The sequence below is a fragment of the Papio anubis genome, chromosome 20 (genome assembly GCF_008728515.1).
Source record: "Papio anubis isolate 15944 chromosome 20, Panubis1.0, whole genome shotgun sequence".
NCBI classification, from domain to species: Eukaryota; Metazoa; Chordata; class Mammalia; order Primates; family Cercopithecidae; genus Papio; species Papio anubis.
The window spans coordinates 7,157,482-7,279,377 of record NC_044995.1 but is presented as its reverse complement, the minus strand read 5'-3'; the positions used below and the strand labels follow the sequence as shown (position 1 = coordinate 7,279,377).

Sequence of the window (121,896 nt, the reverse complement as noted above, 5' to 3'; positions counted from 1 at the left end):
TTCTCCTGCCTCAGTCTTCGGAGTAGCTGGCATTACAAGCGCGCCACCATGTCCAACTAATTTTTGTATATTTGGTAGAGACGGGGTTTCACCATGTTGGCCAGGCCGGTCTCAAACTCCTCACTTGAAGTGATTCACCTGCCTTGGCCTCCCAGAGTGTTGTGATTACAATCGTGAGCCACCAAGCCTGGCCCAAGAAATACTCTTTACTTCACCATTTAAATGTTGAGACAATATAATTGAAAACAAAATGATCTTCCCCCGAATGAGAAATCATCTACACGACGATAACAGAATAAGAAATAAAAATGATTTCATTAATAAATAAGCCTTAGACCAGAATGTGATGGCAAATAGAGGAAAAGAGCTAAGAGGTTGAAAACAGAGAAAGACACTTCACTGTTCTATACAACCCATTAAGTACATGTTTTCAAGATAAACACTAATTAGTCCTCAGGGACTGATTAAGTACATGTTTTCAAGATAAACACTAATTAGTCCTCAGGGAAGAGGACTTGACAACACCCTTGATCGCACATGGCTCTACTCTTGGTAATGGAGGTGACCATCTGTGTCAGCTAACTAGCGTCATCCTGAGGGAGGGGGAGAAACCCTAACCCATAACTTTTGGCAAGTGTGAGTTTTACAACAGGGCAGCAGGTGCCCTCTCTGGTGAGGCTCCTACAATCCGACAGAAACTGATGTCAGCAGTAAATAAAATTTAGAGTATATGATTAAGTACAGAATTTACTTGAAGGCAAAGCTTGGAAATAGCCACCTGGAAACATCAACTCTAAATGAATTGGATCAGCATCCCAAAGTAGAGATATTAAGGTTTCACACACATAGGGAAAGACAAAGAATCTTTAGCAGAATCACCACATTTTTTTATTCAAGACCAGTGCATAGGGTGCAGCCACTTGCTTGGTTGTGGATTGATACACTTTAAGGAAGGTCAAAGTGTACCTTATCATTACAAAAGAAGGGACAATGATCCGAGGAGGTCTTAGCTCTGTGGCTGCTTAGTCTTCCTAATTACTTACAGGAAAAGTCTTAGAAATTGCCCCTGCATAACACTGGACTCAGGTTGCATGACCACATTCCTCTCAAGGCTCAGAATTACCTCAAGGTCCATAGCCTTAAATTGAAGTCATTTGATGTTTGAATTATTTAATTTCCTACTGAGATAAAGGTACTGTCTCCCTTGTTGTTTGCCTTTCAAAAAGAACTCCCAAGTCCTGCAGAAATACATCCCTGGGTCATTAAACTGAAAAAAGGTTTAGTTTCTAAAAGAAAAAAAGAAAAGTTAGGCCGGGCGCGGTGGCTCAAGCCTGTAATCCCAGCACTTTGGGAGGCCGAGACGGGCGGATCACAAGGTCAGGAGATCGAGACCATCCTGGCTAACCCGGTGAAACCCCGTCTCTACTAAAAAATACAAAAAACTAGCCGGGCGAGGTGGTGGGCGCCTGTAATCCCAGCTACTTGGGAGGCTGAGGCAGGAGAATGGCGTAAACCCGGGAGGCGGAGCTTGCAGTGAGCTGAGATCCGGCCACTGCACTCTAGCCTGGGCGAAAGTGCAAAACTCTGTATTTTCTAAAAAAAAAAAAGAAAAGTTAGCCGGGCATGGTGGCTCATGCCTGTAATCCCAGCTACTCGGGAAGCTAAGGCAGGAGAATCGCTTGAACCCAGGAGATGGAGGTTGTGGATGAGGCGAGATTGCGCCTTGCACTGCAGCCTGGGTAACAGAAAAAAACTGTCTAAAAAAAAAAAATAACACCTCAGAAGACAGAGAAAATGAATTTACAAATTTTCTAACTGAATATTCTAAGAGATAAAAGGAAATAAAATCTCTTCCCTTACTTTTAAAGGAGGAATTACACTTCTCATTTATTTGCTTGTTTGTTTGAGACAGGGTCTAGCTTTGTCACCTAGGCTGGAGTGTGGTGGCGAGTTCAGAGCTCACTGCAGTCTCCAACTTTCTGGCTCAAGTGATCCTCCCACCTCAGCGTCCCAAGCAGCTGGGACCACGGGCGTGGACCACCACACCTGGCAGATTTTTTTGATTTTAAGTAGGGACGAGGTCTCACTATGTTGCCCAGGCTGATTTCGAACACCTGGGCTCAAGCGATCCTCCTGCCTTGGCTCTTGAACCTGCTGGGATTACAGGTGTGAGACACCACTCCAGGCCGTGACTTTATTTCCATGAAATATGAAATTATCCTCCACTCCTGTGTGTAATAGGCAGTTTTGCATGTCACCTTTCAGTTTCCATTATCCACTCAAACAACCCAGGATCTTGCTTAGTTTAATAAGCCATTCTAATTACCAGTCCCCGCTGCAAGCAGCGCCCCACTCCACCCCTTTACCAAGATTCCTGCCCCTCTCCCCTACCCTGCCCCAGACAGAGGGGAGCTTGCACCGCCAGCAGGATGCGTGACTCTACCTGCTCAAAAAAGGTGCTTTGTATTAAAACCATTTTCAACTTAAGAGGAAAAACGATTCAGCGATCAGTACAGGTGGCCTACTACAGTAAGTTGTTTTACCTTCGATTGTTTGAAATATTAACTCAAAACGGACAGGAAGCATCCCTGTGATATTAGGGGTAATATCACAGCATATCAGAAACAATCCACCAATCAGTAACCCGGGAATCCAGTCCTGCAGGATGGAGGATGGAGAGGATGACAGCAGGAGACATCTGGGGCCCAGCTGGGGAGAAAGACAGCACCCGGCCCCTCCAGACCCTGCACTTCAAAACATCCCTTCCAGACCTCGCCCTCAAGATGATGATCTCTCTCTGGCCGGGGCGTTCCCACTTTCCAGCCCGGCTCCCAGGCAGCCTCCTCATTCTTGCCCCGTCCAGATCCTGTTCAAGGCCCCGCCCCTTCTAACCAGGCGCCACCCCTACAGCCGCCTCCACACTCTCATAGCCAGGAGTGGCTGTGATCTATCAGCCTTGGCCTCCCAAAGCGTTGGGATTACAGGCGTCACCCACCCCACATAGCCCAATCTTCTTAACATAAACACTTTAATGTCAATTAATGCTTAAACTCAATGTTAAGTCAACTCAGTCTCAAGTCAATGCCTAATTGGCTCTAATGTCAATTAAAGCTTTATGATTTTCTATAGTCACTGTATTTGGAACAATTATCTGAAAAATGAATTTTCTGATGTTCTGCAAGGATTGACCTCAGACTGAAGACCTTGCCACCCTTATGACTCCAACTCAAACAATTTTGGAAACTCACTGAGTTAAGAGACAGCTTCAAGAAATCAAAAAACCAATGCATGAAGAAAATGAGAAGGTCAACCAACATACAGAAATTATGAAGAACTACACAGAAGCTCTCGGGCTAAAAATACAGTAACTAAATGGAAAAATTCAATACATGGGTTCAAAATCAGAATTCATAATGTAAATTAAAAATTAGACTGGGGGACTGGCAAGGTGGCTCACACTAGGACTTGGGGAGGCCGAGGTGGGTGGATCACCTGAGGTCAGGAGTTTGGAGAACAACCTGGTTATTATGGCAAAACCCTGTCTCTACTAAAAATACAAAGATTAGCTGGGTGTGGAGGTGGGTTCCTGTAGTTCCAGTTACTCTAGAGGCTGAGGCAGGAGAAGCACTTGAACATGGGAGGCAGAGGTTGCAATGGGCCGAGATCGCTCCACTGTACTCCAGCCTGGGTGACAAAGCAAGACTGTCTCAAAAAAATAAAACAATTTAAAAAATAGGCCAGGCACGATGGCTCACGCCTGAAATCTCTTCACTTTGGGAGGCCAAGGTGGGCAGATCACCTGAGATTAGGAGTTTGAGACCAGCCTGACCAACATAGAGAAACCCCAGCTGTATGAAAAATGTAGCAATTAGCCAGGTGTGCTGGTGCACACATGTAGTCTCAGCTACTTGGGAGGCTGAGATAAGAGAATCACTTAAACCCAGGTGACAGAGGCTGGAGGTGAGCCGAGTTTGCACCACTGCACTCCAGCTTGGCAACAGAGCAAAACTTCATCTCAAAAAAATTTTTTTTCAAGTACCAGAAGTCCCAGAAGACAGTGAGAGGAAGAAAGGTATAGAAAAGCCTGTTGGAAGACATTAATGACCAAAAATTTCTAATTTCAGAAGGCAAGAGAAATTATGGCCATCATGGTGAAACACCATCTCTACTAAAAAGTACAAAACTTAGCTGGGAGTGGTGGCGCCTGCCTGTAATCGCAGCTACTCGGGAGGCTGAGGCAGAAAAACTGCTTGAACCCGGGAGGCGGAGGCTGCAGTCAGTCAAGATCATGCCATTGCACTCCAGCCTGGGTGACAAGAGCAAAACTCAGTCTTAAAAAAAAAAAAGCGGGCATGTGAAAGAACATTTCTGTTTTATCCTAAAAAAATGCATAATATGAACAAATCACCAGGACAGAAATAAAGAACAAAAGAATACAAAATAGCTCTCAAAATACATGAAAAGAATGCTTTCAGCAAAGTATTAAAATCTATTTTAAATATACATGTCCACGATTAATGACATCTACTCAGACTCTCAAGGAATAGAAAATATAAATAAAAAGGGCTTTCATTTTCACCGAATACAAAAAAGGACATGGTGGTAAGACCACAGTAGTAAGCCTTGCTTGAAAGAGTGAGAAATTTCTCATGTTCTCAGTCAGAGAGGGCACCTTTGCAGCTGGGGGGGTCCGGATGGAATCTTCCCATATCTAAAAGAGGAAATGGCAAGTCCAAAAAGAAGTAATCGGTTTTGCAGGAATTCTCCAGATATCTGCAGTGAAGTCACCACACTCACAGGCATCCAGTATGTTATTCTTAGTAACAGTGAAAAACTGTCAAGGAGATTATGTGAAGTCAGGGGCTTGAGACCAGCCTGGCTAACATGGTGAAACCCTATCTCTACGAAAAATACAAAATTAGCCAAGCCTGGTGGTGGACGCCTGTAATCCCAGCTACTTGAGAGGTTGAGGCATGAGAAATCACTTGATCCTGGGAGGTGGAGGTTATAGTGAGCCCAGATTGCTCCAGTGAACTCCAGCCTGGGCAACAGAGGCAGATGGAATTTAAGATGAGAGAGACTGAGAAAAGGCATGGGTGAGTTGTGAGCAAACTTGTGAGGTAGGACGCTTCAGAATCACAGAAGACTGGCTACTACAATACCTGCTATTTTATTTTTTTATTTTTTTTTATTTTTTTTTTTTGAGACGGAGTCTCACTGTGTCGCCCAGGGTGGAGTGCAGTGGCCGGATCTCAGCTCACTGCAAGCTCCACCTCCCGGGTTTTTACACCATTCTCCTGCCTCAGCCTCCCGAGTAGCCGGGACTACAGGCGCCCGCCACCTCGTCCGGCTAGTTTTTTGTATTTTTTAGTAGAGACGGGGTTTCACCGTGTTAGCCAGGATGGTCTCGATCTCCTGACCTCGTGATCCGCCCGTCTCGGCCTCCCGAAGTGCTGGGATTACAGGCTTGAGCCACCGCGCCCGGCAATACCTGCTATTTTAGAAAAGAAGGAGACAGAAGAATCCAATGAGGAATGTCACTTTACCTGAGGAACAGCCATCCCTGGCTCCTTTTCTTTGCCCTTTGTGGTGGCTTCATTACATAGCAAGAGTCTTTGGAAATCAATCCTGTGTGTAAAAAAATATGAGATTTAATTTTTCCTTTTTTTTCTTTTTTTTTTGAGATGGAGTCTAGCTCTGTCACCAGGATGTGGTTCGGTGGCATGATCTCAGATCACTGTAACCTCTGCCTCCCTGGTTCTAGCGATTCTCCTGCCTCAGCCTCTTAAGTAGCTGGGACTACAGGCATGAGCTGCCAGGCCCAGCTAATTTTTCTATTTTTACTAGAGACGGGGTTTTACCACGTTGACCAGGATGGTCTTGATCTCCTGACCTCATGATCTGCCCACCCAGGCCTCCTAAAGACTCGGGATTGATGTGAGCCACCTCACCCAGCCGAGATTTAGTGTTTAGAAATCACTCATTCCTTTCCTGTGACAAAACACGCACACACAGGGGACACCCCACCCGGGAGAAGTCCTCTGCTGCCCACTGCACCAGAGATTACGCAGAGATAACAATGTCCCACAGGAAGATCTACAAGGGTAATTTTGACTTGTTTTTAGATTCCACTCCCCCCTCCCTGGAAAAGTCCAAACACACACTGCAGCAGGGCACAGATCTGGCACTAACCAAACCCCACACAGAGCACAGCCCCCTCACCTCCCTGTGGATCACAGGCTGATCTCAGCTCTCAACATGGAGGAAACTGCCTTGACGTTCAATGCTGGACACAGATGAGAATCACCAGCGCCATTATAAGTATTATTGAGGGTGGGTCCCATCCTATGATAATAGCAATCTCTGATAAAACAGCATAAAACATGTATTTGCAAAATGTCTGAGAACCCTCATGTAAAGTCAGGGTTGAGCTCCACTCAGAGGGCGCCAGCCCAGCACAGCCCCACCTTCTGGCTCTGCTCTCTGCTTGGTGATTTGTTCTCACCAGAATCCAGTGAACAGTAAAGGAGCAAAAAGAATCACACAGAATAGGCAATATGGACCAGAGGTGGGGGTGAAGGTGGGGTTGCCATGTCAAATGGGGGGCTGTGGGAGATCACAAAGGTTTCCATAGAGAAAGTGATGTCAGAACCAAGACTTAGGGAAGAAAGGTTGCTTGTCACTTGCAGCTGCAGGGCCAGAGTACTAGGCAGAGGGACAGCCCAGAAGGCCCTGAGACAGGAGCAACCTCAGTCCCAGAAAAAAGAAAGAGGCCTGTATGGCTTGAGCCATATGGCTGGAGGCCTGTATGGCTGGAGCAGATGAAGTGAGGAGGACCCAGGCAGGAGATGAGGTCAGAGGGGTCCTGGGAGCACAGATCCATAGGGATGAGGTCTTGAAACATTTTTCCCCCACACCTCAAAAGAATTTTGGAAATGATGTATTTTCTCACTCCTTTCACGTATACATGTAATTTTCTCTTTACCTTATAAATTACAACACTTACAAATAATGTATTTCCCATATTTAAAATACATGGTGTCGACCTCAGCTAAGCCCCTAGAAGTACATTGTCGCCCTCATCTGAGACGTGTAGGACTGCAAGGGAATGTTTGGGGGTTTAGGAAGTCACTTATGGACATGTGAAGGTGGAGACGCCTGTTTGATGTCCCAGGAGAGAGAGGAGAGAACTGGGCACAGGACTGTAGAGCTCAGGGGAGAGGACTGCAAGGGACATGGAGCCATGTAGGTGGGTTAAAGCCATGAGATGAAAAGGTTCAAGGTGATTTGAGTCTAATCACCTGTTTTTCGGAGGACTGGAATCCATTTAAAATTCAAATTACAACTAAGCATCACCCTCTCCTACAGGAAAAGCCACACTCTCCATTTTGCCCATCATTTCAGGGTCAGTGTCACTCTGACTGAGTTTTTCTGGTCTTCTCCTTCACCTGTATGTTACAGGCGGGCTCACCGAGGTTCACAGCGGGGGACGTTTCCCCAAGTCATCCTGAGAAGCTCTGAGTTTTGGAAGGAGGAGTCGCTGGTTTTCATGTGATGGCCAGGAAGGGTCCATAGGCTGCATTGGTCATCCTCCTCTAGAAAATTCCAGGACTGGCCACGTGTGGTGGCTCACTCCTGTAATCCTAGCACTTTGGAAAGCCGAAGCAAGCAGATCAGTTAAGCCGGATCAGTTAAGCTGAGGAGTTTGAGACTAACCTGGGCAACATGGTGAAACCTGTCTCCTGGATAGATGAGAATCGGCCTCCCACAGTGCTGGGATGACAGGCATGAGCCATTGCGCACGGCCTATATGTATATTTTTTAAAAACCAAGAAATAAGGCGGGCATGGTGGCTCAAGCCTGTCATTCCAGCACTGAAGGAGGCCGATGCTCCAGGATCACTTTAGCCCTGCAGTTGGAGCCCGACGTGGACAACAAGGCAAAAGCCTGTCTCTACCAAGAACACAAAAATTATCACGGTGTGGTGGCGCGTGGCTACTCTAGAGGTTGAGGTGGGAGGATCCCTTGAGCCCAGGAGGTTGACGCTGCAGCGAGCTGTGATGCTATCACCGCTCTCCCACCTGTGTAACAGAGTGAGACCCCGATACCCCCAAAAAATAAATAAATAAATAAAAAAGGAATCTAAAACCAATTAACGTGAACTTTCCAAAACTAGACTAAAAGGAAAAACCCCATCTTCCCACCCGAAGTAACAAAGGATCAAAGGCTGCTCTCCCTAGCGCCCTCCCCCTTCCACCAGGTATCAGATGGAAAGAGCAAGAGCCCAGGAGTGGCCACAGCCAAGCACTGGCCACCACTTACTCTGCGTAGGGCACCCATCTGCTCTGGTCTCAGGCGAATTCACCTCAGTATTTCGTTGGCCAAGGGCCAAATCCTTCATCCAGATATGGGGTAGCCCATAGGGACCTTAAAAACAACAACAAAAAACTTTAACCTCTAAAAACTTTGTAAACGGGGCCCTGGAGACGCTTACTCGGGCCCACTCCCACCCTGTGGAGTGCTTTCTTGATTAAATTTCTGCTTTCGCTGCTTCATTCTTTTGTTACTTTGTGTTTTTGTTTGTTTGTTTTTCAATTATGTTTAATATCTAAGAACCTGGAAACTTCACACTCCAGGCCTGCCTTCCGGGAACAACAGGGAGAGGGTGGAAAAACAGGGTTGCCTCCAGCAGGAGCACGTTTTCCAGGAGTTGGAACTGGGGAGAAGCAGGGCTGGGTACGAGGAGGGAGGTGGGGGGCGATGGCGCCTTCGGACAGGGGTGGGGTCTGCAGGATCTCAGGACCACATAGAGAACGTGGTCTCCCCGGGACTGGGGCTGCAGCGCTGCGCTCCAGGAGCCGATGAGAGCAAGGCTGGAAGGCGCCCAGGGTGAGAGTCCAGCTCGAGGGTGATGGTGAGGACTTGAAACAGCACGAGGCGGGAGGATGGGTCGGAAGGGTTTTGAGAAGGAAAGTTTCGCGACAGGAGGTGTCTGCACGGCCCCACAGAAAGACAGGGACGGGACCAGCCTCAGGGAGACTTTAAAATCAAAAGGAAGCGACTCATGGACTCTCACCCGGACTTCTCAATTTTCTCTGAGTTGAGAAAGAGGGGGCAGAATTTCCAGGTCTGTGGGGACCCCACGTCCCCGGTATAGCAGCACCAGAGAACTGGGAAGCTCAAACTCCACGGTACAACCCTCAGTCCATGCCATCAGCTTCCGGGTCTGTGCCAATCAGCCCAGGGCAGAAGCCAGACCAGGGGTAGAGGTGGGCGGGGCCTGGATCAGGCCAGAACGTGAGGGGAAGAGGTGGGGGGGGCCCTGAGTCAACCAAAATACTAATGGATTCGGTGGATTTGCACAGTACAGTATCAGCACCAAAAATTAGTTGAATTTCCATACATTAACAATAAACACTTTTAAACGAAAATTTAAAAACACTTCCATTTGCTGGGGATCTTAAAAAACACTTCCATTTGCTAGAGATCTTAAAGTGAGAAATACTTAGGAATAAACGTTAAAAACTGAGAATTTTGTACCTTGAAATCTACAAACATTGACCCAAATGATTAAAAACATATATAGAGATACAACTCATATTGATGGTTTGGAAAAATTAATATTGCTAAATTATTACGTAACCCAGTGTGATCCAGATTCAACAGAATACTCATAAAAATCCCTATCGGTTTTTGTTAAAGAAACAAAAAGCAGGCTGGGAAAAGTGACTCACGTCTGTTGGCTAGGCTGGTCTCAAACTCATGATCTCAAGTGATCTACCCACCTCGGGCTCCTAAAGTGCTGGGATTACAGGCGTGAGCCATCGCACCTGGCCCAATCCTCTTAATATAAACACTTTAATGTCAATTAATGCTTGAACTCAATGTTTTAAGTCAACTCAAACTCAAGTCAATGCTGAATTGACTCTACTGTCAATTAATCCTTGATGGTTTGCTATGCTCATTGCATTTGTAACTATTACCTCAAAAATGAACGTTCTGATACTCTGCAAGGAGTAACCTCAGACTGAAGACCTTGTCACACATATGACATTTGTAAACTTTCTGTCCAGTATGGACCCTCTGATATCTAATGTGGTGTGAACGTGAAGTAAAGACTATGCCACAATCCTCATATTTGTGAGGTTTCTCTCCTGTATGAATTCTCCTATGTTTTGCAAAAGATAAAGCTCGACTGAAGACCTTGCCATAATCATCACATTTGTAAGGTTTCTCTCCTGTACAGGATCGCCCATGAACTGCAAGGTGTGAATGATGTCTGAAAACCTTGCCACATTTATTATGCTTGTAAGACCTCTCTTTATTATGGATGCTCCAATGTTTTGCAATGGTTGTAGTGTTACTGAAGACTTTGTGACAATCATTACATTTGTAACTGACCACTAAAGGCTTTGCCACACTCATTACACTTGTACAGTTCCTTTCCAGTGTGAATTCCAGTATGTTGTGCCAGGTGTGACTCACACCTGAAAACCTTGTCACAAACCTTACACTTCTATTATTTCTCTTCAGTATGAACTCTCCTATGTATTTCAAGGAGTGATTTGAAATTGAAAACTTTGTCACATTCTTCACATTTGTAAAGTTTCTCTCCAGTATAAAGTCTGTGATGACAGGCAAGGTTTGATTGTTGCCTAAAAACCTTGCAAATTAATTACGTTTATAAGATTTCTTTTCAGTATGAAGTCTATGATGACATTCAAGGTTTGATTTTCGATTAAAAACCTTGCCACATTCATTACACTTGTAAGGTTTCTCTCCAGTATGAATGACTTTATGCATTACAAGAGATGAATTTTGAACGAAGGTCTTGCCACACTCATTACACTTGTAAGGTTTCTTTCCAGTGTGAATTACAGTATGTTGTGCCAGGTGTGAATCACGTCTGAAAGCCTTGTCACAAATCTTACATTTGTATGGTTTCTCTCCAGTATGAATTCTCCTATGTCTTTCAAGATGTGATTTGCGACTGAAAACTTTGTCACATTCTTCACATTTGTAAGGTTTCTCTCCAGTATGAAGTCTATGATGACGTGTAAGGTTTGATTGTTGATTAAAAACCTTGCCACATTCATTACACTTGTAAGGTTTCTCTCCAGTATGAATTGCCTTGTGAATTAAGAGGCCTGAATTCTGCCTGAAGGTCTTGCCACACTCATTACACTTGTAAGGTTTCTCACCAGTGTGACATCTATGATGGCATGCAAGGTATCGCTTCTGATGAAAGACCTTGCCACATACATCACACTTATATTGTTTGTCTCCTAAATGGATTATCTGGTGTTTTTTAAAGAGTGAGCTATGATTAAAGGCTTTGCCACTCTCATTACATTGGAAAGATTTTTCTCTCATGTGTATTTCCTGTTTTTCTATGAGTAATGAAGAATGAAGGAAATCCTTCCCATACTTATTAGAAATATGGGTTTTGGGCCTACAGGAAATTCTTTGGGATGCTGAAACTGAGAAAGCATTATTGATAGGCTTCTCAACTTGATTGCCAATTTTCCCTTCAGGCTGAAATATGTGCAGTTCAGGCAGATGAGAATGAAAGCTTGATCTAAGCTGATCTTTAATAGGCTTATTTCCAGCAAGCCTTTGATCATATCGGTCTGTACTACTCATCAACATTTTTATTTTTGGCATTGGTGCTTCATGGCCATTTGTTTCATTTTCTTGCCACTGAAACACAAAGTCATGAATATCTTTCCCAATTTCCTGGAAGCAAATATCTCCAATGTGATGACTTGCTTGTCTTTGCAGTGTCCCTGTGTGGATCACTTCTGTATTGCCTTGCCCTGTTGATGAGAACATCTTCATCCTGCATTTGGAAGAGATAGCTACAAAATATAAACACCAATAGGTTTCCAATTAAGTACAGAAGTTACACAATACTGAAATGTGTAAATATGACACCAAAAACAATACTTATTTTAAACTTCCCAAACATGATCTTCAAAGTTTAGGAACACAAAAGGGGTAAGATTTTTTAATAAATAATGGGCAATTACATATTCTTCAAATCATTTTTACTGAAGCCTCTTTCCAATATCATGACAAAACACTGACAGGGCACAAACATGTGTAAGCCTAAAGTAAGGAGTATTTTTCCACTGTGACCCTAAAGTGTGTCATAATTTGCAAAAAACATATCACTGTCACATCAAAGAGGAGAAAAATATATATTCTCCATATTTATAGGGTATTTACTGTATACAAATAAATGCTAAAAAAACCAGACAAGGTATTATATTTTTTAATAATCCACAATAATCTCTTGTAAGGATAATCAAAATCAATGGAATTTCTATATTGTCAAACAATCATAGCACTGAGAAGAAAATATTACAAAAATTAGGCAGGTGCGGTGGCCCACGCCTGTAGTCCCAGCTACTCAAGTGGCTAATGCACAAGAATTGCTTTAAGCCAAGAGGCAAAGGTTGCAGTGTACCAACATCGCACCACTGCACTCCAGCCTGGGCGAAAAGTGAGACTCCACCTCAAAAGAAACAAGGCAGGGCATGATGGCTCACACCTGTAATCCCAGTACTTTAGGAGACTGAGTCAGGCAAATTACCCGAGGTCAGGAGTTCAAGACCAGCCTCGCCAACATGGTAAAACCCCTTCTCTACTAAAAATACAAAAAGTAGGTGGGCGTGATGGCAGGCACCTGTAATCCAAGCTACTTGGGAGGCTGAGACAGGAGATTTGCTTGAACCCGGGAGGCCAAGATTGTGGTGAGCTGAGATCGTGCCACTGCACTCCACCCTGGGTGACAGAGTGAGACCACATCTCAAAAAAGAAAAATGTTAATACCACATTTTTCTAAATAACTGTTACAAAATTACCTATATTCATGTGCAACAGGCACTTTGTGACTTTTTAAAAATTTTTTTGAATTTTTATTTTTTTGAGATGGAGTCTCACTCTGTCATCCAGGCCAGAGTGCAATGGCATGAGCTTGGTTCACTGCAGCCTCTGCCTCCTGGGTTCAAGCAAGTCTCTTTTCTAAGCCTGCTGGGTACCTGGGATTACAGATACGCACCACCATGCCTGGCGTCCTGGAATTACAGGCAGGAGCCACTGCGCCTGGCAGCACTTTGTGACATTAACAAGTGGAGTGTGTCAGTTACATTGCATATCACATACCGAAAACTCACAGGTAAAGTCATGAAAATCAGTTAATGAAATATTGTAACCCTTGATAAAAGAAGTCAGAAAATAATAAGTACATGTATACAGCCTGCAGAATTGTAAACAATTCCCCATTAAGAAAAAAGCCATAACTTGTACTTACCACCAGTACACAACATAAGAGCTGAAATACATGTTAATAGCACTACTTTCTGATTTATTAGGTCAAAAATATACACAGCACTATAAGGAATAAGAATTAACTAATGTCCAGGCACAGTGGCACATGCCTGTAATCCCAGCACTTTGGAGGTCCGAGGTGGGTGAATCACGAAGTCAGAAGTTCGAGACCAGCCTGGCCAACATGGTGCAACCCATATCTACTAAAAATACAAAAACATTAGCTGGGCATGGTGGATGGTGCCTGTAATCCCAGCTACTTGGGAGGCTGAGGCAGGAATCGTTTGAACCTGGAAGGCAGAGGCTGCAGTGAGCCAAGATCGTGGCAGAGCACTCCAGACAGGGAGACAGGATGAGACTCCATCTCAAAAAATAAGATAAATAACTACTTTTCAAATAAGCTTTGGTATATTTGGTATTCTTTAATAGGATGTTCCTGCAGATGCAGACTTTGAAAGAATTTAGTCATGAGTGTTTACAACTCGTTAATAGAACTAGTACCTTTATGAAGAGACATTAAAGAGCTCTTTCTACCATGGTTCCTCTTTCCACCATGTCAGGACATGGCAGGAAGATGGCTGGGCTAAACCATGACAAAGGCTCTCACCAGGAACCAATTTGGCTGGCACCTTGCTCTTGGATTTCTCACTTTCCAAATTCATGAGAAATAAGTTTCTGTGTCTGAAGCCTCTCAGTTTAAGCTATTTCCTTTTTTGTTTATTTTTGAGATGGAGTCACGCTCTATCACCCAGGCTGGAGTGTACTGGCAGGATTCTCCTACCTCAAGTGATTCTCCCTCCTCAGCCCAGAGTCTCACTCTGTTGCATGGGCTGGAGTGCAGTGGAGTGATCTTGGCTCACAGCAACCTCCACCTGCTGTGCAGATCAAGTGATTCTCCTGCCTCAGCCTCCCAAGTAGCTGGGATTACAGGCATCTGCCACCATGCACAGCTAATTTTTGTATTTTTAGTAGAGAGAGTTTCACCATATTGGCCAGGTTTGTCTCAAACTCCTGACCTCAAGTAATTGGTCCATCTCAGCCCCCCAAACTGCTGGGATTACTGGGAGCCACTGTGCCTGGCCCATTTTTGGCATTTAGTACATTCGATGCTTCACCACACTGGCCAGACTGGTCTCAAACTCCTGACCTCAAGTGATCTACCCACCTTGGCCTCCCAAAGGGCTGGGGTTAGAGGTGTGAGCCACGGCAGCCGGCCAGTCTAAATTATTTCTGACAGGACAGTGAAATGACTGAGACAGGAACAGGAGCATCTCATCATCAACATCACCAAAAGCTGACAAATCTTATTAAACAAAGGAAGTTAAGAGTCTGTACTGTAAAACTTGCAATCCTTGAAGCCATCTAATAGCACTAATGTGTTTAAAAAAAAAAACCTTCAGATGAGCCGGGCACAGTGGCTTACACCAGTAATCCCAGCATTTTGAGAGGCTGAGGCAGAAGGATCACGAGGTCAGCAGATCTAGACTATCCTGGCTAACAAGATGAAACGCCGTCTCTACTAAAAAATACAAAAAATTATCCCAGCATGTTGGCACTCACCTGTAGTTCCAGCTAATTTGTGGGCTGAGACTAGAGAATTGCTAGAACCTGGGAGGTGGAGGTTGCAGTGAGCCAAGAGCCAAGATCACACCACTACACTTTAGACTGGGTGACAGACTGAGATTTTGTCTCAAAAAAAAAAAAAGAAATGAAAGAAGTCTAAAGAGTAACTCCAACCCACAAACATATATGAAGTTCTCCAGTAAAGATAAATTAAAAAAAAACAAAACAGGCCAGGCATGGTGGTTCACACCTGTAATCCCAGCACTTTGGGAGGACGAGCCAGGTGGATAACCTGAGGTCAGGTGTTCGAGACCAGCGTGACCAACAAGGAGAAACCCTTCCTCTACTAAAAATACAAAATTAGCTGGGTGTAGTGGCGCATGTTTGCAATCCCAGCTACTCAGGAGGCTGAGGCAGGAGAATTGGTTGGAGGTGGAGGTTGTGGTGGTGAGCTGAGATTGCAGCATTGCACTTCAGCATGGGCAACAAGAGCAAAACTCTGTCTCATAAATACATAAATTAATTAATAAGAGGACAGATACAGAAACTGACATATGTGTACCTTTTGTTCAGAACTTTTATAATATTATTTAAAATAAAAAGGCATGAAAAAACACTACATATATGTTACCAGAAATGCAACATACACAGAAATAATTCTGACAAAAATTTAAAAAGTTCTAGAGAAGTAGTTTTTGCAGGTTATGAAACTTTTTTTTTGAGATAGGGTCTTACTCTGTCTCCCATGTTGGAGTGCAAAGATGCAATCTCAGCTCACTGCAACCTCCACCTCCCGGGTTCAAAGAACTCTCATGCCTCAGTCACCTAAGTAGCTGGGATTACTGCCACCCACCACTGTGCCTGGATAATTTTTGTAATTTTAGTACAGATGAAGTTTCGCTATGTTAGCCAGGCTGGATTTGAACACCACCTCGGCCTCCCAAAGTGCTGGAATTATAGGCATGAGCCACTACACCTGGCCAGGTTATGAAAAGTTTAAGTTTCATTATTATGCTATAACTTTAAGATCTTTAACATACCTGCAACAATAACCACTTCCCAAAACTACTACTCCTCTATAACTATTTTTATTTTTGTCAGAATTATTTCTGTGTATGTTGCATTTCTGGTAATATATAAGTACAGTGTTTTTCATGCCTTTTTATTTTATTTATACAACACACTTAACTTCTGTTTACTGAAAGAAATGGGCACAAACGGGCACGGTGGCTCACACCTGTAATCCCAGCACTTTGGGAGGCCAAGGTGGGTATATCACGAGGTCAGGAGATCGAGACCACAGTGAAACCCCGTCTCTACCAAAAATACAAAAAAAAAAAAAAAAAAAGCTTGGCGTGGTGGTGGGCGCCTGTAATCCCAGCTACTCAGGAGGCTGAGGCAGGAGAATGGAGTGAACCCTGGAGGTGGACCTTGCAGTGAGCCAAGATCGCGCCACTGCACTCCAGCCTGGGCGACAGAGCAAGACTCCGACTAAAAAAACAAAAAGAAAAAAATGGACACTAACGTGGTTGCTATATTCACACTGGAATCATGCTTAAACCACTTACATGTTTACAGAGAACTAAAAGACAAAACTATTTAAAATAATAACAATAGTTGTGCATGGCGGCTCACGCCTGTAATCCCAGCGCTTTGGTGTAGGGTCCAGCCCTACGGAGCTTATCGGGTGTTCTCCCCGTGTGTGGAGATGAGAGGCTGTAATAAATAAAGACACAAGACAAAGAGATAAAGAGAAAACATCTGGGCCGGGGGACCACTACCATCAAGACGCCGAGACCCGTAGCAGCCGAAATGGCTGGGCACTCTAATGTTTATTGCATACAAGACAAGGGGCAGGGTAAGGAGGGTGAATCTTCTAGATGATTGACAAGGTGAAGCAAGTCACATGATCAGAGGACAGTGGGCCCTTGCCTCTTATGTAGCCGAAGTAGAGAGAGAGAAGCCAGCATACATCGGCGTTTTCTTCTATGCACTTATAAGAAAGATCAAAGACTTTAAGACTTTCACTGCTTATTCTACCACTATCTACTATGAACTTCAAAGAGGAACCAGGAGTACGGGAGGAACATGAAAGTGGACAAGGAGCGTGACCATTGAAGCACCACAGGGAGGGGTTTAGGCCTCCGGACGACTGCGGGCAGGCCTGGATCATATCCAGCCTTCCACAAGAAGCTGGTGGAGCAGAGCATTCCCTGATTCCTCCAAGGAAAGGAGACTCCCTTTCATAGTCTGCTGAGTAACGGGGGCCTTCCCAGAACCCTCAAGCGGCCCTTATGTGGGTGTGACAGAAGGCTCACCTCTTCCCTTCTAGGTCACTTCTCACAATGTCCCTTCAGCACCTGACCCTATACCTGCCGGCTATTCCTAGGTTATATTAGTAATGCAACAAATAGTAATATTAAAAGCTAATGATTAATAATGTTTATAATAATGATTGACAATTGCCATGATCATCTCTATATCTAATTTGTTATGACTGTTCTTATTTTAACTATTTTCTTTGTTATACTGAAATAGTTTGTGCCTTTAGTCTCTTGCCTCAGCAACTAGATAATCTTAGGCCCACACTTTGGGAAGCCAAAGCAGGTGGATCACTTGAGACCAGCCTGGCCAACATGATGAAACCCTGTCTCTACTGAAAACACAAAAATCAGCTGGGCATGGTGGTGAGTGCCTGCAGTCCCAGCTACTCAGGAAGCTGGGACACAAAAATCCTTTGAGCCTGGGAGGCAGAGGCTGCTGTTAGCCAAGATCATACCACTGCACTGTAGCCGGGGCAACAGAGTGAGACTCTTTCATAAAATAAGAAAAAGAAAGGAAGAGCAGAGGGATAAGAGGGGGCAAAGAAAGATGTTATTTCAGAGATCTCAGGATAGAAACTTTTCTTTTCCCACAGAATTCTCCCACTTGCAGAGTTTCCCCACATACTAGTGGAAGGTGGAGCTTCCACTCTGCCCATCTGAGCTCTTACCTGCCTTTACACCTGTAATACATTCCCACCCAGCTGGATTTTGTTGCTATTTTCACTTCACTCTCCATGGCCCAGGGCTCTTTCTCTTGCTCCAACATGGAGACAGCAGGTCAGAAAGAGACTCCTGCTTATAAAAAGAAAGGACCATGACGTGCTGGAGCTTTTCTAGAGTCCCAGCCCTATGTTTCAGTAGGAAAGAAGACACTGCAGATGATCTAGGAAAATATTTCACTGACTGCTCCACTGACTGCCTCCTTCTGAATGCTTGGGGAGCGTTGTAGTATGTAATATGTGGACATCGAGTTCCCTTCCAAGAACTACTGAATTGAAAGCACAGGAGAAGAAAACAGGGAACTGGATATCTTTAAAGTATGCCAGAAGGTTTTGTTTTTGTTTTTGTTTTTGTTTTTTGAGACACAGTCTTGCTCTGTCACTCAGGCTGGAGTGCAGTGGTGTGTTCTCAGCTCACTGGAACCTTGGCCTTCCGGGATCAAGCGATTCTCTTTTGTCAGCCTTTCTAGGAGCTGGGATTACAGGCATGCACTACCACGCCTGGCTAATTTTTGTGTTTTTAGTAGAGATGGGATTTCTCCATGTTGGCCAGGCTGATCTTGAACTCCTGACCTGAAGTGATCCACACGCCTCAGACTCCCAAGGTCCTGAGATGACAGGCGTGAGCCACCATGCCTGGTCTGCCATAAGGTTTTATGCTTACTTTACTCTGGAACCCCCCCTGAGCTATCATGAAGAATGCAAAACATCTAAACAAAGGGGACAGTGAAAGTCCAGAAGCTACATCATGAAGCTTTTCATTTCAAAATCAACATGACTTCCACATTAGTCAAGCAAGGATGCAGCTCCCAGGAGGCAACAAGAGAAAATACAAAGATACAAAAGGGCACATCCCCTCTTCTGGAGGGGAAGTTATCCTCACCCAGGGAGACCAGGTTCCTATAATTCTCCAACATCACGTCTCTGTATAGAGTCCTCTGAGCAGGGTTCAGGCATTTCCACTCCTCCTGAGAGAATTCTATGGCCACATCCCTGAATGTCAGTAGACCCTGAAATGAAAACACATTTTAACAAAATGGCAGGCCGGGCGCGGTGGCTCAAGCCTGTAATCCCAGCACTTTGGGAGGCCGAGACGGGTGGATCACGAGGTCAGGAGATCGAGACCATCCTGGCTAACACGGTGAAACCCCGTCTCTACTAAAAAATACAAAAAACTAGCCAGGTGAGGTGGCGGGCGCCTGTAGTCCCAGCTACTCGGGAGGCTGAGGCAGGAGAATGGCGTAAACCCGGGAGGCGGAGCTTGCAGTGAGCTGAGATCCGGCCACAGCACTCCAGCCTGGGTGACAGAGCGAGACTCTGTCTCAAAAAAAAAAAAAAAATGGCTATGGGAGAAGTTCTTATCTCTACAGAAAATGAGAAGAGGAGAGAGGGGAAAGCATGGATTCAATTGTAGGAATGTTCTGACGAATCCAAGTGAGAGATTTCCCACCACATAATGTCTTCCCAGTGGTGTTTGATTACACTTTTTGAAGAGGTCAGGATACCCTCTCAGTATGAATTTCTTATGTTAGAAGTAAATAATTAGCTGGGCATGATGGCAGGCACCTGTTGTCCCAACTACTTGGAAGGCTGAGGTGGGAGGATGGCTTGACTCTGAAGGTGGAGGTTTCAGTGAGCTACGATTGCGCCAAGGCGTTCCAGCCTGGGCAACAAAGGAAGACTCCATCTCAAAATAAAATAAAATACATGAAAATAAGATTAATTAAAGTACAAAACTCTATTTTGTATATGTTCAAAAAATAATAAAACCTACACACACTCACAAAAAACTACATGTTAATACAAAGTGTTGTCATTTGTCCCAGATTTTCAAAGTATGCAATATTTTCAAAATACATACATATGTGTATATATATAAAGGTTTTAAAATAAAAAGTAGCAAGTTTTGTTTAACTGAAGAGGAACCTCATTTTGGTGGAAAAGGATACTTTGGCAGCTAGAAGTACTGCTCCTATACTTCAGAAAAATTGTAACCAGTTTTACAAAAAACACCTGTTTCACAAGACTCTCCACAGTAACACCACTGTCTCCATCAGGTTAATTTGTTAAGAATGGTTTAATAAATCTCCTGCTGTTATTTAGGTTGACTTCATATTCTTAAAATAATGATGGAATAAAACCCCTGTATCATTCATGTCTGTGTATGAATTTCCCATTCTAAGTACTAAGATTTTTTGAGTCAGAAACACAGCAACTCACTCAATTACTGAAAAATTTAGTATAAAATCAGGGAGAAAAGATTTTCCCTTATTGGTCTCCTTTTCTAGAATTTACCACGTACTTTGTGCATATGAATATGTGACTTCCATTGGCAGCTGCTCTAATCCTGATCTACAGAGAACTGACAGAGCATCCAGATGTGGCCCCTGAACAATCCCCACTGCCAAACAGCACTGACACCATGGGACCCTCACCCTGTGAGCAAGATGAGAGGGACTGAGGGAAGGCATGGGTGAGTGTGAGCAAACCTGTCAGGGAGAACACTTGAGACTCAGAGAAGATTCACAACACCAAGGCCCAGGGTTTCTGAAAGGAAAGAGACAGAACAATCCACCAAGAATATCATCTCACCTGAGGAATAGCCATCCCTGACCCTTTGCTTTCCTCTTCCGTGTTTTTTCCTCACGTACCAAGAGTCTTTAGAAGTCAATCCTGAATGTTAGAAATATGTTGTTTATTGCTCAGAATCAACACACTTCCTCCCTGTAACATAATGACACATACAAAGGTGCCCTCACCCTGAAAAAATACAGTCACCTCTGCCGCCCACTGCACCAGGGATGATACATTTCTACAAGACTCTCACTTCCCTCCTGGAGAAGCCCACACACACACTGCAGGATTGAGGAGCGGGGCTGGAATGAGATCCCCTTCAGGGCACAGACCCAGCCCTGACCAAACCCCGTGCAGAGGCTGGGTGTGGTAGCTCATGCCTGTCATCCCAGCACTCTGGGAAGCCAAGGTGGGTACATTGCTTGAGCTCAGGAGTTTGAGACCAGCCTGGGCAACATGGGAAACCCCATCTCTACCAAAAATACAAAAATTTGGCCACGTATGGTTGGTGCATGTCTGTGTGTCTCTGGTCCCAGCTACTTAGGAAGCTGAAGTGGGACGATCACTAGAACTCAGGAGTTTGAGACCAGCCTGGCCAACATGGTGAAACCCTGTCTGTACTAAAAACACAAAAATTGGGCTGGGCGTGATGGTTCATGCCTGAAATACTAGCACTCTGGAAGGCTGAGGTGGGAGGATTATTTGAGGTCAGGAGTTCGAGAGCAGCCTGGCCAACATGGTGAAACCCTGTATCTACCAAAAATACAAAAAGTAGCCAGGCTTGGTGGGGTGTCAGTAATCCCAGCTACTCCGGAGGCTGAGGTTGCAGGATCACTTGAACCTGGGAGGTGGAGGTCGCAGTGAGCCGAGATGGCACCACTGGACTCCAGCCAGGGCAACAGAGTGAGACTCAAAAATAAAATAAAATACAAATACAAAAATTAGCCAGGTATGGTGGCACATACCTGTAATCTCAGCTACCTGGGAGGCTGAGGCACAAGAATTGCTTGAATTCAGGAGACAGAGGTTACAGTGAGCCAAGATCACAAGACTGCATTCACATCCTGGAGGACAGAGTGAGACTCTCTGGGAAAAGAAAAAAAAGCATGTTTCTGATGTGATTGATGCAGAGATAATAAAACCTGAGTAATGTGATAGAGCCTGACAGGCAGAGGGAACTTCAGATGGGGGTGGGAGAGCATGGGAGACATTTCTGAGCCAAGACCTGAAGGAGGAGAAGGGGACAGTGCCGTGAGCATTTAGGGACATAGGGTAAGAGCAGTGAAAACAACCTGAGACAGGAAGGGTTTTGAGGTTTGGGAAAAGAGAAAAAGCAAATGCGACTGGGGCAGAGGGAGACATGAGATGAGGGTAAGCTCCCAGGAGGAGGCTGGACACTGGCAGGGGCCCTGGACACAGGGCTGTGGAGCCACAGTGAGGAGCTGGACTTTTGTCCTGGGGAACACGGGAAGCCGGTGGAGGGTTCCCTGCCAGGGACTGACAAGACCTGCTTTAGATTTCGCTGTGATATCCTCAGAACAGGGACATTTTCAATGAGTTACGCTGAGAAGGTCTGAGATGAGTGAGAAGATGTACCTGAATTCTGACATGGTGGCCTGGAAGCGCTAATGGAAAGAGCTGGCCTTATCAAAATTATCCTTGAAACTTAGACAAGCATCTTTCACATACCTGGGATAAAGAAACTTCTTTTGTCAGGTTCTGATGCCACTGATTCCCAACATTTAATTCTTCCTCACAAGAAAATTACAGTAACATTTATAAAATGCAGAAGTATAAAGACACAGCTAGTGACCTTGAAAACAGAGAGGCCAAGTGCAGTGGCTCACACCCATAATCCCAGCACTTTGGGAGGCCGAGGCGGGCGCATCACCTGAGGTTGGGAGTTCTAGACCAGCCTGACCAACGTGGAGAAATCCCACCTCTACTAAAACTACAAAAATTATCTACAAGTGGTGACGCATGCCTGTAATTCCAGCTACTCAGGAAGGTCAAGGCAGGACAATCACTTGAAACTGGGAGGTAAAGGTTGCAGTGAGTAGGCCAGGCTTGGTGGCTCATGCCTGTAATCCCAGCACTTTGGGAGGCTGATGCCGGCGGATCACCTAAGGTCGGGAGTTCAAAACCAGCCTGACCAATATGGAGAAACCCCATCTGTACTAAAAATACAAAATTAGCCTGGCGTGGTGGTACATACCTGTAATCCCAGCCACTAGGGAGGCTGAGGCAGGAGAATTTCTTGAACGAGAAAGTCAGAGGTTGCAGTGAGCCGAGATCGCATCATTGCACTCCAGCCTGGGCAACAAGAGGGGACCTCCCATCTCAAAAAAAAAAAAAAAAAAAAGGCTTGCGGTGACGTGAGATCGCTCCATTGCACTCCAGCCTGGGCAACAAGAGTGAAAGTGCGTCTCAAAACAAACAAACAAAAAACAGGGAAAGAGGGTCAGCTGTAGAACTAAGACATAAGCAAATTTTTCAATCAAGAATGCATGGGTGGCCAGGTGCGGTGGCTCACGCCTGTAATCCCAGCAATTTGGGAGGTCGAGGCGGGTGGATCACCTGAGGTCAGAAGTTCAAGACCAGCTTGGCCAACATGGTGAAACCCTGTCTCTACTAAAAATACAAAAATTATCTGGGTTCCATCCTCACATCTTGTTTAACCTCTTGTTGCTCCTTCTCCCCAATCTTTAGATAGTCCTCAATCTCCATGTATTTCTGCCTCTTCTCCCATCTCTGCTCCTCCTCTGCTTTCCCTGTTATACCCCCTGTCCCCGCTCTCTGGCACCCCAGATCCCCAGGTGTCCTCCCTGCTGTGATTCTCCCTCTGTTCTCCTTGCCACCAGCACCACTGTGCTCTGTCTGCCCTGGCTCCAAATCCCTCCTCCTCTCCCTTACTCTGATGAGCCTCCCTCTTTGCTGCCCCTCTGTACCTTGCTGTCGTCCATCATCTCTCTGTACATCTAGATTTTCTCTACATTTCTCCGGTTGCTTTTCTCCTCCGCTTTCTTTTCTTTTTTTCTTTTTTCCCCCCACTTTTGCTGTCTCTTGTAGCTTTTCTCTACATTTCTCCTCCTGCTTTCTTATCTTTTTTATTTTCACTTTTGCTGTCTCTTCACAAATCCCTCACCATCCTCTACTTTGCCATCTGTTATGGGTCTTTCTGCATTTCTCTGTCTCAGGTTTTCTACTGCTCTCTCAGTCCCTCTCTCTGTCTCCTGATCCTTTTGGCCCACACAATCACAGGAGGGTTTGGAGGAAGACGCCTGCATCCCGGAGAAGCTCATTTTTCAGCGGCTGGAGCTGGGTAGGCAAGAACACCGGGTGTCACAGGACAGGCTCCGGGCTCCTCCCCAACGCGGGCTCAGGAGAAGCGGTGACTGCTAAGGGGAGACTTGGGGTGCAGCAGGGCCCAGCATGAGGCGGGAGGTGGGGTGTGAGGACGCCTTCGTACAAGGGTGGGGTCCACAATATCCCAGCACCAGGCAGAGAACGTGGCCTCCCCGAGACTGGGGTCGAGGCGTTTGCGCTTCAGGGGCCTTCAAGGGTGAGGCTGGGAGGCGCCCAGGTCGGAAATACACATGTCGGGTGAGGACTTTGAAAAGCGCGGGGAGGGAAGAGTTAAAAAACGGTTTTGAGCACAAAAACTACGCGATAGGAAGTGTATACATCGCCCTGCAGCAGAAGACCAGAGACGGGAACAGCCTCAGGTCGACTTTAAGCACAAAAGGAAGCGACTTCCGAATTCCCAGAGGAATGTCCGCATTTTCTCCGGTTGAAGGAAGATGGGCGAGAATTTACAGGTCTGCGGGGACCCCATGTCCCAGGTGCGGAAGTGCTGGGGACCTGCAGAGTGCACACTTAATACAACACAGAGCAAAACTCACCGCCGCAGCGCGATTTTCACTCTAGGGGATCTGCTTCCGGGTCGGCGCGCATCTGTGCGCACAGGACTAAAGCCAGGCCTGGGTGGAGCCAACGAGAAAGTGGGCTGGGCCTGAGCAAGGTACAGGTGGAGCCCCAGGCGGAGAGACCTCGCCCTTTAGAACCAGCAGAGGGCGGGGCCGGGGCGGGACAGGTCCCTCAGCCTCGCTCCCAGCGACTCTATTTTTGGGACTTTGGATGCCAGAGAGGTCAGGAAGGCTGAAGCAAGATTCAAAAGCCCTGGAATTGTCTGGAACGGGGTTGCAAACTAGAATGTGAAATGCAAAACCCTGCCTGGACAGAACGTACAATTTCATGCTGAAGGCCCAGAGAACAGAATAGAAATCCTCCCCTTTCTACTCTCCATTCACTCAGAAGGGAGAGTTCACCCTGTGCTCAGCTTCAGAGACTTCCCGAGGACCCCTGCATGGGATGCGCGATGGAGGGCTCAGGCCACGGAGGAGTGAGGTCACCACCTGCTGCTTAAACACAGCAGCGATGCGGCCGGGTGGGCAGGAGCCTAAGGACCCAGGGGCGGGAGGATCGCTGAGCCTGGGGGTCCAGGCCAGCCTGGGCGACAAAGTCACACCTCCCGCAGGGCTCCCTTCCTTGTCTCTTTTAATTTTTAAAATAAAATTTTGATTGTGAGACAGAGTCTCGCTTAGTCGCCCAGGCTGGAGTGCAGTGGCGCGATCTCGGCTCACTGCAAGCTCCGCCTCCCGGGTTCATGCCATTCTCCTGCCTCAGCCTCCCGAGTAGCTGGGACTACAGGCGCCCGCCGCCTCGCCCGGCTAATTTTTTGCATTTTTAGTAGAGACGGGGTTTCACCGTGTTAGCCAGGATGGTCTCGATCTCCTGACCTCGTGATCCGCCCGCCTCGGCCTCCCAAAGTGCTGGGATTACAGGCGTGAGCCACCGCGCCCGGCCGTCTCTTTTAATTTTTAAAATAAAATTTTGATTGTGTGAGATAGGGATCCAACATTATTCTTTTCCATGTGGTTATTCAGTTAATTGTCCTAGCACATTTGTGGAAGAGATCTATTACTTTCTTTTTTAATTTCTTTTCTTTTCCTTTTTTTTTTTTTTTTTGAGACAGAGTATTTCTCTGTCGTCCAGGTTGGAGTGTAGTGGCTAGATCTCGGCTCAGTGCAGCCTCTGCCTCCTGGGTTCAAGCGATTCTCCTGCCTCGGCCTCTGGAATAGCTGGCATTATAGGCGCGCGCCACCACACCCGGCTAATTTTTGTATTTTTTGTAAAGACGGGTTTTCACCATGTTGGTCAGGCTGGTCTCAAACTCCTGACTTGAAGTGATCCGCCTGCCTCGGCCTCCTGAAATGCTGGTATTACAGGAGTGAGCCACTGTGCCTGGCCCAAGAAATACTCTTCACTTCGCTTTTAAATGTTGAGAAAATATAATTGAAAACTAAAAAATCTTCCCTTAAATGAGATATCATCTTCACGACGATAACAGCGAAAGAAATAAAAACTGTTTTATTAATAAATAAGCCTTATACCAGAATGTGATGGGAAATAGAGAACAGTTGAGAGGTTGAAAAGAGAGAAAGAAACTTAACTGTTCTGTACAACCCAAGTTCATGTTTTCAAGATAAACACCAATCAGTCCTCAGGGAAGAGGACTTGACAACACCCTTGATCACACATAGTTCATCCTGGCTCTACTTGGTAATGGAGGTGACTATCTGTGTCAGCTAATTAGCTTCATCCAGAGGGAGGGGGAGAAACCCTAACCCATGTCTTTTTGACAAATGTGAGTTTTACAACATGGCGACAGGTGCCCTCTCTGGTGAGGCTCCTACAATCCGACAGAAACTGATGTCAGCAGGAAATAATAAAATTTAGAATACATTATTGTCATGCGCGTCCATTTGAAGAGACCACCAAACAGGCTTTGTGTGAGCAATAAAGCTTTTTTAATCACCTGGGTGCAGGCGGGCTGAGTCCGAAAAGAGAGTCAGCGAAGGGAGATAAGGGTGGGACCATTTTATAGGATTTGGGTAGCTAAAGGAAAATTACAGTCAAAGGAGGTAGTTCTCTGGCGGGCAGGAGTGGTGGGGGTCACAAGGTGCTCCGTGGGGGAGCTTTTGAGCCAGGATGAGCCAGGAAAAGGAATTTCAGAAGGTAATGTCATCACTTAAGGAAAAGACTGGCCATTTTCACTTTTTTTGTGGTGGAATGTCATCAGCTAAGGCAGGGACAGGGCATTTTCACTTCTTTTGTGATTCTTCAGTTACTTCAGGCCATCTGGGCGTATACATGCAAGTCACAGGGGATGCGATGGTTTGGCTTGGGCTCAGAGGCCTGACAATTATTAATTATAGAGTTTATTTGAACACAAAGCATGAGAATAACCACCTGGAAACCTCAACTCCAAATGAATGGGGTCAGTGTTCCGAAGGAGAGACATTAATGTTTCACACAGATAAGGAAAGATGAGAAGCTTTAGCAGAATCACCACTTTTTCCATTCAAGTCCAATGCATAGGTTGCAGTAGCTTGATTGGTGACAGACTGATACACTTCAAGGAAAGTTACGTTATCACTCTGTAAGAAGGGACAATGATGCCAGGAGGTCTTATCTCTGGGACTGCTTAGCTTTCTTATTTACATGAAAAAATTTTTAATTGATATTAGGAAACTCAATTGTATAGCACATTTTGTTTTGTTTTATTTTGGTACGGAGTCCTGCTCTGTTGCCCAGGCTAGAGTACAGTGGCACGATCTCGGCTAACTACAACCTCCACGTCCTGGATTCAAGCAGTTCTCCTGCCTCAGCCTCCCAAGTAGCTGAAAATACAGGCGTGCACCACCATGCCCAGCTAATGGCTTTGTGTTTTCAGTAGAGATGGGGTTTCCCCATGTTGGCCAGGCTGGTTTATAATTCCTGACATCAGGTGATCCGCCCACCTCAGTCTCCCAAAGTGCTGGGATTACAGGTGTGAGCCACCGTGCCTGGTCAGGAAAACATGTAGAAGTTGAGCCTGCATGCCACTGGACTCAGGTTGCATGACCATGTTCCTCTCAAGGCTCAGAATTATTTAAAAATCTGTAGCTTTAAATTTGAAATATTTGATGTTTGAAATATTTAATTTCCTACTGACAGTCCGAGTGACCTCGGACTGAAGCCTTTGCCACACTGATGACATTTGTAAGATTTCTGTACAGTATGGATTCTCTGATGTCTAATGAGTTGTGAACATGAAGTTAACGCTCTGCCACAATCACCACAGTTGTGAGCTTTCTCTTCTGTATGAATTCTCCTGTTTTGCATAGGATGAAGTTTGACTGAAGACCCTGCCACAGTCATGACATTTGTAAGGTTTCTCAGCGGTATGAGTTTGCTGATGAACTGCAATGTATGAACTGTGTCTGAAAAATTTGCCACGTTTATTACACTTGTAAGATCTCTCTTCATTATGGGTTCTCCAATGATTTGCAATGGTTGTAGCATTACTGAAGACTTTGTGACAAACATCATGAGAGGTGACAGTGCACTAGCAGCCCTCACTCTCAGCGCCTCCTCAGCCTATGTCCACTCTGGTAGTACTTGAGGAGTCCTTCAGCCCGCCACTGCACTGTGGGAGCGCCTTCTGGGCTGGCTGAGGCTGGAGCCAGCTCCCTCTGCTTGTGGGGAGGTGTGGAGTGAGAGGCACAGGTGGGAACTGGGGCAGTGCACGGCGCTCACAGAGAGTTCCAGGTGGGCATGGGCTTGGCGGGCCCCACACTTGGAGCGGGCATCTGGCACCGCCAGCCCCGGGCAGTGAGGGACTTAGCACCCGGGCCAGGAGCTGAGGAGGGTGCGCCAGGTCCCCCAGTACTGCCAGCCCAACTACGCCATGCTTGAATTCTCACAGGGCCTCAGTGCTTCCCCACGGGACAGGGCTCAGGATCTACAGCCCACCATGCCTGAGCCCAACCCCGCCCTGTGGGCTCCCGCGTGGACCGAGCCTCCCCGAGAGGCACCGCCCCCTGCTCCATGGCTCCGAGTCCCATCGACCACCCAAGGGCTGAAGAGTGTGGACATGTGGGACTGACGGACAGCTCTGCCTGCGACCCCAGCGCAACATCAACTAGGCAAAGCCCGCTGGGCTCCTGAGTCGGGTGGGGACTTGGAGAACTTTATGTCTAGCTAGAAGATTGTATATGCTCCAATCAGTACTCTGTGTCTAGCTCAGTGTTTGTAGATGCACCAATCAGCACTCTGTATCTAGCTAATCTAGTGGAGACTTGGAGAACTTTTCTGTCTAGTACTCTGTGTCTAGCTAAAGGATTGTAAACGCACCAATCAGCACTCTGTATCTAGCTAAAGGTTTATTAACACACCAATCAGCACCCTGTAAAAATGGATCAATCAGCTCTCTGTAAAGTGGGCCAATAAGCGCTCTGTAAAATGGACCAATCAGTATGATGTGGGAGGGGTCAAATAAGGGAATAATAGCAGGCTGCCTCAGCCAGCAGAAGTATCCTGCTCGGGTCCCCTTCCACACTGTGGAAGCTTTGTTCTTTCACTCTTTACAATAAATCTTGCTGCTGCTCACTCTTTGGGTCCACGCTGCCTTTATGAGCTATAACACTCATTGCAAAGGTCTGAAGCTTCACTCCTGAAGTCAGTGAGACCATGCACCCACCAGAAAGAAACTGTGGACAAATCCGAACATCTGAAAGCACAGACTCCGGATACACCATCTTTAAGTACTGTAACACTCACCGCGAGGATCCGTGGCTTCATTCTTGAACTCAGTGAGACCAAGAACCCACCAATTCCGGACACAATTACATTAGTCAACTTTCCCTAAACCATGAATTGCCTGATGGTGAATAAGCACTGACTGCTCACTAAAGGCTTTGCCACACTTTACTACGCTTAAAAGTTTCTCTTTCTCCGGTGGCAGATTCTACTATGCCTTTTTAAGGTGCGATTTACTGCGACTAGAAACTTTGTCGTACTTCACATTTGTAAGGTTTTTCTCTCCAGTACTGAATTCTATGATGACTTGAAGGTGTGACTGGTCAAAACCTTCCCACATTCAGTACACTTGGCAAAGGTTTCTCTGCCAGTAATGGTGTAGTATGTCTTGCCAGGAGTGAATTCGCACAAAGGCACTTGTCTGGCATGCATTTGTAAGATTTCTCTCCGTTGAAGTCTGATGGCATACAAGGGACCAGTGACGGAAGGTATTTCCACCTCATTACACTTGTAAGGTTTCTCACCACTATGAAGTCTACGATGGCATAGAAGGGATGCCTTCTGGCTGAAGGTCTTGCCACACTCATTACACTTGTAAGGTTTCTCACCACTATGAAGTCTATGATGGCATACAAGGGATGACCTGTGACTGAAGGTCTTGCCGCACTCATTACACTTGTAAGGTTTCTCTCCACTATGAATTCTAGTATGTTTTGTCACGTAGGAACGACACGTGAAAGCCTTGTCACAAACTGTACATTTGTAAGATTTCTCTCCACCATGAAGTCTTCGATGGCATACAAGGGATGACTTGTGACTGAAAGTCTTACCACACTCATTACACTTGTAAGTTTTCTCTCCAGTGTGAATTCTGGTATGTCGTGCCAGCTGTGAATTCCACGTGAAAGCTGTGTCACAAACCTTACATTTGTACGGTTTCTCTCCAGTGTGAATTCTCTTGTGTGTCTCAAGGGTTGATTTGCGACTGAAAACTTTGTCACATGCTTCACATTTGTAAGGTTTCTCTCCAGTATGAATTCTATGATGACTTGAAAGGTGTGACTGTCGATTAAAAACCTTCCCACATTCATTACACTTGTAAGGTTTCTCTGCAGTGTGAATTGTAGTATGTCTTGCCAGGAGTGAATTACGCACAAAAGCCTTGTCACAAACCGTACATTTGTAAGATTTCTCTCCGTTATGAAGTCTACGATGGCATACAAGGGATGACCAGTGACGGAAGGTATTTCCACACTCATTACACTTGTAAGGTTTCTCACCACTATGAAGTCTACGATGGCATACAAGGGATGACCTGTGACTGAAGGTCCTGCCACATTCATTACACTTGTAAGGTTTCTCTCCACTATGAACTCTACGATGGCATACAAGGTATGATCTGTGACTGAAGGTCTTTCCACACTCATTACACTTGTAAGGTTTCTCACCACTATGAACTCTACGATGGCATACGAGGTATGACATGTGAATGAAGGTCTTGCCACACACATTACACTTGTAAGTTTTCTCTCTAGTGTGAATTCTTCTATGTCGTGCCAGCTGTGAATTACACGTGAAAGCTGTGTCACAAACCTTACATTTGTATGGTTTCTCTCCAGTGTGAATTCTCTGATGTATCTCAAGGGTTGATTTCTGACTGAAAACTTTGTCACATTCTTCACATTTGTAAGGTTTCTCTCCAGTATGAAGTCTATGATGACGTGCAAGGTTTGATTGTTGGTTAAAAGCCTTGCCACACTCATTACACTTGTAAGGTTTCTCTCCACTATGAATTCTAGTATGGTTTGCCAGGTAGGAATGACACGTGAAAGCCTTGTCACAAACCTTACATTTGTAAGGCTTCTCTCCAGTATGAAGTCTGTGATGACGTGAAAGGTGTGATTGTTGATTAAAAGTCTTGCCACATTCATTACACTTGTAAGGTTTCTCTCCACTATGAATTGCCTTATGAATTACAAGGGCTGAATTATGACCAAAGATCTTGCCACACTCAATACACTTGTAAGGTTTTACTCCATCACATTTATATTGTTTGTCTCCTAAATGGATTATCTGGTGTTTCCTTAAGACTGAGCTACAATTAAAGGCTTTATCACTCTCATTACATTGGAAACTTGTTTCTCTCATGTGTACTTTCTGTTTTTGTGCGAGTAGTGAAGAATTTGGGGAATTACTCTCATAGTTATTAGAAATATGGATTTGGGGCCTACAAGAAATTCTTTGGAATGTTGAAAGTGAGGGAGTATCATTGGTAGACTTCTCAAGTTGATTAGCAATTATACCTTTGATCTGAAATAAGTGGAGTTGAGGCAGATGCGAATGAAAGCATGATCCAAGCTGATCATTAATAGGCTTGTTTCCAGCTTGCCTTTGATCATATCGGTCTGTACTCCCAGCCAACATTTTAATTTTTGTCATGGGTGCTTCATGACCATTTCTTTCATCTTCTTGACACTGAAAATCAATGTCATGAATTTCTTTCTCAATATCCTGGAAGCAAAAATCTCCAATGTGATGACTTTCATGTCTTTGCAATGTCCCTGTGTGGAACACTTCCGTATTGCCCTGCCCTGTTGACAAGATCTCCTTCATCATGCATTTGGAAGAGATATCTACAAAATATAAACACCAATAGGTTTCTAATTAACTACAGATGGTAAATCATATTGAAGTGTGTAAATGTGACACTTCAGTATGACACTTCATATTTATATGAAGAAGGCTCTCACCAAGAACCAATCTAGCTGACATCTTGCTCTTGGATTTTCCACTTTCCAGATTCATGAGAAATAAATTGCTATGTCTTAAGCTTTCCAGTTTAAGCTATTTCTTTTTTTGTCTGTTTTTGAGATCGAGTAATGCTTCATCACCCAGGCTGGAGTGTAGTGGCACGATTCTCCTCCCTAAAGAGATTCTCGTGCCTCAGCCTCTTGAGTAGCAGGAACTACAGACACATGCACCATGCCTGACTAATTTGTTTTTGTTGTTGTTGTTGTTTTTCTCTTTTTTTGGGAAATGGAATCTAACTCTGTCACCCAGGCTGGAGTGCAGTGGCACGATCATGGTTCACTGCAACATCCACCTCCCAGGTTCAAGTGACTCTTCTGTCTCAGTCTCACAAGAAGCTGGGATTACAGGTGCATACCAACACACCCAGCTAATTTTTGTATTTTTACTACAGACGGGGTTTCACCATGTTGGCCAGGCTGGTCTTGAACTTCTGACCTCAGGTGATCCGCCTGTCTCGGCCTTCCAAAATTTTGGGATTATAGGCATGAACCATCATGCCCGTCCAATTTCTTTTAATTTAGTAGATTCAAGATTTCATTATGTTTGCCTGACTGGTCTCAAACTCCTGACCTCAAGACATCTACCCACCTCAGCCTTTCCAAGTGCTGGAATTAGAGGCGAAAGTCACTGCAGGTGGCCAGTCTAAGCTATTTCTGACAGAACAGTGAGATGAGTGAGACAGGAAAATGGGCATCTCATCATCAACATCACTGAAGGCTGACAAATCTTACTAAACAAAGGAAGTTGAGACTGTAGTATAAAATGTATATGAAGTCATCTAATAGTATTCACTTGTTTTAAAAAGCAGGTGAACGAAATCACCTGAGGTTGGGAGTTCGAGACCAGCCTGACTAATATGGAGAAACCCCCTCTCTCCTAAAAATACAAAAATTAGCCAGGTTTGTGCCAGGCATAATCCCAAATACTTAGGAGCCTGAGGCAGGACAATCACTTGAACCCAGGAAGTGGAGGTTGCGGTGAGCCGAGATTGCACCATTGCACTCCAGCCTGGGCAAGTAAAGGGAAGCTCCATTAAAAGAAAAAAAAAAAAAAAGAAGCCGGGTACAGTGGCTGATGCCGGTAATCTCAGCACTTTGGGAGGCTTAGATAGACAGATCATTGACGTCAGGAATTCGAGACAAGCCTAGCCAACATGGGGAAAATTCATCTGTACTAAAAATACAAAATTAGCCAGTGTGGTAGCACATGCCTGTAATCCCAGCTACTTGGCAGGCTAAGGCAGGAGAATCACTTGAACCCGGGAGGTGGAGGTTGTAATGAACTGAGATTCTGCCATTGAACTTCAGCCTGGGCAGCAGGAGCAAAACTGCATCTCAAAGAAAAAAAAAAAAAAAAAAAAACCCTGGAGGCAAATTAACATAATTTCTCAAATAACGACAGCAGGCCCACAGTATTCATGTACATGATCCCAATTTGCACATACGGTAAGTGAGGGACAAGACTTGATCCTGGACCTGAAGGATCCCATGACATCTACTTAGGCACAATAGTCAGCCCAGGCATTACAGGAAATGACTGCACACAGAAAATACAAGCAGAACAGAAAGAAGTACACCAAGGGGGATACAAGGGCTGAGCTGGGACAAAAGGGCTGAGCTGTGCTGCTTACAGTGGTGCCAAGTCATCCCTCATGGATCATGTGCTGAGTCATCATGCCCTGCACACATTGATTCAGGCAGCCTCCTATAATTTTGTCCAGTAGATGAACAAGGTCTTGACTTACTCAGTGAGAGTAGTGTTGGAGGCGAGGGGTTCACGGGGAAATTGGAGTGTTCAGCATTACAAAATCAATAGACTGGAAAGAAACTGTATTTGCATCCAGATCAATGTATCATGTGAGGCAAGGCCAGGAAAGGAAGGGTAAGTGTGGAAGGCAGGAAGTAATTGGCACGTAGGAGCGAACTTCGTGCGTGCACATCTGTGGGAATAGAATTCCACTAGGATAGACCAAATCTTGAGCTTGGAGGAAAGTGGAACTAATTTAGCAATGGTAAAATATTGACCCAAGGTTAACTATGCAAATTACAATATGGGCAAGGGACAAGAATGAACGAGATCCAAACAAGCAGCAGTATGGTGGCCTGAGGTGAAAGCAGTTTTACATCTCTTAAATTCAATACCTCTGATTCCTAGTTTCAAGCATATACTCAACAATATGCCTTGTGTAGATTCCAGAAATACATACACATACACACACACACACACACACAAAACAAGTAAACTATGAAGAGTACAATAGAGCAATGCAGGAGACCACGGAGGTGAACAAGGATCCTCTGGCTGAGTAGGTAGAGATGTGTTTGTGAAAACAGAGCCAGGCTGAGTGAAGTGGCTCATGTCTGTAATCCCAGCACATTGGGAGGACGAGAGGGTGAATCATGAGGTCAGGAGTTTGAGATCAGCCAGGCCAGCATGGTGAAACACTGTCTCTACTAAAAAAATAGAAAACATTAGCCGGGCATGGTGGTGCACATCTGTAATCCCAGTTACTCAGAAGGCTCAGGTAGGAGATTGCTTGACCTGGGAGGCAGAGGTTGCAGTGAGCTGAGATTGCATCACTGCACTCCAGCCTGGGTGACAGAGCAATACACCATCTTAAAAAAAAAGAAACTATACCTTTAAAAAAATGTGGTTTCACCATGTCGGCCAAGCTGGTCTCAAACTCCTGACCTCAGGTGATTCACCCACCTCAGCCTTCCAATGGGCTGGGATTACAGACATGAGCCAACGCACCCAGCCTGGCAGTATTATTTATAATAGTAAAGAGAAAAAACCAACCCAGATATCCATCAACAGATAAATATATGAGGAAAATGTGGTACACACATAAAATGGAATAGTATTCAGCATTAAAAACAAACTCGGATAGGCAATGGCTCATGCCTGTAATCCCAGCACTTTGGGAATCCAAGGCAACCGAATCACGTCAGACGAGGCTATCAAAACCAGCCTGGCCAACATGGCGAAACCACCATCTGGAATAGAACTACCAAAAATTAGTCGAGTGTGGTGACACATGCCTGTAATCCCAGCCACTCAAGAGGCTGAGGCAGGAGAATCACTTCAACCCAAAAGGTGGAGGTTGCAGTGAGCCAAGATCACACCACGGCACTCAAGAGACTCTGACTCAAAACAAACAAACAAACAAACAAAAAAAACCATAGAAATGAGCAACTTGAAAGCCACTGTGTATCTTAAGGAAATGACAGTAGAATTAAACTATGGAAACCTCATTCAATCTCACAACCTCCCTCAACAACATTGATTAAAACCATATCTGCTACAGGGTTGATCCTACAAAAAACTGAACAGAGGTTTTCTTGTTAAAAATGAACAATGACACATATTGGTATGAAAATGTGAAATGAGCAAGAGTTCAGTGAAGAGCCTCATACATATGAGGCTGTGAGCCCGAATGACGTCCTCGCTGGGAGGAATTTCAACACCACTGACTGCTGCTTAGAGAAGATGATCATTAGTTTACGGGATGAACATTGTCACAGTGCCAGTGAGAGACGCTTCTGTGATGCTCCTCAAAAACCAGAATGAGCTGGGCACGGTGGCTCATGCCTGTAAACCCAGCAGTTTTGGAAGCCAAGGTGGGTGGATCATCTGATGTCAGGAGTTAGATATGAGCCTGACCAACATGGAGAAACCCTGTCTCTACTAAAAATACAAAATTAGCTGGGCATGGTGGCACATGCCTGTAATCCCAGCTATTTGGGAGGCTGAGGCAGAAGAATCGCTTGAACGTGGAAGGCGGAGGTTATGGTGAGCCAAGATCACACCATTGCACTCCAGCTTGGACAACAAGAGTGAAACGCCACCTCAAAAAACAAAAACAAAAACAAAAACAAACATGTATGGGGCAAAATCACAAAAGAGAATACAAAACCAGGAAGAGCCACGATAGACAACAGCAGACTCCTCAGGCCTACAGGGACATTTTCCTCACCCACTGACTCCAGGTTCCTGTAGTTCTCCAACATCACTTCCCTGTATAAAGCCCTCTGCGCAGGGTTCAGGCATTTCCACTCCGCCAGTGAGAATTCTATAGCCACATCCCTGAAAGTCAAGCGTCCCTAAAATGAAACATACATTTCCACAAAACATTATGGAGGAGTTATCACCTTCACAGGAAATGAGAAAAGAGAAAATAAGTATGTATTTGATCAAAGATCATGTTCTGACAAAACCAAGTTAAGGTATTTTTGAATATTTTTTCCCTATAGTTGCATTTTATTATACTTTTCCTTGAAAGATGTTAAGATCCCATCAGTCATTAGGGAAGTCTGGATTTTATGGACAATATAAAAACTATATAAATAAAAAGGAAACACAGGGTCAGGCGTGGTGGTTCATGACTGCAATCCCAACACTTCAGAAGGCCAACACAGACAGATTATTTGAGGTCCAGAGTTCAAGACCAGCATGGCCAACATGGTGAAAACTTGTCTCTACTAAAAATATAAAAATTAGCCGGGCATGGTGGCAGGCACCTGTTATCCCCGCTACATAGGAGGCTGAGGCAGGAGAATCACCTGAACCCAGGAGATGGAGGCTGCAGTGAGCCAATTGTGCACCACTGTACTCCATCCTGGGCAACAGACTGATACTCCATCTAAAAAAAAAAAAAAGCAGTGATGGGCAGTGGCTCTCGCCTGTAATCCCAGCACTTTGGGAGACCAAGGCAGGCAAATAATGTGGTCGAGAGATTGACACCATCATGGCCAACATGACAAAACTACGTCTCTACTAAAAATACAAAAAATTAGCTGGGTGTCATGTTGTGGGTCTGTACTCCCAGCTACTCAAGAGGCTGAGGCAGGAGCATCGCTTGAATCTGGGAGGCAGAGGTTGCAGTGAGTCGAGATCACACCACTGCACTTTAGCCTGACAACAGAGAAAGACTCCATCTCAAAAAAAAAAACAAACAAACACAGAGTTTTCTCTACAGATATGTCAGATATTACGTTCCACATACAGGTGACATTTAGTCTCTAGGTGAGCTAAAATACAAGTGCTGTTTCAGAGAGGACAACGTGCAATGTCTTTGAAAGAAAAGTATGAATCTAAAAACTATCATGATTGGTCAGGCACAGTGGCTCATGCCTGTAATCCCAGCACTTTGCGAGGCTGAGGTAGGTGGATCATGAGGTCAGGAGTTCGAGACCAGTCGGGGAACATGCTGAAAACTCTTCTCTACTAAAAATACAAAAATTAGCTGGGCGTGGTGGTGGGTGTCTGTAATCCCCGACATTCAGGAGGCTGAGGCCAGAGAATTGCTTGAAACCAGGAGGCAGAGGTTGCAGTGAGCCAATATCATGCCACTGCACTTCAGCCTGGGTGACAGAGCAATACTCCATCTCCAAGGAAAAAAAAAAAAAAACTGTCATGATCACAGCAATAGCCATGACTAACATTTTTGAATGCTTCACATGTGCCACACACTGTTCTAAGTGCTTCCCGTGTCTTAGGCCACAAAATAACATACTACCCCATGAAGAAAGATCTGTACTTGCAGACAGCTGCATCACACACACTATAGGAAACTTGCCACAAATCAAACAGCTAAAAATATCAACACGAGCACCCGAATCCAGATGTCTGGGGTTCACATGTGAACATAAACACCTAAGTAACAGACACAGCTTTAAACTAAACTGACACTGACACAAGTCTATCCAGTGGAGAGAATGTGATAAAAGTCCAAGGGTAAGAACATGGAGCATCCTACAAGGTCACTGAATGGACACACACAGGCATGCATATAATCCTTCACGATACTTCTTATTTTATTTTTTTCCCAGACGGAGTCTCACTCTATTGCACAGGCTGGAGTGCAGTGGCACAATGTCTCAGCTCACTGCCACCTGTGCCACCCAGGTTCAAGCCATTCTCTGGCCTCAGACTCCCCAGTAGCTGGGGTGTGAGGTACCTGCCACTATGTCCATCTAATTTTTGTATATTTAGTAGCAACGGGGTTTCACCATCTTAGCCAGGCTGGTCTTGAACTCCTGACATCTTGATCTATCCACCTCAGCCTCCCAAAGTGCTGGGATTAAAGGCGTGAGCCACCAAGCCTGGCCCCTTCTTACTATTAACTCATTATGATGATAGTTGACAACAATGAAAAATACTTAAAATCATTACAATTATTATTTTAAAAAAAACTTATTGCAAATGTGTTTCCTACATAAACCATGGGCTTATCCATCCATGTGTTCATACACACACATCATGCCATTATACCCGTGGTGGTGTGCACTTCTAATCCCAGCTACCCGAGAGGCTGAGGCAAAAGAATCACTGTAATCCGGGAGTCAGAGGCTACAGGGAAACAAAATCACACCACTGCACTCCAGTCTGGGCGAAAGAATGAGAGTCAATTCAAAAAAAATAAAAAATAAAAGAAAATAAAATCAATGATATAATAAAGCATCCTGTACCACTGATGCCTATCTCCACTTCCCATTCCACCATGAGTCATTAAAAGTGCAGAGTTTGGCCAAGCACGGTGGCTCAGGCCTATAATCCCAGCACTTTGGGAGGCCTAGCTGGAAGAATCACAAGATCAGGAGTTCAGCCAGCCTGACCAATATGGTGAAACTCCATCTCTACTAAAAATACAAAAAAAAAAAGACTGGGCGCGGTGGCTCACACCTGTAATCCCAACACTTTAGGAGACCGAGGCAGGCGGATCATGAGGTGAGGAGATCTAGACCATCACGGCTAACACGGTAAAACCCTGTCTCTATTAAAAATTTTTTAAAAATTAGCCGGGAGTGGTGGTGGGCACCTGTAGTCCCAGCTACTCAGGAGGCTGAGGCAGGAGAATGGCATGAACCCGGGAGGCAGAGTTTGCAGTGAGCTGCGATTGCGCTACTGCACTCCAGCCTGGGTGACAGAGTAAGACTCTGTCTCAAAAAAAAAAAAAAAAAAAAATTAGCAAGGCGTGGCAGCAAATGCCTTACTCGGGAGGCTGAGGCAAAAGAATTGCTTGAAGCCAGAAGGCAGAGGTTACAGGGAGCTGAGATCATGCCACTGCAATCCAACCTGGGCAACAGAGCGAGACTCCATCTCAAAAACGTGCAGAGTCAGGCCGGGCTGGCTATCTGCCATCAAGAATGTCAGCAATTTGGGAGGCCAAGACGGGAGGATCACTTGAGGCCAGGATATCAAGGCTATAGTGAGCTATGATTGCACCATGCACTCCAGCCTGGACAACAAAATAAAAATATAATATAAAAAATAAGGCCGGACACAGTAGCCCACATCTTTAATCCCAACACTTAGGGAGTCTGAGACAGGCAGATCATGAGGTCAGGAGTTCCAGACCAGCCTAACGAACATGATGAAACCCCGTCTCAACTAAAAATACAAAAATTAGCTGGGTGTGGTGGTGCGTGCCTGTAGTCCAGGCAACTTGGGAGGCTGAGGTAGAAGAAATGCTTGAAACTGGGAGGGGGAGGTTAAATTGAGCCGAGATGGTACCATTGCACTCCAGCTTTAGTGACTGAGTGAGAGTCCATCTTAAAATAAAGAAATATGTACATACATACATATATACATACGGTGACCCATGTCTATTATTCAGGCTCTTTGGGGGGTTAAATTAGGGATTAGTTGAGCCCAGGAGTTTGAGGCTGCTGTAAACTCTGAATTGTGCCATTGTACTCCAGAACGAAGCCACAGAGTGACACCTTCTCTCTCTCTCTCTTTTTTCTTTTGAGACAGAGTGTCACGCCATTTCCCAGGCTGGAATTCAGTGGCACAATTTCGGTGTACGGTAACCTTCACCTCCCGGATTCAAGTGATTCTCCTGCCTGAGCCTCCTGAGTAGCTGAGATTACAGATATGCACCACCACATGCAGCTAATTTTTGTATTTTTAGTAGAGATGGGGTGTGAGCCCTTCCCACAACCATGCCCAGTAGAGCCTCTTCCCAAGTTCATGTCACTGGGTCACAGGAGACAGAATCTCAGAGCAGGTGACAGGAATTGAGGGCAGGCATGGGTGAGTGTGAGCGAACCTGTTAGGCAAAATGCTTCAGACTCAGAAAAGACTGGCTACTACAATTCCTGGCATTTCAGAAAGGAAAGAGACAGATTAATCCCCAGAGGAACATCACTTCACCTGAGGAAGGGCCATGCCTGCCTCCTTTCCTTTCCTCTTCTCAGCTGCTTGCTCACGTAACATGAGTCTTTAGAAATCAATCCTGTATGTGAAAAAAAAAAGTGAGACTTCATGTTAGAAATGACTCACTCCCTTCCTGTGACAAAAACACATGAACAGGGGAGACCTCACCCTGTACAAAGATGGTCCCCCACTGCCCACTGCACCAGAGACCATGCAGAGATAAGAAAACCCCACAGGAAGACCTATAAGTGTACGTTTGAACCCGGTCTTCAGATCTCACTCCCCTCCTGGAGAAGCCCCCACACACGAGGCAGCAGGGGCAGCTGGGCTGGACTGATCTCCCCTTCAGGGTACAGACTCTTCCCTGACCAAACCCCATCCAGAGAACAGTCCCTCATCTCTCTGTGGATCACAGGCTGAGCTCAGCCCTCAGAAATGGAGGACACAGAGCTTCGATGCTCAATGCTGCACACAGATGACAAGCACCTGGGCCACTGCAGCTATTACTGAGGGTGGACTCCAGCCCTTCAGAATAAAAATCCCTGCTAAAGCAGCACAAAAGCTCTATTTGCAAAATGCTCTGCAGTCTAATGTGAAGCCAGGGTTGAGCTCCACTCAGAGGGGCGAGCCCAGCACAGCCCCACGTTCTGGCTCTGCTCTTCCCTTGGGGCCTTGTTCTCACCAGGATCCAGACAGTGGATGGCAAAGGCACAAAAGTAATCACAGTGAGGCCGGGCACGGTGGCTCACGCCTATAATCCCAGCACTTTGGGAGGCAGAGATGGGTGGATCACGGGGTCAGGAGTTCAAGACCAGACTGGTCAACATGGTGAAACACTGTCTCTACTAAAAATACAAAAATTAGCTGGGCATGGTGGTGGGCACCAGTAATCCTAGCTATTCAGGAGCCTGAGGCAGGAGAATTGCTTGAAGTGGGAGGCGGAGCTTGCAGTGAGCTGAGATCCCACCACTGCACTCCAGCCTGGGTGACAGAACAGTCAATGTGGACCAGAGGTGGGATGAAGGTTGGGCTGTAAGGAAAATAAACCTTGGGGCCCCAAATCACTAAGCAAAAGAGAAACGTCAAGGTGGAAACTGCTTAGGGAACAAGACTCCCCTTCTACTCAAAGTCACCCCTCTGCTCCCTGACATAGATGCATATCTGAGTGCCTCCTTTGGAAAGGCTAATCAGAAACTCAAAAGAAGGACCCAGTACAGTGGCTCAGGACTGTCTGTCATCCCAGCACTATGGGAGGCCTAGGCAGGCAGATCACTTGGGGTCAAGACATGGAGACCAGCCCAGCCAGCATGGTGAAACCCCAACTCTACTAAAAATATAGAAATGATCGGGGCATCTACTTGGGAAGCTGTGGCAGGAGAATCACTTGAACCCAGGAGGCAGAGGTTGCAGGGAGCCGACATCCTGCCACTGCACTCTAGCCTGGGTGACAAAATGAGACTTCATCTCAAAAAAAAAGGAAACTCAGAAGATTGCAACCATTTGTGCCTCAGTTCTCTGTGACCTGGAAGCCCCCACCCTGCTTCAAGTCTTCCTGCCTTTGTTTAAAGTTGGCCACCATGCAGACCAAACCAATGTACTTCTTACATGTACTGACTGATGCCTCATGTCTCCATAATATGTGTAAAATGAAGCTCTGCCCCGACCACCTTGGGCAAAATAAACTTTCTAAATTAACTGAGATCTGTGTAAGATTTTCTGGTTTCACAGCTGCAATGTCAAATGGGGGGCTGTGGGAGATCACAAAGGAAACCCGAGAAGATGATATCAGAACACAGACCTAGCAAAGAAAGGCTGCTTGTCACTTGCAGCTGAGGGGCAGAGAGTCCTAGACAGAGGGACAGCTCAAGCGAAGGCCCTGAGACAGGAGCAACCTCAGCAGCAGGAAAAGGAAAGTGACCCATGTGGCTGGAGCAGTGGAAGAGAGGAGGGCACAGGTAGATGAGGTCAGAGAGGTCCTGGGGGCACAGACACATAGGGATACGGTCTTCAAACATTTTTCTCCCACAACCCAAAAGAATTTTGAAAGTCAACTATGATCCCAGCTACTCGGCAGTCTGAGGCAGGAGAATTCCTTGACCCCAGGAGACAGAGGTTGCAGTGAGCCGAGATCGTGCCATTGCACTCCCCCTGGCCCACAAGAGTGAAAATTTGTCTTACAAAAAAAAAAAAAAATTGGAAGTGATGTATCTTCTCACTCTTTTCACATATACATGTAAGTTTCTCTTTATATTATAAATTACAACACTTACAAATAATGTAATTTATTTCCCATATTTAAAACATATACTGTCAAGTTCGGCTAAGTTTCTGGAAGAACACAGTCACTCTCAACTGAGCTGTGCAGACTGCAAGGGAATGTGTTTGGGGATTTAGGAAGTCACTTATGGACACCTGAAGGTGGGGATGCCTGTTTGATGTCCCAGGAGAGAGCTGAGGAGACAATTGGACACAGGATTGTAAAGCTCAGTGGCGAGGCCTGCAGGGGACATGGAGTCGTGTAGGTGGCTGAAAGCTCTGAGATGATAAGGTTCAAGGTGATTTGAGTCTAATCCCCTGTTTTTGCTCATCCTGGAGAGCTAGAATCCACTTGAAATTTGAGTTTAAAATGAGCAGTAACCTCTCCCAGAAGAAAAGCCACACACTGTATGTTGTCAGTCATTTCAGGGGTCAGTGTCACTCTGACTGAGCTTTCCTGGTCGTATTCCTCACCTCTATGTTACAGGTGGGCTCACCGAGGCTCACGGCGGGAGACATTTCCCCAAGTTATCCTGAGAAGCTCCGAGGTGAGGAGGAAGGAGTTGTGGCTGATTCCCATGTGATGGCCTGGAAGGCCCAATAGGCTGCCTTGGTCTTCCCCTCTAGAAAATTCCAAGACTAGCCAGGAGTGGTGACTCACCCTTGTAATCCCAACACTTTGGGTAGTTGAGGCAGGCAGACCACTTGAGCCTAGAAGTTTGAAACCAACGTGGGCAACATAGTTAACCCCATCTCTACCAAAAATACAAAAAATTAGCCAGAGCTCATGGCATGCATCTGTGGTCCCAGTTACTTGGGAGGATGATGCAAGATCACTTGAGGCTGGGAGGCAGAGGTTGCAGTGATCTAAGATTGTGCCACTGCATTCCAGCCTGGGTGATAGGGTAACACTTGATCTTACAAAAAAAAAAAAAAAAAAAAAAAGCAGCCAGACAAGGTAGCTCATACCTGTAATCCCAACACTTTGGGAGGACAAACTGGGTGAATCACGAGGTCAGGAGTTCGACACTATCCTGGCCAATATGGTGACATCCCATCTCTACTAAAAATACAGAAATTAGCCAGGTTTGGGGGTTCACGCCTACAGTCCCTGCTACTTGACAGGCTGAGGCAAAAGGATTGCTTGAACCTGGTAGGTGGAGGTTGCAGTGAGCTGAGATCATGCCACTGCACTCCAGCCTGGGCGAAAGAGCAAGACTCCATCTCAAAGAAAAACAAACAAACAAACAAAAATTCCAGGACTATTTTTTATATACCTGAGCAAAGCAAACTTCTTTCAAGTTGTAAGGTTCTGATGGCATCAATCCCAAACATATAATTACTCACTCCCAAAAAAATGTTCAAAATATGCACGACTGTGCACACATAGCAATAGGTCTTTGAAACACTAAAAAAGAGGCAGCTGTAGAAATGAGATCTGAGCAAATGCTTTTCTCATGAACATATGGGCTCAGCTAAACCAAGGTTCCAAGTCAATCCAGCCCATCCTTCAACATCTGTAGAGAATATTATAGACCAGAGGAACCTGAGGGAGACACTTACTTAGAAGCTCACAGATCACCATTTTTTCTGATGACAAAAGAAAATGGAATAGGCTACTTCAACTAAATTTTCATGTTAGGGTAAAGAAAAAAGGTCCCTGATATCATTATCAACTACACACTGAAACAACCTAAAATCATATATCACATAGTAGAAAATGTTTTCGATATACGATAAAGACTAGAAAGCACACAGTCCTCAATGTAAACTGAACACAATTTCATAGAGAAACAATTTTAAAATGGTTAAAAAATATAGATCTAATGAAATCTTGGGTAAAAGGAGAAATATCTGAAAACATATCATACTTTGAAAACAATGAGGCCAGGCATGGTGACTCACACCTATTATCCCAGCACTTTGGGAGGCCGGGGCAGGAAGACCACAAGGTAAGGAGTTCGAGACCAGCCTGGCCAACATGGAGAAACCAGGTCTCTACTCAAAATAGAAAAATTAGCAGGGCATAGTTGTGCACACCTATAACCCCAGCTACTCAGGAGGCTGAGGCACAAGAATCTCTTGACTCCAGGAGGCGGAGGTTGCAGTGAGACCACTGCACTCCAGCCTGGGTGACAAAGAGAGTTTCAATAAATAAATAAATAAATATATATATATATAAAAAAACATTAGCCAGGCTACTCCTCCAGTCCCAGCTACTCCAGAGGCTGAGGTGGGAAAATCACTTGAGCCCAGGAGGTTGCCGCTGCACTGAGCTGTGATCCTGCTACTGTACTCCAGCCTGGGAAACAGTAAGAGTGTCTCAAAAAAAAAAAAAAAAAAATTAAAGGCTGGGCATGGCGGCTCATGCCTGTAATCCCAGCACCTTGGGAGGCTGAGGCGGGAGGATCACTGAGGTCAGGAGTTCAAGACTAGCCTGACCAAGATGGAGAAACCCCATCACTACTGAAAATACAAAATTAGCCAGCCATGGTGGTGCTCGCCTGTAATCATAACTACTCAAGAGGCTGAGACAGAAGAATCACTTGAACCCCAGAGGTGAAGGTTGCAGTGAGCCAAGATCACGCTGTTGTACTTTAGCCTGGGCAACAAGAGCAAAACTCCGTCGGTCCTTATTTAACCTCTTGTTGCCCTTCTCCCCAATCTTTTGATCGCCCTCAATCTCTATATATTACCGCCTCTTATCTCTGCGTCTCCTCTGCTCTGTTAAATTCTCTCTTCCCTGTTACATTCCCCTGTCCCCGTTACATTCCCCTGTCCCCACTCTCTAGCACCCCAAAAACCCAAGTGTCCTTCCTTCCGTGGTTCTCCCTGTTCTCCTGGCCACCAGCACCACTCTGGGGGTTTGAAGTAAGAAGCCTGCATCCCGGAGAAGCGCATTTTCCGGGGGGTGGAGCTGGGCAGGCAAGAATACCCGGTGTCATAGGGCAAGCCCCTGGGACCTGCCCAACGCTGATTCAGGGAAAGCGGTGACTGCAGAGGGAAGACTTGGGGAGCAGCAGGGCCCGGCACAAGGAGGGACCTGGGGGGCAACGGCGCCTTAAGACAAGGGTGGCCCCTGCAGGCACCCAGGACCCAGGAAGAAGACGCAGCCTTCCCGGGACTGGGGCCGGGAGCCTGGGAGGCGAGCCTGGAGGCGCTCAGGGCGGGAATCCACCTCGCGGATGAGGACTTTAAAAAGCATGGGGTGGGAGAAGTCAGAACAAGGTTTTGACCAGGAAAACTGCGCTATAGGAAGTGTATACAGTGCCCTATAACAGAAAGACCGGGTAGGGGACCAGCCTCCGGACGACTTCAACCCCAAAAGGAAGCAACTCCTGGACTCTTAAGGGGACGTCTCAGTTTTCTCTGGGTGAAGGAAGACAGGCAAGAATTTCCAGGTCCGTGGGAACTCCACGTCCCAGGGACAGAAGCGCCAGGGACCTGGGAAGGGCATACTTAACACAAGACAGCGAAACTCACGCGCCGCGGTAGGACCTTCACTCCACGGAATCCCCTTCCGGGTTTGCGCGCGCAGGACAGAAGCCAGGCCTGGGCGGGGCCCGCGAGCAGTGTAGCGGGGCCTGGGCGGAGAGACCTTGCCCTTTAGAACCCGCAGACAGCCGGGCCAGGGCGGGAACCGTGCGTCTCTCGGCCTCGCACCCAGCGTCTCTGTTTTCTGGGTTTTTGGAGGTGAGAGCGGCCAGGAAGGCTAAGGCATAATTCAAAAGCCCTGGAATTGTCTGGAACGGGCATGCAAACTAGAATGTGAAATGCAAAGCCCTGCCTGGGCGGGAGGTAGGATTTCATGCTGACAGCCCACAGAACAGAATAGAAATCCTCTCCATTTCTATTCTCCATTCACTCCAGAGGGAGAGTCCACCCTGTGCTCAGCTTCAGAGACTCCCCTAGGGCCTCCCCCTGGGAAGAGGGACGGAGTGTTCAGGCCAGGGAGGAGTGAGGTCACCACTTGCTGCTTAAACAAAACAAGGTTGCAGGCACGGGGCTGAAGCCTGAGGTCCCAGCTACTCAAGAAGCAGCAGCGGGAGAATCGCTGAAATTGGGGGTCCAGGCCAGTCTGGGCGACAAAGTGACACCCCCTCCCGTAGGTCTCCCTTCCTTGTCTCTCTCTGGCTGTGCAGTGGCAAGATTTTGGATCACTGCAAGCACCTCCTCCTGGGTTCACACCATTCTCCCGCCTCAGTCTTTCCAGTAACTTTGACTACAGGTACCCGCCATGATGCCCGTCTGTTTTGCATTTTTTAGTACAGAGGGGGTTTCACCATGTTAGCCAGGATGGTCTGGATCTCCTGACCTCGTGATCCGCCAGCCTCAGCCTCCCAAACTGCTAGGATTACAGATGTAAGCCACTGCGGCTGGCCTTGTGTGTGTTTTTTCTTTTGTTTTTACCGCTTTTAAATAAAATTTTTCATGGTGTGAGATAGGGATCCAGCATTATTCTTTTCCATGTGAATATCCAGTTAGTTGTCCCAGCACATTTGTGAAAGAGATCTATTACTTTCTCTCGTTTTCACTTTTTTCTTTTTTTTTTTTTTTTTGAGACGGAGTCTCCCTCTGTCTCCCAGGCTGGAGTGCAGTGGCCGGATCTCAGCTCACTGCAAGCTCCGCCTTCCGGGTTTACACCATTCTCCAGCCTTCCAAGTAGCTGGGACTACAGGCGCCCACCACCTCCCCCGGCTAGTTTTTTGCATTTTTTAGTAGAGACGGGGTTTCACTGTGTTAGCCAGGATGGTCTCGATCTCCTGACCTCGTGATCTGCCCGTCTCGGCCTCCCAAAGTGCTGGGATTACAGGCTTGAGCCACCGCGCCCGGCCTGTTTTCACTTTTTTCTTTCCTTTTATTTATGAGACAGAGTATTTCTCTGTGGCCCATGCTGGGGTGCAGTTGTGAGATTGTGGCTCACTGCAGCCTTTGCCTCCTGAGTGGAAGCTATTCTGCCTCAGCCTTTGGAGTAGCTGCTATTACAAGCGCACACGACCACGCCCAGCTAATTTTTGTATTTTTGGTAGAGATGGGGTTTCACCATGCTGGCCAGGCTGGTCTGGAACTCCTGACTTCAAGTGATCCACCTGCCTCGGCCTCCCAAAGTGCTAGGATTACACTTGTGAGTCACCGTGCCTGGCCCAGGAAATATTCTTTACTTCACTTTTTAAATGTGAGAAAATATAATTGAAAAACAAAGAGTATTCCGCCAAATGAGAAATCATCTCTACGACGATAATAGAGAAATTAAAACTATTTTATTAATAAATAAGCTTCAGGACAGAATGTGATGGGAAATAGAGGCAAACAGCTAAGAGGTTGAAAAGAGAGAAAGCGACTTCACTGTTCTGTACAACCCATTAAGTACATGTTTTCAAGATAAACACTAATCAGTCCTCAGGGGAGAGGACTTGAGAAGCCATTGGTTACACATAGTTCATCCTGGCTCTACTTGGTAACAGAGTTGAGAATCTCTGTCAGCTAATTAGCATCATCCCGAGGGAGGGGGAAATACCCTAACACTAACCATAATACAAAAATAATCTGGGCGTGGTGGCAGACACCTGTAATTTCTCTCTATTTTTAATACAGACAGGGTTTCACCAAGCTGGCCAAGCTGGTTTCAAACTCCTGAAGTCAAGTGACTCAGAAGTTTCGGTGTCCAAAAGTATTGGGATTACAGGCTTGAGCCACCAGGGTCAGCCAGGAAAACTCTTAGAAGTTGCGCCTGCATTCCCCTGGACTCAGGTTGCAGGACCACATTCCTCTCAAGGCTCAGAATTACTTAAAGGTCCAAAGCTTTAAATTGGAATCATTTGATATTTGAATTATTTAATTTCCTACTGAGACACAGGTACTATTTATCTTGTTGTTTGCCTTTTTTTTTTTTTCTTTTTGTTTTGAGATGAAGTCTCGCTTTGTTGCCCAGGCTGCAGTGCAGTCGCACAATCTTGGCTCACTGCAGCCTCTGCCTCCCAGGTTCAAGCAATTCTCCTGCCTCAGTCTCCCGAGTAGCTGGGACTACAGGCATGTGCCACCATGCCCGGCTAATTTTTTTTGTATTTTTAGTAGAGACAAGGTTTCACCATGTTGGTCAGGTGGTCTCGAACTCCTGACCTCGGGATTGGCCCACCTTGACCTCCCAAAGTGCTGGGATTACTGGCCTGAGCCACCACACCTGGCTATTGTTTGTCTTTCAAAGCGAGTACCCAAGTTCTTCAGAAATACAACCCTGGGCCAGGTGTGGTGGCTCACACCTGTAATCCCAGTACTTTGGAAGGCTGAGCCTGGAAGATCATCTGAAATGAGAAGTTCAAGACCAGCCTGGCCAACATGGTGAAACCCCGTCTCTACAAAACTATAAAAATCAGCCAGGCATTATGGTGGGTGCCTGTAGTCCCAGCTCCTCTGGAAGCTGAGGTGGGAGAATCGCATGTACCGGGCAGATGGAAATTGCAGTGACCAGAGATCACACCATTTAACTCCAGCCTGGGCAACAAGAGCGAAACCCCGTCTCCATCTGAAAGAAGAAAAGACTATCTCAGAAGACAGAAAACGCATTTGCAAATTTTCTAAATAAATGTCCTAAGAAAAGAGACGAAAGGAAAGAAAATCTCTTTCTTTATTTTCAAAGGAGGAATTGTACCTCTCATGTATTTGCTTGTTTGTTTGAGACAGGGTCTAGCTCACTCACCCAGGCTGGAATGTGGTGGCAAAAACAGGGCTCACTGCAGACTTCAACGCCCTGGCTCAAGTGATCCCTCCACCTTTTTCATCAAGCATTTGGAAGAGATATCTACAAAATATAAACATAATACATTTCCAATTAGGTCCAGATGGTAAACCATACTGAAATGTGGAAATACAACACAAAAAAATACTTATTTTAAACTTCCCAAACATGATCTTCAAAGTTTAGGAGCACAAAAGGAGTAAGATCCTTTAATAAAAGGCGATTACATGTTCTTCAAATCATTCCTATGGAAGCCTATTTCCAATATCGTGACAAAACACTGACAGGGCAGAAACATGTATAAGCCTAAAGTTAGGAGTGTTTTTCCACTGTGACCCTAAAGTGCATCACAGTTTACAAAAAACATATCACTGTCACACAAGGAAAAGAAAACTGTATATTTTTCATATTTACAGAATATCTACTGTATACAAATAAATTCTAAAAGACCAAACAACATACTATATTTATAAATAATCCACAACAAGCTTATGTAAGGGTAACCAAAATCAATGGAAATTCTGTATTGTCAAATAATCATTGCACAGAGAAGATAAGAAAAGATTACAAAAATCAGGCAGGCATGGTGGTGGGCACCTGTAGTCTCAGCTACTCGGGAGGCTGAGACACAAGAATTGTTTGAACCTCGGAGGCGGAGATTTCAGTGAGCCAACATTGTGCCACTGTACTGACAGAGTGACACTCCATCTCAAAAAAAAAAAAGTTAATACAATCTTTTTCTGAATACCTGTCATAAAATTACCTATATCCACGCAGAACAGGGACTTATTGAAATTAACAAGTGCAGTGTGTCAGTTATATTACATACCATATACCGAAAAGCCATATGTGAAATCTTAAATATTAATCAGTAAGCCATTGTAACCCATGATAAAACCAGCAAGCAAACAATAAGTACATTTATACAGCCTGCAGAATTCTAAACAATTCCCTCTTAAGAAAAAAGCCACAACTTCTACTTCCCACCAGCACGCACTATGAGAACTGAAATACATGTTAAGATCACCACCTTCTGATGTATGAGTTCAAGTAAATACACAGCATTAAAAGGAATAAGAACTGACGAACAGCATCGGAGGGTGTAATTATGATGTCACAGGTACAGTTAGGTAACACCAGGCAATACAGCAATTTTATATATATGCATTGCCCTTAGTTATCTAGTTAACTGTGCATAAAATACAAAACATAGACTGTGTACTAGGAAAATTTATAAACGGAGATCACAGAAAACATTGTATAAAACAAATTGCACAAGAAAAACAAGAAAAACCTGATGCCGGCTCCCTGGTCTGAATGATTATATTGGCCAAAAGCCATGTTCAGAGTTCTTATTGTCCAATAGGATGTTCCTGCAGATGGGGTCTTTGAGAGAATTTGGTCATGGGTGTTGACTACTCGAGAATAGGACCAGTGCTTTTATTTTTATTATTTATTTATTTATTGAGATGGAGTTTCCCTCTTGTTGCCCAGGCTGGAGTGCAATGGCACGATCTTGGCTCACTGCAACCTTTGCCTCCTGGGTTCAAGCAATTCTCCTGCCTCAGCCTCCCAAGTAGGTGGGATTACAGGCATGCACCACCACACCCAGCTAATTTTGTAGTTTTATGGAGACAGGTGTCTCTATATTGGTCAGGCTGGTCTCGAACCCCCAACCTCAGGTGATTCACCCGCATCAGCCTTCCGAAGTGCTGGAATTACCAAGTGTGAGCCACCGCGCATGGCCACGACTACTGCTTTTATAAAGGGAAACATTAAAGAGCTGATTGTTACTTCTTTTTTTGTTTTTTGAGACCAGGTCACGCTCTATCACTCAGGCTGGAGTGCAGTGGCATGATTCTCCTGTCTAAAGAGATTCTCCTGCCTCAGCCTCCAGAGTAGATGGGACTACAGATGCATGTCACCATCCTTGGCTAATTTTTTTTTCTTTTTTTGGGGGGGAGACAGAGTCTCACTCTGTCACCCAGGCTGGAGTACAGTGGTGCGATCGTGGCTCACTGCAATTTCTGCCTCCCAGCCAGGTCCAAGTAATTCTCTTGCCTCAGCCTCCAGAGTAGCTGGAATTAGAGGCATGTGTCAACATGGCCAGCTAATTTTTGTATTTTTGGTAAAGACAGGGTTTCACCATGTAGGCCAGACTGGTCTCGAACTCATGACCTTCAGCGATTTGCTCCCAAAGTGCTGGGATTACAGGCATGAATGAGCCGCCATGCCTGGCTTTGATATTCCTTACTTTTTCTTTATTTTTTTTCTCAGATGGAGTCTAGCTCTGTTGTTCAGGCTGGCATACAGTGATGGAATCTCGGCTCACTGCAACTTCTGCCTCCCGGGTTCAAGCAATTCTCCCACCTCAGCCTCCTGAGTAGCTGGGATTTTAGGCATCTGCCACCACGTCCGGCTAATTTGTGTGTGTGTGTGTGTGTATATATATATATATATATTTTTTTTTTTTTTTTTTTGAGACGGAGTCTTGCTCTGTCGCCCAGGCTGGAGTGCAGTGGTCGGATCTCAGCTCACTGCAAGCTCCACCTCCTGGGTTTACGCCACTCTCCTGCCTCAGCATCCCGAGTAGCTGGGACTACAGGCGCCCGTCACCTCACCTGGCTAGTTTTTTGTATTTTTTAGTAGAGACGGGGTTTCACCATATTAGCCAGGATGGTCTCGATCTCCTGACTTCGTGATCCGCCCATCTCGGCCTCCCAAAGTGCTGGGATTACAGGCTTGAGCCACCGCGTCCAGCCTAATTTTTGTATATTTTAAGTAGAGATTGGGTTTCACCGTGTTGGCCAGGTTGGTCTTGAACTCCTGACCTCCTGATCCACTCACTTGTCTCCCAAAGTGCTGGGATTACAGGCGTGAGTCACCACGCCCTGACATCCCTTTTAAAAACTGCTATGGCCTCAGCTTGGTGGCTTACACCTGTAATCCCAGCACTTTGGGAGGCCGAGGCAGCAGGTCACCTGAGGTCGGGAGTTAGAGACCAGCCTGGATCAACATGAAGAAACCTCATCTCTACTAAAAACACAAAATTAGCCAGGCATGGTGGTGTATGCATGTACATCCAGCTACTCAGGAGGCTGAGGCAGTAGAATCGCTTGAAGCCGGGAAGCGGAGGTTGTGGTGAGCTGAGATCATGCCATCGCTCTCCAGCCTGGGCAACAAGAGCAAAACTCCCTCTCAAAAAAAAAAGGGGGAGGGCTATGTAAGCCAGACACGGTGGCTCATCTCTGTAATCCCACCTGTAATCCCAGTAATTTGGGAGGCCAAGGCAGGAGGATACTTTGAGCCCAGAATTTTGAGATCAGCCTGGAAAACATAGTGAAACTCCGTTTCCAAAACAAAACAAAACAAAACAAAACAAAAACTAGCCGGGCTTGGTGGCTCATGCCTCTGGTCCCAGTTACTCAGAAGGCTGAGGTAGGAGGATCGCTTGAGCCCAAAAGGTTGAGGCTGCAGTTAGAGGAGATCACGACAGTGCACTCCAGTCTGGGTGATAGAGCCAGACCCTGCCTCAAGATATTATTTAATTAATTAAATTAAAAGTATTATGTAATAACAGACAGTGACTTTTTTCCCACTTCACTACCCACGTCCTACCCCATCCTAGGAAAAGGGAAGGCAGTGATTCACAACTGAATAAGTCACTTCCCTCTGGCTGAATAGGGATTCCAAGTGGAAGATACCTCTCATGCCAAGATTTATAGAATGTACATGTCTTATAGATACAAATTTTGAAATTCTCAATCTCATCTGTATAATTTAAACAAGTTTTCAGTTGTTAGATTATATACACGGAAGTCAACATGTCACAACTAATCATATCCAATGAACTCCCGCACTCATCTAAACCCAAAGTCTCTCGCCCTTTTTTTCTTTTGAGACAAGATCTCTCTCTGTTGTCCAGGCTGCAGTGTAGTGACATGATATCAGCTCACTGCAGCCTGGACCTCCTGGGCTCAAGTCATCCTCCCAGCTTGGCCTCCAGAGCAGCTGGACTGAGTACAGGTGCACACCATTAGGCCTGGTTATTTACTGGTTTTGTTTTGTTTTGTTTTGGCAGAGATGGGGGTCTCACTATGTTGCCCAGGCTTGTCTCAAACTCCTGGACTCAAGCAATCCCCTTGCCTCAGTCTCCTGAAGTGTGGAGATTACAGGCGTGAGCCACTGTGCCCAGCCCCTCTGTCTTCATTACGGTGCTTCCTTCCCTAATTCTGTACCTATCTCTCATTCTCCCCTTCTCTCTCTAGCTCTTGTTTTCTTTTCTTTCTCCCTGGGATTCTGTTCTTCATTTTGTACACTTCTCCTCTTCTGCTGTTTATCTCCTTCTTCCCTCTATTCCTTCTCTTCCACCTCTTCTGCTCCATCCTGGCAACTTATTAACCTCTTAATGCTCTTTCTCCCCAGTCTTTCAGTTGTCCTCAATCTCCATCTATTTCTGCCTCTTCTCCCATCTCTGAGCCTCCTCTGCTCTCCGTGTTAAATTCTCTCTTCCCTGACATACTCCCCTGTCCCCACTCTGTGGCACCCCAGATGTCCAGGTGTCCTCCCTGCTGTGCTTCTCCGACTGTTCTCCTTGACACAAGCACCACTCTGCTCTGTCTGTCCTGGCTCCAAATCCCTCCCTCTCTCCTTCACTCTGATGAGCCTCCCTCTTTGCTGCCACTCCCCCTACCTTGCCGTCCTTCATCTCTCTGTGTATCTAGCTTTTCTCTACATTTCTCCAGTTGCTTTTCTTCTTCTGCTTTCCTAGGTTTTTTTGTTTCTTTTTTTTCCCACTTTTGCCATCTCCTGGCATATCCCTTACCAATCCTCTATTTTCCATCTGTTATGGGCTTTTCTTCTTCTTCTTTTCTCTGTCTCAGGTTTTCTACTGCTGTCTGCCTCCTAATCCCTTCGGCCTACGCAATCGCAGGAAGGTTTGGAGTAAGATGCCTGCATCCCGTAGGAGCGCATTTTCCAGGGGCTGAAGCTCGGCAGGCAAGAACACCCCGTGTCACAGGACAGGCCCCGGGCACCTCCCCAATGCGAGTTCAGTGGAAGCGGTGACTGCGGAGGGGAGAGCTGGGGAGCAGCAGGCTGTGGCAAGAGGAGGGAGGTTGGTTGCGGGGCGACGGCGCCTTAGGACAAGGATATGGTCTGCAGGATCCCAGGACCCAACAGAGGACTCGATCTCCCCGGGACTGAGGCTGCGGCACGGCGCTCCAGGGCCCAACGACGGGGAGGCTGCAAGGCGCGCCCTGGGCAAGAATCCACCTCACCGGTGAGGACTTTAAATAGCGCGGGGCGAGATGAGTCAGAACAAGGTTTTGAGCAGAAAAACTACACAATAGAAAGTGTATACATTGACCTACAGCAGAAAGACTGGGGACGAGAACAGCCTCCGGACGACTTTAAACCCAAAAGGAAGCGACCCCCGGGCTCTCACGGGGATGTCACAATTTGCTCTGGGCGAACGAAGACCAGAGAGAATTTCGAGGTCTGTGGGGACCCCACGTCCCAGGGACAGAAATGCCGGGGACCTGGGAATCGGAGACTTAATGCAACACAGCAAAACTCACCGCCGCGATGTGACCTTCACGCCACCGGATCCGCTTCCGGGTTTGCGTTAATCTGCGCGCGCAGGACAGAAGCCAGGCCTGGACGGGAAGCGGGAGGAGGTTGGCGGCGCCTGGGCTAGGCAGCCGGGGGTCACCAGGAGGACAGACCCTGCCCTTTAGAACCGGCAGAGGGCGGGGCCGGGGCGGTACCTGCGCGTCTCAGCGGCTCTCCCAGCATCTGTTTTCAGGTTTTGGAGGCGAGAGCGCCAGAAAGTCTGAGGAATGATTCCAAAGCCCTGGACTTATCTGGAACTGGGATGCAAACTAGAATGTGAAATGCAAAGCCCTGCCTGGGCGGCACGTACGATATCACGCTGACGGCCCACAGAACAGAATAGAAATCCTCTCCCTTTCTATTGTCCCATTCACTCGGGAGGGAGAGTCCGCCTTGTGCTCAGCTTCAGAGACTTCCTTAAAACCACAGGCTGGGGTGCGGGACGGAGTGCTCAGGCCAGGGAGGAGTGAGGTCACCACCTGCTGCTTAAAGACAGCAGAGGCACGAGGGCGGGAGCCTGAGGTCCCAGGGACTCAGGAAGCACAGGAGAGAATGGCTGAGCCTGGGGTTCCAAGCCAGCCTGGGCGACAAAGTAACACCCACTGCCACAGGTCTCCCTTCCTAATCTCTCTCTCTTTCCCTTAAAAAAAATAAATAAATAAAATAAATCTTTTGGCCGGGCACGGTGGCTCAAGCCTGTAATCCCAGCACTTTGGGAGGCCGAGACGGGCGGATCACGAGGTCAGGAGATCGAGACCATCCTGGCCAACATGGTGAAACCCCGTCTCTACTAAAAAATACAAAAAAAACTAGCCGGGCGTGGTGGCGGGCGCCTGTAGTCCTGGCTACTCGGGAGGCTGAGGCAGGAGAATGGCGTGAACCCGGGAGACGGAGCTTGCAGTGAGCTGAGATCCGGCCACGGCACTCCAGCCTGGGCGACAGAGTGAGACTCCGTCTCAAAAAAAAAAAATAAATAAATAAATAAATAAATAAATCTTTTTTAAATAAAATTTTTGATGGTGTGATATAGGGATCCCACATTATTCTTTTCGATGTGGATATCCAGTTAATTGTCCCAGTACATTTATGGAAGAAATCTATTACTTCATTTTTTTAATGATTATTTACTTTTTTCTTTCTCTCTCTCTTTTTTTTTTCTGAGACAGAGAATTTCTCTGTCGCCCAGGCTGGAGTGCAGTGGTGAGATCTTGACTCAATGCAGCCTCTGCCTCCTGGGTTCAAGCGATTCTCCAGCCTCAGCCTCAGGAGCAGCTGGCATTACAGTCGCGCGCCACCATGCGTGGCTAATTTTTGTATTTTTCATACAGACGGGGTTTCACCATGTTGACCAAGCGGGTATGGAACTCCTCACTTCAAGTTATTTGCCTGCCTAGGCCTCCCAAAGTGCTGGGATTATAGGCATGAGCCAACATGCCTGGCCCAAGAAATATTCTTTACTGTGCTTTTTAAATGTCGACAAAATATAATTGAAAACTAAAAAATCTTCTCCCAAAGGAGAAATCATCTCCACAAAGATAACAGAGAAATAAATAAAAACCATTTTATTAATAAATAAGCCTTGGACCAGAATGTGATGGGAAATAGAGGCAAACAGCTAAGAGGTTGAAAAGAGAGAAAGCAACCTCACTGTTCTATACAACCCATTAAATACGTGTTTTTGCCGGACGCGGTGGCCCACAGAATTCAAAACAATTTCCTTTTAAGAAAAAAGCCACAACTTGTACCTACCACCAACACACAATATAAGAACTGAAATACATGTTACATTCACTACCTTCTGACATATGAGGTCAAGAAAATACATAGCATTATAAGAAATGAACATTGACTAACGTCCGTGTGCAGGGGCACATGCCTGTAATTGCAGACTTTGGGAGGCTGAGATGGGTGGATCATAAGGTCAGGAGTTCGAGAGCAGCCTGGCCAACATGGTGAAACCCCGTCTCTACTAAAAATACCAAAAAAACTTAGCTAGGCATGGTGTAATCCAAGCTACCTGGGAGTGTGAGGCAGGAGTGGTTTGAACCCAGGAGGTGGAGGTTGCATTGAACCGAGATCACGCCGTTGCAATCCAGCCTGGGTGACAGTGCATGTATAAAAAGAGACAGTAAAGAGCTTGTTGCCTGTTCCTCTTTCCACCATGTCAGGGCACAGCAGGAAGATGGCTGGGCTAAACCATGAAGAAGGCTCTCACCAGGAACCAATTTGGCTGGCACCTTGCTCTTGGATTTCCCACTTTCCAAATTCATGAGAAACATATTTCTGTGTCTTAAGCCTCCCAGTTTCAGCTATTTCCTTTTTGTCTGTTTTTGAGACTGAGTCATGCTCTATCACCCAGGCTGGAGTGTAGTGGCACGGCGATTATCCTACCCCAAGTGATTCTCCCGCCTCACTCTGTAGTCTCGCTCTGTCACTTGGGCTGGAGTGCAGTGGCAAGATCTTCGCTCACTGCAACCTCCACCTCCCAGGCTCAAGAGATTCTCCTCCCTCAACCTCCCAAGTAGCTGGTATTAGAGGTGTGTGCCACAACACCCAGCTATTTTTTGTATTTTTAGTAGAGACGGGGTTTCACTATGTTGGCCAGGCTGGTCTTGAACTCATGACTAAAGTGAGCTGCCTGTCTTGGCCTCCCAAACTGGTGAGATTGCAGGTGTGTACTGCACCAGGCCCATTTTTAACATTTAGTAGATTAAATGTTTCACCATGTTGGCCAGAGTGGTCTCAAACTACTGACCTCAAGTGATCTACCCACCTGGGTGTCCTAAAGTGCTGGGATTAGAGGTGTGAGCCACCACAGCCAGCCAGTCTAAGCTATTTCTCACAGGACAATGAAATGACAGACAGGAAAAAAAGCATCTCATCATTAACATCACCGAAGGCTGACAAATCTTATTAAACAAAGGCAGGTGAGAGTCTGTACTGTAACACTTGCAATACTTGAAGCCATCTAATAGCACTAACGTGTTTTTAAAACCTTGAGACAGGCCGGGTGTGGTGGCTCATGCCTGTAATCCCAGCACTTTGGGAGACCAAGGAGAGAGGATCACAAGATCAGGAAATTGAGACCATCGTGGATAACAAAGTGAAAACCCGGCTCTACAAAAATAAAATATATATGTATATACACACATGTATATATACTTATATATATATTCCAAGAAATAAGACTGGCGTGTTGGCACAAGCCTGTAGTGTCAACTACTCGGAAGGCTGAGGCAGGAGAATCACTTTAACCCGAGAGGTGAAAGTTGCAGTGAGCTGAGAAAGCACCTTTGCACTTCAGCCAGGGTTACAAGAGCAAAATTCCATTTCATAAATATATTAATTAATTAATTAATAAAAGGACAGATACAAAATTGGCATACATGTACCTTTTCTTCATAATGAAACTTTTTTCATATTATTTAGAATAAAAAGGCATGAAAAACACTGTATGTATATGTTAACAGAAATGCAACACACACAGAAATAATTCTGACATAAATAACAAACAGTTCTAGTGGATAAGGAGTAGTTTTTACAGGTTACAATTTTTTTTTTAATGGTGCCCAGTATGCCATAAGGTTTTATGCCTACTTTAGTTCTGGAATCCCCAATGAGCTATCATAAAGAATACAGAACATCTAAACAAAGGGAACAGTGAAAGTCCAGATGCTACATCATGAAACTTTTCATTCCAAAATCAATATGGCTTCCGTGTTAGTCAAGGAACAATGGGGCTCCCAAGAGGCAACAAGAGAAAATGCAAAGATACACAAGGGCACATCCCCAGGAGGGAAGGTATCCTCACCCAGGGAGACCAGGTTCCTATAATTCTCCAGCATCATGTCTCTGTATAGAGTCCTCTGAGCAGGGTCCAGGCATTTCCACTCCTCCTGAGAGAATTTTATGGCCTAAATGTCATACCTAAATGTCAATAGACCATGAAATGAAAACACATTTATACCAAATAGTTCTGGGAGGAGTTCTTATCTTTACAGAAAATGAGAAGAGGAGAGAGAGGAAAGCGTGGATTTAATTGTAGTGAATGTTCTGACAAATCCGAGTAAGGGATTTCTCACCACATGATGTCTTCCCAGTTGTATTCTACTACATTTTTTGAAGAGGTCATGATACCCTCTCAGTATGAATTACTTATGTTTGTGAAAAAATACAAGCAATACATAAATAAAAAAATCAATGCAGGGTTCCCGTTATAGGAATGTTAGGAAGTTTTATTGACACACCAAGTGACATTTATCTGGATGAGCCAGAGCATGAGTGAGGTCTTCAAAGATGACAACATCCACAGTGAAAGATCAGCCAGGCATGGTGGCACATGGCTATAATCCCAGCTACATGGAAGGCTGAGGCAGGAAAATCACTTGATCACTGGAAGCAGAGGTTGCAGTGATCCGAGATTATGCCACTGCACACCAACCTGGGAAACCGAAATTCAGTCAAAAAAAAAATATTAGCCAGGCATGGTTCCAGGCACGTGTGGTCCCAGCTATTTGGGAGACTGAGGTGGGAGGATGGCTTGTTCCTGAGGGTGGAGGTTGCAGTGAGCTATGATCCTGCCACTGTGCACCAGCCTGGGCAACAAAGCAAGACCCTGTCTCAAAATAAAATAAAATACATGAAAACAAAATTACTCAAAATACAAAAATCCATTTTGTATATATATGTCCACAAAATAATAAAACCTGCACAGACTCACAAAAAGCCAGATGTTAATACAAGGGGTTGTCATTTGTCCCAGATTTTCAAAATATAAAAGATATTCAAAATATATACATATGTGTGTATACATGTATTTGTATGTATATGTGTGTGCATGTGTGGGGGGATGTGTATATACATATATAAAGATTTTAAAAATATAAAAAGTAGCAAGTTGTGTTTAACTGAAGAGGAATCTCATCTTGCTGGAAAAGGACACTTTGGCAGTTGGGGGCAGGGGGGAATCTTGTCGGATCTAAGAAAACAGGGAATGCCTCATCCTAGAGGAAGCAATCACCATTTCAACTGCCTGACCTGGAGGAAGCTTCAGATATTTGTAGGAATGCAGGTGTGCGCAGTGGCAGCCACTGTGGCACTCTTTATACAGGGAAAAATCAAAAAGGACCCAAACATTGTCATTCAGCCAATTTCCAATGCAGATGGCAAAGAGCAAGCTATCCATGTTCACTAACATGACATGTAAATTTTTACAACCAATAGGATCAAATATCAAAGTAAAATACTTACTAGAACACAAAGAAGAAAACAACAGAGGCTTGGATCTACTAGAGGGTAGAGGGTGGGAGGAAGGAGAGGAGCCAAAAAAATAACTATTGGGGGCCAGGCCAGGCGCAGTGGCTCCTGCCTGTAATCCCAGCACTTTGAGAGGCCGAGGAGGGTGGATCAACTGAGGTGAGGAGTTCAAGACCAGCCCGGCCAACATAGTGAAACCCTGTCTCCAGTAAAAAATACAAAAATTAGGGAGGTATGGCAGCAGGCACCTGTAATCCCAGCTACTTGGGAGGCTGAGGCAGGAGAATCGCTTGGACCTGGGAGGTGGAGGTTACGGTGAACTGAGATCATGCCATTATACTCGAGCCTGAGCAACAAGAGCAAAACTCAGTCTCAAAAAATAAATAAATAAAAAATAACTATTGGGTACAGGGCTTAATACAAGAGTGATAGTCTACTACAACAAACCCTGATGATACAACTTACATAACAAAGCTTCACATATAGCCCCAAACCTAAAGTAAAAATCTAGAAATAATCTGTAGAACAAACCCCGATGACACAACTTGACATATGTAACAAAGCTTCACATGTAGCCCCAAACCTAAAGTAAAAATGTTAATATATAAAAAAAAAATTGGCCACACACAGTGGCTCACACATGTAATCCCATCACTTTGGGAGGTTGAGACGGGAGAATCATGAAGTCAGGAGTTCAAGACCAGCCTGGCCAAAATGGTGAAACCCCGTCTCTACTAAAAATATGAAAAAAAATTAGTCGGGGGTGGTGGCACTTGACTATAATCCCAGTTATTCTGGAGGCTGAAACAGGAGAATTGCTTGAACCTGGGAGGAAGAGGTTACAGTGATCTGAGATTGCGCCACTGAACTCCAGCCTGGGCAACAGAGACTTTGTATCAAAAAAAAAAAAAAAAAAAAGAGAGAGAGAGAGAGAGAAAAGGCCAGTAGAGGTGGCTGACACCTGTAATCCCAGCACTTCAAAGGCCGAAGTGGGTGGATCACGAGGTTAGGAAATTCAGACCATCCTGGCTAACAAGGTGAAATTCCATCTCTACTGAAATACCAAAGCATGGTACTGGCACCGTGGCACTGACCTGTAGTCCCACATACTCGGGAACCTGAGGTAGGAGAATCACTTGAACCCGGGAGGCAGAGGTTGCAGTGAGCTGAGATCATGCTGCTGTTCTCCAGCCTGGCTACAGAGTGAGACTCCATCTCAAAAAAAAAATTAAGAGAGCATGGTGGTACACACCTGTGGTCCCTGCTACTTGGGAGGCTGAGATTGGGGGATGGCTTGAGCCTGAAGGAGGTTGCAGTGAGCTAAGATCACGCCACTGTGCTCCAGTCTAATCGACAAAGCAAGACCTTGTCTCAAAATAAAATCAAATATATGAAAACAGAATACTCAAAGTATGAAAATCCATTGTGTTTATATAAGTTTGCAAAATAATAAAACATACACAGACTCACAAGAAACTAGATGTTAGTAAAAAAAAAAAAAAAGTTGTCATTTTCTCCAGTTTTTTTTTTTTTTTTTAAGACAGGGTCCTGTTCTGTCACCCAGGCTGCAGTGCAGTAATATAATCTTGGCTCACTGCAACTTCTGCCTCCTGGGTTCAAGTGGTTTTCCTGCCTCAGTCACAGAGTAACTGGGATTACCAGTGCCCGCCACCATGCCCGGCTAACTTTTGTATTTTTAGTAAAGATGGGGTTTCACCATGTTGGTCAGGTTGGTCTTGAACTCCTGACCTCAGGCGATCCACCCACCTTGGCCTCCCAAAGTGCTAGGATTACACACGTGAGTCACCAAGCTCAGCAGATTTTCAAAAAATATACATGTATATGTAAATATGTATATATATATGTATATGTGTGTGTATATATATGTGTGTGTGTGTGTGTGTATATAGTCTTAAAAATATAAAAAGTAGCAAGTTGTGTTTAGCTAAAGAGGCATCTCATCTTGCTGGAAAAGGACACTTTGGCAGTTGGGGGCAGGGGGGGAATCTTGTCAGATCTAAGAAAACAGGAAATGCCCCATCCTAGAGGAAGCAATCACCTTTCACCTGCCTGACCTGGAGGAAGCTTCAGGTATGTGTAGGAACGCAGGCCTGCGCAGAAGGAACCACTATGGCACTCCTCATACAGGGAAAAATGGTGAAGGACCCACATGTTGTCATTCAGCCATTTTCCAATGCAGATGGCAAAGAGCAAGCTAGCCATGTTTACTAACATGACAACAGGTAAATTCACAACCAGCAGGATCAAATATCAAAGTAAAATATTTACTGGAACACAAAGAAAACAACAGACACTGGGGTCTACTTGAGTGTGGAGGGTGCAAGGAAGGAGAGGAGCAGAAAAAATAACTATTGGGGGCAGGGCACGGTGGCTCACGCCTGTAATCCCAGCACTTTGGGAGTCTGAGATGGGTGGATCACTTGAGGTCAGGAATTCAAGACCAGTCTAGCCAACATAGTGAAACCCTATCTCTACTAAAAATACAAAAATTAGCCAGGCATGGTGGGGGGCACCTGCAATCCCAGCTACTCAGAAGGCTGAGGCAGGAGAATCACTTGAACCCGGGAGGCGGAAGTTGCAGTAAGCCATGATCTGTGTATGAACTCTCCATTTTAATGAGATTTTTGGAGTCAGAAACACAGTAACTCACTCAATTACCTAAAAATGTAGTATAAAATCAGGCAGAAAACATTTCCCCTTATTGGTCTCCTTTTCTAGAATGTACCATGTACTTTGTGCTGATTAATACGTGACTTCAAAGAAATTGGAAGCTAACCTCTGATGCCAAGATTTATAGAATGTACACATATTATAGACAGGAATTCTAAAATTCTCAATCTCATCTGTATTTTTTTTTTTTTTTTTGAGATGGAGTCTCACTCTGTCGCCCAGGCTGGAGTGCAGTGGCGTGATCTCGGCTCACTGCAAGCTCCGCCTCCCGGGTTCACGCCATTCTCCTGCCTCAGCCTCCCGAGTAGCTGGGACGACAGGTGCCTGCCATTACGCCCGGCTAATTTTTTGTATTTTTAGTAGAGCCGGGGTTTCACCGTGTCTGCCAGGGTGGTCTTGATCTCCTGACCTCATGATCCGCCCGCCTCGGCCTCCCAAAGTGCTGAGATTACAGGCGTGAGCCACCGCGCCCGGCCTCATCCGTATAATTTAAACAAGTTTAACCTATTAGATTATATACACGGAAGTCAACATGTCACAACTAATCATATTCAATGAACTCACCCACTCATCTGAACCCAAAGTCGCCTACCCCTTTTTTTCTTTTGAGACAGGGTCTCGATCTGCTGACCAGGCTGGAGGTCTCGCTGTGTTGACCAGGCTGGAGTGCAGTGGCATGATCTCCGCTCATTGCAGCCTGGACCCCCTGGGGTCAATTGATTCTCCTGCCTCAGCCTCCAGAGTAGCTGGGATTACAGGTGAGTACCATCAACCCCAGTTAATTTTTTTATTTTTGGCAGACATGAGTGTCTCATTAGACTGCCCAGACTGGCCTCAAACTCCTGGACTCAAGGAATCCTCTTGCCTCAGTCTCCTAAATTGCTAGGATTACAGGCATGAACCACTGCGCCCAGCCCCTTTCTTCATTACTGTGCTTCCCTCCCTAATTCTGTACATATCTCTCATTCTCCCCTTCTCTGTATGTTCGTTTTTCTTTTTCCCTGGGATTCTGCTCCATATTTTGTACATCTCTCTTCTCCTGTTGTTTATCTCCTTCTTCCCTCTATTCCTTCTCTTCCCCCTCCTCTGCTCCATTCTCGCAACTTTTTTAACCTCTTGTTGCTCCTTCTCCCCAATCTTTAGATCGTCCTCAATCTCCATCTATTTCTGCCTCTTCTCCCATCTCTGCTCCTCCTCTGCTCTCCCTGTTAAATTCTGTCTTCCCTGTTGTACCCCCCTGTCCCCACTCTCTGGCACCCCAGATCCCCAGGTGTCCTCCCTGCTGTGATTCTCCCTCTGTTCTCCTTGCCACCAGCACCACTGTGCTCTGTCTGCCCTGGCTCCAAATCCCTCCTCTCCCTCACTCTGATGAGCCTCCCTCTTTCCTGCCCCTCTCCCTACATTGCTGTTCTTCATCTCTCTGTACGTTTAGTTTTTCTCTACACTTCTCCAGTTGTTTTTCTCCTTTTGCTTTCTTATCTTTTTTTCACTTTTGCTGTCTCTTGGCAAATCCCTCACCCATCCTCTACTTTGCCATCGGTTATGGGTCTTTTTCATTCTTCTTTCCTCTGTCTCAGGTTTTCTATGGCTCTCTGACTCCCTCTTTCTGTCTCCTGATCCCTTTGGCCCACACAATCACAGGAGAATTTAGAGTAAGACGCCTGCATCCCTGAGAAGTGCATTTTCCAGGGTCTAGAGCTGGGCAGGCAAGAGCACCCGTGTCACAGGACAGGCCCTGGGCACCCCGCGGGCTCAGGGGAAGCGGTGACTAGGAGTAGAGACCTGTGGAGCACCAGGGCCCCGCACGAGGAAGGAGGTGGGGGGCGACGGCGCCTTAAGACAAGGATAAGAGCTGCAGGATCCCAGGACCAGGCAGAGGACGCCGCCTCCCCGGGGCTGGGGCCGCCGCGCTGCGCTACAGGGGCCGACTAGGGCGAGGGTTACAGGGGCCGACTAGGGCGAGGGTGGGAGGGGCCCAGGGTGAGAATCTGCCTCCCGGGTGAGGACTTTGAAAAGCACGGGACAGGAGGAGTCAGAAAAAGTTTTGAGCAGGAAAACTACCAGACAGGAAGTGTACAGAAGCACCCGGGACCTGGGAAGCGCAGACCTAATACAAGACAGAGAGAAACTCACGCGCCGGCGGTGGGACCTTCCCTCCACGTGATCTGCTTCCGGATTTGCGCAAATCTGCGCAGGCAGAACAGAAGCCAGGCCTGGGCGGGACCCGCGAGGAGGTGAGCCGGGCCTGAGGGAGGTAGGGGTGGGGCGCCAGGCGGAGAGACCTTGCTCTTTAGAACCAGCAGCGGGCGGGGCCTGGGCGGGACCTGTGTGTCTCTCCGCGTGGCTCCCAGAGCCCCTGTTTTTCAGGTTTCCGGGGCGAGACCAGCCAGGAAGGCTGAGGCATAATTCAAAAGCCCTGGAATTGTCTGGAACAGGGATGCAAACTAGAATGTGAAATGCAAAGCCCTGCCTGGGTAGAACCTACGATTTCATGCTGACGGCCCACAGAACAGAATAGAAATCCTCTCCCTTTCTATTCTGCATTCACTGGGGAGGGAGAGTCCACCCTGTGCTCAGCTTCAGAGACTCCCCTAGGGCCTCTGCCTGGGATGCGGGATGAGTGCTCAGTCCAGGGAGGAGTGAGGTCACCACCTGCTGCTTAAACACGGCAAGGATTGGCCGTAATCGCTTAATCCTGAAAGTCCTGAGAGGACATGGGAAGCGTAGTCAAGCACACACCACCATGATGGAGAAAATAAGAGAGGGGATGTCAGGCCTCTGAGCCCAAGCCAAGCCCTCGCATCCCCTGTGACTTGCACTTATATGCCCAGATGGCCTGAAGTAACTGAAGAATCACAAAAGAAGTGCAAATGCCCTGCCTGGCCTTAACTGATGACATTCCACCACAAAAGAAGTGAAAACGGCCAGTCCTTGCCTTAAGCGATATTATCTTGTGAAATTCCTTTTCCTGGCTCATCCTGGCTCAAAAAGCTCCCCAACTGAGCACCTTGTGACACCCCCACTCCTGCCTGCCAGAGAACAACCCCCCCTTGACTGTAATTTTCCTTTACCTACCCAAATCCTATAAAACGGTCCCACCCTTATCTCCCTTCGCTCTCTTTTTGGACTCAGCCCGCCTGCACCCAGGTGAAATAAACAGTATTCAAGAGGATATAAAAAGGATTACAGATACTCAAGTGCCACTTATTTCTGAGATGCAAGGATGGTTCAACATATTCAAGCAAATCAATGTGATATTCTATTGCAGGAAATCAGGGACCCTGAAAAGAGGGACCAGCTGAAGCTGCAGCAGAAAAACATAGATTGTGAAGATTTCATGGGCATTTATTAGTTCCCCAAATTAACACTTTCATAATTTCTTACACCTATCTTTACTATAGTCTCCGAACATAAATTGTGAAAAATTCATGAACACTTATCACTTCCCCAATCAAAACTCTTGTGATTTCCTATGCCTGTTTTTACTTCAATCTCTTAATCCCGTCATCTTTGTAAACTCAGGAGCATGAATGTCGACTCAGGACCCTGTGATGATTGTGTTAACTGCACAAATTGTAGAGCATGTGTGTTTGAACAATGTGAAATCTGGGCACCTTGAAAAAAGAACAGGATAATGGCAATCTTCAGGGAACAAGGGAGATAAGACGTGGAGTCTGACTGCCAGTGAGCCAGTGGAAGAGAGCCATATTTCTCATCTGGTACCAAGGCTGATGTGCAGTGGCACAATCATGGCTCACAGGAGCCGTGACCTTTCAGGCTCAAGCCATCCTCTCTGCTTAGCCTCCCAAGTAGCTGGGACTACAGGTGTGCATCACTATGTGTGGCTTTTAAATTTCCTATAGAAACTGGGTATTGCTATGTTGCCCAGGCTGTTCTCAAACTCCTAGACTCAAGTGATCCTCCCACTTTAACCTCCCAATATACTGGGATTACAGGCATGAGTCTCTGTGTCCAGCTGTATGCATAAAATGTTCTGGTAGATTTTTTTTTCCCTCAAGATGGAGTCTTGCTCTGTCACCCAGGCTGGAGTGCAGTGGTGCAATCTCACATCACTGCAACCTCCACCTCTCGAGTTCAAGCAATTCTCCTGCCTCAGCCTCCCTAGTAGCTAGGACTACAGGTGTACACCACCATATTCAGCTAATTTTTGTATTTTCAGTAGAGATGGGGTTTCACCATGTTTGTCAGGCTGGATTCAAACTCCTCACATTGTGATCCTCCCGCCTCAGCCTCCTAAAGTGCTGGGATTACAGGTGTGAGCCACCACACCCAGCCTGATTTATTATTATTATTGTTACTTAATTTGAGATGGAGTCTCCCTCTGTCTCCCAGGCTGGAGTGCAGTGGCACAATCTCGGCTCACTGCAACCTCTGCCTCCCAGTTTCAAGTGATTTTCCTGCCTCAGTCTCCCAAGTAGCTGGGATTACAGGTGCCTGCTACCATGTTGGGGTAATTTTTGTATTTTTTTAGTAGAGACAGGGTTTCACCATGTTGGCCAGGCTGGTCTTGAACTCCTGACCTCAAGTGATCCACCTGCCTCAGCCTTCCCAAAGTGCTGCGAATACAGGCAGTGTGAGCCACTGCGCCCAGGCATAATTTGTTTTAAGACTTAGTGGAGAAAAATCAAACTATATTTTCCTCTGTCTGGTCTCACACCACAAAAGAATAAACACAGAAAACTTCTGTGACCAAATGTGGGTTTTTTCCTCCACCAATAAGCAAGCAATCAATTCTGCAGTGTCTACTGGCTGAGTGCCCTTGAATTCAATTCTGACACTATGTACCTGGAGGTAGCATCAAATCCTACAGGTTGAGGGCTCAGTCCCCAAGATTGCAAATAGACTAGTAGCAAGTCCAGGCCTCCAGAACTTCTGACCAACTGACTTCAAGTTGGGTTCCCATGACTCCCACTTTGAAATTGATCAATTTGCTAGACAGGCTCACAGAACTCAGAGTAACACTTAAATGTGCAGGTTTATTGTAAAAGATATTACAAAGGATGCAAGTGAACAGCCAGATGGAGAGATACATAAGGTGAGGTCTGGAGGGGTCCCAAGCACATGAGCTTCTGTCCCCTAAAGTTGGCTTGTGCCACTCTCCTCCTGGCACGTGGAGGAGTTCTCATTCATCTTACTGTTAGTTTTCATGTGTTCAGCCTTCCAAAACTCTCTAAACCTAGTCCTTTTGGGTTTTTATGGAAGTGTATTACATAGACATTACTGAAATATGGACAAATGTGTCAAAATGTGATTCTAGAGTGTATGATCTAAACCCTGTAAGGCCCATCTTTTCAGATTCTTCTTGACCTCTTCTGGGCAGGATTTTTTCCTCCAGGCTATAGGGCAGAACCCTGTCTGGAATGAGGGTCTTGTGACTCACCATTAGAAAAACAGGAACAGGCCAAACGTGGTGGCTCACGCCTGTAATCCCAGAACTTTAGGAGGCCAAGATGGGTGAGATTGCTTGAGCTCAAGAGTTCAAACCAGCCTGGATGACATGGCAAAACCCCATCTCTACTAAGAATACAAAAACTAGGCAGATGTGGTGGGTCATGTCTGTAATCCCAGGTACTCAGGAGGCTGAGGCAGGAAAATTGCTTGAACCTCATAGGCAGAGGTTGTAGTGAGCTGAAATCACACCACTGCACCCCAGCCTACATGACAGGGTAGGACTGTCTCAAAAAAAAAAAAAAAAAGAAGGCCAAGTATGGTCACTCATGCCTATAATCACAGCACTTTGGGAGGCCAAGGTAGGTGGATCACAAGAGGTCAGGTGTTCGAGACCAGCCTGACCAACATGAAGAAACCCCATCTCTACTAAAAATACAAAATTAGGCAGGCGTGGTGGCGCATGTCTGTAATCCCAGCTACTCAGGAGGCTGAGGCAGGAGAATCGCTTGAAGCTGGAAGGCGGAGGTTGTGGTGAGCCGAGATCATGCCATTGCCCTCCAGCCTGGACAAGAACGAAACTCCAAAAATAAATAAATAAATAAATAAAATAAAATAAAATAAAAGGCCGAGAGCGGTGGCTCAAGCCTGTAATCCCAGCACTTTGGGAGGCCGAGACGGGCGGATCACGAGGTCAGGAGATCGAGACCATCCTGGCTAACACGGTGAAACCCCGTCTCTAATAAAAAATACAAAAAAACTAGCCAGGTGAGGTGGCGGGCGCCTGTAGTCCCAGCTACTCGGGAGGCTGAGGCAGGAGAATGGTGTAAACCCAGGAGGCGGAGCTTGCAGTGAGCTGAGATCCGGCCACTGCACTCCAGCCTGGGCGACAGAGCAAGACTCCGTCTCAGAAAAAAAAAAGAAAAGAAAAGAAAGGAAAAGAGAAAGAAAAGCAGAAGCAGGTTAAATTCCTGTCTTGAGCAACGGGTCAGAGAGAGAGGTTCTGTTTCTTGCGGCCTTCTTTTGAGGCATAAAGCACCACAACACTATAACACGTGACTATAAGAAGGGCTGTGGGAACTATGAGTCAGGAATCATGGATAAAAACCTCCACACATGCACACACACACATCATAATATCACAAGGACACATTGTATTTTCTATGATATATTTTCAATTTTCTCAACATAATCTGTGCATATTACTTAAACTTCCCTTTCTGTTTGTTGGAACAAATGCTATTTCTAATCATTGTGTTTTCTCTCTAGAGTCCATGTCCATCTTGGTTTAACAAATTAATTTTTAAAAGATCTCCTAGTATTTTACGGGAAATTTAGCCCATTTATTGCACTTCATGGACTTCTCCTGTGCTGATACTGACAATGCAGTCAGTACAAGCCATTTCACTATGGACCATTTACCTATTTTCTCCATAAGGTTATATGTGTTCTTCTGGTGATAATTATGAAATCAAATGTAATAGTTTTAGATAAATGTACACAACTTCCATTCATTCACAGTCACAACTATACATCTACTAATCTGTAAAGTAGTGGACCCCTGATGTTATGACCCTTTTGTTTGTGAAATATGTGTTATAGTGTTTTACATTCTATGAGCTTAGCGGAGTTTAAATACATCATTTTTTACTGTTTTTTGAGTTTAGATTTAATTGATTACCAGGCATATTTAAGCTCACTTCCTTCCCAATTTGAGTTCCCCCCTCCAATTTCTGTTCTCTTTGTATGAATTTGAACATTTTTAGATATCTCACGTAAGTGGAATCATACAGTATTTGTCTTTTTATGCTGGCTTATTTCACTTAGCATTGTGTTTTCCAGGTTTATTTATTTTGTAGTGTATTAGTGCACTTTCATACTGCTATGAAGAAATACCCAAGACTGGGTAATTTATAAAGAAAAAGAGGTTTTCCACATGGCTTGGGAGGCCTCACAATCATGGCAGAAGGCAAAGGTAGAGCAAAGGCATGTCTTACCTGGTGGCAGGCAAGAGAGCATGTACAGGGGAACTCCCCTTTATAAAACCATCAGATATCATGAGACTTATTTACTATCATGACAACAGCATGAGAAAAACACACCCCCATGATTCAATTACCTCTCACCAGGTCCCTCCCATGACACTTGGGGATTACAAGAGCTACAATTCAAGATGAGATTTGGGTGGGAAAACAGCCAAACCATATTATTCCATCCCTGGCCCCTCCCAAATCTCATGTCTCCACACTTCAAAACTAATCATGCTGGCCAGGCACAATGCCTCATGCCTATAATCCCAGCACTTTGGGAGGCCAAGATGGGTGGATCATGAGGTCAGGAGATTGAGACCATCCTAGCTAACACAGTGAAACCCGGTTTCTACTAAAAATACAAAAAATAAGCTGGGTGTGGTGGCACACACCTATAGTCCCAGCTACTTGGGAGGCTGAGGCAGAATTACTTGAACCCAGGAGGTGAAGGTTAGTGAGCCGAGATCACGTGATTGCACTCCAGCTGGGCGACAGAGTGAGATTCTGTCTCAAAAAAAAAAAAAAAATCAAACTAATCATGCCTTCCCAACAGTCCCTCAAAGTCTTATTTCAGCATTAGCTGAAAAGTTCACAAAGTCTCATCTGAGACAAGGCAAGTCCCTTCCACCTATGCGCCTATAAAATCAAAAGCAAGTTAGTTACTTCCTAGATACAATGGGAAGTATAGGCATTGGGTAAATACACCTATTCCAAATGAGAGAAAATGGTCCAAACAAAGGGGCTACAAGCTGCGTGCAAGTCCAAAATCCAGTGGTACAGTCAAATCTTAAAGCTACAAAATGATTTCCTGTGGCTTTGCAGGGTACAACCCCACTCCTGGCTGCCTTCATGGGCTGGCATTGAGTATCTGTGGCTTTTCCAGGTGCCCAGTGCAAACTGTTAATAGATCTAACGTTCCAGGGTCTGGAGGACAGTGGCCCTCTTCTCACAGCTCCCCTAGGCAGTGCCCAGTGGGGACTCTGCATGCGGGCTCCCACCCCATATTTCTCTTCTACATTGCCCTAGCAGAGGTTCTCTAGGAGGGTTCTGCTCCTATAGCAAACTTGTGCCTGGACATCCTGGCATTTCCATACACCCTCTGACATCTAGGTAGAAATTCTCAAACCTCATTTCTTGACTTCTGTGCAACCACAGGCTGAATACCATGTGTAATCTGCAAAGACTTCGGGCTTGCACCATCTGAAGGAATAGCCTGAGCTCTACACTGGTCCCATTTAGCCATGGCTGGGACACAGGGCACCAAGTCCAAAGACTGCACAAAGCAGCAAGATCCTGGGCCCAACCCATGAAACAATTTTTTCTTCCTAAGCCTCCCAGTCTGTGACAGGAGCGGTTGTTGTAAAGACCTCTGACATGCCCTGGAGACATTTTCCGCATTTCTTGGTGATTAACATTTGGGTCCTCATTATTTATGCAAATTTGTGCAGCAGGCTTGTGTTTCTACTCATGAGTTTTTCTTTTCTATCACATTGCTAGACTGCAAATTTTCCAAACTTTTATTATGCTCTGCTTCCCTTTTAAACATAAGTTTCAATTTCAAACCATATCTTTGAGAATGAATAAAACTGAATGCTTTTAAGAACACCAAATTCACATATTGAAAGCTTTGCTGCTTAGAAATTTCTTCTGCCAGCTACCAAAATCCTCTCTCTCAGGTTCAAAATTTCACAGATAAACAGGACAGGGACAAAATGCTGCCAGTCCCTTTGTTAAACCATAGCAAGAATAACCTTTGTTCCAGTTCCCAATAAGATCCCGATCAACATCTGAGACCACCTCAGCCTGGAGTTCTCTGTCTATATCACTATCAGCATTTTGGTCAAAACCATTCAACAAGTCTCTAGGAAGCTCCAAACTTTCCCACATTTTCCTGTCTTCTGAGCCTTCCAAAGTGTTCCAGCCTCTGCCTTTTACTGAGCTCCAAAGTTGCTTCCACATTTTCAGGTATTTTTTATTTTTCATTTTTCATTTTTTTAGATGGAGACTCACTCTGTCACCTAGGCTGGAGTGCAGTGGTGTGATCTCGGCTCATTGCAATCTCCACCTCCCAGGTTCAAGCAATTCTCCTGCCTCAGCCTCCAAAGTAGCTGGGACTACAGGCACACACTACCACACCCGGTTAATTTTTTCAAGTATCTTAATAGCAGTATCCCACTCCTAGAAACAATTTACTGTATTAGTCCATTTTCATACTGTTATGAAGAAATACCTGAGACTGGATGATCTATAAAGAAAAAGAAGTCTAATGGACTGACCATTCCACATGGCTGGGGAGGCCACGCAATCATGGTGGAAAGTGAAGAAGGGGCAAAGGCATACCTTACATGGTAGCAGGAAAGAGAGCATGTGCAGGGGAGCTGCCTTTTATAAAACCATCAGATGTTGTGAGACTTATTCACTATCATGAGAACAACACAGGAAAAACTCATCACCATGATTCAGTTACCTCCCACTGGGGCCATCCCATGACACGTGGGGATTATGGGAGCTACAATTCAAGATGAGATTTGGGTGAGGACATAGCCAAACCATATCATTTGGCATATAAACAAATTTCTAGCCAGGCATGGTTGCTCATGCCTGTAATCCAAGTACTTTGAGAGGCTGAGGCAGGCAGATCACTTGAGGTTAAGAGTTCAAGACCAGCCTGGCCAACAAGATGAAGCCCCCACCTCTACCAAAAAAGCTAAAAATTAACTGAGCATGATGGCACATGTCTGTAATTGCAGTTACTCGGGAGGTTTAGGCATGAGAATCACTTGAACACGGGAGGTGGAGGTTGGAGTGAGCTGAGATCATGCCATTTAACTCCACGCTGGGCAGCAGACCCAGACTTCATCTCAAAAACAAATTTATATCTATATATATATTACAGACAGACACAAGCACACGCACACATTTATATATGCGTGTATACATTTTTTTTAAATTTTTTAAAATTTTTTTTAAAATACACGATCTCACACTGTTGCCCAGGCTGCAGTGCAGAGGCATAATTAGAGCTCCTTGCAGGCTTCCAAGTAGCCAGGACTGCAGGGGCAGGATAACATGCACAGCATATTTTAAAATTTTTTACAGAGACAGGGTTGTCCTCTGTTGCCCAGGCAGGTCTCAAATCCCTAGTCTCAGGTGATCCTCCCGTCTCATCCTCCCAAAGTGCTGGGATTACAGGCATGAGACATCAAACATGACTTAATTTCCATAGTTTGGGACCAAATAATGGTTTTATGTATATAATGCATTTTGTTTCTCCATTAATCTTTTTGTGAACATCTAGCTTGTTTCTACCTGTTTGTTTTTTTTTTTTTTTTTTTTTTTTTAGTCGGGGTCCCCCTCTTGTCCCCCCGCTGGAGGTGAGGGGCCGGATCTCAACTTACTGCAAGCTCCGCCTCCCGGGGTCACGCCATTCTCCTGCCTCAGCCTCCCGAGTAGCTGGGACTACAGGCGCCCGTCACCACGCCCGGCTAGTTTTTTGTATTTTTTAGTAGAGACGGGGTTTCACCGTGTTAGCCAGGATGGTGTCGATCTCCTGACCTCGTAATCCGCCCGTCTCGGCCTCCCAAAGTGCTGGGATTACAGGCTTGAGCCACCGCGCCCGGCCCCTGTTTGTTATTTTGAATAATGCTGCAATGAACATGGGTCTCTAAATGTCTTAAGGATCCTGCCTTGAATTTTGTGTATAGACCCAGATGAGGAATTATAGGCTATACTGGTCATTCAATTTTGAATTATTTGAAAAAATGTCCTACTTCTTTCCATAATTGCGTCCTTTTACATTACCACCAACAGTACACAAGTCTTCTATTTCTCCACATTCTTGCCAACACTTGTGAATTTCTGTTTTTGTTTGCTTGGGGTTTTTTGTTCCCTACATTAAACGTTCTTCATGGGTACAAATGATATCTCATATTATGCTTTTCATTTATATTTTTCTTTTCTTTTCTTTTTTTGAGATGGAGCCTTGCTTTGTTGCCCAGGCTGGAGTGTGACGGTGTGATCTCGGCTCATTGCAACCTCTGCCTCCTGGGTTCAAGTGATTCTCCTGCCTCAGTCTCCTGGATAGTTGGGATTACAGGCACCCACAACCATGCCTGGCTAATTTTTGTATTTTTAGTAGAGACGGGATTTTGCCATGTTTGTCAGGGTGGTCTCAAAATCCTAATTTCAGATGATCCACCTGCCTTGGCCACCCAAAGTGTTGGGATTACAGGCATGAACCACTGCGTCCAGTCTTCTTTTTCTTTTTTGTAAGATGAAGTCTCACTCTGTCACTTGGGCTGGAGTGCAATGGTGCTATCTGGGCTCACTGCAATTTCAGCTTCCTGGGATTAAGTGATTCTCATAACTCAATCTCTGGAGTAGCTGGGATTACAGGTACCCACCACCGTGCCCAGCTAATTTTTGTATTTTTAGTAGAGACAGGGTTTCACCATGTTGGCCACGCTGGCCTCAAATTCCTGACCTCAAGTAATCCACGCACTTCAGCCTCCCAAAGTGCTGGGATTACAGGCATGAGCCACCCTGCCTGCCTGACTACTTGCATTTTTCTAATGATTAGTGATATTTTACATCTTTTCATTTGGTTGTTTATTTGTATATCACCTCCAGAGAAAGTTATTTCTATTTCCTCTTTTTTTTTTTTTTTTTTTTTTAAATGCTGAAGTAGATTCTTGCTCTGCCACTCAGGCTGGAGTGCAGTGGCATAATCTCAGCTCATTTCAATCTCCACCTCCTGGGTTCAAGTGATTCTCCTGTCTCAGACTCCTGAGTAGCTAGGATTATCAACGTGTGTCACTACACTCAGCTAAGTTTTGTATTTTTAGTAGAGACGGGGTTTCACCATGTTTGCTACTCTGGTCTTAAACTCCTGGCCTCAAATGATCTGCCTGCCTCAGCCTCCCAAAGTGTTGGGGTTACAAGCATCAGCCACCATGCCCAGCCCTTTCCCTATTAATCAGGTTGTTTGTTTATTTTTTTATTTTTAGGAGTTATTTATTTATGTATTTATTTATTTAGAGATGGAGTCTCACCCTGTCGCCCAAACTGGAATATGGTGATGCAATCTTGGCTCACTGAAGCTTCCACCTCCCAGGTTCATGCAATTCTCCTGTCTCAGCCTCCTGAGTAGATGGGATTACAGGCACTTGCCACCACACCCTGATAATTTTTGTATTTTTAGTAGACATGGTGTTTCACCATGTTGTTCAGGCTGTTCTTGAACTCCTGACCTCGTGATCTGCCCAATTCAGTCTCCCAAAGTGCTGGAATTACAAGCGTGAGCCACCATGCCCAGACTGAGTTATTCATATATAATCTAGATATTATCATATCAGAGATATGATTTGCTAATATTTTGTCATGTATCCTGCATTTTCTTTTTATTCCTGTAATTGTTTTTTGCTCTTGTTTTGAGATGAAGTCTTGCTCTGTCACCAAGGTGGAGTGCAGTGGTGCAATCTCGGCTCACGGCAAACTCCAACTCCCTGTTTCAAGTGATTATCCTGCCTCAGCCTCCTGAGTAGTTGAAATTACAGGCACACGCCACCACGCCCAGCTAATTTTTGTATTTTTAGTAGACATGGGGTTTCACCATGTTGGCTAGGATGGTCTTGATCTCCTGACCTTGTGATCCATCCACTTCAGCCTCCCAAAGTGCTGGGATTATGGGCATGAGCCATTGCGCCCAGCTGTAATTGTTTTTTTGAACCATAATAGTTGTCAGTTTTATTGTGCATTTTATGTATTTTTACCTATTTTTTGTGCTTTTGGTGTTATATCCAGGAAAGCGTTGTTGAATCTAATTTCATGATGCTTTTTACCTGTGATTTCTTCTAAGAGTTTTATAGTTTTAGGTCATGAATCCACTCTAAGTTACTTCTTGCACATGATGTAAAGTAAGGGTTCATCTTCATTCCTTTGTGTGTGGACATCAAATTTCTTCTGTATTGTTTATTTGAAGAGACTATCTTTTTCCCATTGCATAGTCTTAGCATCCATATTGAACATCATTTGACCATATATTTGAAGGTTTGTTTGTGGCCTCTCCATTCTCTGTTGCCTTATACATCTGTCTTTATGGCAATACTGTTTTGTTTTGATTAAGGTACCTTGGTAACAAGTTTCATAATCATGCAATGTAACAACACCTCCAGCTTATTTATTTCAACTTTATTTTACGATTGAAGCAGTTATGTAATTTTATATTAATTTTAGGATGAATCATGTGGAAAACTTCACTGGTATTTTGCTCAGAATTTCACTCAATCTGTAGCTTTCTTTGCATATTACTGTCATCTTAACTTTAAGTCCTCCAAACCATAAACATGGACTCTTTTTGCATTATTTGCATCTTTAATTTCAGCAATATTTTATAGATTTCTGTGTAGAAATTTTCCGTCTTTGTTAAGCTTATTCTTAAGTATTTAATTCTTTTTCTAATTTTGGGGATATGATCTATTTTTTGGTGGTGTGTTCTAAACACATCTGTTATGTGTAATGGGTCTCTTGTGGTGTTTGAGTCCTCTCTTTCCTTACTGTTCCACTTGATGTTATTCATTTTTGAAAATGGTGTATTGGGCCGGGCGCGGTGGCTCAAGCCTGTAATCCCAGCACTTTGGGAGGCCGAGACGGGCGGATCACGAGGTCAGGAGATCGAGACCATCCTGGCTAACACGGTGAAACCCCGTCTCTACTAAAAAAATACAAAAAAATAGCCGGGCGAGGTGGCGGCGCCTGTGGTCCCAGCTACTCAGGAGGCTGAGGCAGGAGAATGGCGCAAACCCGGGAGGCGGAGCTTGCAGTGAGCTGAGATCCAGCCACAGCACTCCAGCCTGGGCGACAGAGCGAGACTCCATCTCAAAAAAAAAAAAAAAAAAAAAAAAGAAAATGGTGTATTGAAATCTACTTCTATATTGTGGAGCTATTTTTTCATTTAATTTGTCATTCTATATTTAGGAGGGTTTTTTTTATTTTTTGTTTTTTTTGTTTTTTTGTTTTTGAGATAAGAGTTTCACTCATTACTCAAGCTGAAGTGTGCAGTGGCATGATCCCAGTTCACCACAACCTCTGCTTCCCAGGTTCAAATGATTCTCCTGCCTCAGCCTCCAAAGTAGTTGGGATTACAGGCATGTGTCACCAGGCCTGGCTTTTTCTTTTTTTTTTTTTTTTCTTTTTTTAATTTTTAGTAAAGATGGGGTTTCTCCATGTTGGTCAGGCTGGTCTCTAACTTCTAACCTCTTGCGATGCACCTGCCATGGCCTCCCAAAGTGCTGGGATTACAGGCAAGAACCACTGTGTCTGGCCACTTAGGAGCTTTATATCTTGATAATTGAGCCCTTTATCATTTTCTAATATGTCTCATAACAGGTTTGAGTAAAAGTCTGTTTTCTTTTTCTTTCTTTGACACGGAGTCTTGCTCTGTCACACAGACTGGTCTGCAGTGGCATGATCTTGGCTCACCACAACCTCTGCCTCCCAGATTCAAGTGATTTTCCTGCCTCAGCCCTCCAGTAACTGAGATTACAGGCTCATGTCACCATGCCTGGCTAATTTTTGTATTTTTATTAGAGACAGGATTTCATCTAGTTGGTCAGGATGGTCTTGAACCCCTGACTTCATGATCTGCCTGCCTCAGCTTCCCAAAGTGTTTGGATTACAGCACTGTGATTGTGGTGAGCCACCGTGCCCAGCAATAGTCTGTTTTCTTTGATATTAACATAGCCACCTTGTTTACTGATGATTAATATTTGCATGGAATATATTTTTCCATCCTTTGAATTTCATTCTGTGTATGTCCTTACAGTTAAGGGGGTTCTCTTGTGGACAGATATCAGTTGAATCCTATTTTCTTCTGATTCTAAAGTTATATCATTTAGATTTGAAGTACTCATAGAGAAGTTCTTTTTTTTGTTTTTTTTTTTTTTGAGACGGAGTCTCGCTCTGTCACCCAGGCTGGAGTGCAGTGGCCGGATCTCAGCTCACTGCAAGCTCCGCCTCCCGGGTTTACGCCATTCTCCTGCCTCAGCCTCCCGAGTAGCTGAGACTACAGGCGCCCGCCACGTCGCCCGGCTAGTTTTTTGTATTTTTTTAGTAGAGATGGGGTTTCACTGTGTTAGCCAGGATGGTCTCGATCTCCTGACCTCGTGATCCGCCCGTCTCGGCCTCCCAAAGTGCTGGGATTACAGGCTTGAGCCACCGCGCCCGGCCGAGAAGTTCTTATTGTTGCATATTTTTACACACTATCTATAGATCTTGTAGCATCTTGTAGAATTTTTGTCCTGCATACCTCTCTTCCTATCGGCTTTTGTGTTTTGATTTTTTTTTTTTTTTTTTTTGTAGTAATGTGCTTTGATTCCCATCTCACCTCCTTCTATGTTCTGTAGATTTTCTTTTTGTGGTTACCATTGCAGTTATGTAAAATATTCTAAGTTGAAAATTCTGTTTTAAAATGTTAACAGTTTAACTTTGATCATATACAGAAAACTACTTTATAATTTGGCTCTGACTTTATGTTATTAATGGCATAAATTACTTCTATATATGTTATGTTTTTATTAACATAAACTTATAGTGCATTTTAAGTGATTTTGCCTTTTAAATGCTAAGAATGAATTAAAAGTCAAGTTTCAAATGAAAAGTACATGAACACATGCTTGCATATGTGATCATTTAATGACCATTAATGCTAAACTTATATTTTCATTTTGGTTAGTGTACTGTCTTGGGTCCTTTTATTTCATCTTGAAGAACTCCCTTTAGCCTTTCTTTTTAGACAGATCTAGAGTACTAATGAATTTTCTCATCTCTTCTTTATCTAGGAAAGTCTAAATTACTCCTTTATTTTTGGAGGTGACTTTTGCTAAAAAGTAGTTCTTAGCAAAATCCATTAAAGAGTAAAATCAATTAAAAAGTAATTTTAATTGTGTCTCTTTGTGAATGGCCTTGGGTCAATTTTAGTTAGAGTGGTCAAGCTTCTTTAATTTATATATACTTTTTTTTTTTCAGATTTGGGACCTTTTGGAAATTCTTAGTTCAATTGCATATTCTGATCATCTGTCTTCTACGTATGAACCTCCAATAGTTTGTATATTTTTCCCCTTGATCACTTGATAGTATCCCACAAATTTATTAGAATCTGTTTCCTTTTCTTGGCCAGGTATGGTGGCTCACACCTATAATCCCAGAACTCTGAGAGGCCGAGGTGGGCAGATCACTTGAGGCCAGGAGTTTGGGACCAGCCAGGCCAAAAAGATGAAACCCCATCTCTACTAAAAATACAAAAATTAGCCAGGTGAGCTGATGCACATCAGTAGTCCCAGGTACTTGAAAGTCTGAAGCATGAGAATCACTTGAGCTTGGGAGATGGAGGTTACAGTGAGCCACAATTGTGCCACTGTACTCCAGCCTGGACAACAGGTGAGACTGTGTCAAAAAAAATTTTTTGCTGTTGTTTGCTTTTCTTTATGTTTTTTTTTTTTCTTTGAAGATGATACTCTGGAGTAACATATCTTTATTTTTGCTTAATTTTTTCTGTGCCTTGTTCAGTCTGATGTTTTGCAGCCTAATGAATTTTTACTTCAGCTACTGTATTTCCACTCCAGAATTTGATTTTTGTTTTCAATAGTTTCTTCTTTGTTTTTATATTCTCTTTTTCATGTATTGTTTTCCCAATTTCACTTAGTTGTTTATCTCTGTTACCTTTTAGCTCACTAGGTATCTCTAGGTAGCTGCTTAAAATAATTCTCAAGCAATTCAGAGGGCTGCCTTAAAAGGTTTGGTTTCTGGAAATAAATTTATTACTATAATTTTGGTCACATTTCTGTCTTCTTGTACTCCTTTTAATTTTTGTTTGAGGTTTAGTGAAATAACCACTCTTCCCAATGGTTTTGTATAAAAATTGTGTAGGGGGAGAACTTTACTAATGGGCCTGTTGTACAGGATGAACGAACATTCACTCCTTTTCCGTGGGTGTGTCTTTCTTGGTTTCATGCATGTACTATTACTAATGGAATCATTGCTGCTCTTTAATATCTTATTTTCTCTAAAGGGCTAACTCCTGGTTTTTCTGAGAAACTTTGAGTTTCTGTTGTATTGGTCTTCTCATAATCTTTATTACATTCCTTCACAGTCCTGCTGACTCCTGTATATTTCCCATTGCTCCAATGTATCACCTTACTCTCTTACATTTTTGGCATTGTGAACGTGTTATACCAAGTATGCTGATATTCCTTGCAATATCAGAGACAGATGAGGTAGTTTCTACTTCCTTTATTAGATTCTAAACATGCCAGAACCATGGGTTCAAGTTTCTCTCTTCATGCATTCCCAGGGAGGATCTGTGTATGGAGAATCAATGCAAGAACCAAGCCTATGAAAAATCAGATCAGATTAACCTCTGAATCCCATCTGCCCAAACTGCAGCTGTTTCAGGGTGAAAGAAAAATTTATGTATGTAATCAAGTGGAAAAGTCTATTGAGCAGAGTCCCTCAGTTTTACCACTTGAAAAAATTTCTTCTAGTGTGAAAACCCACATTAATAAATGTAGCAGTGATTTTATTGATTCTCCACTTCTCCCACAAGAACAGAAAACACACATTAGGGAAAATTCTTATGAATGTAATGAGCATGGCAAAGTCTTTAGAGTGTCTTCGATCCTTGCTAACCATGACATGATCCTGGATCCAGATAAACTTTACAAATGTGATGAGTGTGGTAAAGTCTTTAGGAACAATTCATACATTGTACAATACCACAGAATTCATACTGGAGAGAAACCCTACAAATGTTACAAATGTGCAATATCTTTAATCGCAATTCACATCTTGCAGAACATCTGAGAATTCATACTGGAGAGAAACATTACAAATGTATGAAATGTGGCAAGGTCTTTAGTCACAATTCACACTTTACAGAGTATTGGAGAGTCCATACTGGAGAGAAACCTTACAAATGTAATGAATGTGGCAAGTTCTTTAGTCACAATTCAAACCTTGCACAACATCAAAGAATTCATACTGGAGAAAGTGTCAGAAATACAATGAATGTGGCAAAATATTTAATGAGTGGTCAGATCGCACTGTCCACCTTGTAATTCATACTGGAGAGAACCTTAGAAATGTAAAAAATGTGGCAAAGTCTTCAAGTATGAGTTATTCCTTATCAGTCATCAGAGAATTCATACTGGAAATAAACTTTACAAATGTAATGAGTGTGGTAAAGTCTTCAGGAAGAATTCATACCTTGCAAAACATCAGAGAATTCATACTGGAGAGAAACCTTACAAATATAATGAATGTTAAAAGGTCTTTACTTGCAGTTCACACCTTGCAGAACATTGGATAATTCAAACAGAGAGAAGCCTTACAAACGTAATGCATATGGCAAAGTTTTTAGTCAACTTTCATACTTTGTATGACATCAAAGAATTCATATGGGCTCTCCCATATGCATCTCCCTAGGAATGCATGAAAAGCCTTACAAATATATTGAATGTAGCAAAGCATTTAGTGACTATTCAGGCCTTACTGTCCATCTTCTAATCCATAGGGGAGAAAAACCTTACAAAGTAAAGAACGTGGCAAGGTCTTCAGGCATACGTTATCTCTAAGCAATCATCAGAGAATTCATGCTGGAGCCAGTCCTTACAAATGTAATGAATGTGGCAAGGTCTTCAATTAAATTGCACACCTTGCATGACATTGGAGAACTCATACTGGAGAGAAACATTACAAATGTAATGAATGTGGTAAGATCTTTAGTCGCAATCCACACCTTACAGAACACTGGAGAATTCATATGGTAGAAAAACCTTATAGATGTAATGAATGTGGCAAGGTCTATAGTAGCTATTTATACCTAGCACAATGTTGGATAATTCATACAGGAGAGAAACTTTACAAATGTAATAAATGTGGCAAAGAATTTAGTGGGCATTCAAGTCTCACTACCCATCTGTAAATCCACACTGGAAAGAAACCTTATAAATGTAAGGAATGTGATAAGGACTTCAGGCACAAGTTCTCCTTAACAATTCATCAGAGAATTCATACTGGAGAGAGACATAAATGTAATGAATGTGGCAAAGCCTTTAATCAAATTTCACACCTTGCAAAACATCAGATAGTTCATACTGGAGAGAAACCTTACAAATGTAATTAATATAGCTAAGCATTTAGTGTGCATTCAAGCCTTGCTTTTCATAAAATAATCCACAATGCAGAGAAACCTTACAAATGTAATGAGGAGGCAAGGTTTGTAAACAAAAGTTCCACCTTACAAGTCATCAGAGAGTCCATTCTGGAGAGAAACCTTACAAATGTAATGAGAGTGTAAGGTCTTCTGAGTGGTCTCTTGAGTGTAAGTTTTCTGTTTATACAAATCAAGTAAGAACATAAGCTTCCAGGCTGAGCACAGTGGCTCACGCCTGTAATCGCCTCCTTGGGAGGCCAAGGCAGGTGGATCATTTGAGGTCAGGAGTTGGAGACCAGCCTGGCCATCATGGCAAAATGCTGTCTTTTCTAAAAATAGAAAAATTAGTTGTACATGGTGAGGAATGCATGTAATACCAGCTATTCGAGAGGCTGAGGCACAAGAATCGCTTGAGCCTGGGAGGCAGAGGTTGCAATGGGCAGCGATATGTGTGTGTGTGTGTATATATATACACACACACACACATATATACACACATGTGTATCTGTGTATGTGTGTCTGTGTGTGTGTGTGTGTGTGTGTGTGTGTGTATATATATATATATATATATAGAGAGAGAGAGAGAGAGAGAGAGAGAGACCGTAATAGGCTTCCTATCTATTTCACTGCGAGGACCATCATGATTAATTAACCAATGCCAGAGCTGTACATGAGTCAGACTATTCTGATTGCTGCTTTGTCTCTGATGCTCATTACAGGAACTACACCCGCCTTGCTGTTGGGGGCCGCACCGGGGGTGGTGGAGAATGAAAGAACACACACAAAGACAAAGACACACAGAGAACATGGCGGCCGCGCTCAGAGCCTCCGCCTCACTTTATTTATACTCCATAAACCTCACGTCAGCAGAAAGAATGCAATGCAAAACAAACTTTCTTTTCCCACATGTAACCTTCTACTCAGTACCTTGTTTCTATATTCTTTCTTATTTACCCACCTTCTTGGCGCCTACGGGAGTTCATTAAAAGTTCAGTTGGAGATACTGTCCTTGAGCCCTATCTATTCTCAGCATACTGTTTTCAAAGGCCCCTGCACCTTGCCTTTAAAGATTGAGCACTGCCACTTGGCCCCTGCAACCTCAAGATCTAATTATTCCCATTGCATTTAATTTTTCCAATTGGGTGACTGTGATTCCCATGTAAGATCTGGCATACAGAGAAGAGCAATCACAGAGATTCTCAAGGATTTGTCTTCTCCTCACAAATCTATTTTGCAAGGTATTGGTGAAGGGGATGTCTTCCGGATCCTTCAAGTTGGGATGAGTAAGTTCTAAAATGGCAAACTCATGCTAGCATTCCAATCTGCCTAAGCCTTTGGATCTGTTCCTCTATATTAAACCAAGGGAGATCAGGCACTTTCAGCTCATTCACAGTGAGCCAGATTTCAATCCATGCTTCAGCTAACCAAGCAAATAAACTCTTAGAACCTTTTTCTAACTCACTGAACTGCAACACTAAATGCAAATTCCCTGGTTTATTGAGCCCACATTAATAAATTCAGCCTGATCCAACTTTATGTTCCTACCACCATTATCTCACACCCTGGTTCCCTGGATTTCTGCTTATGTAAGAAAACTCAAGCAGTTCTTTTGCAGTGCAGTGCACCTCCTCATGGGTCCCATCACCTCGAGGAACCACTGGGACTTGAGTCTAGTTAAAGGTCTAGAGGCAAAGAAGGGTGGTGGGGGTAGATCCTGAGAAGAATCAGCATTGCCTTGCCCTGCAGCTGGCTCAGAGGAGGCTATTGTTGCTTCCTTAGGCAATGGATGGTGAATCTCCTCAGAAAAAATGTACAAAGACTAGAAGCAGCCTGGGTGGGGAAGAAGATGTTGCCACCATGAGGGGTAGGGAGGCCATTTTCTCTCACAAAAGGGGCTCATCAGGATTTAAGAGCTCAGTGTTCCCAGCTTCATCAGGATCCTCCCACACATTCCCATGTCAAGTTACATGGTCCTAATCTTTCCCAACCAATGCCCTCACTTTATAGACACCTGGTGAGGCTGAATGTGCACCAATTATTGTAGGCCATCCACTCACATAAGAGTTTGTGTCTGATTTTTGGCAATTTCAGCCTTTTGTCTATAAAAGAGTCCACCCAGGGTACCCTTAGAAACTTTGAGGTTAAGTATGATATCTTCTAGATCCGGGACTTATCTTCTCTGAGCTTATCCATTTCTTTCATCATTTTTTACCAGGGAACTTAGGAAAGCAACTTCATTATATTCTTTGGTTCTCCAGAAATGTTGAAAAGTATCATGTATAAAGTCACTAAACTCCTTGCCTCTCGGGAGCACTGAATCATGAGTATCAAATACATTTATTTTGCACAACTCTCTAAACAATGCATACCAAGACTATCAGTGCTCTCTGTACTATTAGAAGTACAGTCCTTAGCATTTTTAGTTCTAATAAGATTAGAGAGCCAACTCCAGAAGCCCCTAAGCCAACTAAGGAAATTCATCCTTAAAATTTTGTTCCTCTAGGCTGGACACAGTGGCTCACACCTGTATTCTCAGTACTTTGGGAGGCCAAGGCATGTGGATAACTTGAGTTCAGGAGTTCAAGATCAGCCTGGGAAGCATGGCAAAACCACATCACTACAAAAAATGCAAAAATTAGCCAGGTATGGTGGTGCACACCTGTAGTCCCAGCTACTCAAGGGGCTGAGGCAGGAGGATTCCTTGAACCTGGGAGGTGGAGGTTGCAGTAAGCCAAGATTGCATCACTGCACTCCAGGCTGGGCAAGAGTGAGACCCTGTCAAAAAAAAAAAAAAAAAAAAAAAAAAAAATATATATATATATATATATATATACTCCTCTAGAATCACTCCAGGCACCAAAGTCTCTATTAGTCGGGGTTCTCTATAGGTACAGAACCAATGGGATACATGTATATATAAAAGGGAGTTTATAGGGAGAATTGGCTCACACAATTACAAGGCAAACATCCTATGATAGGCTGTATGCAAGCTGGAGAAGAGAGAAGGTGGTAGTGGCTCAGTCCAAGTCTGAAAGCCTCACAACCAGGGAAGCCAACAGTGCAACCTTCAGTCTGTGGTCAAAGGCCCAAGAGATCTCAGGAAGCTGCTGGTTCAAGTCCCAGAGTCCAAAGACTGAAGAACCTATAGTGTGATGTCCAAGGACAGGAGAAGCTTAAGCAAGCAACCAGCATGGGAAGAAGAAAGAGAGCCAGAAGACTCAGCAAGTGAGGTTATCCCACGTTCTTCCACCTGCTTTGTTCTAAGCACACTGGCAGCCAGTTGGATGGTGCCCACTCACATTGAGGGTGGGTCTTCCTCTCCTAGTCCACTGACTCAAATAATCTCCTCTATCAACACCCTCACAGACAGAACCAGAAACAGTATACTTTATCAACCATCTTGACACCTAATATTAACCATCACATTATTCAGACATCACAAAATGAAGTCTAACTCTTTAGGATAACACTGAATGTTTACTCTTGAAACTCCAGACTTGGTTAGGAGAGACTTCAATTTTCTTCATGGTAATAGCTTATTACATTCCTCTTGTGGCTGCACACATAGGTCCCATTGCACAATATGACTGTGGAAAATACTTGTGAAATATTGTTTAGTAAAACTGCCTAACATATTTTTCATAGCAGTTCAGTGAAAATTATTGTGAAGTGTTTACTACATAATATATTATTATATAATTGTTATATAATAAATATGATTCTACTAGAAGAGCATTTTTCCAAAAGCTATGGAAATGTCATTTTTGATTATGGTATTAAGCAAAACATTCTCTGGTTCTTTTTCAATTGTAATAAAATTATTTTTTCTTTTTGTATATAATTAAAAAATTTTTTTTTCTTTTCCATAGGTCGCAGTCTACATTCTATGTTTGATGCATTTCTTCCCTTTGTTACCGTAGTGAAAGGTTTAGGGGACACATAAATGAGGCTGTTATTTGGAGAAAAAATATGACATGTGTATGCACATAAGACCATGGCAGGTATAAACTAGGATTATTGTAAAAACGAAGAAAGAAGGAAATACTTATACTACATTAGAAGCCTTGAAATCACATGAAATGATTCCAACACTTTATTTTTTTCCAGATGTTTTAGGCATTCTAGTTTTTTCTCTTCTTTTGCCTTTCTACATAATTTTTTGGATAATCTTGTTAGTATCTACAAAATGCCTTGACAGGAAATGTATTAATATTGTGTATCAATTTGGTTAATTTCACATTGTTTCTATGTTGAGTCTTCCAATAAATTGACATTTTATATGTCTCCATTTGAGTGTTTTTGATTTCTTTCATCAGCACTTTGTAGCTTGTTTTCTTTCTTTCTTTTCTTTTTCTTTAAAGAGTTGGGGGTCTTACTCTATTTCCCACAGGCTGGAATACAGTGGTTTGATTATGCTCACTGCAGTCTCAACTGCTGCCCTCAAGTGATCCTCCCACCTCAGCCTCCCAAGCAGGTGGGACTACAGGTTTGTGCCACCATGCTCAGCTAATCTAAAAAAATTTTTTTTTTTTTTTTTTTTTTTTAGGTGGCACTTCGCTCTTGTTGCCCAGACTGGAGCGCAGTGGCATGATCTCGGCTCACCATAACTTCCGCCTCCCAGGTTCAAAAAGTTACTAACAGATATAATCTACAAAGGTAAATTGAGGCATGGTGATTCATACCTGTAATCCCAGTCAGCATTTGGGAGGCTGAGACCAGTGGATTGCTTGAGGTCAAGGCTTCGAGACCAACCTGGCCAACATGGCAAAACCCCGTCTCAACTAAAAATACAAAAATCAACTAGGCATGTTGCCATGCACCTATAATCCCAGCTATTTGGGAGGCTGAGGCAGAAGAATCACTTGAACCTGGAAAGCAGAGGTTGCAGTGAGCCAAGATTGTGCTACTGCACTCCAGCCTGGGCAACAGAGTGAGACTCTGTCTCAAAAAAAAAGAAAAAGTAAATCGAGAGAAGGTTGCCTGGGAAAACATGAAATGAGTTCAAGGATAACAACATGGAACTTCATGAAAGGTTATTATATATTCATTATATATGCACACATTATATACACACACATGCAAACACATATTACAGTACTATGCTTACTATTATTCGACTCAATGTGACAGCACAGGAAAAATTTAAGGCCATGGAAACTACTGTAGAGATAATTTCAAGTGTTAAATATAAAACTTATTGATTAAATTATGATGAGTGTTTGATGAGAGCCATGACTTGCTCATCCATGCACTTGTGTAGACATATATATATACACAAGATTAAATTAACTCATATAACAGTTGTCTACCAATGAGTTTTTCAGCAACTTCTTAAAAATCACCATTTTTGTTTGTTTCTATGTCAGCACGTATGGAACAATGAAATGTATCAACTGTTCTTAATTTAGTTCATCAACATTTTTCTATTTTAAGCTAGTAAAAAATGGTACAAACATTTAAAAAAAATAGAGAAAACTATTGGGAAAAAGGCTTATGGGATGCCAGTATAAACTGGTCATAAAAATATAGGACAATAAGTTGTGGAAAGCCACAAGAGGCCTCTGAGGAGGAAAGCCTCCTAATTGCCATCATGTTCCCATGCTTTGAGAAAGACCTGCTCTCTTATCTGTAAACACTGTGTTCAAGGAGAAAGACACTCCTTTGAAGCATTGGAATGTGGCCAGACTTGCCGGCTTCTAGTTAAGCCCACTCCCCACAGCTGCTCTCCAGTAAGTTAAAGAATAAATCAGTAGTAAAGTTTATGCTGCTTCAGCACAAAGAAAATTTACCTAAACTGCCACTGCTAAAGATTACGTGTATGACACATCATATCCCTTTCACCGTTTCACCCCTGAACATCTGCTTCTTATCGAAGTGATTGTACTCAATAAACAGTATGGAGACCAGAGCTCGGGGCCTTTTGCAGCCTCCTAATTTGCATCTGGCCCCCTGATCCCCACCTTTATGCACTCTTAACTTGTCTTTTCTCATTCCTTCATCACCATCGGACTTTGGGTACCCTACGGGTGGTATTGAGGCTGGTCCCCAACATCTTGGTGCCCAACAATGGGGCCCCAGAGAATCCCGTAAAGGAACGCTCAAGCGTGTGAAATGGAGGGCCAACGGATAGAGGACTCCTGAGGAAGAAAAAGCTTTTAAGCTCTGCAGGTAAGTGAGGCACTTGGAGAAAGGCAGGGACACAAAGGGGACAAACTGAAAGTAAGTACGCCACGTATTTGAGCTTGCTACGGCAACTCTTGAAGCGTAGTGGGGCAAAAGTTGATCTGAAAAATCTTATGGATTGTTTCAAGCTGTGGAACAGTTTTGTCCTTGGTTCCCTAAACAGGGAACTTTGGAATTGAAAGATTGGGAAAGAGTTGGAAAGGACCTTAAAAGAGCACAGAGAGAAGGAAAGGAAATTCCTTTGCCTGTTTTGTCAGTTTGGTCATTGGTGCGGGCAGCACTGGAGGCTCTTCAGACAGACCATGAGGCCGAGTCAGAGGACGAAAGAGAGGAGTTTGATCATCAGAACTCTGAACCACCTCTACCAAGTACTAGCCAAAGGAGAGTCCAGAGGTGATTTATGCCAAGCCCCCGCCCCCAGTCTCCCTAAGCCTACTCAGAAAATTGTTCAACCCACAGCTCTTCCAGAGGAATGCCAGGAATGGCCACCTACTCCTCAACCAAGTGAGTGCTGGGGGAGGGGCCCCGAGACTCGGCTCAACTTGTCAATTATTGCCTGCCCCGCAGTTCATGATGGAGAGGGGGCGATTCAAGCTCGCCCTTCAGTTTAATACTGTCTCAGTCAAACAGCGGCCACTCCGTAAGGAATCGTTGGGAGGGCATTTCATTAAATACTTAAAGAACTACTAGAAAAAGGACACGTTTCACCCACTTTCTCTCCTTGGAATTCCCCAATATTTGTAATTAAGAAAAAGTCTGGCAGATGGCGCATGCTGACTGACTTGGGCAGGGGGGTCAAAGCTGTAATTCAACTGATGGGAGCTTTACAACCCGGGCTTCCATCCCCTACCATGATCCCTAAAGACTGGCCACTTGTTATTATAGATTTAAAAGACTGCTTTTTTACAATTCCTTTAGCAGAGGCAGATTCTGAAAAATTTGCCTTTACCACCCCTGCTGTTAATAACAAAGAACCTGCAGTCAGATATCATTGGAAATTTTTACCCCAGGGTATGTTAAACAGTCCCACAATTTGTCAAACTTTTGTGGGCAGAGCTATCCAGCCTGTTAGAGATCAATTTCCAGATTGTTACATCATTCATTATATGGATGATACGCTATGTGCAACATAAAATAGAGACCAACTTATCTAATGTTATTCATCTTTACAAAAGGCAATTACAAATGATGGATTACTTATAGCACCTGACAAAATTCAAATGACTCCTTTTCAGTATTTGGGGATGCAAGTACAGAATAGAGCCATTAAGCCTCAAAAGGTTCAAATTAGAAAAAATGCTTTAAAAACCTTAAATGATTTTCAAAAATTGTTAGGAGATATTAATTATATTTGACCCACCTTAGGAATTCTTACTTATGCTGTCTATCCCTTCTCAATATTGAGGGGAGATTCCAACTTACAGAGTAAAAGAGAACTAATGCCTGAGGCCATTAAAAAGTAAGAGTAATTGAAGAAAAAATTCAGCAAGCCCAAGTCAGTAGGATTGACTCAGACTTGCCTTTACAATTCATTGTGTTCCCTGCGTTGCACTCCCGAATGGCGGTTATTATTCAAAATGATGATTCAGTTGAATGGTCCTTTTTGCCACATAATACCATAAAAACATTCACAGTATATTTAGATCAGATGGCAATTTTAACTGAACAGGCTGGTATATGAATTGTTAAACTTTGTGGTACTGAGCCCAATAAGATTATAGTTCCAATGAATAAAAATCAAGTTAAACAGGCATTTATTAACTCAGTTACATGGTAAGTTAATTTAACAGAATTTGTTGGATGTATTGATAATCATTATCCTAAAAATAAAACTTTCCGGTTCTTAAAATTAACTACATGGATTCTTCTGAAAATTACCCATGATGTTCCTGTGGGAGAAGCCGTGACTATTTTTACTGATGGCTCCTGTACTGGGAAAATGGCATATGTGGGACCTTGTGATAAAGTTATCTACACTTACTTTTCCTCAGCCCAAAGAGCTAAATTACAGGTGGTGATTACAGTATTAGAAGATTTTAATCAGCCAGTTAATATTGTTTCAGATTTAGCTTATGTTGTGCAAGCTACTCTGCATATTAAAACTGACTCAATTAAATATATTATTGAGGAACAGCTTTATCAGTTGTTCAACTCTGTACAAACAGCTGTGCATGCTTGGGAGTCTCCTTTCTATATAACTCATATCCGAGCACACACCAATCTTCCAGGACCCTTGGACTAAGGGTCATGAGCAAGCTGACTTGTTGGTTTCCCCCTCACTTACTGATGCCCAAAATTTCCACTCATTAACACACCTTAATGCAACAGGACTTAAAAACAAATACCAAATTACGTGGAAGCAGGCCAAGGACATTATACAGCATTGTCCTCAGTGCCAAGCTATTACCACATCAAGGAACTGGTGTTGAGCCTCAAAGGTTGGCATCTAACATGATCTGGCAAATGGATGTCACCCACGTTCCTACATTTGGCAAACTTTCTTATGTCCATGTAACCATAGATACATATTCTCATTTTATATGGGCTACTTGCCAAACCGCTGAGACTGCAGCACATATAAAAAGACACTTGCTTACCTGTTTTGCTGTCATGGGAATTTCAAAAAAATTAAAACCAGACAATGGGCCTGGCGCGGTGGCTCAAGCCTGTAATCGCAGCACTTTGGGAGGCCGAGGCAGGTGGATCACGAGGTCAGGAGATCCAGACCATCCTGGCTAACACGGTGAAACCCTGTCTCTACTAAAAATACAAAAAAATTAGCCATGTGTGGTGGCGAGCACCTGTATTCTCAGCTACTCAGGAGGCTGAGGCAGGAGAATGACTTGAACCCGGGAGGCGGAGGTTGCATTGAGCCGAGATCGCATCACTGCACCCCAGCCTGGGCGACAGAGCGAGACTCTGTCTCAAAAAAAACAAAACAAAACAAAAACAAAAACAAAAAAAATCAGACAATGGACAGGTTACTGTAGTAAATCTTTCCAAACATTTTTCAAACAATGGAGCATTAAACACAGTACAAGTATCCCCTAAAATTCTCAAGGGCAAGTGATTGTTGAGTGAGCCAATCGAACCTTAAAAATTCAATTACATAAACAGAAAATAGGGGGAAATAGGGAAGATTCCACCCCTCATGTGCAATTATAATTGACTCTTGTTACCTTAACTTTTTGAACATCTCCCGGGATCAGGTTACTATAGTAGCTGAGCAGCATTTAACAGGACACAAGATAAATGTTCATGAAGGAAAACCTGTGTGGTGGAAGGACTTTAAAACAAAGACCTGGGAAAGAGGGTTTGCTTGTATTTCCCCAGGAGAAAACCAGCTTCCAGTTTGGGTACCTACAAAACATCTTAAACTCTACCATGAGCAAAATTCCAAAGGAAAGGATTTTGGAATCAAGATCTTGACCCCCCAGCACACTGATGGCTTGAATGAACATTTCAGCTGACCAGATGAAGACCAACAAAACCCGTCAAGCAAGCCCAACAACTTGGGACAGATCAAGAAGCTGACCCAATTTGCAGAGGAAAACCTGAAAAACCACTAAACTCTAGTAAGCTCATGGTGACTATGATTGCAGTAATTGTTGTGGCGGTAAGTCTCCCTACGGCTACAGCAGACCAATATTGTATCTATTGGGAATATGTCCCATTCCCACCTTTAACTAGGTCTGTCACTTGGTTGGAATCCCTGGTTGAGGTTTATGTTAATAATAGTATTTGGATGCCTGAGCCTACAGATACTCGTGGGCACTCTCACCCAGAGGAGGAAGGAATGTTGATAAATGTGTCCGTGGGTTATCAGTCCCCCCTCTTTGCATAGGGCCAGCTATCGGTTGCCTAAAAGGCTACCAACAATATTAGCTAGTTAAGACTCCAGGTCATAATCAAAGACCAGTATCCTATAATTTATTTTCTGGATGGAGCCTGGTTCATTCAGTCCATTGGACTTCAGTCCAACTGGAACAGTTTAAGACCAGAAAAGAGGTGCCAACAATCTCAACAATGGTCAAAGGATTTAGAAATGCTGATTTGGAAAGATTGCATGGCTGACCACGCTACTGCAAAATAATTCCTATGGAATCATCATTGATTGATCCCCTAAGGGGACCTTTGCAGTTAATTGTACCAATCAGAATGATAGATGCAAGACAAAACTAAAACAGGATCTATACTATCAAAGAGATGACACTACTTACACTGAAAAGCATGTTCATTTTCCCATAATTTTGACCAATTTTGATATGGCTGGCCCACATCCAAAAATAATTAATCCAATAATAGGCCCTGGACACCCTGAATTATGGAAGTTAATGATGGCCCAATCTCATATTAGGGTTTGGGAAGGAAAATATTATTTTGAGGGAAAAGGTGAGACTTCAATTTGTGTATCAGTTTTCTTCCAACCTAACAGTACCCATTCAGAGGTGTGTCAAGCCTCCTTTTATGTTGATGGTTGGAAATATTCATATTTGACCCAATTCTCAAACTATTAATTGTCAAAACTGTCACCTTTTCACCTGTATTGATTCCATGTTTGGTGTGAAAACATCTGTGTTGCTGGTAAGGGCCAGAAAAGGAACTTGGATACCGGTTTCCCTCAATAGACCTTGGGAAGCCTCTCCTTCCATTCATATCATCACAGAAATGTTAAGGGGGTGTTTACCACAACAAAAAGATTTATTTTTACCATTATAGCAGTCATTATGAGCCTCACTGCAGTCACAGCTACCGCTGCAGTTGCTGGAATTGCTTTACATTCCTCTGTTCAAACTGCAAAATATATAAATAATTGGCAAAATAATTCCTTTAAATTATGGAATTCTCAGACTCAAATACACCAAAAATTGGCAAATCAAATAAATGATCTTAGACAGACTGTTATATGGATGGGAGATTGTATAATGAGCTTAGCGCATCGACTGCAAATGTAATGTGATTGGAAATACTTCTAATTTCTGCATAACTTCCCATTCATATAATGCTACAGAACATCATTGGGAAAAAGTTTGACATCATCTGGAAGAAAGGGATGAAAATTTAACATTGGATATAGCCAAATTAAACGAACAGGTTTTTGAAGCATCTCAGGCTCATTTAACTCTACTGCCTGGTATTGACATCCTAGCTGGAGCTGCTGATGGACTTTCAACCGTAAATCCTCTTAAATAGGTTAAGACCACTGTAGGATCAACTACTGCAAATTTTGCTTTAATGTGTATCTGTTTATGCTGTTTGCTTTCAGTCTGCAGACAGGGAAGACACCTCTGGAGAGAGACCAGACAACACGAACAAGCCATGATAGCAATGGTGGTTTTAAAAAAGAAAAAAGGGGTGGTGTTGAGGCTGGTCCCCAACAAAAACTATACCACTACTATTAATATAATTCAGGACAAAAACCATGCCATCATCTCAATTGATGCAAAAAGAGCATTAGGAAAAATTCAACAGCATTTCTGGATTAATACACTTAACAAACTAGGAATAGAAGAAAACCTCATGACATTGGTTTTGGAAAAGATTTCTTGGATATAATACCAAAAGCACATGCAAGAAAAGCAAAAAACTAACAGATCTACATCCAACTTAAAAGCTTTTGCACTTCAAAGGAATCAATCAAAAGAAAGAAAAGGCAAACCTATGGAATGGGAGAAAAGTTGCAAATCATATATCTGGTAGGCATTAATAGATTATCAAGTAACTTCTACAACTCAACACCAAAAATAAATAGCCCAATTAATGAATGGGCAAAGGAACTGAATAGACATTATTCCAAAGAAGATGACAATATGGCCAACAAGCACATGATAAGATGCTCATCACCACCAATCATAAGACAAATGCAAATCAACATTACAATGAGGTATCACCTCACACCCATTAGGATGGCCATTATCAATAGGCAGGAGAATCACTTGAACCTGGGAGGCAGAGGTTGCAGTGAGCCAAGATCGCACCACTGCATTCCAGCCTGGCGACAGAGTAAGACTCTATCTCAAAAAAATAAAATAAAAAACATATATATATACACACACACATATATACACACACCCAGAAGTGAGACTGCCGGATCATATGGTAACTGGATCATACACACATATATGTGTGTATATATGTGTGTATGTGTATATATATGTGTGTGTATATATATACACACATTAAAGACTTGAAAGCAGGCCCTCAAAGAGATATTTGCAAATCCCTGCTCATCACAGCATTATATTCAAGAGCCAAGAAGACGGAAAAACTAACATGTCTATCTACAGATGAGTGGATAAAGAAAATGTGGTATACACATGCAATGGAATATTGTTCAGCTTTATAAAAGGAGAAAATCCTGTCATATGCTATAACATGGATGAACCTTGAGGACATTACACTAGGGAAAATAAGACAGTCACAAAAGGACAAATACTGTGTGATTCCATTCACATGGGATACTAAAGTAGTCGAATGCATATAAACATGACATAGAAAGATGAGTTGACAGAGGCTGTAGTGAGGTCAGAAGGGATGCAGTGTATTCTGGGTATACAGTTTCAGTTTTGCAAGATGAAAAATTCCTAGATACGTTGCACAGTAATGTGAATGTACTTAACATTACTGAACTATAAACAGGCAAATAAACTTTACTAACAGACATAACAAAGACAGGAACATGGACCAGAAAACCCAATTCTCATTAGCAGATGTGGTGACACAAAGACCTCTCTGACTAGGAATCCACAGCCATTCAAATACAAAAGAAGTATATGAGTTTTTAATGACTGTGTTCTGTCAAAAGAGAACCAACATGATTTTGAAAAGAAAAACAAAATGGAGGGGTTTGCCAAATATGTAAGAACCTTTTATAACAAACATCTGTAATTTTATAATGAATCAAATAAAATACTTATGATATACACAAAAATTCAAATTAAACACAGATGTAAACAAAATTTTAAACAACAAAACTTTATTCCTAAATGAAACTTAGTACTTAATAATCATGCAAGGCCTTCCAAATCAAGATGAAACAAACAAAGGCACAACAAAAATCAGAAGGTATAAAGGAAAGATTTGTCTTACACTTAAAAAATGTATAACCTAAAATAAAAGACATCAGGGCATATGTAAAGAATAAAAACCACAGGAATTAAAACAGACACTAAAATACATGGAAAGAAAATTGAGCAAGGTATGAAAGTTAATTTTATATATACATGTCCCCAAAACAATAAAACCTATGTAGACTGACAATAAATTGAAAAAATGAAAATATTTTCCCCAGATTTTCAAAATATATATATATATATAAATATAGTAGCAAGTTTTTTTAAAATGAGGGGGAAAATCTCACATGTTCTTGGTGAGAGAGGTACCCTTGCAGTTGGGGATAACAGGAGAACCTTGCAAGATCTAAGAAAATAGGAAATGCCCCATCCTAGAAGAAGTATTACTCAAGTCTTACCATTTTCACCTGAAACATCTGTCTCACAAGAGTCTCTGTAGGAATAACACAGTCTCCATGGAATGGATGTACTTAGAATGGTTTAAAGAATCTCTTGTTGTTAAATATTTATTACAAATGGAGTATAAAATCAGGCAGAAAAGATTTCCTCTTCCTAATCTCTTCTTCCAAATTTTATCATGCATTTGTGCACATTAAGACTTCCACGTGCCGGGCGCGGTGGCTCAAGCCTGTAATCCCAGCACTTTGGGAGGCTGAGACGGGCGGATCACGAGGTCAGGAGATCGAGACCATCCTGGCTAACATGGTGAAACCCCGTCTCTACTAAAAATACAAAAAACTAGCCGGGCGAGGTGGCAGGCGCCTGTAGTCCCAGCTACTCGGGAGGCTGAGGCAGGAGAATGGCGTAAACCCGGGAGGCAGAGCTTGCAGTGAGCTGAGATCCGGCCACTGCACTCCAGCCTGGGTGACAGAGCGAGACTCCGTCTCAAAAAAAAAAAAAAAAAAAAAAGACTTCCACGTGCAGCTTCTATAATCCAGTCTACAGAGAGCTGGCAGTGCATCCACACCTGGTCCTTAAACAATCCCTCAATCCCTGCTGCCCAATAGCAGAGACACCATGGGGCCCACACCCTGTCTCCGTCCATGACTGGGTGTAAGCCCTTCCCAATGGAGCCTCTTCACAAATTCCGTATCACCAGTCACTGTGAGATGGAATTTAAGTGACATGAGAGGGACTGAGGGAAGACATGGGTGAGTGTGAGCAAACATGACAGGCAGGATGCTTCAGACTCAGAGAAGACTGACATCTCCAATGCCCGCTGTGTATAGGGAAAAGCTCTCCTCAAATCATGTTTTTCTTCTACTCTCATACCACAACAATCATCAACACAGAAGACCTCTGTGACTAAATGTACATGGGTTATTTACCCACACACCAAGCAGCAGACACTAGCTGGGTATCTTCCAATTTACTTTCAACATTGTCTCCCTGGACACAGTGTCAGATCACATGGGTTGATGGCTCAGTCTCCAAGACTGCCTCCACACACACCAGTCACAAGTCCAGGCCTTCAGAACTTATGACCACCCAGCTTCAAATTGGGGTTCCCACGACCCCCTTTTTGGGTTCAATTAACATGCTAGATTGGCTCACAGAACTCAGGGAAGCACTTACTTACCTTTACCAGTTTATTATAAAGGATACTGCAAAGGATACAGATGAAGAGGCACTTGTGGTAAGGTATGGAGGAAGGGGTGCAGGGCTTCCATGCCCCCTGAGGGGTGCAGAGTTTCCATGCCCCCACTGGGCTTACCACCAGGCTTAACACACCCAACATTATAACAAAAGACTGTAACAAGGGCTATGGAGGTTATAAGCCAGGAACCATCAATGGAAACCAATATATATGATAACACCACCTGTGGCATTTCAAAAAGGAAAGAGACACAGAACAGTCCACTGAGAATATCACCATACCTGAGTAAGAGCCGTTCCTGATTCCTTTTCTTTCCTCTTCCTCCTCTTCTAGGCTTCTTCCTTAGGAGAGATGAAAGAGGCTTTAGAAGCTAATCCTGAAAGAAAAAAAAAAATTTTAAAAAGGAAGTTAAGCTGGAGTGTTCAAAATATGCTGTTTATTGCTAAAAATCAACACACCTGCTCCCTGTGCCACAACCACACACACAGGAGAGACCTCGCCCTGTGGAAAGATGGCCCTCTGCTGCCCACAGCACCAGGGATGATGCAGACAAGAAAGTCCTACAGGAAGAACAAGTGAGTTTTTGAGTTCTTCAAAGCTTACTACCCTCCTGGAGAAGCCCACATACACAATGCAGTAGGGTGCTGGACTGGACTGAGCTCCCCTTCAGGGCACAGATATGGCCCTGACCATGCAGAGCACAGCCTTTCCCCTCTCTGTGGATCACAGGCTGGAAGACACAGCACCCTGATGTTCAATGATGAATACAGATTAGAATCATGTGGGACACTGCACTCGAACCTATATGCATGGGAATCTCTGGAAAGGAGGCACAAGAGATATATTTGCAAAATGTCTCAGCATTCTAATGTGAAGCCAGGGTTGAGTTAAACTCAGAGGGAGCAAGCCCAGAACAACCCCCACCTTGTGGCTCTGCTCTCCTCTTGGGTCCTTGTTGTCACCAGGATCCAGACAGTGGACAGAAAAGGAGCAGAAAGAAACATCCAAGGCAGGCAATATGGGCCAGAGTTGGTGAGGGTGAGATAGGGAAGGGTCACATAAACCTCCACTGAGAAGGTGACATCAGAACACAGACCTAGGAAAGGGATGATGTTTGTCACCTGCAACTGAGGGGCTAGAGAGTCCTAGGCAGAGGGACAGCCCAGGTGAAGGCCCTGAGACAGGAGCAACCTCAGCTCCAGGAAAAGGAAAGAGGCCTGTGTGTCTGGAGCAGAGGGAGCAAGCTGACACAGGGAGGAGATGAGATCAGAGAGGTCCTGGGGGTGCAGATCAGATAGGGCAGAGGCCTTTAAACATTTTTCTCCCTCACCTCAAAAGAATTTTGGAAATGCTAGTTTCTCACCCATTTTAAGCAATCATGTAATTTTTTCCTTATATTATTCGTTAAAACACTTTCAAAAAGGAACTGTCTCCTAGACTTTAAATAAATACCAATATGTTCACTTAAGCTCCCAGAAGTATGGGGTCACTCTTATCTGAGATAGGCAAGACTGCAGGGGGGTGTACATGGGAGAATTCAGGACGTCACTAGTGGACACGTAAATACGGAGATGCCTGTTGGATGTCCCAGCAGAGAGTTGAGACAACTGGACACAGAATTCTAGAAATTAGGAGAGAAGTCTACAAGGGATGGAGACATAAAGGTGGAGTTTAAAGCCATGAGATGAAATGATAAAGAAAGGCGTGGTGGCTCAAGCCTCTAATCCCAGCACTTTGGGAGGCCGAAGTGGATGGATCATGAGGTCAGGAGTTTGAGACCCGCGTGACCAACATGGAGAATCCATCTCTACTAAATATACAAAAGTAACCAGGTGTGGTAGCACATGCCTGTAATCCCAGCTACTCGGGAGATTGAGGCAGAAGAATCGTTTGAACCTGGGAGGTGGAGGTTGCCATGAGCTGAGATCACGTCATTGCACTCAAGCCTGGACAACAAGAGCGAAACTCCATCTCAAAAAAATGGTTGGAGAACTAAGCCATGGGTCACTCCCACATTCAGAAAACAGTGAGTCAGGACATACTGGCACAGAAAAATGGTAAGAGATGAAGATGACATCAAGAAAATTAAAGAGCAGGAACAGATCCTTTCCGGTCAATATTGAGTAGAAAGCACGGGGCTTGAGATAGGTGGGTGAACTTGTTACAAATATCTTCCCATCATTGAGACAGGAAACAACAAACTGTTTTTATTGCTCTCATGCTCAACACAGAATACTTTACTTCTGGTCAAGAAAAGGTGTGGTTTTCCCTACACTGACAAGTTCCTTGCAGACTTCCACCTGAGAATCCTAAAATTTAGCTCAATTCTTACACTATCTACAAAGAGATAGTGTCAGATCCCATAGGTGAAAAGTTCAGTCCCATAAGACTACCCTTCACCTTAGAAGCTGTACATAAGTAGTAGTTGTCACCTCTACTTCTGACTGACCAGACAAACATCATGGTTCCCAAATCCCCTCCTGCATTCAATTAGTTTTCTAGAACTGCTATTCCATCTGGCTGTTTATCTGCAACCTTTGTAATATCCTTTAAAACAAATGAGTAAATCCATGTAAAACGTTTCTGAGTTCTGTGAGCTGCTCTGGCAAATTAATAAATACTGAAGATTGGGTCATGGGAATTCTCAATTTATACCCAGTAGGTTAGAAGTTCAGGTTCCAACCTGGGACTTGTAACTGACATCTGAAGTGGAGAAGTCTTGCGGACTGAGCCTTTAATCTGTGCGATCTGATGCTTACTCCAGGTAGAGCTGTCAGAAATGAGGTAAACTATGGGACACAGAGTTGGTGTCTGATAGAGAACTGCTTGTTAGTGGGGAGAAATCCCCACACATTCGGTGACCACAGGTGAAGTATTCTGGGTTCAGTGTTTACTATCGTGTTGAGTTTCAGAGGAGGAAAGACTAAATAAAGCGTTTTTCCTCTGGACGAGCACATTTTCCAGCGGGTACAATTTGGAACGAAAAAACACTGTCAAAAGTCAGGCCCCTTCAACTCCCTCAAAGCGGGGTAAGGAATGCGGTGACTGTGAAGAGGAAACCTGGGGAACAGAGGGCCCAGCCCAAGGAGGACAAGGGTTGGGGTGGATTAGGAGAGGGATGGGGTTTCCAAAACCCCGGGCCGGGCAGAGGACACGGCGCTGATGCATTCGGACTGCGGGGCTGAGCTCCAAGGGGACCAGAAGGGCGAGACTTGGAGGACCCAGAGGACATGAATCCACCTGGTGGGTGAGGGCTTTTACATGACGCGGGACCGAAGAAGTGGTCAGTAAAGGGTAAGCAGGTAAACGGGACAAAAAGCGTCTACGTGGCCTGAAGGCAGAGAACCCAGGGGGGCAGGACCAGCAGCGTCCGGGCGATTTAACCTCCGAATTTCTTGGCGACATATTAATTTACCTAGGGTGGAGGGAAAGACGGGAGGACTTTAAGATCCGTACGAACCCCTCCACCAACACTGAGTACAGAAGCGCTGGAAGCGGATCTAATCTAGAGAAAGAGAAACTCAGCCAATGCTGTAAGACTGTCACCCCAAGCGAGCGACTTCCGGGTCTTCAGGAAACTGGGCTTGCGAGTTCACTCCCCACGATTCACTTCCTGGTTTGCAGGAAACGGTGCGCAGCGGAAGCCAGGGCTGGGCGAGGCACGGGAGAAGTGAGGATGGGGCGAGGTGGAGCGGTGAGCGGCGGGGTCTGCGCTTCCTTCTGCTTCTCTGGGCGCGCCTGTTTTCCAGGTTTTTGAGCAAAGACCATATCGGTGACCAGCAGCCAAGCGGTCTGGGAACTGGGATCGCTATGAGAGGGTCAAAGTAGGGACAGTGATTGGACCTAAGATAGCTCCTGCAATTAAAGTTAATTTTAGTATTTTAATGTAAAAGCCCTGGAATTTTCTGGGACAGGGATGCGAACTAGAATGTGAAATGCAAAGCCCTGCGTGGGTGGAACATGCAAATTGATGCTGGCTCCCACAGAACAGTAGAAATCCTCTCCTTTTCTATTCTCCCTACATTCTGGAGTGTGAGGATCAACCCTGTGCTCAGCTCCTGAGAATTTCCCAGGGACAATGCCTTGGGCATGGACGGCTAAGGCCAGGGATAAGTTAGGTCCCCAACTGTTGCTTTTAAAATGGAAAGCTAAAACTTTTAGATGATAGATATAAATGACTCTTAAACTTTTAAACAATAGATATAAATAGCTCTCCCTTATGCCTGTTACTCTATTCCAAACTTCAGATGAATTAACCTCAAACACCTCTGAGATAAACTTTATTGACATCATAATGTCAATAATTTCTATATGTAGAGTGAATTTCAAATTTACATGCACTCTGAATGTAAATAGAAAAGATGCTTTTTGGCTAGGTGTGTTGGCTCATGGTTCTAATCCTGTAGCAGGACGAGTCACAGACAAAACTCCTCAGACACTGGATTAAAAATGGAAGAGGTTTTTATTCAGCTGGGAGCGTCAGCAGACTCGCATCTTAAGAGCTGAGCTCCCCGAAAAAGATATTCCTAGCCCTTTTAAAGGCTTACAACTCTAAGGGGTCCACTTGAAAGGGTCGTGATAGATCAAGTAAGCGTGAGGAATGTGACTGGGGGCTACATACATCAGTGAACAGAACAAAAAGTTTTACAGTGCTTTCTCATATGTCTGAAATTTACAGATAACACAAGTAGTTTTGGTCAGGGGTTAACATTAGTATTATTTTAACCACCAGGGCCAGGTGGTGGCACCAAGGTCATCTAGCTATTTATCTTACTTCTGTTTCTTTCCAACTTTTTGCTTTCTCCCTTTTCTCTTGTCTTATACACTAGGGAAAAGGGGAGGTGGCAGAGAAGCTGGGAAGGACAACAGGAAAAGTGGTGGTCTCATTCCAATCCTAGCACTTTGGGAGGCTGAGATGGGAGGATCTCTTGAGGCTAAATGTTCAAGACTAGCCTGGGCAACAGAGCGAGTCCGTCTCTCTTAAAAATTACACACACAGCTGGGCACAGTGGCTCACACCTGTAATCCCGGCACTTTGTGAGGCCAAGTCGAGCAGATCACCTGAGGTTGGGAGTTCGAGACCAGCCTGACCAACATGGAGAAATCCTGTGTCTTCTAAAAATACAAAATTAGCTGGGCTTTGTGGCACATGCCTGTAATCCCAGTTACTCGGGAGGCTGAGGCAGGAGAATGGCTTGAACCTGGGAGTTGGAGGTTGTGGAGAGCAGAGATCGGGCCATTGCCCTCCAGCCTGGGCAGCAAGAGTGAAATTCCGTCTCCAAACAAAACAAAACAAAAAAACAAGAACCAAAAACACACAAAAAAACCAAAAACACACTTTTTGTTTTTTTTTTAAGTTGCTGAAGGGGTGTCATTTCTTGAATTAAATAATGCAGGATTTTTTAAAAATCTGTAACTGATTTACATTTGATTTTTAGGAGACACTGTTTACATCAGCTCACTACGAAGTAGATTTACATACAACTATTGCAGAAAAACAAAGTTTCTTTGTGATCCAAACACAAAGAAATATTTTTTATGATCTTTTCCTTGATCATAAAAAAAAATGCAGTACTTTTAGAAGGTAAAGCTAGTACTTTACAGAAGTGCAAAACACCAAAACACTTTAAGCAAAAACTCCTTGTTTTTAAGAAAAAGGTATGACTTCTCGTTTTCTGTTCTTGGCATAAATTTTAATTCTTTCCAGTAGAACCAAAACCTCCTGAGCCCCTTTTGGTGTCATCCAAAGCTTGAACTTCTTCTATTTCTGGATAGAACATCCGTTCACAAATGAGCTGTGCAATTCGATCACGTTATTTGACTTCAAACTTTTCTTTGCCAAAATTAAAGACTACAACACCAATATTTCCTCTATAATCTTCATCTGTGACACCAGCTCCTACATCTACAAAGTGTTTTGCAGCCAAGCCAGACCGTGGAGCTACTCTTCCATAATACCGAGAAGAAAGTGCTATCTGAATGTCCATTTTCACAAGAGCCTTCTCCATAGGTGGTATTGTGTAACCATAGGCACTGTACAGGTCATAGCGCGCATGCCCGAGAGCCAGGCAAAGCGGAGCTGCATGTTGCCCTCCTCCGCGGACTGGGCCCCCGTGCTGGGTGAAAGGGCGGGTCTTAGCTCCAGGCAGCCTCTGCTTAGGACAGCCGCCGGGGCGTCCAGTACTGTACTGCGTGGATGAGGGGTGGGCCCGGGGGCCCTGCGGCCTCGGCCCCTTGCCGTGAGCCTCACGCGTTTTGCATCACCAAGCAAAGTAGAGAGGGAAGGAAATGCTAGCGGAGCGCGGGGCAAGGGCAGAGGGCCTCATTTCCCCCAAAGTTTGCGCTGGTTGGCTCCTCGGCACCTCCGGACGTGTGCCAGGCTTCCACCCTGAAGACGCGCGTCCCAGGCCAGAAGTGGAAAATCTCTGGGTAGGAAATTATAAACAGCGATGAAAGAAGGAAAGGTCACACAAAAAGTAAAGACATCTCATCTTGATGGGGGGGAAAACTTAATATTGTGTATATGATCACACTACCAAACGCAAGGTACAGCTTCAATACATTCTCTTTCAAAATATCCAAAGACATTATTCACAGAAATAGAAAAAAAAGAATCCTATGGCTGGGTGCGGTAGCTTATGCCCGTAATTCCAGCACTTTGGGACGCCAAGATGGGTGGATCGCCTGGCTCGGGAATTTGAGACCAGCCTGGGCAACAATGCAAAACCCAACCCTACAAAAAATACAAAAATTAACCAGGTGCAGTGGTGCGCACCCGAGGTCCTAGCTACTCAGGAGACTGAGGTAGGTGAATCGCTTGAGCCTGGGAGGTAGAGATTGCAGTGAGCTGAAATCGCTCTATGGCACTCCAACCCTGGCAATAGAGAGAGACCACGTCTCAAAAAACAACAACAACAAAAAATCCTAAAATTCATAGGGAACTACAGAAGATCCAAAAAAGCCAAAGCAGTTTTGAGCAAAATGAACCAACCTGAGGGATATTACACTACCTGACTTCAAAATATACTAGAAAGTAATGGTATCCAAAACAGCTTGTTACTGGGATAAAAATAGACACATAGACTAACTGAACAGAACAGAGAACAAAGAAATAAACCCACATCTTTGCAGCCAGCTGATTTTTTTTTTTTTTTTTTTTTTTTTTGAGACGGAGTCTTGCTCTGTCGCCCAGGCTGGAGTGCAGTGGCGCAATCTCGGCTCACTGCAAGCTCCGCTTCCCGGGTTCACGCCATTCTCCTGCCTCAGCCTCCCGAGTAGCTGGGACTACAGGCGCCCGCCACTGCGCCCGGTTAATTTTTTCTATTTTTAGTAGAGACGGGGTTTCACCATGGTCTCGATCTCCTGACCTTGTGATCCGCCCGCCTCGGCCTCCCAAAGTGCTGGGATTACAGGCGTGAGCCACTGCGCCCGGCCTGCAGCCAGCTGATTTTTGACAAAGAACATGCATTGGGAAAAACGACAGTCTCTTCAAAAAATTGTGCTGGAAAACTGGATATCCATATGCAGAAAAATAAAACTAGACCCCTATTTCTCACCACACACAAAAATAAAATCAGAATGGATTTGACATAAATGGAAGATCTGAAACTATAAAACTATAAGAAACAATAGGAAAACTCTTCAGGGCATTGATCTGGGCAAAGATGTCTTAGGTAAGACCTCAAAAACACAGGCAACAAGGGCAAAAATAGACAAAATGGATTATGTCAAACTAAAAAGATTCTGCACAGCACAGGAAACAGTCAAGATAGTGAAGAGACAAGTGACAGAATTGGAGAAAATATTTACAATCTATCCTTTTGACAAGGGATTAATAAACGGAATATATAAGAAACTCAAACACCTCGATAGCAATTTTTTTTTTTTTTTTTTGAGACGGACTCTCACTCTGTAACCCAGGCTGGAGTGCAGTGGCGTGATCTTGGCTCACTGCAACCTACCCCCTCCAGGGTTCAAGTTATTCTCATGCCTCAGCCTCCCAAGTAGCTGGGATTACAGGGGTGCACCACCACGCCTGGCTAATTTTTGTATTTTTAGTAGAGACAGAGTTTCACCACCTTGGCCAGGCTGGGCTTCAACTCCTGACCTCGTGATCCACCTGCTTCGGCCTCCCAAAGTGCTGGGATTATACGTGTGACCCACCGCACCTGGCCACAAATAAATTTTTAAAGCCAATTGAAAAATGGAGCAATTACCTGAAAAGACATTTCTCAAAGGGAGACATACAAACGACCCACAAGCCTGTGAAAAAATGCTCAACATCACTAATCATCAAGTAAATGCAAATGAAAACCACAGTGAAATATAACTTCACCTCATTAGAATGGACATCATCAAAAATACAAAAAATAACAAATGCTGGTGAATATGCAAAGGAAGAAAATGCTAGCACACTGGTTGGTGGGAATGCAAATTAGTATAGCCGTCATGGAAAAGAGTATGGAGTTTCCTCAATAAACTACAAACAGAACTACCACATGATCCAACAATCCCACTGCTGGAAAGAGAGAAATAGAGAGAGAGTGAGAGCAAGCATGAGCAAGTGCACGACTGAGAGAGAGAGGCAATGAGAATAAATAGAAATCTGCACACGCATGTTTACTGCAGTACTGTTCTCAATAGCCAAGATATGGGATCAACTTACATTTTCATCACGAACAAATGGATAAAAAAGTATATATAGGCCGGGCGCGGTGGCTCAAGCCTGTAATCCCAGCACTTTGGGAGGCCGAGGCGGGCGGATCACGAGGTCAGGAGATCGAGACCATCCTGGCTAACATGGTGAAACCCCGTCTCTACTAAAAATACAAAAAACTAGCCGGGCGTGGTGGCGGGCGCCTGTAGTCCCAGCTACTCGGAGGCTGAGGCAGGAGAATGGCCTGAACCTGGGAGGCGGAGCTTGCAGTGAGCCGAGATCGCGCCACTGCACTCCAGCCTGGGAGACACAGTGAGACTCCGTCTCAAAAAAAAAATAAATAAATAAATAAATAAAAAAATAAATAAAAATAAAAAAATAAAAAAAGGAGGCCTAGCAGAAGGCCAACCAGAACAAAATTAGTACATTAAACAACCAAAACTCAGGACCCTCACAGAGTCCATTTCACCCCCCTGCCACCTACACTGGAGCAGGTCCTGGTGTCCACAGCTGAGAGACCCACAGACAGTTCACATCACAGGACTCTGTGCAGACAACTCCCAGTACCAGCCTGCAGCCTGGTAGATCTGCTGCTGGCTAGATCATCCAGATAGGAGATAACAATCACTACAGCTCGGCTCTCAAGAAGCCACATCCCTAGGAAAAGGGGGAGAGTACTACATCAAGGGAACACTCCGCGTGACAATCTGAACAACAGCCTTAAGCCCTAGACGTGCCCTCTGACACAGCCTAAGCAAATGAGAAGGAACCAAAGCCAACTCTGGTAATATAACAAAACACGATTTTTTAACATCCTCCAAAAAATCATACTAGCTCACCAGCATTGGATACAAACCAAGAAGAAATCCCTGATTTACCTGAAATCAGGTCAGTTATTAAGCTAATCAAGGAGGCACTAGAGAAATAAAATGATACTATAAATGAGGAGAGAAATTTCAGTTAAATAGATAGCACAAATAAAAAACAATCAAAACTTCAGGAAACAATGGATGTGCTTACAGAAATGCAACACACTCTGGAAAGTCTCAGCAAAAGAATCAAACAAGCAGAAAAAAGAATTTCAGGCCGGGCGCGGTGGCTCAAGCCTGTAATCCCAGCACTTTGGGAGGCCGAGATGGGCGGATCACAAGGTCAGGAGATCGAGACCATCCAGGCTAACACGGTGAAACCCTGTCTCTACTAAGAAATACAAAAAATAGCCAGGCGAGGTGGCAGCGCCTGTAGTCCCAGCTACTCGGGAGGCTGAGGCCGGAGAATGGCGTGAACCCGGGAGGCGGAGCTTGCAGTGAGCTGAGATGCGAGTCTCACTCCATCGCCCAGGCTGGAGTACAGTGGTGAGACCTCGGCTCACTGCAACCTCCACCTCCCAGGTTCAAGCAAATTCTTCTGCCTCAGCCCCCGGAGTAGCTGGGACTACAGGCACTCACTACCACACCCAGCTAATTTTTGTATTTTTAGTAGAGATGGGGTTTCACCATATTGGCCAGACTGGTCTTGAACTCCTGACCTTGTGGTCTGCCCATCTCAGCCTCCCAAAGACAAAGTTTTTGAATTAACGCAATCCAACAAAGACAAAGAAAAAATAGGAAAATATGAACAAAGCCTTGAAGAAGTCTGGGATTATGTTAAACAATGAAACCTAAGAATAATCGGCATTTCTGAGGACGATGAGAAATCTAGAAGTTTAGAAAACATATTTAGGGTAATAATTAAGGAAAGCTTTCCCAGCCTTGCTAGAGACCTAGACATCCACGAAGCTCAAAGAACACATGGGAAATTCATCCCAAAAAGATAATCACCTAAGCACACTGTCATCAGGTTATCGAAAATTAATAACATTCCCATTCTGTGTGCTCAGACTTAAGAGAAAATGCATATTTTCTCTTCCACTTCAAAAATCAGACTACTGTTTTCCATCTTTGCTAAACAGGAACTATTGCTATTCAATTGAGGAGGTAATCACCCCTTCCCCTGCATGATTTCTACCATGTAATCAGTACCGAACAACAATTATTCTCTTCCCATAAAAATGTCATGCCTTTAATGGCATGCTCTATTTTATGGCTATTAGAGCACAGAAGCACTACACCCTTGTCAAGAAAAGGGTGGGCGGAAGGCAATAAGCCTGACTGCTTCATGCAGTCATCATTTTATGTTATTCTCTACCCATGTCCCTGCTGTCTAAATCAGACAACATTTAATATAAAAAAGCAGTGTTGTTCTTCTAGGAAACTGAATAGAAATTATCTCCAGCTAGTGAAATCAGCCCTGTCATCCTATTGATTCTTTCAATTGATTCTTTCCCAGAGACCACAGTGAAAGGCTTGTAGAAGGAGGCACATGTCAAGATCCCAAGTAGCTTTGTGCTGAGACCAGCTCAGTGGTGGAGACCCTAACCCAGCGGTGCTAAAGGACTTAAAAGACACTCACACAGAAATATAGAGTGTGGAGTGGGAAATCAGGGGGCTGACAGCCTTCAGAACTGAGAACCACGAACAGAGTTTTACCCACATATTTATTGATAGCAAGCCAGTGATAAGCATTATAGATTATAGATTACATAAAAGCATTCCTTATGGGAAACAAAGGGATGGGCTCTGGTTATCTGCAGCAGGAACATGTCCTTAAGGCACAGATGGCACATGTTATTATTTGTGGTTCAGGGAAACCTTAAGCGGCTTTCTGCCCTGGGTGGGCCAGGTATTCTTTGCCCTCATTCTGGTAAACAAACAACCTTCAGGGTGGGCGTCATTACCATCAAGAACATATCACAGCACTACAGATTTTGTTTATGGCCAGTTTTGGAGCCTGTTTCTGGCCAGATTTGGGGGCCTGTTCCCAACACTTATAGGAAAAAAGATAAGAATAATTAAATTCTATCATGTTCTCCAGTAATGGTCCTTGGATATCCTCAGTATACACAATCCATCTGTGTGGTTTTATCCAAGAAGTGTATTTTGATTTCTAGTGATTTGGAAGGCCTCAGGAAAGCCTGGGTCACATACATTTATATGATTTCTCCTTGGTATGGAATCTCTGATGTTCATTAATGCTAGAGTTCATGATGAGATTTCCATACACAGTTTGTAAGGACTCTTTCATGAATAAATTATCTGATGCTGTCCAAGGTGTGAATTGTGACTAAAACATCTTACCGTGTACATTGCATTTGTAAGGTTTCTCTCCGTTATGTGGTGATTTGCATTAGTAAGGTTTCTCTCCATTATGTGGTGATTTGCAAGGTGTGAATTTCAATTGGAGACATTGCCACATTCATTACAGTTGTAAGGTTTGTCTGCAGTATGGATTACAAGATGAGCAATAAGGCCTGAACATTATCTAAATGCTTTGCCACATTCACTGAATTTGTAAGGCTTCTCTGCAGTATGAATTCTATGGTGATTGGTTAAGGAATACTTGTGACTGAAGACCTTTCACATTGTTTGTTCGCTGATTTGTTTCTTTGTTTTTCTAGATAGGGTCTCACTCTGTCACCCAGACTGGAGTTCAGCACTGCAAACATGACTCACTGCAGCCTCAACCTCCCAGGCTTAAATGATCCTTCTGCCTCAGTCTCCCAAATAGTTGGGAATACAGACATGTACCAACACACCTGGCAAATTTTTTTATTTGTAGAGGTGGAGTTGTCCTTATGTTACCCAGGTGGGTCTGAAACCAGCCTGGCTAACATGGTGAAAACCTGTCTCTACTAAAAATACAAAAAAGTAGCCAGGCATGATGGCATCATGTGCTTGTAGTCCTAGCTACTTGGGAGGTAGAGGCAGGAGAATCGCTTGAACCCAGGAGGTGGAGGTTGCAATTAGCTGACATTGCACCACTGCACTCCAGGCTGAACATCAGAGCGAGACTCTGTTTCTTAAAAAAAGAAAGAAAAAAAAAAAAGACTTCTCTCCACTATGAATTACAAGATAAACAGTAAGACCTGAACACCCTCTAAATACTCTGCCATATTCATTACATTTGTAATGCTTCCTTCCAGTGTGAATTCTTTTTTTTTGCGGGGGGGATGGAATCACACTGTCACACAGGCTGGAGTGTAGTAGCACATTCTTGGCTCACTGCAACCTCCGTCTCCCGGGTTTATGTGATTCTCTTGCCTCAGCCTCCTGAGTAGCTGGGATTACAGGCACCCACCACCTCACCTAATTTTTTTGTTTTTAGTCGTGATGGGGTTTCAACATGTCAGTCAGACTGGTCTCAAACTCCTGACCTCAACTGATCCATCTGCCTTGGCCTCCCAAAGTGCTGGGATTACAGGCATGAGCAACTGCACCCAGCCTCCAGTATGAATTCTTTGATGTACAAGGAGTGAATTGTGACTTTGACCTTGTCACATTCATTACATTTAAAAGTTATCTCTGCAGTATGAATTTTCCAATGTTGTGCCAGGTGTGCATTTTATTTGAAGATGTCACATTCATTTGTAAGGTTTCTCTCCAGTATGGATTCTAAGATAGTTTACAAGGTGTATATTTTAAGTGAAGACCTTGCTACACTTGTTACATGTTTACAGTCGATCACCAGCGTGAATTCTCTTGAAATTCAGGGGAAACATAAGCCTGGAGGAAACATAAGCCTGGAGACCTTCATGTATTCTTTACATTTGTAAGGTTTCCTTCTAGTATGGATTAACAGATGGATAGAGACGCCTGATTTCGTAAGAAATTCTTTGCCATATTTATTACTTTTGTAAGGCTTCACCAAATTTTTTTTTTTTTTTTTTTTTTTTGCTCCTCTTGCCCAGGCTGGAGTGCAATGGTGCGATCTTGGCTCACCACAACCTCGGCCTCCTGGGTTCAAGCAATTCTGCCTCAGCCTCCCAAGTAGCTGGAATCACAGGTGCCTGCCACTTCAGCCAACTAATTTTGTATTTTTAGTAGGGAAAGGATTTCTCCATGTTGGTCAGGCTGGTCTCGAACTTCCGACCTCAGGTGATCCGGCCCAGCCTCCCAAAGTACTGGGATTAAAGGCATGAGCCACCACGCCTGACAGCTTCACTAAATTTTTTTTTTTCTTTTTTTGAGACGGAGTTTCACTCTGTTGCCTAGGCTGGAGTACAGTGGCTCACTCGGCTCACTGCAGGCTCGACCTCCCAGGTTCATGCCATTCTCCTGCCTCACCCTCCCAAGTTGCTGGGACTATAGGCACCTGCCACCATAGCCAGCTATTTTTTTTTTTTTTTTTTTTTTTGATTTTTAGTAGAGACAGGGTTTCACCATGTTAGCAAGGATGGTCTTGATCTCCTGACCCCATCATCCACCAACCTTGGACTCCCAAAGTAATGGGAATACAGGTGTAAGCCACTGTGCCCTGCCAGCTTCACTAAATTTTTAAGGCTTCTCTCTGGTATGAATTCTCCAATGTTGTACCAGGATTCAGTTTTTACTAAAGACCTTGCTACACTCATTACAACTGTATGTCTTCTCTCCAGTATGAATATTCCTATGTTGTGCAAGGTGTGAATTCTGACTGAAGACTTTGCTACATTCATTTCATTTATAAAGCTTCTCTCCAGTATGAATTTTCCTATGTCGTGAAAGGTGTGAATTCCTACTGAAGACCTTGCCACATTCATTACAACTGTAAGGCTTCTCTCCAGTATGAATATTCCTATGTTGTGTAAGGTGTGAATTCTGACTGAAGACCTTGCCACATTCATTACATTTGTAAAGCTTCTCTCCAGTATGAACTTTCCTATGTCGTGCAAGGTGTGAATTCTGACGGAAGACCTTGCCACATTCGTTACATTTGCAAGGCTTCTCTCCAGTATGAATTCTACAGTGATAGGTTAGGGAAGACTTGTGCCCGAAGACCTTGCCACACTCTATACATTCATAAGGTTTCTCTCCAGTATGGATTAGAAAATGGGCAGTGAGATCTGAATACTGTCTAAATGCTTTGCCACATTTATTACATTTGCAAGGCTTCTCCCCAGTATGAATTTTCCTATGTCGTGCAAGGCGTGAATTGCCAATAAAGACCTTGCCACACTCATTACATTTGTAAGGTTTCTCTCCAGTATGAACTTTCCAATGCCTCACAAGGAATGCAATTCGACTAAAGCCCTTACCACATTCCTTACATTTGTATGGTCTCTGTGTAGTATGAATTGTCCGATGAATGGTTAGGGAAGACTTGTGACTGAAGACCTTGCCACGTTCCTTACAATCATAAGGTTTCTCTCCAGTATGGATTACAAGAGGAGCAGTAAGACTGGAGCACACATTAAATGCTCTGCCACATTCCCTGCATTTGTAAGGCTTCTCTCCAGTATTAATTTTCCTATGTTGTGCAAGGTAGGCATGGTGACTAAAGACTTTGTCACATTCATTGCAATTGTAAGGTTTCTCTCCAGTATGAATTTTCTGATGTTGTGCAAGGTATGAATTCTGATTGAAGACCTTGCCACATTCATTACATTTGTAAGGCTTCTCTCCAGTATGGATTCCTTGATGTTGTGCAAGGTTTGAATTGCTACTAAAGATCTCGCCACAGTCACTTTGTTTGTAAGGTACATCTGCAATATGGATTACTTGATGGTTAATAAGGCTTGAAGACGCTCTGAAGACTTTGCCATGCTCTTTACATCCATAAGGTTTTCCCCTAATGTGTATTTTCTGTTCTTGTGGGAGTATTGTAGAAAAAACAAAATCATTTTTGTAGTCATTAAAAATATGGGTTTTGACATTGGAAAAACTTATTTGAACTGGTAAAACTGAAGAATTGTCACTGATAGATTTTTCAACATGCTTACATCCATAAATATTCCTTACAGCTTGAAGTGGCTGCCATTCAGCCAGATGTAACTGAAGAGTTAATCCATGTTGATTTTTAAGTGGCTTATTTCCTGCATTGCTTCCCAATTTAGAACTCTTCTCTAGAAAAGCAAGAAAACATTGGAACTTAATCCCTGATTCTGGCATGTTTAAAGTCTGACAGAAAACAAGATTCTGGATCACTTGACTCAGACATTGAAAGTATCAGCATACTTTGCTTTTATTGAGATGGAGTCTCACACTGTCACTCAGGCCAGAGTGCAATGGTGTGATCTTAGCTCACTACAACCTCTGCCTCCTGGGTTTAAGCAATTCTCCCTCCCGAGTAGCTGGGATTACAGGTGACTGCCACCACGCCTGGCTAACTTTATGTATTTTTAGTAGAGACGGGGTTTCACTATGTTGGTCAGGCTGGTCTCAAACTCCTGACTCATGATCCACCTGCCTCAGCCTCCCAAAGTGCTGGGATTACAGGCATGAGCCACCGTGCCAGGCCAGTATCAGCATACTTCGTATAACATGTTGGTAATGCAGAAAACACAAGGGAGTGAGGTGATGTACTGGAGCATCTGGAATCTGCAGGAGTCAGGGGAACTATGGGAGAGCTTGAGAGAGATTATAAGCAGACAAATAAAAGAGAAACTAACAGCTTCTGTGAAAAAGCAGGGATAAGTCTCTTAAGGAAAATAAGATATTTAAGAGCAGCAGTGTAGACATTTGTAATACTACTTTCACAAAGTCAGGAAAGATATAGCCCAGAAAAGAATCGAGTGTTCATATACCCTTACAAGAAGTAAGGTCTCCCACAGCACATTATAAAAAATAACTGAAAAAAGTGGTTGTTTTCCCAAACCTAAACCAAAAACTACTATAAAGGCCTATGAAAAGATGAGAAAATATGGCTTAAAGAATAACAAATAAATATATAAATAAATAAAACTCCAGATACAAAAATAAAAGATAACAGAGACAGAAAATTAAATAAAATGAGAAAAATAATACGTGAAAAGAATGAGGATAACAAACATGGGAGATCATTAAAAACAAGAGAACAGGCTAGGCGCGGTGGCTCAAGCCTGTAATCCCAGCACTTTGGGAGGCCGAGACGGGTGGATCACGAGGTCAGGAGATCGAGACCATCCTCACTAACCCGTGAAACCCCGGCCTCTACTAAAAATACACAAAAAGGCCGGGCGCCGTGGGCTCAAGCCTGTAATCCCAGCACTTTGGGAGGCCTAGGACGGGTGGGATCACGAGGTCAGAAGATCGAGACCATCCTGGCATCACGGGCAGAAACCCGCCTCTACTAAAAAATAACACAAAAAAACTAGCCGGGCGAGATGGCGGGTTTCTGTAGTCCCAGCAGTTACTTGGGAGGCTGAGGCAGGAGAATGGCGCAGTAAAACCCGAGGCGGAGCTTGCAGTGAGCTGGAGATCCGGCCACTGCACTCCAGCCTGGCGATGAGCGAGACCCGCCTCACAAAAAACTAGCCTGGCGTGGTGGCGGGCTTGCAGTCCCAGCTACTCGGGAGGCTGAGGCAGGAGAATGGCTGCGGAGGAACCCGGGAGGCAGAGCTTGTAGTGAGCTGAGATCGCACCACTGCACTCCAGCCTGGGCGACCAAGCAAGACTCCGTCTCAAAAAAAAAAAAAAAAGACAATTGTCTGTTCACAACTCAAAGGATTTCAACTTTGGTTTTCCCACAGAATTCTCCCACTTGCAGAGTTTCCCAAACACTATGTAATAGTGTGGCTTTGCAGAGTATAGTGGCTCAAGCCTGTAATCCCAACATTTCCTTTGGAAGACCAGCCAGAAGGATCATCCCTAAGTCCAGGAGTTTGCTGCTGCTGTGAGCTGTGATTGCCACTGCACTCCCCCAGCATAGATGACAAAGGAGACCCTGTCTCAAAACAAAAAATTATGGGCCTCCACTCTGCCCACCGAATTCCACTCTGTTTTTCACCCTTTGATGGTACTCCCCTGCCATTTGGATTGTTTGCTACTTTCACATCACTCTGCAGAGTCCAGGGATCTCTCTTTTGCTCCAAAATGGAGATAACACTCAGGTCAGGAAGACAGATTCCTATTTATAAAAAGAAAGAATAAATGTGTGTGCTGTGGCATCTCCGAAATCCAAGCCCTATATTTAGGTAGGAGAGAGCCTATTACAAATTAATCAAGAATATGTCACAAATTCATCCACTGACTGCCACCTTCTGAATGCTGAGGGAACATTGCAACATGTAGACATCAAGCCCCCTTTCAAGAACTACTGAATCAAAAGCACAGGGGTATAAAACAGGGAATTGAATAATTATTAAGTCTGTCATAAGGTTTCATGCTTACTTCAGCAGTGGTGCCACCAATGACGAATCATGAAGGAAGCAGAATATCTGAAGAAAGGGGACTTTTTTTTTTTGAGACAGAGTCTCACTCTGTTGCCCAGGCTTGAGTGCAGTGGCATGATCTCAGCTCACTGCAGCCCCTGCCTCCCAGGTTCAAGCAATTCTTCTGCTTCAGCCTCCCGAGTGGCTGGGACTACAGGCATGTACCACCATGCCTGACTAATCTTTGTATTTTTAGTAGGGATGGGGTTTCACCATGTTGATCAGGCTGGTGTAAGGGGACATTTGAAGTCCAGAAAGGATAATGCTTTTCATTTCTCAGTCAACAGGTTTCAATCTCAGTCAAGCAATGCAGGGGCTCCCAAGAGACAGACAAGAGAAAATGCAAAAAGATATACCAGAGCAGATCCAGGCTTCTGGAGGAACATTATCCTCACCTAGGGAGATCAGGTTCCTGTAGTTCTCTAACATCACATCCCTGTATAAAGCTTTCTGCCCAGGGTTCAGGCATTTCCACTCCTCCTGAGAGAATTCTATGGCCACATCCCTGAATAACAATTGTCCCTAAAAGGAAATCCACATTTCAAAAACAGGATATGGAGAGAGTACTTATCTTCAAAGAGAATGAGAAGATAGTTGGAAGGATTGACTGCATTGAAGTGAGCATTGTGACAAACCCACATTAACGTATTCTTGAGTTAGTTATGTGTCTGTGATTGTGTTTTATTACACTTTTCCATAAGAAGTGGTGACATTCTTTAAATCAGAGTACATGTTTCATTTTGTGGATAATACAAGTAATACAAACAAAAAATTAAACCACGGTTATCTCTACAGAAATGTTAGGTATTATTGCCGGGCACGGTGGCTCATGCCTGTAATCTCAGCACTTTGGGAGACAGAGGCGGGTGGATCATGAGGTCAGGAGATCAAGACCATCCTGGCCACACGGTGAAACCCCATCTCTACTAAAAATACAAAAAATTAGCCAGGCGTGGTGGGGGGCGCCTATAGTCTCAGCTACTCAGGAGGCTGAGGCAGGAGAATGGCGTGAATCCAGGAGATGGAGCTTGCAGTGAGCCGAGACTGCACCACTGTACTCCAGCTTCAGCAACAGAGCGAGACTCCATCTCAAAAAAAAAAAAAAAAAAAAAGGAAAAGAAAAGAAAAAGAAATGTGAGGTATTATTTTTGACACATCTAGTGATATTTAGTATCTACCTGAGATACAAGTGTGTCTTCAGAGATGACAATGTCTACAGTGCTCTTTCTCTTTTTGAGATAGGATCTTACTCTGTTTCCCAGACTGGAATGCAGGGGTGTGATATCGACTCACTGAAACCCCTGCCTCCCAGGCTCAAGTAATCCTCTAACCTCAGCCTCCCGAGTAGCTGGGACTACAGGCTCACACCACTATGCCCAGCTAATTTTTGTATGTTTTGTAGAGACAGAGTCTCATCAGGTTGTCCAAGCTGGTCTCAAACCCCTAAGCTCAAGCAATCCTCCCACCTCAGCCTACAAAAATGCTGGGATTATAGGCATTAGCTACCACATCCGACCTATAGTGGTTTTTAAAAATGGTCAAAATCTGGGCCATGGGTGGTGACTCACGCCTGTAATCCCAGCACTTTGGGAGGCCGAAGCAGGTGGATCAGGAGCTCAGGAGTTCAAGACCAGCCTGGTCAACATGGTGAAACCCCATCTCTACTAAAAATACAAAAAATTAGCTGGGCATGGAGTTGTGCACCTCTAATTCCAGCTACTCAGGAGGCTGAGGCAGGAGAATGGCTTGAACCTGGGAGGCAGAGGTTGCAGTGAGCCGAGACTGTGCCATTGCACTCCAGCCTGGGTGACAGGGTGAGACCCTGTCTCAAAAAAAATAAAATAAAATAAAATTTTAAAATGGCCAAAATCTGAAAACTGTGATGATAACAGTAGCAATGGCTGAAAAGAACACTTCCCATGTGATAGGCACTATTCTAAATGATTTACATGAACTAACTGGTATAGCAACAAAAGCCAATGAAAGAATGATCTGTTCCTATCTTACTGAAGAGACAACTCTTTCACATGCACGCTGGCTTGCCCCAGGTGTGAGGGCTGAAACAGCAGAGTAAGCACCAGATCCCAGGTCTCTGAGCATGAGAATCTAACCTAAAGAACCAAACAGTTAAGTAACAGATCAGCATCAAAAGTCAATTGACAATTACCTAATTCAGTAAATTCAAAACAACTTCAAGGATTAAAAACATGGAATTGCCTAAAAGTTCATCATATGTGCATATATATAATAGATATCCCCATAATACATTACTATAAGATTCTTTTAGCCATTGCCTCATTAACATAATGTAGAAAAATTTGAATATCCTGATAAATAGATATAATTTCAACTGATAAAATATATATAATATAAAATTATGACATGCTATTTATAAAACACTATAGCCTTGCTCATCTGTGCACTCATGCAAACATATCACATGTACACACTTATATATACTAACACTCATATACATTAGTACACATATACATGTATATGGCTGAGATCACAAAACCACACTCCAGCCTGGGCAACAGAGTAAGACTCTGTCTCAAAAAAAAAAAAAAAAAAAAAAGGAATTCCACATGCAGCTTCTCTAATCCTAGTCCACAGAACACTCTCAGTGCATCCAGATGTGGCCCCTGAACAATCCCTGCTGCCCAACAGTACTGACACCACAGGGCCCTCATCCCATCTCCTTCCATGTCTGGATGTGAGCCCCTTGCAGGTCCATGCCCAGTGGGACCTCTTCCCAAGTTCATGTCACTGGGTAATAGGCAACTGGAATCTTAAGTGGAAGTGAAAGGAAGTGGAAGAAGCCATGGGTAAGTGCAATGAAATGAGTCAGGCAGGATCCTTCAGAGTCAGAGATTGGCAACTCCAATGCCTGGCATTTCAGGAAGAAACAGAGACAGAAGAATCCACTGAGAATATTACCTTACATGAGTGAGGGCCATTCCTGACTTCTTTTCTTTCCTCTTCTGAGTTGCTTCCTTGCATAATATGTCTCTTTGAAAGTGAATCCTAATATCAAAAATAATGCTGTTTAGGGCTTAGAATCAACACACCTACTTCCTGTGCCATAGCCTCGCATGTGGGGAAAAGAAAGAGATCAGCCTGTTACTGTGTCTATATAGAAAGAAGTAGACATAAGAGACTCCATTTTGTTCTGTATTTGAGAAGCTGTTAATCTGTGACCCTATCCCCAACCTTGTCCTTGCAAGGACATGCGCTGTGGTGACTCAAGGTTTAATGGATTTTGGGCTGTGCAGGATGTGCCTTTGTTAAACGCGTCGCCTGCTAGCTTGCTGGTTAAAAAGTCATCACTGCCATATCGGGCGCCGGGTGGCTCAAGCCTGTAAATCCCAGCACTTTGGGGAGGCCGAGATCGGCGGATCACTGGTCGAGATCGAGACCACGACCCTAGAAAGACACACAGAAATCCTCGCCTCTGGGTGTCGGTTAGGAATCTTTGCTGGTGAGTAGCTGTTCGAGAGCGATATCGGTCAGGATCAAGACAGACAGTTTCATGAGCTTGACTGTTCAAAGTCATCACCCATTCTCTTTTTGTTTTTGAGACAGAGTTCACTTGTCGCCTAGCGGAGTGCAGTGTCCGGATTCTCGCTCACACATTGCAAAGCCCCTCAGCCTGGTTCACGCCATTTCTCCTGCCTCAGCCTCCGAAAGTAGCTGGGACTACAGCAGCGCCCGCCACTGGCCTGCTAGTTTTTGTACTTACAGAGACGGGGTTTCACTGCAGTTCACCACAGGAGGAACCTTCGGGATTTGGAACCTCTGGTCACGTTTTCAGTTTCAGCAATCACGGTCACGTGGTCACCAGGTGAGTAAACAATGTCAATTCACCTTCTGTTTCCCCTGCAAGCAATACAAAAACTCAATATAGCAACATACAACAACTCGAAAATCTGTCTCTAACTGGCTGAAGGACTCTGACTCTGGAATGTTTAGCCAACGCCGCCACCCCTGAGGTAGTACTTTCCACTGAAACCTGGTGGCTGGTTCTTGTCATTTGGCACAAAGCAAGTAAATTTTCTACAATCTTGTCGCCAGAGGAATGGTAAAAAGCAACTTTAAGATCAATTATAATAAAGGCCAGTCTTTTGGGATCATGGCCGAGAGGGCAATCCAGCTGGAAGAGCCCTTATAGCTTGAAATGCATGGAGTACCATGCCTGAAGTCCATTGGCATCCTGGTCAGTGATGCAAAGACACCATCTGCAACACTGAGGGAATGCAGCCATGGATCTCCTGGTAATGGAATGGGTCCCAAATTTACTCCCCAGGCTCATTTCTTTCTGCCCCTGCCCGGTCTACGAGAAATGGACCCACAGGAGGCACCATTCAAATGAACGTGGAAATGGGTAGCGGCACGGACGGGCCGCCGAGGAAAAGTCGACGAGAGACTCCCGAGTACGTCTTCAGTCAGCCTTGCGGTAAGCTTGTGAGCTCGGAAGAACCTAGGGTAACAATGGGGCAAACTAAAAGTAAATATGCCTCTTATCGCAGCTTTATTAAAATTCTCTTAAAAAGAGGGGGAGTTAAAGTCTCTACCAAAAATCTAATTACGCTATTTCAAACAATAGAGCAGTTTTGTCCATGGTTTCCAGAACAGGGAACTTTAGATCTAAAAGATTGGGAAAAAATTGGCAAAGAATTAAAACAAGCAAGTAGGGAAGGTAAAATCATTCCGCTCACAGTATGGAATGATTGGGTCATTATTAAAGTAGCTTTAGAACCATTTCAAACAGAAGAAGATAGCGTTCCAATTTCTGATGTCCCTAAAAGCTGTGCAGGAAGATTGTGAAAAAGAGACAGGGATAGAATCTCGGAAAGGAAAGGAAAGTTCACACTGTGAATGTGTATCAGAGCCAGTAATGGCTCGGTCAATGCAAAATGTTGACAATAATCAATTACAGGAGGTAGTATATCCTGAAACGTTAAAATTAGAAGAAAAAAATCCAGAATTAGCAGAGCCATCAGAGTCTAGACCACGATGGCCAACTCCTCTTCCAGCAGCTCAGATGCCTGTAACTTTACAACCTCAAATTCAGGTTAAACAAGTACAAACTCCAAAAGAAGATCAAATAGAAAAAGATAGAGTCTCTGTCATGGCAATGCCAATCCAAATACAGTGTCCACAATATCAGCCTGTAGAAAATAAGACCCAGCCGCCAGTAGCCTATCAATACTGGCCGCCAGCTGAACTACAGTATCAGCAGCCCCCAGAAAATCCGTATGGACAGCCAGGAACATTTCCAGTGCCACAGGGCAGGGCACCATATCCTCAACTGCCCACCATGAGACTTAATCCTACAGCACCGCCTAGTACACAGGGTAGTGCGTTACATAAAATTATTGATGAGGCAAGAAAACAAGGAGATATTGAGGCGTGGCAATTCCCAGTAATATTAGAAGCAAGACCACCTGGAGAAGGGGCCCAAGAGGGAGAGTTTCCCGTAGCTGAAGCCAGATATAAGTCTTTTTCTATAAAAATGCTAAAAGAAATGAAAGAGGGAGTAAAACAGTATGGACCCAACTCTCCTTACATGAGAACATTATTAGATTCCATTGCTCATGGACATAGACTCATTCCTTATGATTGGGAGATTCTGGCAAAATCCTCACTCTCACCCTCTCAATTTTTACAATTTAAGACTTGGTGGATTGATTGGGCACAAGTACAGGTCCGAAAAAATAGGACTGCCAATCCTCCAATTGACATAGATGCAGATCAACTATTAGGAATAGGTCAAAATTGGAGCACTGTTGACCAACAAGTAATAATGCCAAATGAGGCCATTGAGCAAATTAGGGCTATCTGCCTTAGAGCCTGGGAGAAAATCCAAGACCCAGGAACCGCCTGCCCCTCCTTTAATACAATAAGACAAGGCTCTAAAGAGCCCTACCCTGATTTCGTAGCTAGACTTCAAGATGCTGCTCAAAAGTCAATTACCGATGAGAATGCCCGTAAGGTCATAGTGGAGTTGATGGCATATGAAAATGCCAATCCTGACTGTCAATCAGCCATTAAGCCATTAAAAGGAAGGGTTCCCGCAGGATCAGATGTAATCTCAGAGTACGTTAAGGCCTGCGATGGAATTGGAGGAGCTATGCATAAAGCTATGCTTATGGCTCAAGCAATCACAGGAGTTGCTTTAGGAGGACAGGTTAGAACATTTGGGGGAAGATGTTATAATTGTGGTCAAATTGGTCATCTAAAAAAGAATTGCCTAGTCTCAAATAAACAAAATGTAACTACTCAAGCTACTACAAGAACAGATAAAGAGCCACCTGGCCTATGTCCAAGAATGTAAAAAAGGAAAACATTGGAGTGATCAATGTCGTTCTAAATTTGATAAAAATGGGCAACCACTGTCGGGAAACGAGAGGAGGGGCCAGCCTCAGGCCCCGCAACAAACTGGGGCATTCCAAATTCAGCCCTTTGTTCCTCAGGGTTTTCAGGAACAACAACCCCCACTGTCACAAGTGTCTCAGGGAATAAGCCAGTTATCACAATACAGCAGTTATCCCCCGCCACAAGCGGCAGTGCAGCAGTAGATTTATGCACCATACAAGCAGTCCCTCTGCTTCCAGGGGAGCCTCCTCGAAAAATCCCCACAGGGGTATATGGCCCATTGCCTGAGGGGACTGTAGGACTAATCTTAGGAAGATCAAGTTTAAATCTAAAAGGAGTTCAAATTCATACTGGTGTGGTTGATTCAGACTATAAAGGTGAAATTCAATTGGTTATTAGTTCCTCAATTCCTTGGAGTGCCAGTCCAGGAGACAGGATTGCTCAATTATTACTCCTACCTTTTATTAAAGTTGGAAACAGTG

General features: G+C 44.2%; 3 protein-coding genes and 1 pseudogene across 5 annotated transcripts; all 4 read right to left on the bottom strand.

The window, feature by feature from the left end:
* Positions 1 to 2,080: 2,080 nt before the first annotated feature.
* On the bottom strand, positions 2,081 to 36,056 carry ZNF701 (zinc finger protein 701). 3 transcript variants are annotated; one of them, XM_021930406.2, is made up of 6 exons: positions 21,478 to 21,532; positions 20,531 to 20,611; positions 18,822 to 18,948; positions 8,323 to 8,427; positions 5,547 to 5,628; positions 2,081 to 2,709 (listed from the first exon to the last, which is right to left on the bottom strand). In XM_021930406.2, exons 2-6 carry the CDS (start codon positions 20,543 to 20,545, stop codon positions 2,637 to 2,639), a joined length of 402 nt encoding a protein of 133 aa, XP_021786098.1. In that variant the 5' UTR covers positions 20,546 to 20,611; positions 21,478 to 21,532; the 3' UTR covers positions 2,081 to 2,636. The 3 variants fall into 3 exon arrangements, with proteins under 3 accessions (XP_021786098.1, XP_021786099.1, XP_017808468.1); XM_017952979.3 differs by lacking the exons at positions 2,081 to 2,709; positions 5,547 to 5,628 and adding exons at positions 9,984 to 11,858; positions 35,943 to 36,056 and having other exon boundaries at positions 7,003 to 8,427; positions 21,478 to 21,598; XM_021930407.2 differs by lacking the exons at positions 2,081 to 2,709; positions 5,547 to 5,628 and adding an exon at positions 5,811 to 6,363.
* On the bottom strand, positions 28,774 to 55,388 carry LOC101004548 (zinc finger protein 611). Its single transcript, XM_031660370.1, has 6 exons — positions 54,698 to 55,388; positions 49,080 to 49,181; positions 40,124 to 40,205; positions 35,943 to 36,069; positions 29,486 to 31,788; positions 28,774 to 29,363 (listed from the first exon to the last, which is right to left on the bottom strand). Exons 3-6 carry the CDS (start codon positions 40,184 to 40,186, stop codon positions 29,247 to 29,249), a joined length of 2,610 nt encoding a protein of 869 aa, XP_031516230.1. The 5' UTR covers positions 40,187 to 40,205; positions 49,080 to 49,181; positions 54,698 to 55,388; the 3' UTR covers positions 28,774 to 29,246.
* Positions 55,389 to 102,824: 47,436 nt separating this feature from the next.
* The window catches only part of LOC116271720, a 48,869-nt pseudogene continuing 29,797 nt past the window's right edge, over positions 102,825 to 121,896 (bottom strand).
* Positions 111,080 to 112,959, bottom strand: LOC116271719 (zinc finger protein 534-like). The gene is given in 1 exon segment (XM_031660222.1): positions 111,080 to 112,959. A coding segment is annotated over 1 exon segment (1,548 nt). The 5' UTR covers positions 112,800 to 112,959; the 3' UTR covers positions 111,080 to 111,251.

Bases quoted from the DNA above. Each gene is read 5' to 3' on its own strand.
- ZNF701 (XM_017952979.3), bottom strand. The intron at 11,859-18,821 runs GTGAGGATAACT...TATATTTTGTAG, and splicing joins TAGGAACCTGGTCTCCCTGG to CTATCTCTTCCAAATGCAGG.
- LOC101004548 (XM_031660370.1), bottom strand. From the start codon at position 40,186: ATGTTACGTGAGCAAGCAGCTGAGAAGAGGAAAGGAAAGGAGGCAGGC. The intron at 31,789-35,942 runs GTGAGGAAAATG...TATATTTTGTAG, and splicing joins CAGGAACCTGGAGTCAGTGG to ATATCTCTTCCAAATGCATG. The intron at 29,364-29,485 runs GTTTTGACCAGT...AAGGCATAGTAG, and splicing joins AGTGTACTGAATGTGGGAAG to AATCTGCCACCGGAGAAAGA.